Below are 144,179 nucleotides of genomic sequence, written 5' to 3'. Positions count from 1 at the left end.
GACTAAGTAGAGCTATTGAAGATCTTATTATTCCTGAGAGATAAACAAACTGGTGGCACAAAAATAGTCACTGAGATAATATTCAGAGCACTTGTGAGTTCAAGGGGTTCTTATGTATAGTCCATCATAGATTTTTTGTATGTGTTTGCTGGGGTTTTTTTTTGTTGTTTTTTTTTTTTTTTGTTTTTTGTTTTTGTTTTTTTCTTTTTGCAAATTGCACAATAGTCAGAGATTCCTCATAATCCAACAGTATTTACAGTTACCATGAGAATGGACACTTGGAGGTCAGGAAATTGGTAATTCAGATCTGGAGATCTTGAATCCAGTTCAACCACAGTATTAGTGACCAATAGCTGTTATCATTTGAGATTGGTATAGAGAATACTGAATACTGTTGTGGAAGAAATCAAATGAACACAAACAGTGTGTGTAAATGATGTCAAAACAGCTATGGAGGTTGGAGAGTAAATTTCTGGACCAGACTCCTAAAAACAGTGTCTCAGTAACATCATTTTTCTGGACATGTAAGACAGCATGTGAAGTTGTCTTTTTTTTTACTTTTTGAAAGAAAACTGGTTGCTTGCAATGGGAATGTTATTTATGAGGCCACTCTTTCTATAATTGTATTTGTATGAAAAATACTTGTGCTTATTTAAAGATTTCTTTTTAACCTTTTGACCACTTAGTGAATAAAGATTTGAACAGCATACTGCATGAAGTATTGTGAATCAAAATAGGAAGAAAATGTGACTGAAATTCCACAGTCAACTGTTAAGATGTTCCTGTACTGGGAACAGGGAGAGTAAAATTCTTGACTCCAGCTAAATAAACGTAACTTGGGAAATATAAAGATAAAAATCCAAAATTTTATTTAATATCCATCTGGTAAATCTTCATAATCAGTCCTTAAGTATCTGCTTGTTAATGCATTTCTGGTTACTCTGGCACCTTAGGAATTTTACTATGCACAGATATCTTGCCCAAGGCTATGGAAAATTATACGTACTGCTATATATGCTTCAGTACAGCTGGTTTCTGTTTGGAGCAGTTTTTTGTTGTTGTTGTTGTCGTTTTTTTTCCCATCACATTTACTGAACACATGAACACAAATAATTCCACTGAATTTTACTTTTTTGTCAGGAATCTGGAGCTCAAAAACTGATTTTGATCTGAATATTGCTAGTACAGGAAGAAAAATAGAGTGGAGAAAGAGGTAGGGGATGACCTGTGCAAGGTGATTTTGTTTTATGTTATCATACAATGACATACTGATGGAGAGATACAGATCAAAAGCTGTTTCTTATGTTGAAGAGTTTGAAGTTATTTTGGTCTTTTTCTGCTAAACAGGAAACAAACCTTTCTGGTCATCTTAAAGGCCATACTACAGGTTGTTTCACTTGCAGAAAAGTTTGTCCTTTTTCTAGCTGTAACTGATGCAGTGAGGCATGCATTTGAGTTGATTTGCTTGCTATATTTTGAGATTTCCCTAACTTGGTCTCTAGTAGCTGAACTTCTTTGAAATATTAAAAGGTTTCATCAGTTTGCGAAGCCACATAGGAGAAGACTTCTCCAAAGAGACTGTATAGTTGTCCACATTCAAGTCAACAAGCCAACTGACATTCATATCTCCCACAATTTTCCATTATAACAATATGTTTCCAGATTTCAAAGAAAATTTTACATTCTTCTTCATTTCTTAAATGTAGAAATAATAAATGCTCCAATTACTGTGAATACTAGGACCCAAAGAACAATATTTAACATGTGGCACACTAGGAGGCTAGCATATGAGGGGAAGGCCCCTCATTTGATGACTTGACCTTGAATACAGAGAGATTAAATGATATTAATATGAGTCTAGATTGAATAAAAATGCATTGCAAACCTAATTCTAAATCCAGGAATGACAATGGCTGTGAGCAAGGAGGCTGGAAAGGCTGGAGAAAACAAAGTTGTCTGCCATCAACTGTATGTACCTGCCCATTGTAAAATACTAAGGTAGCCTTAACAATGGAAAAGAAATGCTACTGACAAAAAATGTGTCAAGGAATCATTCAGTGCAGAGGGAGGTACCCAAGGCCACACTAGTGGCTGAACTTAACACATCCATTGAGATCTGTTTTGTCCACAACTATCATCCTGTGCAGTGTGTTTCAGAGGCCTCACAAGAGCAGTAATCCGTAAGGTCTGAAAGAATTGTGAAATCAACCTCACAGGTGAGCACTCACAATATGAGTTGATAAAACCCATCGTGGGCCTCCAGCCTTTTATTCTGTACTAGCAATATTAAAGAGAGACCTCCTCCTTTATGGTGGCACAGCAGGCAGAATAGCTTTATATAAATGAAGCAGTGTTTGTGGAAACAAGTTTCATCATGAGGGGGACTGATGTACTATTGAGGTTCCCAAGGGCTTGCAAAGGGGATGTGGGCAGGGCACTTTGCTCTGGGAAATGTAGAGGTACCGACTTTCAAGTAATGTAGTCAGTCTTATGCTTCATTATTGCCAATAATTCTTGTTTTGCAAAGGGTACAAAAATGGATTGTGAACATAAAGAAGCTGATTATATACATGCTAAGGTAAAGCAAAGTCAAAGAAAGTAAGAAGAGGACGTGATTGATTTATGTATATTACAGATGTCTGAGATGCTCTAATAAGCAGCCAAGACAAGGATTTTAATCAGCAGTGGATATTTGTAAGGGGTAAGAGAAGAAGAGAAAAAACCTCCAAGATAAAGGCAAGTAGCATCATAATGGTGAGATTTGTCAGAAGTTCCATTATCTGAGTCTGTTTGCAGGTTGTAAATATTCCCTCTGGGCTGAGATTTAACATTCCAAGTCATACCCAGGAAATGATATTTATCTTTGCTAAATTAAAACATTGGTTCAGCAGCTTTAAAAAAATAAAATAAAAATGTAATCACAAGAAAATGTTCTGGAGCTCAAGAAGTTCAGGCATTTTTTTCTTTTTCTTTTTTTCCCCTGGTCTACATTTTTTTTTTTTTCCTACTTAATAAACATGGAATATGCTGAATATTTCAAAGCCCTGACCTGTTCTCTGACATAATTAGTAAAGATATGTTGAAAAGTAATGTACTAGAAGACTTTCACCTACGACCACACCTTTTCTTGATGCCATTTGTTGTTACTCAGCTTGTAAATCTCTCTAATGTTCAGTGTTCCTTCTTTAGATAATTATTTTATTACGTGTTTTATCAGTATGCAAATGGAGTAATTATTTGGTTCCTATTAGTATTTTTTCCCTTCACAATAGGAAATATATCCTTAAAATTCCACCTATATTTTTGAAGGTAGTATAGCAATTAAAATGCATTTAGACTACTTATTTGCATACAAATTATCAGGATGAAAGAGAATGTGAGGACAGGCAACATTATATGCAATTTTCGAATAAATACAGATTTCTTTTGTTGGTAGAAATGTCTTCCAACATTTTTTTAATTCTGATAGCATGTGATTCTTCTTGTGATATGCAAAATAATTTCTGATCTAAATCTCAAAGGAGAATGTTACAGCCTTTTTCTCTTTAATTCCACATTTGGCATGAAAGAATTCAACTGCACGGGGCCAGAAAAATTGTCTGTGAATGATTTGCTGTAAATAGCCTTCTGGCAAAGAGTTCTTCATCTTCCAGAGTATTTTCACAGGTGTTTACTGGAACTGATTGAATAATGTTCATTTACTATATTGACACATATTGCTAGTATGACTGTATATATTATTCAATCAACCATTCCTGTAACATTAGACCAGTGCTAGCTCTTGCTCAGAGTAATAGAACTGATTTGAATTCACTTATCTAGGGGCTGCCCGTGGTTTAATAAAACACTTTCTTTCACTTATTCCGATCAGAATATATATTATTTTATTGTTCAGAATGGATAGATACAAATTTTTTCACTCCCTCCATTATGCTTTTAAGAAAAAGATGCTCTTTTTTTATTGTTCCTTGAAAGCTTGCTCTAGGTAAATTCTGGAGCTTTCTTGTTTGAAATGGGGACAGAGACATTAATTCCTGACTCAACTCCTTTTCACTGGAATTATTTCCATTAGTTTCACTGATACTGTGTCTTGCTGATTGACTGAGTGGCATCAATATTTCTTCTTGAAAAGAGTGAACAAATTATCTATTTTATTTTTTTTAATAAAGTTTGGAGAAAAAAATAGACTTTTGGTGTACTTTAACATAGCCTTCCTTAAGTATCTGCTTCCTCAATGTTCATACCGACATTTTCCTTACATCATGCCAGAACTTGTACTGGTTAATGAAGGTTAACGTTTTCAACCTTGACCACTGTCCAAAAGATGCATAGACATATACTGGTGGATATACCGGATATGAGGTAGCTGTTGCATTTCTGTGATATGCAATTTTGCACAAGAAGTCAAATTTCTGACTAGATTTTTTTCTGGTAGCTTATTGTTTTTGTACAGAGTAGGCAGAATACCCTACCAAATGCTGATAAGTTAGATCAGAAATCAGAGGAATCAGAGGAATCAGAGGAATCAGAGGAATCAGTATCCCACCCTTCTCATGGTGGTGATTAAAAACTATGAAACAAGGCATTTCTGAAGGTAGAAATAAGATTTAGAGCAGGAGGCTGTGATTAGATCCTTTCTTGATACCAGTCTTATAAGTATGCATGATCCAAATGCTATCATGAATTTGACCCAGTTTGAAGACTGGGTCATTTTTAATTCACCAGAATGACATGAAGACAAGAACAAGACAATGGACTTATAGTAAAAACGAATTAGAAGAGTCTGGAAAATTATTTTATTATCTTTTATGTGGTATATTTTGGTAGAAGAATGAGGACTTAGAATAGAACAAAATAGAATTAGACAAGAGTAGCATAGTTCAATTGTAAGGGACCTACAAAGATCACTGACTCCAACAGCTTGACCACTTCAGAGCTAAGCAAAAGGTGAAGGTGAAGAGTATTGACAGTGGCACTGTCCAGACACCTCTTGAACACACTTAGGGGCAATTAAGCACCTCACTAAGAAGCCTGTGTGAGTATCTGACTACCCTCACAGCACATAAATGTTTCCCGATGCCCAGCCTGACTCTTTTCTGGCACGGTTTTATGCCATTCCCATCCTGTCATCAGTCACCTGGAACAGAGCCCTGCACCTCCCTCAGCTTCCCCATTTCAGGGCAATGCGGAGATTAATGAGGTCAGCTGTGGTTTTCTTCTTCTCCAGTCTGGACAACCCAAGTATCTTCAACTTTTCCTCATGAGACATGCCTGCCAGTATCTCAGTTTTGGTCCTCCAGATCTTTTGTTACATTTAATAAGAAATATGTGGGTAACACAAAAGTTATATATATATAAACTTTAAAAATAATAATAATAATATATAAAAAGTTATATATATATATGTGTGTGTGTGTGTGTGTGTGTATTCAAATTCTCTCCAGCAACAAATTTGTATTATATCAGGTTTTTGTTTGTTTTTTTGTCTTTTTTATTATGCATACACAGGCAAAGGAACTTAGTGAATATGTCTGCAAAACTCATAATGATGAATATCTGAGCTCAGGGTTAAATTCTGCTATATATGTTAACAATCAAAATAGCCTATGACAGGAAAGAAGAAACCAGCCTTGGGTACGGCTGTTATTAGGCAATGTCAAGGCATACAATTCTGCTGAAAAAACAGCAGCAGCCCATCTGGGCTACCTCATCTTCATGGATGTGTTAGGATTGTCTTACTCACACATCCCTCAGAAAAAGGAGGTCTCTTAGGATTAGACAGCAAGTCCATTCTCCTGCCAGCATGTTAATAAAAAGGCAGTCAGTCACTTCTGCAGATCATTCTAAGATTAGAAGGCTATCTCCAACAATTCATGATCAAATGTTTCTGGCAAAAACAGTAGTTCTATTTTAATGATATTAACAGAGTTTTCCATCCTTCTGGCAGATATCAATTATTTTGTGGAAACACTGAGGAAATTCTGCAGGTATACTAATACAAGAGACTCATTTCACATGATTATAAATGCGGTAGAATGAACTTCCACAAAGTAAGGATTTGGATCAAGTAAACTTGAAAAATATTCCATAAGGGGTAAAAGCTGGAGAGATTTGAGCTGATCTTCATAACTTTCCAGTTTGTTTTTTTTTTTGTTGTTGGTTTTTTTTCCTTCTCATTATTAATAAAGTTAAATCTCAGGAGAAGAGGGAGTTTAGGCTTTACTGCAATAATTACAGAGAGTTTATCTGTTTATAATATTTTTTGAAAGGCCTCAAATGTATAACCATCCTATCAGCTGATGTACATTTTTAGAGATCCAGAAAGGGAAGAAACTATAATGCCAGCTGTGAAGTTGGCCCACTAGCCTATGAAAGGTTTGAGAGTCCTGCATGGAAAAGGTAGGCAATCAACACTGAAAATAATACTACTGTAGCATATATAAATATTTAAGGGGAAAAATATGCAGGAAAGAATTGGCAAACAGAAGTAATTTTGTACTACTGTAGTGAGAATCTCTAGAGAATCTTCACCATTGCCTTTATGAGCTTTTTCAGGATAGGCCTATAACAGAGTTGGTACAGTTTGTTCTATTCTGCAGGCATCTGAATGCAGGCTTTTGATTGCTGTACTGATGCTGATTGTGAAATTATGAAATAATAAAAACACAAGCTTGGAAGAAAATGATTTACGGTTTTGGAACATGGAATATGTGTGTAGCCCCTGGGGACCCAGGTGAGGAAAGTTCAACTCTTCCCAGATGAACCAAATTAAGAGGGTAGGGCAACATCTGGAAGCAATGAAGGAAGAGGAAGCAGAAGGCAGTGGGAGGACCTGTGGGAGGTCACAGGGAGTGGCAGAGGTGTTTTGCTTCTTAGTTGAGGCCAAGAAGAGGAGCTGACATACTGACCAGCTGATTTTCTTGAATAAGAACATAGACAAAAGAAAAGGCTTGAGGCTGGGAAGTTGAGATTATTTTAACTTCTCAATGAAATGAGATCTACTGAACTAATGGAGACATGAAAAAGCAGGTAGCTAATATCTAGAAGTAGTGAACTGTGCTGCAGGGCAAATTTGCTATGGGCAGAAGAGGTCATAGAATCATAGAATGGCCTGAGTTGAAAAGGACCACAATGATCACCCAGTTTCAACTCCCCTGCTATGTGCAGCATCACCAACCACGAGACCAGGCTGCCCAGAGCCACATCCAGCCTGTCTTTGAATGCCCTCGGGGATGGAGCGTCTACAACCTCCTTGGGCAACCTGTTCCAGTGCATCACCACCCTCTGAGTGAAAAACTTTCTTCTGATACCTAACCAGAGCTTTCTCTTCTCTGAGCTAAACAAGCCCAGTTCTCTCAACCTTTTCTCATAGGAGGGGTCCTGTATGCTGCTCTTAATGGGTTATATGGCTTAGGATAAGAGTGATACAGCTGGGAGAATGTCAGTGTTTTAGCTGGTTCCAGACTTGTTCTGTGCTTCAGCAGGGTGGGCAGTAGGTGGTTTCTGTGGGGTATTTTGTTTATGGTGGCTCTTAAGGTAATAGCTCATTAGTAGCAGAGTTGTGCTTCTTGTCTGTTTTTCTAGTTGGTTACTTGCATTCTGTGGGAGCCTGTGTGAAGTGGATGTTTTGTTGGTCCTGTGCTAGGCAGCGTCTGTTTCCTGGTTGCAATGGGTTTAATGTGACTGGGTGGTCCTTTTCAGTCTTATTTCCCATTTGAGATTCTGAAGAATTATATATAAATTAGGTATATATATGCCATATGTCTTCTGTGATGTTGAGGAAGGAAAAGAGAAGAAGTAGATAAATCTCAATAAAGTCTTAGTAGGTGATGGACTCCTTGGAGAGGTCAGGTGGATCTAAAAAGTGAACTTAAATGGAGAAGATAAACAATGGTTTTAAGGAAAGTTTGGTGAGTTTTAGGTCCCAAATGTGAGTACTCTCCTAAAGAAAGCAGAAGATCTATTTATGTGAGATGTTGAAGAGGATGATACTGAATGCCTTTCTCCCTCAGCCTTTATCAGCATGACTAGCTTTTAGGGTGTGAGTCTGTCTGTTCTAGGACACTTACCAATCTTACAGTGAAAGCTATTCCTGAGGATTCAGTGTTAGATTAAGTATATCCCCTCAGCAAGTTTTCCAGTGTTATTCTCCTCTCTCTTGCCTCATTACTTATACTCAGTGCCAAAACAAACAAACAAAACCCATGTCTCATAGTCCTCTACTGCTCTACGGACATATAGAGAACAAAACTTAAATACCTATCCCAAGCAAGTTGCAATCTAAATATAGGCACTAAGTGTGCTGTATTTTCAGGTTCTTTATGTTAAATCTAAAGAACTAAAACCAATTAGCATCATAGACAGTGGTCAGATGCTGCCAGAAATCTTTTATAGGCTTTACTCTTTTTTTTTTTTTTTTAAGTGTTAATCAACACCAGCCTTTATATTTCGAATTCTTAGCTCTTCTAGCTGTTCTCTATTAAAAATCATTAAAAACAAACAAACAAACAAAAAAAAAACAGCAAAAAAGTAATGAGGCTATAAGAAATTACTAGAGGAAACAAAATATTCTTATTGCTTTCTCTATCCTAAGAAACTTCACAATAAGCATGTCTCTTGCTAATATTTTCCCGGTCACAACTGCTTGCTGTGATCCACTGTTAATTGTGTTTATCCTAATATGTGTTCAGGGTGTGTGGGTAAACCTACTAATGCCAGCTGCACCTTGTGTGTATCATGGGATACAAATGCAAGATCAGTTGGGAGGGCCAGGGAATAATGCTGGTAAAAGAAGAATTCTGTGTTGCAGGGCAGTGAGGATGGTATAAGGTCATATTTTCCTGCAGATTTCGTCATTCTTGAAACCTTGCCTAACAAAAGGAGGAAATTGTCTTGAATCACATGTTGATCTTTCTTCTAGAGCAGAGGAGAGACTGGCTGAAGGATAAAAAAAGATACAAACCCATGTTGTGCTTAGCAGAAATTTCTAAATGGTATGTGAGACTCTTCTCTGGCAGAGGGGAAAGACCAGTGAACTGTTTGATTCCATGTTGATTTTTAAGTCTGTGAAGGTAAGATGAGAGAGGTCTTGTCCAGCTCTTAAACACAAGTTTTAGCCCTTATTTCTTACGTAAGAGATGAAGAAGGGTCATCTTGTTACCCATTTGTTTACTATTAACCAGGTATTGGTCACTCAGTAGCTTGTTGTGTAGGTTTATCACCTTTTTTGTATTGCATCAGTGCTTGTTTGTCAGCAGGTAGAGTTGTGGAGAGTTACAATAGCACTTGAGTGACCAGCTTGAAAGGTTACAGTGTAGGTTTTGCTTTTGCATTGCTTTCATTGATCTGATGTTTCTTTGAACTGCAGCACTACAAACCTGAATTGTCTTATATTTCTGAAGTGTGTTAGACAAGGACTTGAAGTTCCCCTTGATTATAGCACATTTTGATGTGTTTCTGCTTGCTCTATTTTAACTATGTGATTTTAAAATGTCTGGGTTTAGTTGTCAGAGTAACTTGTTCAAACTTTCATGTATGTTTTTTTGTTTTCATTCTATGACTGAAGTGTGATAAAGCATTTAATATTCCTCAGCCTGCTGCTGAGAGACAAGCCAGTCACGGTGCATCAAAACTAAGTACAGCACTGGCAAGATTGAACACAATAGCTTTGTAGATATTATGTAAGTGCTACCTTGAGTTTAATCTACATGTAATTGGGAACAGACAAGGCTGGAATTAAATGACTACACAGAATTTTCATCAAATTGAAAAAGGGAGGGAGAAAGCAACCCAGAGGAGGGAAGTGAGGAGGCTCTGTAGCCTCTAGTTTGGCAAGTAGTGTCTGGAATTGGTTGTGGTAGACATTAGAGTTGATCTGATGTTGATGAGCTGCATGTACAGTAAAGGGCTTGGCTGTTTGTGAACTTCTGATGTGAACAAGTTGTTTTGCTGCCTCTGCTGAACTACCCATTTCTTCCCTGCTCTCTGACTCCTGTGTGCATCCTCTTCATCTGTTCCCCTGTTGCCCCAAATAGCTGCCCCTGCTTCTGTCTCCACAGTTTCTCTTCTGTAGTTATCTACACAGTTACCACCATCAAACAGCAGCTGATCTGTGTGTTCAGCTGATCTTTTCCACTTGATAGACAGCATAAGCTTGTGAGGATATTCTTAGGCAGAGATGGAAAAATTTAACATCCTTTCATATGTTTAAATCCAGTCAGCCCACCCTAGTTTCCAACCACTATAAACCAGATTACCTGGCTCCATAGAATCTGTCTGAGTTGGGAGGTTAGTACTAACTTTCAGCAACCAACATAAGAGATGAGATAAATTGCGGTTATTAATTTCTTGTAAAAGCAAGGGCCAGATTTCATCCCCAGGCCTCAACTGGTCTGCCTACCTTGGTGTAGGGAAGCAGGCTGCCACCATAAGTGCAGAAGTGTTCCTGCACAGCACAGGATTTTTAGGTGGTTTGATGCTATGAACACTTTCTGATTCTAATCATTCTAAAAGAGACATAAGGCCTCTAGAAACACACTTCTAGATTTAATTGAATTGTCTGATGGCTCAGTACAGAAAATTGTAATATCTTCTGCTCAGCTGCTGAGTTGTGTAGGTACACTAGACTTTATTTCACTTTGCCTCATGAAGGATTTGCTGACAGCATGTTATTGTTACTTTCCAGACCAGAACTGATTGGTTCATTATCTTTATGCTGAGTGCCCCATGAGGATAAGAAGTAGTTCTTCTGCCTATATCACTGCATGTGGTCATCCCTGTCTGGTAGGTATTCTCTAAGGGTCTATTTTCTGACCCTTGCACTTCTGTTCTAGCAGAGCTGATGGGAGGGTTTCAGGACAGTAATACCGGATGGGTGATCTCCTGACTCCCCAGCACATCTGCTTTTCAAGCTGTACAACAGATATGTTGCAAGGTTCATGCAAAATATTTGAAGTTCTGTTAGAAAAATATTTTGCTGAAACTATAAGGCATGGTTTTTAAAAGCTAATTTGCTCTCTTAGTGTCCATGTGTTTACTAAACTTTGAGCATAAGAACTACCCAAATCATTTCTCAAATAGGCTGTGCTTAGTACCAGTTACAAAGAAGTGTAATCCAGAGCGTCTGGTTATGGCATTTTATGCCTTTTGCTTTATTCTTGCTATTGTTTCAGAACTGCATAATTTGTACATTTAAGTTTGGTTATGCTGGCTGTGTGTTTTTACCACAGAACTAAAATGATTAGCTCAATAAATGAGTATGGATTTTACATTATTAAGTTTGTTTCATGCTTCAGTGCTGTTAGTCTTCCCTGCCTTTCTGTCTGCACTTCTTCCTCGATTTTGTTTTATAACCAGTATCGCATGCAACCTTTACTGAGTGCCCCGACACAGCATGATGTTTTTTCACCTTCTGGCAGTTACAGGAGCACGATGAGCAAACAACACGGCAGAGTAACTAAAAATTAAATGAAAACTTTTCTCATGTACCAGTCCTGTGAAACAAAATGCATCAGCTTCTTGCATGAGACTGCCTCCCCCTAATTCTTGTGCTAGGGAGTGTATTGACTTTTCTCAGAGTCACCTCTACCTAGACTGGTGAAAGGGAATGCAAGATTGGTCCTAAGGTTTCTGGTTTGATTTTTTGCACGGATATCTCTGCATGATATCTGCTTATACAGTGTGGTTTGTTCAGTGTTAAATTTTCTGTTGGCATTTGTGTTCTAGACACTTCTGTTTAACGTGCCATGTTTGTTGAATGATTATTAGGGAACAGTGCAGTTTAAAGGACTGGCTCAAGTGGAAGACAAAAATTGCACGTGTTGAAAGTGTCATGACAGCTATTAGGTAGTTAACAGTTTATTACAGTGAAAGTATAACTTGCAAATAAATCCTGATTTTGAGATGACCTGGACTTCATAATCTGAAGTGGATTCCTTTGGGTTTTTGGAAAAGAGCTATTAGATGAGAATTGGTAATGATATATTACAGAGTAAGAACTCCAGGCTGGCTTGTTATTCTCTGTGTCCCATCAGCCTCAGCATAAGCTAAAACCATTCTGTACTTCCTTGCCCCTTTCTCTCATTACTTCTCCCAAAGATACCAAAAGCAGTGTTCTACCCCATCACTATCCGGAGGGATGGGTGCTTATTTGTTTTCTGAACCAGGCATAGGACAAATTATGAAGTCATAAGCTGATGAATGCATATGGAAGAGATTTACTTCACTGATTAGTTTATAAAACTAAAACTATGCTTATAAAAAGGCAAATATTTTAGGAAAACTGTTTTTGTGAATTCTAGTCTGTTTTATTTTTGTGTTTAGTGTATTTTTCCAACATTATCTGTCCCTTTCAGTATGCTAAGACCATGTACTTCTGGTCCAAATGCAGTTACTTGGTTTGACTTATATGTTCAGCACCCTTTCCTTTGTTCTATGAGGATTTCTTTCCTTTGACAGAATGTACTTCTCAAATGATTCATGAAAGATGGGCTACTAGACTAGTCAGGCTGATTCACAGAATCACAGAATTGTAGGGGTTGGAAGGGACCTCCAGAGATCATCGAGTCCAACCCCCCTGCCAAAGCAGGTTCCCTACACCAGGTCGCACAGGTAGTTGTCCAGGTGGGTCTTTATCTCCAGAGAAGGAGACTCCACAACCCCCCTGGGCAGCCTGTTCCAGTGCTCTGTCACCCTCACTGTAAAGAAGTTCTTGTACACATTCGTGCTGAACTTCCTATGCTCTAGTTTCTGGCCGTTTCCCCTTGTTCTGTCTCCACACACTGCTGAAAAGAGCCTGGCCTCGCCACTTTGCCCCCCACACCTCAGATATTTATAGACCTGGATCAGGTCCCCTTTCAGTCTTCTTCTCTTAAGGCTAAATACACCCAGTTCACTTAGCCTTTCTTCACAGGGGAGATGCTCCAGGCCCTTTGCCATCTGTGTGGCTCTCCATTGAACTGCTTCCAAGAGATCCCTCTCTTTTTTGTACTGGGGAGCCCAGAACTGGTCACAGTAACCCAGATAAGGCCTTACTAGGGCAGAGTAGAGGGGGAGGATCACCTCCCTTGGCCTTCTGGCCACGTTTTTTTTAATGCACCCCAGATTCAACTCGATAGCTCATGTATTTAACTGTTTAGTTCTGTTCTTCTATGGGTACGGAAGAACTGGATACATTAGCAGAGACCTGTAGACTGAAGTCGTAAGCTTAGAATGAGCTGAAGCTTTATTGGCAGAGGAGAAGCAGGAATATTTGCAAAGATATTTAACTTGTGGTCAGTGCAGTCCATGCTGGTCAAGGATGGGCTGTATTATTGTGTGATCTTTTTAATTATTTTTTTCTTTCTGGTTATTTTTTAAAATATGTAACCATCTACACATGTCAGCAAATTGTGCCACTGATTTGTGGGTATAAAGTGTAGAATTCATGCTTGCAAAATAGGGTATTTGTTTACTCTCTATATGGACACAGCTGATAAGACGCTTCTGCAGGTAAATGCAAAATGTACTTCATATTTTTCCAGGTAATGAACATTAATAACTGAAGTTTTTAAAAATAATAAAAAAAAAAAAATAAAAAAAAAACCCAAACACTTGCAGTATGGTATGGAGTTATCACATATCAGTAATTACTATGGATGATTGGAAATGCTGAGGAAAACTTCCTTAGTGTATTCCAGATGCATACATCTCTAAAAGATAGCGAGCTGTATAATGCATTTTAATAATTTTGTGGTGGTTTTCTATAATGTAGAACTATTTCCACCAAAGTCTGAAATGAGTTTGGTGTGATTCAGAGTCAACACAATAATATATTCCTGGTATCCTTTATTTGCTGATAATGGTTCATCTGCACTAAAGGGTTTTGTCTAGTTATATTCATTTTCTATAGGTGTTAATTTATCTGGCAATTACAATTCAAATTGTTTCTCTGAAACAAGAGTTGAACCTGGGCTAGTGAGAACTCTAAATTGAGCAATTTCACCAACTGTCACGGGATGCTGTAGGTTAACTTTGAGCTAAACTGTGCTCCTGTGTGATGAGGGTTGCAATATAATTAGAGTCAGGCAGGCTGTAACTATTTGTCTTCCTCCTAAGAAAAGATGGGAATATGTTTGGTTGATATTGCTATTGCTGTAACTTAAAAAAAGCTGTGGTAGAATGAGGGCAGGCTGAAAAGGCTGGTCCATCTCTTGCTTCCTTCCCCTTGTCTGTTGAGTAAAATATCAATATTTTTCTTGGCCAGCTTTTGTGTGGTATAGTACAAATTCATTTTTCTTGGGATCTTTGTAATTTAAATATGAGCAGCAGTTCTGCATCAGGGAGAGTTGTTCCTATGGTTCTATTTTACAGAAACATCAACAGACACGTTGGGTTTTCTTGCAAAAATAAACCAGGTTATTTCAGTCTCTGTTGCTAGTTTCAAACAGGGTGGTGTTTAGTTAAGAAGCCATTGGCTGAGTAAGGTCTCGCAGGAACACTCATTTGGTTTTGACGTAGCAGGTTTTTGCAGCTACAAGATGCAGCTGAGTTCCCAAGGATGTTTTTTAGTTTGAAGATGCAAGTCAGATGATAATGACCCCATAGAAGAGAGTTTCTTTTTCTTGTTCGTGTAGACAGAATGTATTTTTCATTCGCTTGTTTTCAGAGCTGTGTTGTACCAATCTACTTAATTGCACACAGTCTTCCTTCTCACTTTTGTTTCACTTATTGTTGTTTGTAGTCCATTTCTCTAATTGTGTTTAATTTGAAGCATGTGAGGATGATAAATACACCATGCTGTGGAAGGTGTCATCCTGAAAATTGACCAGTAATGTTTCTTTATATAAACTGCTGTGACAAATGCTTTCATTCAGATCAAATGCTGGACAATTGAATGTCTTTGATTTTCATTATCTGGGGCTCAAGAGAAAGCCAGATGCTATCACAGGTCCAGGATATGTAATGCAGGGTAGTGACTGGCCTAGTAAGATTGAAGACGGTTTCTGGTGCCCTGAATGCAAACTAAAAGGGAGAAAGAATGATTTCATTATTTCTGAGTAGGTGGCAGGAGAGTGGAGCAGGGGGATAAGGAGTGGGGAGACAGAGTGTCTCCGTACCAAAGACTGAGCTGCATAGCAGCAGTTATAGCACTTTTGATCTTAGCACCAAGTAATGGTTACTAGCAAGTAGAGAGGTAGGTAAGAGTCTGCTGAATACTGTTGCTGAAGCTAAAACACAGCTGTTCTCTGTTCTAATTCAAGCATCTCTGCCCACACCTGTGGACTGCAATGCAGACATACTCAGAAAAACACATTGCAGGAGCTAAAACATTTCCACAACCTTGAGAAAAGCACATATCAAGATTTTGGTGTGGGAAGGTGGATGAAAAAATGCTTGGAAGTAGAAGCAAATGTGCTGTTTCCTGCTGCCTGCCTTCCTGCTCTGCGTGTGTTCAGGGTTTTTTTTAACAGATGAGGCAGTAAGAAGGGCATTCCTGATTCTACTGCTTTCCTCTGCTAATAAAAGTGAACAACAGAACCCTGAAGAATGGTGGGGTCAAGGAGAGACAAGAGTGATCTGCTTCACTTGCTCACAAGTGTTTTGACACAGACATTTTAGTCAGCACTAACTTTGCTGACGACATGTGAGTTCCCATGACAAACATGCTCATCTTTAACCTTGAGAAACAGGGTTAATCCCAACCCTTCAGGGTTAATTAAGAGGTAATTGCATGGGCCTCAATTAATTGCTGTTTAACTCAGTTGCATTTGATGGAAGGGCACTAGAGATTAATTTGGCCTTGTGCCTCATCAAATTCATTTTCATTAAATGCAAAAAAATCTTAAGTGTGAGGTTCCAGTTGTGACTCTTCTGCCCTATGACAAGGTCTAACAGTACAGGATGAGTCCTTAAATACTTGTCTTATGGATATAGATACCAGTATGTTGGTTAAGCTAAATCACTAGTGTTCTTCCTCGTTAATCTTCAGAAACTCTTGAAAACAACTGAACTATGTAAGGACCAATAGCAAGGTCAGGAATTAAACTATTGATTTCAGTGTGTATTCTCAGTGCTTGCTCTCCAACTCTGAATCAGGCCCTTTGCTATTCATACAAACACATTTGAGTGTGGGGTAATATGTCATACAGCATACTATGCCTGGCCTTAATTACAGTTATGACTGAGAGGGTGCTGAAATGTTTTGTCACTATTCTGTGGATTAATGAAATCATACTAATGAGATCTGACTCTAACATCTGCTGCAACAATAAGTTTAGAGATAGATGAAGAATTTATATATTAAATTGCTCAACACTGGAAGTATGGCTAGAGTGACCCCATCTCAGTCTCTGTAGAGAAACGGTGAATACGTGGCTGAGGATAACAGGAGGGCTCAGTCAGGATTATGAGATTTTTCAATTCCTGCTGTGATTGATTCCACCCTTGCAAGCATTGACTTTACACAACACTGACGTGTACAATAAAATACTGTGCTTTCACTGTCTTTCTGAGTAGTTGTACAAACAAAATCTGCGTGCGCTCTAGCTCCAATATATATACCCTGTATGTGAGCTGACTCAACTGCTGCAGTATACTGTACCAGCCAGCTCTCGAGTGATGTTGTTGCAATTTATCACTATAAACTGTTTCATATTGGAACAAACAATACTCATGAGGCAATCTGGATTCAAATTAATTCAAAAGCTCCATAACTGAAAAGTGAGCAGTCTCTTTGTGTTTTTGTTGTGTGTGTTGTTTTTTTTTAACAAGATTTTATGATATGACTAGACTACAAATAGCTCTATTCATGATAAACTGGCAACTTGTGAACTGTATATGCTGAAAGCTATTTGCTGTACAAAGAGTTCTGAAGAAAATTCTTAAGTGAAATTTTCTCTGCCAGGGATATGTGAGGCATCAGTTCCATGGGAGCTGCTAGGGGTGTCCTGTTTCAGGAGACCCATGGCTGTAGGGCAGTGGTGATGATGAATGTGCTTTCTTTGTATGTATTAGAGAAATCTTATTACATCTATATTTGAAGATGCATGTTTATTCACTGTTTGCATGGAGAACTCAAACATTGTATAATGCATCTGACCGTGACACCAGATATATTCAGAACCAGGAACTGATCCTCAAGAACAGTTTTTTGTTTGTTTTTTTTTTAAGAAGTATATGGATGTCTGCTGTGAATTGTTTAATCTTCAGTAGTGCTGTCATGTGTATCTCTTTAGCTAAGGAAATGAATGATATTTTAATACACTTATCAAATCATTTAAATTCAGCTCCAAGTAAAGTTATACCTCTTACAAAACCAGTTGCATTTTCTCTTTATTTTCAAATTAGCTGTATTTCAATAATAATGATAGTAAGCACATTGCAGGTTAAAAAGCTATATTCAGAATAGTCAGGAGCTCATGAAAGGTCTTGAAGAGAATTTGGATCTGAATATAAAGTAGCTTTTTGACTTGAAATTTCTGTTGCACATGTAAGAAACAAAAATAAAAGGGTATGTGAGGGTGTAATAGGAGATGTGAAGCCCAAAATCAGAAAGAAGTTGGAGTCAGGCAAGAGTTAGGCACCTGAAGGTGAAGCCTCAAAGCTTATGCAGCTGCCAGCTAACTCCTGAATTACCTACTCAGGAGACAGACTGTGTCAACAGTGGTTGGAAGCACATTAAATTCTGCTTCTGAATAACCTTTGAAGTTGCTTGCTTTTCAAGGAGTAAATGCTATTTGAGACTGAGCCCTGCATGGGTCCTCAAGAAGGGCTGTTTGGTGAAAAAGTCTCAGAGTATTGGGCGTCTTCTAGGTCTTTCTCACTTCAGTAAGCTCTCTGTAAGATGCCAAGATGGCGTTTTTTAAACCCCGATAGGTAGAAATTGGAACTACTGCCATCTCTGGTTATCTTGTAGAACAGTGTGCGTATCCACTAAATGGAAACTAGAGAGCTGGTACTTATGGAGCAGAGGTTCGAATATGTATAATGTAAGAAATGGCTTAATTACTAGGACAAACAGTTCACTGAAATAGAATGACTTTTTGCTCCTGCCTTTATGTTCTCCTGTGTGGGGTTTGTTGAAGGCAGGGTACAAATGGCGTGGGTAGGGGGGAGTTGAGCATGGCAGTGTCCTGTGTGGTGCTCTTTCAGTCCCTGCAAGCAGTTGTGTGGATGTGGATGAATTTATGTGGAACAGGAGGACGTGGGTCCTGCCTAAGTATTTCATGTTCAGCATGCAGCTTGTTTAGATGCATTTGGAACTATCAGTCTAAATTTGTACTTACTATATGAATTACAATAAGGAAAAAAGGGTATTCAATAAAGACTAAAATTGAAGCAACTTACCAGGAACAAAGTTTAATCTCTCAAGTTGTTTTACTAGTATACGCTGTGCACTTCATCTGCATGTGGTATGATTGTAATTATGATATCTTTGTTAGTTTAACTCCCTGAAACAAAAAAGCGCTTAGACATTAGCTGGCTATCTTCCTGATTTTTGAAGCCAAATGTCTAATTAGAGCACTTCTGTTTCTTACATTTATTTTCAGTTCTAGAGAGTGAAAGACAAGGAATCTCAACACAGCTGTGGCTCTTTTACAGACTTCAACTTATTACAGCTTTTGGGTCAAAGACTCTGGTATAGCTACATGGAATCGCATTTCTCCTGGTGTAACTTCAGATATTTATATATATCTTCTGTACATCTGTCCACATGTGTGTTCCTACACACATAGCAAAACCTTACTTGATATAAATCACTCAAGCTCTTTCAGCTTCTGTGATGCTATACTGATTTCTTACCAGCTGGGTATCCGGTCCATAGCATCTGGTTTTCCTTTTCCCTCCCTTAATAACACTGATGAATCAGAATTCCTTAAGGAGGATAATACTAAACATAATTAGACAGGATATGTTCAAGAAGAAAATTTAATTTGAAGAGGTTTGCACAGAATTTTTATTGGCCTCAGGTGGGATGCTGGGACTTTATCTTAATGAATCCTTTCTACAGATCCATTTCATGCATTATGCTATTATGTGATGGAGTATACTCTAATGGTGCATTATGCGTATGTTTATTCAGTTGGATTTTAAAGTTCTTCTACTGAGTGATATAATTATTCTGGGCTGCAGAAATGAAATGTAAAAACGTAAGCTGAAATTTTGAAATATTTGCACACAGAAGTTTCTTTAATTTTGGCACCTACATACATTTAGGAAAGTCCTGTTATTAAATCAAATATGAGATTGCTGATTAGATGTATCCTCAGAACTGATTTGCTGGGAAAGCCTTAAGTGTGGGTTTTTTTGTTTGGTCCCTCACTCAGATAAAATGCTGATATTTTATATTTTGTCCTTTTAAAGTCATATTTGAGTGCTGCCTTTTTATTGTGATTCTGTGAGTACAACACATTCTGGGATTATTTTGATAAATCCTGGAAGATTTTGGCAAAATGCTCAAGCTACTGAATGGAACTGTGAGAGTGTTCATCCACTCTTCCTTAGTGCACATCCATTTACCCTTTACCCTCAGAAAAGCTTGCTAATGTGTCCTGTTATTATTAACAATTAACATCTGTCATTTATCATGGTGTAATTGTATTCTAATGAGGATGTAATGTTTGGGTGACTTGTTTCAGCAGTGTTTACAGGAAAAAATCACTTGATCTGAGAAAGGCATTAAGAGGAGCAAAATTAAAAAGGTAGAAAGAGGCAAACTGGTAAGTGATTCAGTAGTTCTCTGCCTGGCTATGGCTCCCTATTTGCCCCCAGGTCTTGCTTGATAAAGTACAGAATTGTGCAGGCAGTCTGGAGGGTCATCTTTGAGGCAATGAAGGCAGGGGGAAAAGGAAAATTACTTCTGAGTAACTCGAAGTGGGAGAAGAATTAGTGGTGCTGCTGGGTCTGTTTCTCTTCTTCTGTAATTGTATTCAAAATGTTGTAGTCTTAACAAGGAAGCATTGGAACTGTCATATAGAAGTGAGCCACATACTTCCTCTGTCTTAACCCTACAAAATGAGATTTACAAGGTGATAAAGTCATATGGGAATGCAGTGTCTTCAGATGTCCCTGGTTTGTGTTTGCTGACTAATTATTTCTAGTTTAGGCATTAATGTTCTTGCTCTCTATTTATTTTTTTCTTCCTTTTTTTTCTCAGTTTCTACACTATTCTCAAATAAAATTGTACTTCCACTTTCTCTTTGTTATGCACAGAAGATATGACCTGGCTGATAATTGAGTTCTTGATGAATCTATCATTAGTGAAATATTTGCATACTATTGGTATCCAGAGTATTCCCTAATATATCAAAACATAAAATTCAAAGCATCTAACAAAACTTGCAGGGCTCTGATGTGAACACTGCAAGATAATAGTGCAGTGAACTGTACTGTTGCTTCTGGATTTGTAAAATAAGAGGTCACTGCACTTCAGGTTCTGACAGGGGAGGGAAGGTTCTGACATCTAGGTGATGAATGAGCACACCACATGCTCTGACTCCACGTGTTCACTTGGTCTAAGTAGCAACTCATTCTCTAGATCAGGTCCAACCACAGTGCAATCTGATCTTGATGGCAAGAGGTGTTCTGTTTGTACAGCGAGATCTAATGTTGTTAGATAGCAAAAATAAAGCATTCATCCATCAGATGTTGCTTCATGTTTTGAGGCTTATCCTTAGTTTAAATTCAGGTGAAAGATCTAATCTCTGTTTTCATGCCTTTCAAAGCACTGCATTTTTGGGGACTTGGAAATGTTCACTTTTTTTTATTCCTCCTTCTTTTAAAAGCTTGAGCCCCTGCTGTCAGGGGAAGGAGACATTAATTTGAACAGGAAGAGGGAGGAAGAGCATTGCATCCGGTGTTTGTGATTAGCTCCTTCTCTCAAAGCCTCTTTTCATCATTATGAGAGCTTCCTGAAGTGAGTCTGGCCTTGGTGAGGCCAAGTTCAGGCTAGCGCTGACGTCCTCCTTTCCTGCTGCTTTTAGTTTAGTATCCTTCAGGATGGAAATGGAAGGAATTTGTTTTAAGTAAATCTGTATTTGTATCATTAGATACCATACTTTGTAGAGACAGCAAATATATTGGCCAAGAAATGAGAGAAGTCCTTACTATGCCAAGCAACAAGAATGTCCTGTGTCTGCAAGCAGTCTTTTACTGAACAGTATCCACCTAGAAGCTGGAAATGTGCAAATCTACAAGTAAAAACTAGTCAGGAAACTTCTCACTACAATTAGTCATCTTTTTTTTTTTTTTTAAATCTTTTTTTTTTTTTCTTTCTTAAATTTATTTTTCTCCTTTTAGAATATCAAATGTCACAATGCTTACAGTGTTTACTGTTTATCAAGGTTATGGCAGAGTAGAGCTTATTTATTGGCTGTGATACCAAAAAACTGTAGATGTTTGCAGCCTTGAACTGCAGATGCATAATAAGGGTTTAAGTTAAGTTGAGGAATATGATTTAGCTGGGAAGTATTGGTAATGGTTAGATTAGATGATCTTCTAGGTCTTTTCCAACCCTGATAATTCTGTGATTCTGTGAAGTAACTGTGCCTTGGTGGATTCTGGAGTGGCCCGTTTAAAACTGACTTGTGATTTCAAGGGAGTCAGGAGCTAGGGACTTGTGGGCAATTTGCACCACCAAATTCAGTTGCATGTACTTTGGTCTCTTTCTTGTCTTTTAATAGGAAAATAGCTTAATGGCGCCTTCTTTTCTATTTCACATTAAAGAAGATCTATCTCTGAAAGTTTGTAACCATATCTAGCAGCAATTTCTTGTTAAAGAGAGAAGACATAATGCCTTAATCCCAAGGTGAATTGATCCAGCATTAGAGGAGTTAACCACCATTTTTAGGAAGCAGACTTAAATCATAAATACAGACTCTGTTCTCTGAACAGCTTCTGACCAGATATTCTTGGTTTCAGGAAGTCCTATTGGCAAGGGGTTGGTAACCAGAAATGTTCGAAATAAAAACAACGTGGCTTCTTACAGAAAGCAGAGGTGCTTGCTAATTGTTCCTACATGGAACAGAATTCTTCTGCAAACATTTGTCCCCTCCCCACTATCTAATTAGAGAGAGTTACACTTGGCTAATGGTACTCCAGTCCCCTGTGCAGCATATGCTGTTAAGGAAGCACACACAAACTCTGCAAAGTCCAGTTAGTCTTAACACAGGAGTAGGATGATTTTGGTTTATTCTAAATAATGCATTCTAGATAGTTATGATAAATACAATTCACATTCTTTCAGACTATTTTGTCGTTGTTGAGAAAGCATAAAGATTTCTCAGTGTAACCGTTTACTTGCCTGAATTATATTTAAATTAAAAGAAGAAAAGCCCATTAGCTACAAAATCAACACTTTCCATGACTCTTAGAATATACTGCTCTAGTTATCTTATTAAAACAGAAATTGCTTAACAAAGCATTTACTAATGTTATTTGTTACAATTATGTCCTGAAATAGGATTCTAAATGGGACTTATGCCCATCTGCTTTTCTCTGTGGCAGTGGCTTTTCTTTAGTTTTATTCCTTGTTTACAAGGAACGGGTCGGCACCAAATGCTTTTTTTTTATAGAAATCAATCATTTATTTTCATGGGGGAAAATATGTTTCTGACAATATTCCTTAAGGTTAGCTTCACAGCAAATAATTTGTAGTTTAAACAGTAAAAAACAAATAAACAAAAAAACAACCCTCCAAACGTAAGTTAAGATCATGCTTTCCCTTCAAAATGCTTCTCCATAAGAAATTTGAAATGCTTCTGCAATCCATTTGTTTTGATTAAAGTATTATTATTATTATTAATCTGGAAAGTTGTGTGTTGCATGGAGTTGTTTTGTTGCTTTTTAAGCTGCCACTTGAGAGTAAATCACAATAATAGTGTCCTGTCGTAGCTTTCAGTTCAGGCAGGTAAGACTAAAACAGATCTGCTTTTCCAGGCTGCAGCTGTCAGGCTTGAGTTCTTCATAGGGAAATGCTTTGTTCACCAATGTGACTAGTGATATCTCCCTAGATAGAAACGCTGAAAGATTCTGATTATACATTTACACAAAAAAGGCATACTTTTTCTGATTGAGCTGCAGGAGGGAGACACTTTTTCCTGCCCAGATTTACTCTCAAAAGATGATATTTACTGGCCAGTCTGTAAGATGATACTATCTATACATACAAATACAGAAGGAAAGAAAGACAACTTTTGTAAGAATAATTATTTGGAACTGATATACTGGGAAAGCAAACTTCCAGAGTTGTGATTACTCTTTATAATCTTGTCTTGCTTAGAATCAAGTTAAGAACTTAAAGGAAATACTCCAGGAAACTGATGCATTTAATTAGACATATTTGGTTTAAGGATGAATCCAGCTAACTTCTCTCCCTTTTGTGTTTTTGCAGAGTGGGGGAGCTGTGGGTCAGGGGGGGAAAGCAATTCAATTGTTTCATTTATCTCCCCAGAGTTTGAATTAGCTGTTACTCCTTGTCAGCTACCAGCTAATGAACAGATCATTTAAAAGACTGCTGAAAAGTTGGGTTCAATCCTGTTGCATCTGCTATGCAGATGGGATATTACTTTTTGCTCAAATAAATAGAAGAAGCAATTAAGTCCCTTTTTGGAATAAGATATCTGAAACAATGGGAGGCACCATCTGAAACAAAAGCACAGTCAGATGCTGAGTAATGTGGATAGCAGACTTTTATAAAAGATTGAATGCAAGCAAATAAAAGCTAAGAGACTTTCTCTTGTTTTTGAAGTTATTTGTGTATTGACACAGATGTGAACAGAAACAGAGATGGTGGCAGAGAGGACAGAAACAAATGTTCTTGGTAGCTGTGGAGAGAAAGGTAAGAGAAGAGCAAGAAGGGTTTAAAAGAATGTAAGCTTTAAAAGAAGCTTGGAATAATCTAAAACAGACTCTGTGGCCCACCACTTAACAGTGCAATAAAAAAATGCACTGAAGAGTATGTACATCTGATCTTCATATCTGCTGCCTCCAAAATCTACATGTGTTAATAGGATTTGTCCTCTTAATGAAAGACGTGAATAAGTGTAATGATTTTTAAAAAGAGTAATAAACCATCCTTTTAGAAGATGGAAATGGTACACAGTTTCACAAAGCTTCTGTTGAAAGTAGCTAAATATGTGGCTTCTACAAACGTTGTGTAGAAACAGAAAGAGAAATGCAAGGGGCAGCTCAATCAGTGTCAGTCTACAACTAGTTTTGGTATACTTAAGACTATGTGATGAAAGCAGAAAACTCTCTCTGCCCTACTTGTTTTTTTACGGTGTCACATTTGTCCTTTAAGCCAGATCATGAGATCTCTTCGGGCCTCCATTTCTGTTCTGTAAAATGGAATTAGTATTTCTTTCTCAACAAGTCAAAATTATGATCTAAAAATGTTATGAAATAACCAACAGCAGACTTGACAAAGGGCTGTGGGCCGGAAATGATAAATCTCTGAGATCCTAAAGTCAAATTAATAAATACCTCAGTATTCTTCTAGTCCTCAACTCCCAGAGGAACTATTTCTCTGAAGCCCTACTCTGTATTATGGTTTGTGGTAGTGATCTTGTTAAAGTTGGATTAAAAGATATAAAAAGCAAGGAGTTTTATTGTGTAATAAAATATACTTTATTATATCAGTCAACACAGGGGAAAAAGCAGATTAATTTTCTGACCCAGTCTATGGTTAAGAAAAATCCTGGGGATAGATCAGCTTCTCAATCAGTCTAATTGGCATATAGTATGGAGTTAACAAGCATAAATCAAACTCTTTGAATGCAGAACACAATAAGTAGTAGTTGCATAGAAAAGATTCCAGAAAATTTTGTGGTCAAATGAAAATGTAATTTTTGGAGAATTGTGAGTGAAATGAAAAATAAAACTTTGGGTCAGTTCAAATGCTTCCTGGGCTATAAAAAAAATATTCCTTTCAGCTTATGGTAACCTTTTGCTTAATTACATTTCTATAGGTCCTCTTAAAATGAATTATTGTCTTAAAATGAAAAATCAAGGCTTCTACAAGTATGTCATTTTTTTGTCTTGAAACTTAAAATGTCAAAGAGAAATTTTTCATCTCCCCTTATACATCACTGAATGTCTTGGACTTGAAGGAATCTTAAAGATCATATATTTCCAAAATGCCCTACCATGGGCAGTCTAGCCACCCACCAGTTCAGGCTGCTCGGGGTCCCATTCCACCTGGCCAAGAGCTCTTCCAGGAACGGGGCATCTACAACTCCCCTGAGCAGCCTGTGCCAGTGCCTCACCATATTTTGAATATAAAATTTCTTCCTAACATCAAACCTAAATCTCCTTTCTTTCACTTTAAAGCCATTTCTCCTTGTTCTGTCAATACCTGACTTTGTAAAAAGTTGATCTCTCTCCTGTTTATAAGCTCCCTTTGGGTACTGGAAGGCCTTAATGAGGTTGCCCTAGAGCCTTCTCTTCTCTAACCTAAAAAAGCCCAGCTTCCTCATACTTTCTTTATAGGAGAGGTGCTCCAGTCTTCTGATCATCTCTGTGGCCTCTTCTGGACCTGCTGCAACAGCTCCAAATTACCAGAATTTATTGGCCAATATTTTTCTTTGGGGATCAAGATGGAATCTGAATGTATTTAAATGCTTGTAAATATGAGGCTCCATTAGAATGAGCAGGACCAGGCAAAAGACATTTAGGACACTATATAGGCTTTCTACACATTCTCTCACATAATTTAGCTTTCCCTCTGGCACACAGTAGACAACTTTGCCTTCTGATTTCCAGCAATCATGATGTTACCCTTATCTTTCTTGTTGCTCCAAACTTAATGCATTTGTAAAAAAGATTTGCTCTTTTCATCAAAACTCCATTTAAAAAAGTCAGCACTCAACCTCTTCCCATCAAAGCCATTTTTATTAGAGATTTGAAACTGTGTAGGGCTCCAGACTTTTAAAGTATGCATAAAAAGTGGGGATAATGGTTTGCCTTTTGTTTTCTCACTTTGTGGATATTGAGTTTTTATCATACTCTTGTTGATGCACTTACTGCTCTTTTTGTTGATCTGATGATACCCTGCTCGTATTTTCTGACTTTTGGAAGCTGTTGTGAAAATTCTTGTAGGAAATATCATTAACAAGCTACTTAAGTCCGTGGTTCTGTTCTCCTAGAATTTTTCATCCTAAAATATTTATGGCATAATTTTCAGAATGAAGAGGAGGAAAAGAAGAAAAATGAACCTAAGAACCTGATGAAAGTCATGGAGCTGAAATCTTTACACAAAAAATAGGTGTACAAAATGATATCCAAAATCAATTCCAATGATTAACATTCCACTGCAAAACAATCAAACTATAAAAGGATTTATCTGAAGGCAGAGGGAAATTTGAACTTCTTTAATCCTACAAGTAAATACAAATTAGAGCAGCGTCCTATGGCAGCAAGTACTACCAGTATCTCATCTTGTGCTAGTTTTCTCAGGGCTGGTCAAATGTAATGTGTTTCCAAATGGCTTCCTTTCATCCAGCGGCAAGACTGGGATTTGTTTAAAATGCTATTGAAAGTCAGAGAACTGAGAGAACTGAGGCCTTAGAGTAAAGTATGAACTTGGCATACTGTACTCACTGTGAACTTGTGCAGAAACAACTGCTAAATCTTTTGTGAATACCCATAAATAAAGCCTGGGTGATGAGGAGTGACTTGACCCCACTGCTGGTCCCAGGCTTTGAAATGTGCTGCTTCCCAGTCTGTTTGAAGTAAGTCATCTCCCTGGCAACCTACTTTCACCATATTTCCTGCTTTCCTTTTCTCACCTTGTATGTAACATAGCAGTTGAGCATCACTGTCCAGTTGGTCTGGTAAAATGCTTCTAGAATGCAAGTTTATGAGTGAAAAATTTGCCTAAATAAAAGGGAAAGAAAAATGAAGCCAATAACTTCACATAGCTCTTAACAGCCTTTCGAAGGGCAATGAAGGAATATAAAATGGATATTTCATGTGAGCGTGAAACACTTATCAAGCATTGATTTTCTTTATTTCTAGCAATGATTCCCTTGCCAACACTGGCTACTTTTATGTGTCACATTCCACTGATTTGCATAACAGACCACTACATTGATCTTATATGACATTCTGTTGTTAAAGAAGCATTAGCTAAAACAGTTTCATCATAACACTCTATGACTGTTGTAGGTCCAGTCACAATAGGCTATAAATCTTTGGAATTTGTTTGTTTTTAAGATTTGCAGGTTCTAGAAAGAGAAAAGGATGGCAACGTTATCTTTTTTTAGGCTGGGGAAGTTTTTATCCCATGCAGATCTGGATTAATATTGCAAGCTTCATTTTTTTTAAACTAGATATGCAGTGTTGAAAAAGAAAAATGGATTTGGTGATGTCTGTAAGCCTTTATAGGTCTTTACCCCTGGAATTTATAGGGGAAAAAAATGATATTTTATAGCAGATATGTTGGATAAAATCACTAGCTGTGAAACAGTGTTTCAGAACACTTTAGGATGAAAACTACACTACGAAACCTTACAATGGATCATTTGTGTCTCATGACCTCTATGACCTGTCACAAGAGCCCAAATTATAGCAACTATTTACAGACCAGTGCAAAACTTTGAATAAGAAATTAATTGTTCCCAAAAGAATTGGTTATAAATTTAGATATAAAAATTATCTATATCAATTTACACTGACTACCTTTATTCCTCCTTCTTTTCACAGAAGTTCTTTTCCCCTCTTTCTTTAATTTGTGGCTTTATTTTGTATTTTTGTCTCTCACACTAAAAACCATCACTTACATTATTACAGACCTTAAGAGGTTTAAGTAGGAAACTTCAGAATAGAGAGAAACTGCAGTAATGGAGGTGCAAAATAAGCTGGTCTTCTGGGAATATACAGTATGACTTTAAAAGACAAAACAAAACAAAACCACATTGCCTTGTATTATCATTGTATTTTCCCTTGCAGTTAGAAGGGAATGCATGTTCCTGGTTTCAAGTTTTATTAGACAGGGAAACTCAAGTAGCTACAGAGAAGGAAAATTTCCTATCTCCTTGATTTTTTTCATGAGAGTACATGAGAAAATAATTTGACTGTATCATCAAACTAACTCTTTAAGGAAGTATGTTCCCTACTTGTGGTTTAACCCAGCAGGTGGCTGAGCACTGCACACTCATTTGCTCACTCCCCACTTTACCAGTGGAATGGGGGAGAGAATAAAAAAATAAAAAGCCACAAATTAGAACTCATGGATTGAGATAAAACTACTTACTAAAATAGAGAAAATGAAAGGATAATAGCTATGATATTTTATATATATATATACACACACACTATAAACATATGTGTGTGTATATATATATATATATATATATAAATGTATATAACAAGTGATGCACAAGCAATTGCTCACTACCCTCTGACTGATGCTCACCTAGGTCCCCAATCAGTGGAATAGAGTTGAACTTCTACTATCTTCAGAACTCCTTCCCAAGTGGTATGTTTGGCCAGTTTAAGTAAGCTGTGCTAATTATGTTCCCCTGCAGCTCCTTGGGCCCTTCTCTGCAAATGGCCTTGGCTCTGTACGGCATTGTTGTCGGCATCTATAAACACTGGTGAGATATCAGCATTGTTTTTCTCCTATATCTAGAAGATAGCAACATACCAGACACTCTGAAGAAAACAATTTCATTCCAGCTGAAACTATAATACGCAAATACTTACCATCCAGTAAACCTTTTGTTTTTTTCCTCTCATTGGCTTTGCGGAGTCCTAAATTGTGCTGACTTTTCTTTAAATTCTATTCAGGTAACTATAAAGGAAAATCTCTACCGTCACTATGTGTTTCTTAACTGATACCTCAGGGCAATATTTAGAGCTACTAGGAAGGAGCTCAGTGATTCAAATGCCTTTTTTCCAAAGCAAGGTTAGCTATGGGCACATCACAGTGCTGCAAGAGTACTGGCTGCATTCTTGTCTGGTTAGTTAAGACTTGTTTCACACTGCTTTAGTGGCCTTTATCAGATATGAAAACTCCTGATGGTCACATTATCCCACATGATACAAGCAGTACTTTTTGGGTTAGAAAAATGTAATTAATGTCTTTAAGGAAAAACAATAACAAATGTGAAAGCAATGAAAACGGAAAATGAGTTAATTATTCTTTAATAATGTTATATCATACTTCTAGGTAATTGGATGTCCAAGCTCATCTAGTCTGAGACTCAATGTTTCTTTGTAATCTCAATTTTGATCTCAGCACAGTTCATCTGCTCTATCTTTAATGAAAACTGATTACCTAGGTTATATCATATTAGAGAAAGAGAAGATATAAGTTGAGTACGTTTGGGTGTAGTGGTGAGGGTCGTAATGACAAAGCTGAAGCAGTCATGAAATGCATGTCTATGTCAATAGATAAGTAGCTCAGCTTCAGAGATAACTTCTTACCACTCATCTCCCATCTTCTTGCTCACATTTGTACTGACAAATGAAATACTTGAAAATAGCAGTTGTCTTAAAACAGAGAAATCTTTAGACAGATGATGCTAGAAAAATGCACTGAAACAAACAGGGAATAGAAGATTTGTCCCACTGTAAAAGTACAACACAGGGGCTGATTTCCCTCTGTAGATGATTTTATTTTATTATGAAAAAAGTAGTAGGTCAAGCGCCAAATTTTAGTCAAACAAGGCTTTTTCTCAGCACAGTATTTGAATGCACAGACAATTACCAGCATGTATAAAATAGGCTGTTCTTTTTGTTAATAGTAGATATTCATCTTTATTTAAAAGATTCATAAATGTATCTTTGTCTGGAGCTATTTAATTCCAATTATATCGTCATATTCAGAATGTTGACTAAATTAGGTGAGATTGATGCAATTTTAGTATACCTCACTAAGTAAGTACAGATTTTCAGAAGGCATATTACCACTGGTTTTCTTTTAAATTGTATACCTTCAGCCTCTGACTAAAGTAATTCTGTTTGGCTGGCTTTTAAATATATTTCCCTCTCTTAGAAAAGTAGCAAAATATTTCCTACAGTCACATCTGTGCTTCTTTGCAGTTCTTTCAAGACACCACTCTGAAGAAAACAAAACCATCTTACAATTGAATGTTGAGCAAAAGTGTCTTGTTCTATCCAGGAATAACCTCAGGATATATGTACACAACAACAGTGGGATTGTATACAGAAATATATGCTTTTTAAAGAATGGTGTCGGTTTTCTTGTTTTTCCTTTTAAATGATAACTTCTGTGAAGTTTGTGGACTTTCAAATAACTACTTCTGGACATAAATTTATACATCATTTGTTTTCTAATTATGTTTATCTCTTTACAGCCTCTCCCAGAAATACGTTGATTATGCAACCAAAGTAAGAGCTGGAGAATCGTACAAGCTGCAACTTCATAGAATCGCAGAATCATAGAATAGCCTGAGTTGAAAGACTTTAAAGATCATCTAGTTTCAACCCCCCTGCTATGTGCAGGGTTGCCAGCCACAAGACCAGGCTGCCCAGAGCCACATCCAGCCTGGCCTTGAATGCCTCCAGGGATGAAGCATCCACAACCTCCTTGGGCAACATGTTCCAGTGCATCACCACTCTCTGAATGAGAAACCTCCTCCTAATGTCTAACCTAAACCTCCCTTGTCTCAGTTTAAAACCATTCCCCCTTGTCCTACCACTAACAACTTGTTACATCAACTTCATCCCACTATGACAGTTGGAAGATAACACTTTTTCAGTTTTTTAAAGCTCCTATAATTTTCATAGGGAAGAGTAGAAGAGCCATCAGCTGTCAATTTTGACAGCTGTCAACACTTATCTAATAGTAACAGCTTATCAGAAATTATATTCGTATCCAAAATCAAGCAAACCTTTTACCTATATCAGTGTTTTCACCCACAGGAAAACTCCTGGAATGAATAGTATCTAAGACTTTCATAAAAGCATTTTTCTCACAGTTATGTTTATTTACCTATCCATATGAATATATAGATATTTAAACTACATGTTCTATAGGAGAGCATCTGTCCTTCCAAAAACCTTAACCTTCAGTGTGCCTTTGCCTTACTCTTAGTACACATACGTGCTAACAGCTGGTGACTATTTCCTGTTGTTCTCATTCTGGACATTTCTGAGAGTTGCAGAGTTGCCAGAGAGCAGCCTGTTTCTCTCCAGACTTGCTAAGATGTTGGTCTGGGTCACAGCAAATACAGGCTCTGAATGGAAAGACAAAACTGGTAGTTTCCAAACCCAGCATAACTAATGTTGGCATCATGAGTTTTCTTCCCACTCACAAACAAACAAACATGATGACTTACTTAAATATCTTTTGAAAACAGTGAAACTTCTGCCATGCTAAGCACCAGGCCCCAAGGCTGGCTACATCTTAAGAAGGGTATTTGATGAGCTCAGTAGTAGGAAATTGCTTGGGTACTGGATCAAAACTGCAGTGTTTCAAGAGTATTGGTCAGCAGACATTCTTCTGGGATTCAGTCAAAGCTGAGTAGTTGATCAATGTAAGGAAGTTCACAATGCGTGTGCAGATATGTGCTCATGGATGCAGGACGTAGTACTGCACTCTCACTAAACATAGCTGATTCCCCACAGTTCTAGTGATCTAACCATTCTGCTTGGTGAATAGAGACCTGTCACTGACCTCTGCACTTTTCTACCAGAAACTGATAGGATTTCACAAGACAGGGAGAATGGAGACAAAATTCAACACTGTAGAAAATGGATCAAGGTATTTTCTTTAAGACTGATGACTTAATTCCACTTTACGCCACTGTAAGAAAAAACTAAATGTAAGTAAGTGGAATAATAATAAATAAGTCAGGGCACTTAGCTTCGCTATTTTATACTCTTCTACTGGTGTTTCTTTGAAACAGAGAAATCCAGATAGTGTTCACTTCTCTCTGTTTTTGTGAAGGACTCAGGTTTCTGAGCAGGGTCAATAATTGGGACAGCTAGATTGCAGTCTAGCCTCTTTTCCTTTAAAAGTGCCTACAGTTTCAATCTGCTGTTGTGGCACTGTAGAGATAGCACATAACAGTTGAGTCTCTGAGTAAATAGATCTCAAACACAAATGAAGGGTGTTTTTCTTCAGAGATGATAGATACACTATTACTTTAGCATTCTCTTCCATTAAAGTGGAAAAAAAGTTTACATTTCAACAATCCAAGTGAAAAATGAAAATCAATTCACACTGAACTGTTAAGATTAGACTGAAGTTTCAAACCACGGCCCTTCACTTTAGAAAGGAGTCTGCAGATGCTCTGGGGCCTGAGTCAGGTGGTGAATCAGAAAACAAATGGTGCTGGAGATGTCCTGAGGGCTGTCTGTAAGCATTTGGAAGGACAGTGAGGAGAGCAGAGGGCTGAGAAACCGCTGGCAAGGCACCTTTGTCTTTTTATATCTCTACACTCATCTTCAGGAAGAGATGCTAGGATTTCAGGAAAATTAGAGGATGCTTGCTGTGTTGACAAATAGTTATGCTGTGGCCCAAGTTATACCCAAAACACCAGTATAACCTTGCACTGCAGCTCTGGAAGCATTCCTCTCAACAGCATTAACCCTTACCACCATCCTCTTCTCTGCTCTGCCCACTCCTAGCTTCCTCAAGACATCTTAAAAGCGAGTGGAAAGTTCCTCAGTATGCTAACGTCCTTTTCTGAACACCACACCAAGTTGAAAATAGTGAAAAGGAAGAAAATACTTTTATTTTTCTTCAGCAAAAGCATGTCAGAGTGCACTCAGTACATATATTTATTACAAGCTTAGTTTCACACCCATCATTCCTTCCAGGCCAGGTAAGGTGATGACTGAGACTGATGAATCAGCAGACTCTACTTGCTATTTTCCACCCAAATCTGTTTTAACCTAAATTATCTGAATAATCTGTGTGAATGTGCCCTGTTCTCAACTGCATTACACGAACAAATTCTTTAAAATAAAATTACAACAATTAATGATGGTAGTTTTTGTTTGTTTGTTTGTTCAGGGCTGGATTTCTTCTGTATGGAAACTATACTTAGAAGGAAGAGCAATAAATCATGATTACTGGGAAATGCAATGATTATAGAAAATAATACTAAGATTCACAAAGGAAATGTTCTGATTTACTGTTATATACATATATCTGAAAAGGCTTTCTTCTTTCCTCTCTCCACTCCACAGCCTAATTGTGATCTGGAGCCTAAATTATTCAAGCAATGACCCAAGCAACAACCCCCACCCCAAAAAAAGAGTCAGTATAGTAACAATTGATACCATGTAACTTCTGGCAAAAGCCGAAATTAAACAGCCAGCTTTTTACCCCATGGTGGCATGAGGATATCAGGTTCAGATAGATAGATAGATTAAATTTATCAGTAGGGGTAGGCTGCCCTGAATACAAAATCGAATTACACTGAAGCAGATGTTGAAGTCCAAGAGGAGAAGGTGTAGATTGATCGGAGAAAGGCAGTCTGTCAAAGAGGCCTTTGTCCGACTGTGGCTGTGTGAGGCAGCTGACAAGGGGCTGTCAGATGCCACAGCGGGCAGCTGCGTGATGGGGCCTGGGCAGCTGACTTCATTACAACCCCTAGGACACGCGCAGGGGTGTGTTTGTCCCTTAATTGAGCAGAGCCAGGAAATGGCTCTGAGAGGGCAAGAGGGAGTGAAAAGGGTTGAAATGAGCCCCGAGGCCAATTAGGTGAATATCACATCTTATACTAGTGTCTATGTTATATTTGTATTTATGATATGTGGGAGTATATAACCAAACTTAAAAGCCTTCAAATATAAACTGTTCTATGCCAGAATTATACAAAGCAGAGAAGTCGTTGGGAACAACTCTGCCTGAGTCTAGCAGAGGGTTAAAGTCTGCACCAGTCTGAGATTTCCACAGACATTGTATTAGTAGCCTTTGACAGCCCATCATTTTAGGGAAAAAAATCTTGCCTTTCTATTTCCATTATTTCTGGCTTAATTAACAGATAAAAAGTCTATAAAATGAGTTCTAAGGTTTGCGTGCAGCTTTTCTGTTCGTACCCTCAGCAGTATTTTTTCCTGGTATAGAACCGCAGAAACCTGTCTCAGAGCATTTATCTTTGTAAAAACCTAGACTATTGATTAAAATATTAATACAAACTCTGTCTTTGACTGCCTTACTCTCTTTACATTTCATGATGTCAAGAGCCTGGGTAGCTTTTGAACATGAAGTGCCAGTGATAGATGCTTTCTCAATATAGAAAACGGGAAAATCCTTCAGCCCGTTCTTAGGCAAAATGTTGACAGAAGGCAGGGCTTCCATGGAAGGAGTCAGGAGCTGGGCTGGAATACAGACTACTTGTTTTAAGTGTTCGCATCAAAGCAGCCTAATGTGATGCTTCAGCCAATTAATATGAAATATGAAAAGAACTACAGTGCAAACCTGTAATGAGTAATCTGAGTCTCCCAGCATCAGTGACACTTAGATATGTGTATCAAGAGGAGAACAGACTCCTTTATGTTCTCTCAAAGCATAAATATGTGATCAAAGAAATAGCATGCACTGGAGCTGCCCTTAAGCAATGACCCCAACCTTATGCTTCTTGCCCCCATCACCAGAATCTCCAAAGCACTCAACAAATGTCAACTATAGTTAAAGTGGAACATATCCATGCATCTCATTGGGAGGCAGAGTAATTACTAGCAAGATCTGCCAAATTCTAATGTGCTTGTACAAAAACTAGCTTAATTTACACACATTTCAGCAATATATTAGAGAGTTTTACAAATGATTAACATTAAACAACAATTGCTAAATATTAGGCGGTGAGACATCAGTGACCAATTTTAGTACAAAAACATGAAGAAGGTGACTGCAAGTTATCTCAATTCAGGAAGGCTTTCTTGATGTGTTATCTATTCAGCTCTTAACTTAGTAATCATTCTTACATCCTTTTGCTCTTTGTAATATGTATAGTAATAGTAAAATGGCTCAAAATCTGCCCTAAGATCTGGTGCTGTTAAAAAATATAGATGTGCCTTCTATATGGTGTAAAAATCAATTCATCTTCTAATGCCTTTGAGATTGCCCTGGTCACTTCCTGGAGCTTTCTGTCTTTCAGTCAAGCAATTTACTCCTGCTGCTTGGGGTTAGTAAACTAGTTCCCCAATTCATTACCTTCCCAATATGTTCCAGCAATGTTTTCCGCAGGACTCTACAGGGCTTTCATTCAAAGAAATGAGCACCAGAATTAGAACAGGAGATATATTTGTGTGTTCTTCCCTTAAGACACAAAAGTGGTTTCAGGAAGACAGCATATGTGAAAACTCTTCACGAGCTGGAGGACTAAAGAAGTCTCCTTTATTTTACAAGCTGCTCAAAAAGGCATAGTGGAGAGGACGAGAAGGCAGGGGAGAACTTCATGGCTTTCTGCTTACAGAGGTTGATTTTTTTCTCACCGTTGCGGAGTGGCAATCTCAACTCCCAGGGAGTTTTCCTGAGTTAAGAGCCTTTTTGACAGAGAAAATGGATCTGATCCTGTATAACTTTCTAGTGTCATTTGTAGCTTTGTGCTAGAAACCAAGCACTGAAAAATCTCTGTGATGATACTTTTTGTTATTGAGAGCTCACTCCAGCACACAAATTAATGAATACATTTTAGCCAGAGACCTGGAGTAACCTCCAGAAAATGCAAGCCAAAGGATTTTGCTTTAGTTCTGGCCCCTGTGATGATTAAGTAGATTATGAGGCTGCTCAGGTCCAAAGTTTGTATAAATTTTTTCATGATCTGGTTAGGCCTGGTGCCAACCATGCTTCCCCATGTGAAACGTGTTTACAGCTGGAATAAAGACCTGGAAAAGAAAGAGAAGGACATATCTGAACTTTTGTTTGATGCCTGGAAAATAGGCACATCATGTATAAAGAAAATTATATCCATTCAGATTGCTCTCATGTGCTTTACCTTCATTTTCCCTTATCTGTAGCTACATTGAACCTCGGCAGAGATCCAGGCAAGGGAGTTTTTCGGGAATATGCTTTCTCTTCAGATTTGTAGATCAGAGAACCTCTCTGCCTTATCCTACGTATAAAGAAAGTGGAAATAAAACTGAAAAGTAAGGCCACAGGATAGCTGAAGCTGAATAAGCCCATATATGCTAAGAATTTTTGAGCAAGAGTAAGCATTTCTGCCTAACACACCCACGAGCATTCATATAATTTATACCACAGGGGGATTTCAGTTAGCTAGCAAAGCTGTGCCTTCGCAAAGTCACTGGGTTTTTTGGTGCATGAGGTGGGAACTCTTGTGGTTCCTTGAATATAGCTGCTCTCTTGGAGTCTACCCCTTCCCTGTGGATCCAGGCCTTCCCATTCTGCACTCATGGGAAATTTGCTGCAATAAATAGCATGCCACTGACTTGAATTTAACATGTGTAGTTTCGCAGAAGTGACAATAATCTTTCCCTGTGTTTTCCCAAAGAGAGCTCAGTCTGGTGCAAACTATGTCTAATAGATTATTCTGACTCTGCAGTTATTGCTACAATTTCCTTTTTCTTCTAAGTTTTGCCCCAACTTACATACAGTTCTTCCCTTCAAATATACGAATCATACACCTTTGTTATTGTTATATTATTACAATTAAATACTACTTTAATTTATTATTATTATTATTATATATTATTACATGTTCTGCGCTGCATTAAAAGAGGAGTGGCCAGCAGGGAGAGGAAGGTGATTGTCCCCTCTGCTCAGCTCTTGTGAGACCCCATCTGGAGTTCTGCATCCAGGCCTGGAGCCCCCAGTACAGGAAAGATGTAGACCTCATGGAATGAATCGAGAAGAGTACCACTAAGATGATCAGAGGACTGGAGCACCTCTCCTATGAGGAAAGGTTGAGGGAATTGGGCTTGTTTAGCTCAGAGAAGAGAAGGCTCCAGGGAGACCTCATTGTGGCCTTCCAGTACTTGAAGGGAGCATATAAACAAGAGAGGGTATGACCGTTTATGAAGGTGGATAGTGGGAAGAGAAGGGGGAAGTGGTTTTGAACTGAGACAGGGGAAGTTTAGGATAGGTATCAGGAGGAAGTTTTTCACACAGAGGTTGGTGAATCACTGGAACAGGTTGCCCAAGGAGGTTGTGGATGCTTCATCCCTGGAGGCATTCAAGGCCAGGCTGGATGTGGCTCTGGGCAGCCTGGTCTGGTGGTTGGCAATGCAGCACATAGCAGGGGGATTGAAACTGGATGGTCATTGTGGTCCTGTCGAACCCAGGCCATTCTATGATTCTGTAATTCCATTACAAGGGTTGTTCTGAAAGTAGTATCTCCTACCTTATAATGTTGGCCCAGTGGCAGATGTCAATGGTATGGCAGTAGAAGCTGAACCTTCTCACAAATATTCAATTGCATGTTGTTGCTGTGTGACAGATGGCAGCAGAAGGACAGTCTGACAAAGTGGCATCTGACATGGAAATGCATGTGAAGGAAAAGTGTGTCAGTGAATTTCTTTATGAAAAAAGAAAAAAAAAAAAAATTGCACCCATTGACACTCAGACACAAATCAGCACTTGATAAACATTTATGGAGTCCAAACCATGGATGTGAGTGCAGTGAGCCAGTGGGTAGTGCATTCAGCAGTGGCGATGGTGACATGAAAGACAAACCCTGTTCCTGGTGGCCATGTACGGCTGTCACACCACGAAATGAAGAGTATCACAATCAGCTGATCAGCACAAACTGGCAAACTGGTGGTGACTGAGTTGAAAAATAGTGTTTTGTACCTGAATATTTGCTCTATCAAATAGTTTTACTGTACTCTTTGCATCCGTTCTAGTTTCTATGGAAATAAATAGAACGCTTTACTTTCAGACAGATGTGCATACCATTATTATTTGTAGTATACTCACTTTTGGTTGCTACAGTTTTATGCATGGGACCCAGAGGCAACGAACTCATAATACTTTTTTCATGAAAAATAGTTTTAGTTTACTTAATTTTTTCACTTTTGGCAAACAAATACAAGAACTGCTATGATGTAATAAGCAAAAGCTCAATTCTAGCTCCTCCTACAGTTAACACCAGGAGTATTTTGCTGTGGTTCAGCAAAGATACCACCAAGAAAGAAGTCAGATCTAGGAACTGCTGAAACAGATGGAAAATGCTGTCTGTCTTTATGGGCTTTCTCAATAATTACTACTACTACTACTACTACTACTACTACTACTACTACTACTACTACTAAAGTATTCTTTTCATCCTTTTTTTTTGTACTATTTTACAGTTATCTTAATGTGAAATGTACTTTTTGTGTGTGTGTATAAAAAAATTATTGAGTTAATACTCAGTAATTAAGTTATTGAGTTGATACAGCAGTTTCAGATAGAAACATTATACCCTTTTGAAAGAGATTGTATTTAGCTCACCTGTACTCAGATCGAGTGTGACTGAATGTGAGTGTTAAGACAAGTGATTCGCCCTTAAATCAAAGTATAATAAATAATTGCTCAATGTTGTCTGATTCCATAGTTCTTTCTAGTGGCATACAGAAAGTCAATATTCTCTGAGTAATGGCACTACCATACATACATACTACCTGTTTACTGTATGTAGATCTCTGCAGTAAATTCACAGAAAATAATTTGATTTGTTGTATTTTGTCTGGTGGAATAGAACAAAACCTACAAATGGGAATAAAGTATGATAACCTAAGACTGTAGGTCACCTGGTCCAGGTTCAAACCTGCAGTGCTACTAAGCAGGTGCCTGCTGCCTAAGCAGTGGAAAACCCCAGAACCTAAATATATTCGCTGTCTTGTGGGTGCAATTCCCAATGACAGGAAATAGCAACTTTTTAGCCTGGTATTTCTGAGAAGGAACTCAAGCTGCCTATCTCCAGTATAGTAGATTGAGGAAATTGGATTCTAATTGCATGTTGGAAGCAGATATAGGATCCAGAAAACGATGTCAGTGAGGCAAATTAATTCCTAGTGTAATTACATCGACGTCAGTGAAGTTAATCCAGGGGTAAATTTGGCCCGACGTTTTCAAGCATTATTTGCAGAGAAAAAATCTAAACAGTGACAAAACCTCTGCAGTGAATCAAGAGCTACTGTATGTTACAGTTCTTTCTGTTGTAATGGCCAAATTAGAGGAGGTAGTGGGCTAAAACATCACAGGTTTTGTATTTGAGGATGAAAGTACGGAGTTAACACATTCTTCTATTTTCTGAACTGACTCTACTGTATTTCTCCTAGGTTTCTTCCTGGGCTTCTACTCTCCACTCTTCATTAAGCTCTTTGAGAAATATACTGCCCGAGAAGACTACCTAGGGAGTTTCAAAAAGTGACCATTACAGGATGCAGAGGCTTCACTTGCACAATGTATTAAGCATGAGCTCAAACCATACTGAACCAGCATCACCAGTCTCACCAATTTGGCAGCACTCTTTGGAGTAAGCCAGTGGTGAAAAACTGACCCTATCCTTTTGAGCTGGGTCAGGTGAATTGATCTGGTTTTCCAACTGCTTCCATGTTTTCACACTACCTTTACAGTAAAGTCTATGGCTTTGCTTGGGTGGACCGAGCGTCGTTAAGATTTTCCTTGTTTCTGTCTGAAAAAGCAGCATGTGTTTGCAAGGTTATGCAGCTTTACTGGAAGCAATGTAGATGGCAAGTAGCTTTTTCAGGGATTATATAACATGCTTTCAAGTTCTAAGCCTGGCCAGTTCTGGTATAGCAGATAAATGCTTTATATTTGCAGGTTTAACTTTGTCAAGACTGAGTGCTTTGGTGCAGCTTACAAGACTGTTGCATATTGTGTCTGGCTCTTGATAACTATTTAACGAAAAAAACTTCACTGAATGGAGCGTATCTTTAGTTACTTGCTACAGATTTATTTATTACGCATATATGATTACTACGATAATATAAGCCTGCTGTGAAAACAGCATGCCACCTCTACATGTAGACACTGATTTATATACCTCATCATCTGCTGAAGATCAAGCAGGGAACAGTTCAGACAAAAAAGATAGTCAGCTAACCTATCAGCTAGTAAAGTGCATCTTTTGTTTTGTTGATGTGCTGTTTGGCTTAGAAAGGAGAATAGATATGCTGACAAAGAGGACTATCACATACATTTTTTCAAGATGCTATAACTGAATGCAGTGCTGGAACTGGCAGTTCCTGAATTAATTTCACCCTTCAGTGATGGAGTCAGTAGATTAGTGAATTGACCTTCAGCTTCCAAGTTCTATGTTAAGTGATTGTAGTCATATAAAAGAGGGGTTGGAAAAGCTTGCTTTTCATTTGCTAATTCATTCTTTTGAAGAATAAGGAATTTGGTTTGGCTTCCTTCCAGTGAGGTATGTGTCCTAAAGTGCTGAACATTTATTAAGAAACAGAATTTTTATATCAGAGTTGGAAAGCAGATGTTTAAAATAAAAACCCTGTAGGCTTTCCATTTTAATACACATACAGTGGGATCTTTATATTTTTCCTGTCCAGTGTTTCTTAAAAGTTGTCTTCATCAAGTGCAGCACCTGCTGTAACCAGAGACATCACTCTTTCTTGTACTTCTCTCATTTATAGACAAGGTTTGTGTGGTGCTGAGATCCCAGCTTCCATTACCCTCATTTGGTTTCTATATGTACTGCCTTCAGAAAAATTAACTGGTGTTGTACAGGTGCACTCATGTAACAAAATGTTTGTCCTGTGCTTAAAAGCAAGACAATGAAAACAAATGTGTGCTTCAGTCTTACTGAAAAATAAACATCAGTTGTGCCTTGGAGAGCAGAAGACCAAAGGATGCTGAGCTCTTTCTAAGATACATTGTGTTGCAAGCTCACATCCAGTTTATAATTTATTGGCATTTTGTAGTATGTGGGAAGAGACTGTAATAATTCATAGGCATATGAATCATATGCCTAATTCATAGGCATATGACAATGTAAATAGGTGAAATGTTGTGCACAGATCACAGTCCAAACACATCAGAAAGCAGTTAACAATCTCCCATTTCTATTTAATTGGAATGCTAAATCAGTACAAGTGAGGAAGTATAGCAGAGTATCCATGTAGGTACTGAGTTGCAGGGGCCACCTTTGTTAGCTGACTCCTGTTTAAGTATACTAAAAGCAATTAGCTTGCTAAGATGCTGCTCCTACGGCTACCACAGAGCACCCAAATCCTTTCCATTCCTGTAATCAGCTTTCTGTTGTAACTAGCAGTAAGAACCAAAATCAAAACCAAAAACAAACAAACAAAAAAGGAATTCTGTCAGTCAGTCTCATGTGAGCTTAACTCTCTGAGTGTCAGATGTCTGTCATATATACTTTGTCCCTTGGAATAATATTAATTCAGCCAGGCAGCTGAGTCTTGCCATGGATATCTACAGGGGAGGGGGATCCCCATAAAAGGCTCATCAGTTTCAGCTCAGTTCAGACATCTGTGCAGCAGAGGACCTCGTGATGATCATGGCAGAAGCTCTTTTCATTTGGGTTTGGCTTTTTGTGCTAAATGCTTTTTGTGCTGAGATCCCGTACCAGTCTGTCTCAGCACTTTCAGAGCCAGCGCTTTTTCTCTTCATAAGCTTAAGGTTTTTTGTTGTTTTTTTTTTACAGGCCACTGGGTCTGACTGAAGCAGTACCGAGAATTACAGAAACCAGCAACCACCTGTCACTAGGACATTGTGCACAGTGCAGGGAGAGAGGGGTGTCTGTGGGGGGGCAGTATGAGGAGATGGAGGGAGCAAGTTCATTGCAGGGGGATTTTTGAGAAGCAGGACTCATTTCTTACCCATTCCCAAACACAGAAATGATAACATGGGTTGGAAGCTTTAGAGGGATGGGGGAAGGGAAATAGAGAAACTAGAATGAATAGGATTAGGTGCTAAAAGAAAATCTTTGCAGAAATGCCTGAACATACTTATTTTCAGATTCTTTTGCCACTGCTAGGTTGCTTGTTTTTTTTTCTATACGTGATTTCCCTTTAGCTCAGACAGAATCTACATGCACTGGAGTGTTCCTTGTTCCTTGGATTAGTATAATTAGGCAATAAGTAAATAATTAACAATTATGACTTAGTGAAGATCGTTGCCTACTCCAGTACTAGGATGAGTATTAGAGAAAGAAAAAAAAAATAAGGTTCTATCATGCAACATATATCAGTTGTACTTTGAACTTTGTGGTGATGTGTATTCAGATGCCTCTCATACAGAGGACATTAATGTGAGGGTGGTGAGGCACTGGAACAGGTTTCACAGAGAAGCTGTGGATGCCTAGTCCCAGGAGGTATTCAAGGTTAGTCTGGATGAGGCTTTGAGCAGCCTGGTGTGGTAAGAGTTGTCCTTTCCTGTGGCAGTGGTATTGAAACTAAGTGGTAATTTCCAAGGACTTTTCCAGCTCAAGCAATTCTATGAAAATAATAATAATAATATATATAATGTATATATACATATATGATAGAAATTGTATAATCTATGAAAATATCAAGTTCTTGTTGGGAATAACAACACAGCACAACAGAAGTGTGTAATTACCATTTCTCAAAGATTTTCCTCCAAAAAGGAAAAAAAGAAAGAAAGAAAGAAAGAAAAAGAAAGAAAGAAAGGAAAGAATAAGAAAAGAAAGAAAGAAAAGAAAGAAACGAACAGAAAGAAAGAAAGAAAGAAGAAAGAAAGGAACGGAGAAGGCAAGAAAGAAGCAAAGTAAAGAAAGGCAAGAAAGAAGAAAGGAAGAAAGAAGAAGAAGAAAGAAGAAAGAAAGAAAGAAAGAAAAAAGAAAGAAGAAGAAAGAAAGAAAGAAGAAAGAAAGAAAGAAAGAAAGAAAGAACAGAAAGAAAGAAAGAAGAAAGAAAAGAAAGATATTAGAAAAAAGAAAGACAGAAAGAAAGAAGAAAGGAAGAAGAAAAAAAGAAAGAAAGAAAGAAAGAAAGAAAGAAAGAAAAAATTCCACTTATCTTACTAAAGGAAGGCATTACATACACAAAATTCAGCCTTTTGAGCATCACTCATTTTGTCTCCCCCTATATCTAATGAAAATGTTTTATTGCAGAGATTAAAGCTGAAATCAGGTGTCTTGGAATAGAACAAATTGCCCACAGGAGATGATGGCTGTTCCTTTCAGTTGTGCAGGGCACTCTAAACGTGATATCTAGATGGGTATTTGTTAGACTTTCATATTATACCAACCCTAAAGAAGTTCTTTTGTCCATCATAGTGATATCCACTAACAGAAGAGCAGCATTGTCAGAACCAGTTAGGACTCAGACATATTACTTTAGAAGAACGATTATTTTATAATTGGTCTCTGCATCATGTAAAACTTGCTACTCCGGAGCCACTGCCAGTATCAGAGACCAGGTAGAAGGCTCAGCAAGAACAACTCTGTTACTTGTCAAAAGCGTGTGTTCTTACACTGTTTGGCTTGCTCTCACTACTGATAAATGCCTTTGTCTTTAAAAAGGAAGCATTAGTAAAAGTCAGAAACAATACAAAGTTGCTTCTCTGATACTCAGTGATCCAATAGTAATACAAATAAAAGGGCATTCCCTACTTAGCACAGAGTTCTTTTTTCTCTTCTCATTGTCAGCTTTCAGCTTTCCTTGTTTTTTTTTCCAACTCAATACAAGACCTTAAGAGTGTGGTACAAAAAGTTACAGAAATGTACTCAGTCTATAGAGCGAAAGCGTGGTGGTGAGTGCTCCTATAACAAAATAGTAGCAAATCTCTTGACTACTCATAAGGATACGGATTGATACTAATTAAGAATTGGGCCACTACACACTTATTTCTTGTGAAAACATGTACAATATATATAATTAATGTACACACTTATAATTCTTTTCATGAAAGATATAAAAGGTATAATCTATTTTTAATAGAGTGGGCTACATGTGTCTTCACTGGGGACTTTCAAATGCAAATGACTAATCCTTGCCTTCAAACTGTGAGATGTGCATACCAGCGCTGCAAGCTTGACAATGAAGCTTAGCTAATAGTTGTATTTGATTTTCCAGGTATTTTCAGTGACCTGTCACCTTTTATCATACAGTTTTAAATTCACTACCTGTATGGCTGTGCCATAAACCATGAATGTGTACATGTGTTATGTGGTTCTGTTGAACTACCTTTTTCCTTTTTTGAATGGTTGTGATAGCTGCTCGCTGAGTACCCACAAGGAATGGGGAACTTACTTTATTCCCTGTAGGAACAGGAAGTTAACTTCGCAAGAGATAACTGAAGGAGCACAGTGTTGTTAAGATGCTTGAACGTTAAATCTCGCTGACAGCCCACTGTGAACAAGTTTGTTTTGAGAGGTGATCTCCTCTATACTTACATTCTTCCAAGAATTTCTTAATGCCAGTGAAAGGCAATTCAGCAAAGCATCTTCATGCCTGTTAATGAAGCAGATTCAACTCTAATTTGCACATTAGGAGGCACTGATGCATTCATCCTATTTTCCACTGTTTTCAGTGTACTAAGCCATGCACTAAGTCAGGATTTTGCCCTTGGCTTCCATCAAAATGCATGGCAGGCATTTTTGAAGGTATAACAAAAGGATTTTACTAAATGCATTCAAAATATCTCACTGATTTTACTTTATTTTAATCTTTGGAGAGTATATGCCTGTGTATATTAAGTTCTTAACAAGTACTGAATTCCTTTCAACTATTGCTAAAGCAAAGTGTTTCCTTCCTCAGAAATGTTAGTCAATGGTAAGATAAAACAAGGGAAAAGGGAAAAGTCAAGTGAACCAAGCACAGCTGATACTGGAAGCTCCTATTCATTGCTAGAACCTGCACATGACCAACTTACTGACGTAAGAAGTCAGAAGTAAGAAAAAATAAATCTGTGTAGATACTTTCATCAAATCAAATACATAGGTTGTAAGAATACATGTTTTCACCTAACCATAAAAAGATGAAGATTTGTACATCTGGAAGAGACATGCCAACTCAGCTATCCTTCCCCTATGAGGATTATGCTCTATTTAAGGATGAGTTTATTTACTTGAGCATGTCACAGTTCTCTTTCACTCATGCCTAACATTGTGTGCCCCGGTGGCGCAGTGGTTAAAGACGCCGCCTTGCAAACACTGGGGCCGGAGTTCGAATCCCCCCCTGTGGCGCAACGTGAAGAAGAAAACAAAAATGCCGCTCTGCTACACAGAGGCTCGAATCCCGGGGGTTGGACTCGATGATCTCTAAGGTCCCTTCCAACCCGCACGAAACTATGAAACTATGAAACAACAGTCCAAAGCCCTCAAAAGATTTTAGTATGATTTTGCAATCATAACTGACACCTACTCTTGGGTTGCCAGTCCAATGGAAATTCCAGTTTGCTTTATTAAAAAAACTTGCCTATTTTGAAAGAAGAGCAACTTCAGGAATCACCTTTTTGATTACCAATCACCTATCAAGAACAGTAGGAAAAATCTTGCCTGAGCAGAGGCTATTCCCCTTTACAGTTCACTTTCTCACCTCACACCAACCTAGAATCAGTCACCCAATAAATGTTAGTTGTTTTACGTTTCTTTCATTGCGCAACATTTGCTTCATTAGGTGAGAGAGTAAGGGAAATGAAACTTAGTGAGAGCGTCAGCAAAAATAGCTAAGACAGTATCCGAACAAATACACACAATGTTTTTGTTAGAGAGGCAATTTGTCGGGTTTTGACGTGAGAATAATTTTTCCCCTCGTTAATTTCCTAACCAGATCATTTTACCTCTTAAAATGGGTGTAGATGCTATATTTACATGCAGTCTTATATTTGATCTCCAGGGCAGATATGAAAACAACAGGAAAGCAGTACTTTGTTGGCAATTGCCATAAACATAGGTGACTTCTGAGTGTTAAGTATCGAGCTGGGGGAAATAAATCCTGACCTCCTTGATGTTAAGGTGACATTCAACTGGGAGCAGCTGATAGTGGATGACAGCATTCAGAGGAACTGCTGGGGATCATGAGGAGACAGGGACTGGAGAAAAACCCAAGATTACCCTGAAGACATTACAGGAGTGGCATAAAAAGCTGAAGTTAGTGTAATATATGAAAGGAAGATCTTTGAACCTCACTGAAATTCATCAGATTGTTCTTCACAGTTGAACTTATAAGCACGATTTAATCTTGTGAGCTATGCTTCTTATCTGACATACTGTTAGGTTCCTATATGTCATGGTTTTCTTGCAAGGCGTGATTCCAAATGTTAATCATCACATTGCTGTCTGCAGTAGGAAGAGTTTGTGTAGTCCTTCAAATACAGGTTTAAACACAAAACACAACCAGGAGACTGTAAGATGTGTCAGAAGACCATAAAGCACATGTGCATTAAATTTCATGCCACCACAGTTTTTGGTACAGAAAGTGACTGGTCTATGTGTACTCCACCTCAGGGGAATTCATGAGCAAGACACAGTATTTTAGCTTACAGGACATGTCTTTCAGCAGAATTAACTTGCCTGTTTCTGCTTCTTGTCTGAACAGTAACCAAGTACAGGGTGCATGGACAAAACATACGTAGAATATGAGGTAGTGTCTCCTTCTCTCCCCCACCCCCCTCATTACTTGATACACACACACATAGAAAATTCCTCTGTAGCACTAGTCAAGACAGCGAAAGGCTTTGAAGTAGATCAGGTTATGGCCCATAGAAATTAGTGTATTGGCTGACATACTGAACTATCAACATTTCCTTGTAGCTGTTCCCATTTCATGCATGAAGACTTTTCATCCTAAGAGCTCTTGTAAAATAATGTTTATGGACACATAGTTAAATGCATAATCAAATGGCTCTTAAGAAACCCAGGAACAGCTCATTCTTGCCACTTCTTTCTGCTTCCTTTTCCCATCAGCTTAGATCCATCTAACTCCCATTCTCTCCCTCCCTGGGGTAGCAGGCTGTAAGATGGCTGTGCTCTGTGTCACAGCCTCAGCAGTGAAGGCAGGCAGTGTGTTTAAGGGCCCTCAGGCCATCAGGGCTGCTGCTCGTTCCCCAGCAGTTCCAGACTCCATTGCCTGGCTGGATGACCGCTGATTCTCTGCGGGGCCACTCTCAACCTGCTCCTGTGTTATTTGAAGAGTTTTCTTTGTCCTCTTGTTCCATCTTCTACTGCTGTGCAGCGTGTGAGGGAGAATCCAAGAATTCCTAACAAAAACACAGGGAAAAAAGAGCGTCTCCATTGAAGTTAATAATCAGCAGGGTCTAAATTACCTCTTATTAGCATCTATTTTACAAATGAGGCAGGGTATAATTTCACGATAGATTCAGATTTGGAGAGGGACTATAATCAGCCTCCTGAAGAGCTGTGCCTGAAGTACTGGGCTTCTTATTTCTTTCCAAAATTGCACTGCTCCCTCTCCCTCTTGCGCTTCCCCCGCCCTCCTCAGCCTCTTTCTTGATCTCTCTGAATAATGCAATTGCTTTGAATGGCCCAGACAGGCCTGCAGATTAGGGAGCCTGTTTGTGGCACGGGGGGCCTGCTGAATAGGCGCAGGAGGCCAGCTTCCCCGGAGAACAAGGCTCTGGGAACTAGGCCAACTGTGAAGAGCATGTGTGGGGAGGGACTGAATAGGCGAGCAGCCGGCCAGCCCATATGTCAGCCTGTGCCACAAAGACTCCTCTGCACATCTACCATGACAAACAGGATTACTGAAGACAATTAATCTGGCACGCTTTATCAAAATCAAGCGCTGACCCCCAGCCTCTCCCCCAGCATGCAGCAGATGCCACGCTCCAATTCAATGGAGCTCAAGTGTTCCCTTTTTCGCCACTGAAAGGCATCCAAAGCCTGAATAAAGTAGAAGTGGACTAATTGCAAATGCTTCCTGACGGCAATAGTCAAATGAGACTAACTCACCTTTTCTCTAACTTCTAATGGGAATGCTGGCAGCAGTCCCTCATCAGCTGCTTGGGAAGATGGGGAAGTGTGTAAGAGTGGGGGTCTGCCCCTCCTTGCTCCTTGCTCCTTGGAGGAAGAGAGCATCCCTGCTGCCAGCATCCTGGGAACTCTGTGCCGAACCATGGGGGAATGGGTTGCTGCCTGGCAAAAGCAGAGTGCTGATGCTTGGTGCTGTGCTGGAAGCCAAGTGATGTCTGGGGAGCTACAAACACCCCCTTGGTGCCCCAGCCTGCCTATGGGATGTTCCTGTCAGGTCTGCCTTGGAGTGTAAACTTGTATTCATTAGGAACAGTAGTCTCTTCCCACCTCCCTCCCATTTGCTTTATTTTATTTACATTTCAACATATAAGGGATTCCAAAAAGCCTGCCCAGTTGACCTTAATAGAAAATGAAAAGCACAGTTCAATAAAAGATAGGGTGAAAGCGGGAGAAAGCTAACAGTATTTTATCTTATTGCTTTTGTATTTACCTTACTGCTGTCCAAATAAGCAGCTCAGGTACTTGCAGCTCAACCTGGTAGATAGGGGTCTCTGAATTACAGCTTACAGCCAAGTACATATGCTTCTGTATTTGCATCCTTTTGCTTTTTATAGTAGATGAAGGGAAGTGTAAGCATAGATGGATGCACCCCTCAAGGAGATTTTTTATCCAAGTTTTTGAGCAAAAAGTTTTAGATAATTCTTTGGAAGGACCTCCTCTATTTTATTAAATTGAGAAATACTGACAAAGACAATATTTTTTAAGTGAGTGTTTCGGTAGGATATTATTCTATTTTTAAAATTTGTGCAAATTAAATTATTAGAATAGTTTATATGGGAAACAATGAAAGAGCTTCTCATAACGTTTTAATGTGCTTAATTTTGTAAGCAGAAAAAATAAACTTTTTTTTCCCCTCTCTCTCTTCCTACCACAGATATGTAAAACAAAAATGAAATTTAAATTGTTCTGAATAACTTAATTTTTCAAATTTTTTTCTGTCAAAATGGGCAGTATTTTGTGCCGGGTAGAATTTGCTGTTTCTCATCATGCCATTTTGTATAGAGAGAAACTCCAGATATCAACTCTCTACCTACTTCTATGACTTTCCTTAGCAGAAAACCTGATGCTTCATCAATATGAGTAATTTTAACTTTTTAATTTTTACTTTTTAAAAAAGTAAAGGAAAGGACTGGCACACCATGTTTGCAGATAATGCTTGGGAGAGCACAGGGCTGATAACTAGGCTGATGTCTGTAAGCAACCTCTTAGGACTAGGAGCTGCCTGGGCCATACTCATGACTTCTCTGTCCCTCTGCACATAGATTGTGCAGTGGTAGCCGCAGAAGAGGCTCACATGGGTACTCACAGCTAAACTTGGTGTCAAGCTGTGTCATTTTCTTTTGAAGCCACAGGGATTTATATTTTTCCCAATCATCAATACTCAGCACAGTGTGTGCCCTTTTAAAGCAACCAAACTTGAAATGATAACTTGGGGGGCTGCCACCTTCAAAAGCCATGGGTGTAGGAAGTTGAACTTCTCCTCAAGCTGAAATGGGTAAGATAATCTTATATGCAGTGCACTGCTAATGATGCCCCTCTAATCTGTTAATGTTTCTCCTTCCTGTGAATAGAGCATGGGAAGTTTAAATGCTAGTTACAGATGGAGGAGCAGCTGATTTTGATATTACAATGTTTACACTCTAGCAACATGCTCCAGCATCTGAGAAATGCACTACTGAAAGTGGGTCCAAGCGGGAAATGAGAAAACAGAGCCAATACTGCTTAAGGCACCCAGCAAAGCCAGCTGCAGATCACATAGCAGCTCATTGCTGTGATTCTTTGACATCCCATAGCCCAACACCTTCCAGAAATCAAAGGCCAGGTTCAGTTTTTATTCAGAGTGCTAAGGTCAATTTCTAAGAAGTCTCTTGTAATGAAGTGATATACAGAGTTAGAAGAGCTAAACTGTACCTAATGGCTGCTGTGTCAGCAAGAAAAACCTCATGCATGAAAGGTGACAGAATGAGCTACAAATCCTACTTTAAGAAAAGAGAAAGAGCACAACAAATAACATGGTAAACTCAATTCACTGCAGGATAAAGCAGCAGCAGCAGAATGAAGTGTCAAGGTATTGATCTCAACTACCTGGTCACACCTTTACGCCACAGGGAGAGGATCTGCCTGTGGAAGAGTTCAATGCTGTCATCGAAACACGAGGCCCTGGATGCACACTTGCAGGGTGACCGAAATAGGGTGATGGGGATGGGGTGTCCCTAAGGTAGCCAGAAGCTGGGTTCTGGACTTGGCGTGAACACAAAGCCCTGGTTGCACTTCTTGCTTCAACTGTCTCATTGCTCATAATGTGGAGAGGGAACTGTATCACAATAGGTTTGGGAATGAGGAAGATTGAGATCCTTCTGACAGCAGCTAATAACAATATTTCTCTAAAAAACAGGGGTATGTCTCACATTATTTTTACACTGAGTTGTGGAGCAGTTCTGTAGTTTGCAGTAACTTGATTACACTCCTTTCTTAGAAGTAATAAGACAGCTAGGAGTTTGAAAGGTGAAGCTGATATGATAGCGCTGACTAGAAAATTTTGTTCTTGATGACATGGGTGTGAACTTCTTCCACTCATTTACAGAAATAGGAGCTTGCAGAAAGATTTGTGTCAAATAACATTTTTGAAATTTAATCTGGTTTGAGGTGAAGTATTCGCTGTTTTCTCTAAGACACACTGAATGTGTAAACACAGTGTAAGGCAGAAACGACTGAGTCAGGTCTCCAGCCTGTGCTTGCACATACTGACAACAGAAAGAGTCTCCTCTGCTCCAGTGACCCTCAAGGCATTGCCACTGCCTTCAGACAGCAGGAGAAAGTGTGACCTACTTTATCCTGGCTACTCGTGGCTGTCAAGATGGTTTTACATCCAAGTAACAGTGGTCACTGACTTTTTTGTAAATCAATATACTAAAAATCTAGTGAATTGGGTCAGACTTTACATTTTCCAATCCTCATAGCAGGACAATATTTCTGAAGCTTAAGTAAACGTGACTCACTTCTTCTTTCTTCCTTTCTTCCTTTCTTCCTTTCTATCTTCCTTCGTTTCTTTCTTCCTTTCTTCCTCTCTCTCTCTCTTTTCCTTTTCCTTTTTCTTTTTTTCTTTTCTTTTCTTTTTTTTCTTTTTCTTTTTCTTTTCTTATCCTGGAATCAAATATGCCCTTTTGTCTCTGTTGACCCAACGTTCTAAACAGTCATCAGAGAATTTTGCTTTCTCTTGTGTTCACTGCTGTCAGTTCTCCTTCCTGGTTCACACTGAATACTTTAATACTAACATAGGCCTCAATAATTCAGGTGCTTCACATGTAGCAATATCATTCTGTTCTGCAGGATTTCACACCATACACTCTCATTTTGGTCATTGTAGTGTGCTTCCACTGTGCCTCACAGCAATGCCACCAATACAGAAAATCTTGCTGTGTTTCACTTTTGATGTTTATACCTTGCTATATAGGAAAATAAAACCAAAGTGAACTGAAGAAAGGAAAATTTTCATTAAAAATAAAATTGAAAGCAATCATAGTATTGGAGTAATATTTATGGTGGAGGAAAGAAAGTATTCAGTTGTTAGCAGACCTAAGTGTACTCGTATAAATGTGTAAAGATACTCTGTTAGAGTTCTCATAAAATACTTTCCTTCCACAAGAATTACTTTCCAACACAAAATGAGGCTGGACTTTCTTGGCTTAAATATCAAAGTGATTGGCATCTATCTAAACATAACAGATAGCTCAGGCCAGCAAATCTCCAACTTCCTTTGATTTACAGATTCCTAAATATAGAGGTGCAGATCCTGCCTGAATAATTTAAGCCCAACTGACATGAGGTTTGCTTTCTTATTTTTATTTTCCAAACCTCTTAGAAGCTGCTTAGGGAGCACTACAGGTCCACAGACCCATTTCTGGTTTAGACCACTGTCCCCAATATATGGGCTTTCAAGTCGTATGCTGTTTGTGGTACCTCCTAACATTATTCTTGGCCATGGCATATCAAACAGAGAGAGCACAGCATGATATTGAGAGTATCATGTTATTTGCTCGGGACATTTTTGTTTCTGTATTTTTACCACTAATCAGTGGTAACCCCTGGCTAAAGAACTTTTCAGTACTCAGTAGGAAACAACAGAGTGTTTTTGGTTCAGCTGGAGTTTCAGGAAAGCGAAATAATGGGGAGCTAAATTATAAGTTTAGTTTAACCTGAAAGGCAACATTTTCTTTCTAAGGCTTTAACAATATTTTATAACCAAGATTGCAGCAGATAGTTGTGGAGCTGCAAATCAACACCATAGGCTTAGAATAATTCCAAAACAGGCTGATGATTTTATTGGTTAACTTAATTCCTTTTCTGTGCAGCCAAAATGATTTGCCGGAATTTACAGGAGTTTGGAAATCAACTCAAATCCTTATCTCCTTATTAAATGCATTTCAGCCAGGAAAGTTTACTTAGCTGCAAGTACGTGATCACGTCAGTAAGCAGAAGGATCTTCCTGTCATCAAAGCTCAAGACTCATATTTGAGAATGATGGCAGGAGGATCTTGGCATTGCACCCAGAGACATCTTCTGGTTTACAGGAACAGAAGAGGGAAAAATGCATAGTGCTCCACTGAGCAAGAGGCTGCAAACAGTGAGTGAGAGCAACACTCTCTTGACAAGGGCCGTTGCTCTCTGTTAGCCCTATCATAACAGCAGCCACAAAGCTATTGATTTTTTATCTTCTGAAGTGACTTAGTGGGCAGGACATAGGCCTTCCAGGAAGGAAATGGGAATCTCAGTGCAACTTTTACTCACCTATATGATTTTAAAGTGCCAGAGAAGATGTACAAACCATCTCTGACAAGAATGCAGCCCATAGGTATGCTTCTGAAATCCTAAGATCTTGAGGACAAATGACAAAAATGGAATGCAATATACACCTATGCTAATTATCTGCCTGTCAGTGTGCTCTGAAATGCATCTGGGAGTAAATACTGAGCTGTTTTAAAATTCACAGAAAAACTCATTCCAACTTTCTTCTCTTTGAACAATAGGAGATTTTGCTTTTTTTCCCTTCTCATGTTTTTTGAATCCTTAAATTGCTATAGCACCAAGTGAACATTGAGATAAACTGCTGTTCAGATAATTCACTGTCAAAAATATTGAGCATACTTTAGTTGGATGGCAGCAGTAATGGTCTTTTCAAGTGCCGCTGCACGAAAGCTGAGCCTATCAAGACTTTTTGGCAGGCACTGCATTTAACCTGTCATGTTATATATTGTACCAATGCAGCTGAGGATCAGTATAAATCAACTTACAAGCCTGAAGGAAATGAAAGAATGTTTTTTTGCAAACTATTAGCAACACAAGCGTCTAACAGAAGGTGGCAGCATTTTAACATTGTTAAGGCTACCTAAAAAGAGGGAATTAACTCAATCTGCATGTCAAGAGAGCTTCTCATGGTCCAGAGGGATGTGCCTTGAATTTATGGGTCTGATGAAAATACGTTGTTATGGAAAGGCATAAGGTGAAGTTTTGATAACTTTTCAGTTTTCATGAAGTAAGTGTAGGAAATGGACAAAGTAGGTTGCAGAGTGAAGGAAAGAGAAATATATTTAAAAATACAGCTGTCCAAAATGTCAGGAACAGCCCTCGTGAGACCAGAGAGCAGTTTTGTGGTAGCTCCATTATAAATAGTAAGAAAATATGGAGTCCCTAATTAATGACTGGGATTTGATCTCATACCAAGAGATAGTTCTCTTGCTTCCTGGGCAATCACATCCTGTATTGTCAGCTCACATAATCCCATCACAAGCTTTTTGGCATTTACTTTTTTTCTTAAAATCTCCAGCCTTTAGAACTCAGCAATGGCATGGGAACCCTAGTTTTCTCTTAAGGAATACCACCAATAAAAATAGTAAGATTTGAACCCTTGTGGTTACTGGAAAAAAGCAACCTCCCCTCTCCCCAAGAAAACAACAACACCAAAAGACAAACAAACAAAAAAGAAAACCACAACCCATTACTGACATGCTCTCACATTACTCAGAAACCAAAAGAAAAGGCAGAGTGGGAAGAATAACAGAATTTATGATAAATAAACCTCCAAGCTCATAAAATTAGCTTGAAGTCATTCATTGGAGTGGTCTGATTGACAGTGATTGTTGATAGGAAGCCTGGACACAGAATTGGGAGCCAAGGTAAGTTGCAATGAAGTCTGATGGGGCGGAATTAAGAGCCTGGCTTAGTGTATAATTGTGGGTGCAGAAAGGTGTTGTTCACTTTGGTGAGATTACTTGCTGATTTACAGCTCAAGTTGTTCACTGAACTGAGCTCCTAACTCATTTAAGAACTAATCCAGTGTCCAGTGCAGTTGGATGGTAAAACTCTCAAAATCAAGACATCTGCATTCCTAAATGGCCTTTTGGTTTTGGCTTGCTTTTTAACATCAAACTGCTTTAGTTATCATTTGATTCACCTTTCAAGGTAGATATAGACAGCACTAAGGAATACCTTACTAACAGCCACCACAGAGGCTCTACATGCTGACAAAAACATACTGTATTATTTTCTGTCTTTCTATTCCATCAGATTTGTCTTTGAAATCAGGTCAAAACTGACAAATCTCACTGGAAAATTTCAAAATGGAGTAGATATCTATTCCACATTTTGCATATGGGAAAAAAAAAAAAAAATGTTTATTTTGCAAAGACTTCCCACTGTATTCATATTGGAAGCTTGACTGCAGTGCAATTAAAGCAGTGGGCAGATTATCAAATGGCAACCAACCATGGGCGGAGTTAATCTAGAAGAGATACGAAACCTCACCGGAACTGAGATTTTCAGGTTTTAGCACAGATAACTCCGGGCACAGGCAGACAGTCACACAGTCAAAAATGGTACTGAGTAGATTGAGCCCCAGAAAGATTAAATGCCTATCTGGATGTCCTGGTGAGCTGACAGAAGAGCCGAGGATAGGATTATAACACCATTTGTTCTCAGATCTAGCAAGAATACTGTCAGAAAACAATTTTAAATTTCATGCTGAACATTGAGTTGCTGTACTTAGTATACTCGGCCAAGCACATGCTGGGCAGGAATAGAACTGATTTAATTTTGTTTGGCTTCTTGATGTGTCTTCCTGGAGTTCCTATTTTCTGCATTGTGGGTTAAATGCTTAAACAGGAAATCAGCTCAGAGGACCAGCTGACCATTTCAACCTTGTGGAAACATTTGTCCTTGCCAGCTTCCCAGAACAATTCAAAGAAAGCCTTGTTTCTGGTACACAACAGTAGTAAAAATCTGTGAACAATCTGAGTACACAATGATTTGGTAGAGTGATATCTGTTGCTCAAATTAAAGACTTAAGAGTGAATATCAATGCAGATATCTGCACAAATAAAGATAGAAAGTTCTGCTTAATTTGTGTGTTCTCCATACAGGAGAGCAGTCCTCTGAATGAGTGGCTGAGTTATTAAATGAATTTATCAACTAATCATCTAATACAGTGATTCTCAAAATTAGTCCACCCTAGATTTGACATAACTGATCTAAAATGACAACAATTACAAAAATCGCTTTACAAAAGAATGACCTTTAAGAGAAGAAAAAGCAAATTTAGTCTAAAATGAGTCAAATGACATATAAGCAATAGAGGAGGGATATCTTTCTTTCTTCTCGTCATTGTATTAAAATGTCTGCAATATCATAGTTCTGTCAGGCTTACAAATGTCACATTTCATATTTTTGTCAAGGAGTTTTTATTATTTTTGCTGTTTGTCCATGCATAAGGAATAAAGCTTCATGCATGACTTCCAATATCATTATTAACATCTTAAATAAAGTTCATTCCATCATAGCAGATGCATTTTAATTGCCACTTCTTTTAGCTCAGCTCTGCAAAACTGTTTATCCTGCTTTAAACTGAATGTCTTCTTACCAATGATAAGTTTTGTCAGTCCTCTAAAATGTAACATAGTGAAACTGCTGTTAAGGTCTGCGAATTAGATGGAAACAAAAAATGGAACTCAATGGGAGCTAATATATTTTAATTTGTTTTTCAAGAGATGGTGGATTTTATGCTACCCTGTCAATGGCTTACAGGCTGGTTCGACCTGGTTCTGTGACTACTGGGGCAGAGGGACCCCTGGATCCATGCCCTGAAAGGTAAAAGGGAAAAAAAGGAAAAGGGTAGAGAGATGAGCCTAAAAGTAAAACAGTGGCAACGATATGAGGAGAAACAAACAAATTTACTAAATAAGATATCAGAATGCAAGATAACACACTGTAATACAATATGATACAATATAATTAGAATTGGAGCTTATAAATCATACAAAATGAAAGTGAGCGTCCAAAAGTCAAAGGCCTTACTCTAATGCTGAGGTGAGACGATGTAGGGAGCACCTATGCTACTGAGATCAAGAAGGAAGGGGGAGTTCAAGAGATCTGAATGACTTCTATCCTCCCCTCTGAGCAGAAATGGTAACAGAACAGTGAGCAGTCCTTTGGGGGATGTAGTTCTTCTCTTCTGGGACAGGTACCTGGAACATGAACATTAACTCATTAGATTGCTTTAACATGATGTTATGGTATGGAATAACAATAACCAAAAATCATAAAGCAACACAAATCACCTCTTAGTTAAAATTTCTAGTGATCTCAGGATAGAGATTTTCCTGAGAAAAGACTTTGTGAACCCCTTGGAATTTTGTCCAACATGAAAAGTCATTACCTCAATATGAAACTGACATATCTCCAAATATCAAGCCTGGTCCGTGTGGAGATCAGTTCACACTTTAGAAAGTTGTGAGCAGAATTTGGTGTAGATACTTGTGTACTAGTATGTGGGCTGAAGGACAAGCTGCAATTTGCCTGGGGTGTGACAATCCTACTTTTGAGCAGGAATAAGTTGATTCTATGGGTAGCATTGTTCTTTTTGCTTTCTGATGGGCTTGCACAGTTATTACCAGGTATATATGTTTGATGCCAGGGAACACCTTGGAAAATGCTTACTTAAGAGTCTTTATTGTGTCATGATCTTTTATTTTTCAGGCACTTTGAGCTTGCTTTGAGAGCCCTGATGACTTCACTTGCTTTCCTAACTTCAGCAGTTCTCTTGGGCAGACTACCTGAATTTCATGTTCCAGTAATTTAAACAAGTTGTGTCTTGGTAAGAGCTTCCTGGCAGAATACACAGAGCCATTTCTCTGTCGCTGAAGGAATCAGAGAAAGACTTAGGTTGAAGAAGACCTTAAAGATCATTGAGCTTCAACCTCTCTGCCATAGGTAGGGTTACCAACCACTAGATCAAGTTGCCAGGGCCTCATCCAACATGCGCTTGATCACCTTCAGGGATGGGTATCCATAACTTCACATGGCCTCACTTGTCAAGCTTGTCCAGGTCCCTCTGGATGGTGTCTCTTCCTTCTATTATATTAACTGCACCGGTAACCAGTCAGAAAGTCACCAAATTGGTCAGGCATGACCTGATCTGCTGGTGTTTGTGAAATCATTTTGGCTATCTTGGATCACCTCCTCATCTTGCATGTATCTTAACACCTCCTCCAGGAGGATCTGCTCTGTGATACTCCCAGGCACAGAAGTGAAGCTCACTGACCTGTAGTTCCCCAGGCCTTCCTTTCTCTCTTTCCTAAAACTGGGAGTAATGTTTTCCTTTTCCTACAACTGGGAACGTCACCTCGTAGCCACAGATTTTCAAAGATGATGGAGAGCAGCTTGGCAAGCACATCAGTCAGTTCCTTCAGAACTCTAGGATGGACGCCATCTGGCCCCATAGACTTGCATGTGTTCTGAGGCAACCTTGGACTTGCTCTGCTCTTACAGTGAGAGAGATTTTGCTCCCCTGATCCCTGAGGAGAGGTGCAGAGACACAAGAGGCATAGGAAGTCGATGAAGACCCAAGTAAAGAACTCATTGAGTACCTCAGCCCCTTCACCATGTCTGAGGAAGCCAGTTTTCCCTTCTCATTTATCAGAGAGGATACAGTCTCCTTTGCCTGTCTGATCTGACTGATGTATCTAAACAATCCCTTTGTGTCACTTTTCACATCTCTCAACAGGTTTAATTCCACCTTCACCTTGGCTTTCTTGATCCTCTCTCTGAACATCAAGATAGCATTCTTATATTCTTCCTAGTCCACCCACCCCTGCTTTCATCACTTACACTTTCCCTTTTTTTCCCTCAGTTTGACCAGCAGGTCCTTGCTCAGCCTCCTTCCTGCCTCCTCTGCTTTCTTTCTTCTGCTGGAGGACAGAGAGCTCTTGTGGCATCCTTGAAGTGCTGACAGATCTCTTGTTCCTTTGTCCTCAAGGACGATTTCCTAGGTGATCTCATCCAGTAACTCTCTAAACAACCCAAAGTTCACTCTCCTGAAGCTCAGGGTCCTGACACTTCTCTTTGCCAGGCCAATGTTCTATAAGATTACAAACTTGACTAGGGCATTGTCACTACATCACAGGCTACCTCCAATCTAAAGCTCTTTAATGATTTCTTTTTCACTGGTGAGTACAAGGTCCAGTAATGCTTCACCTCTGATTTGTCTGTTCAATACTAGGGTCAGAAAGTTATTATCAGTAGACATCAGGAGTCTCCTGGATTGCTTGCAGCTTGCCCTGTTTTTTTTCCTATCATGTACCTGGGTGGTTGAAATCCTCAACTAGGATGAAGGTCTTCAAGCATAATTAAGTCCTCTTGTACCTGAAGCAAGAAGACCTCATCCACAGGCTCCACTTGAATGATCAGCTTGTAATACACCCCAAATACCAGATATTGGTCCAGTCCCTAATTTATCAAAAGCTCTCAACCTGGTCTTAGATGTTTCTCAGATGCACTTCTTCACAGTCTATACACTTCTCAACACAAAGCGCAACTCCCCCACCCCTCCTACCTATCCTATCTCTTCTACAAAGCTTGTAGCCTGCCTCAGTCAAAGTACCCTGGTTATATGATTTGTCCCACCACATTTCTCTTATGGCAATTAGGTCATAGTTTTCTAATTGCACCACAGTTTCCATCTCCTCTTGTTTATTTCCCTTGCTGTGTGCATTGGTATAATGGTACTTCAGGTGGGTTACTGGTCAGATCATCTTCCTTGAGGAGCCCTCCCAAAATACTCTGGGACAACTCTGAGGATTTCTTCTGCTTCTTCCTGAAGTGAGAGTGTTCCTTGACTCTGTCACTCAGCAATACATCCCCTTCCTCCACCAAATGAGTTAAAAGCCCTGGTGATGAGTCCAGCTACCTTGCTGCCTAGTATATTCTTGTCCCTCCTGGTCAGTTGTGTCTCATCCAACATCAGCATTCCTGGTCCATCAAAGCTTTGGGAATAAAAGCGCTGGAATCTGAAGCCCTGAGCATGACATTATCCATGCAACCAGCCAGTCTGTCCTCCTGCTCATATCCCAGTCTCCAGCTGGGAGGACTGAGGAAGGCATTGTCTATGCTCCCAGTCCCTGCAACATTTACCCAAAGTACATAAATTCTTTTTTTTTTTTTTTTTTTTTTTTTTTTTTTTTTTTTTTTTAATTTCAAAGCCACACCCTTATGTGACACAGCTTGAAAGACCAGGAGTGGCTAGTAGACCCCCAGGGGTTCTATGGTGATAGGACATGGGGAGACGGTTTCAGATTAAAGAGGATAGATTTAGGTTAGATATAAGGAGAACTCTAGAGGAACCAAAGGGTCTTCAAGCAGTTCCTTCAGTTGTGACACAGAAATTCAGGAGAGATTGCTTAAAGGCACCTTTTAAATATCACTTATTGTTCACCACTACAACAGAGCCCTTAATTTTGAATTTGATATTGACTTTAATTACCCTTCATTTGTGGGTAGAAATGTGACTGATATCCACCAGGACACCTAAACACTCATCTTGTTCTCAAAGTATTTATCGACAAATCTAATTTTAAAGCTATTTTCTGCATACCTAATCTTGTAAGAATATTAATATTCTGCCTAATACATTCTGTATAAGCAAACAAATCAATTTTTTAGAAGGTTGTAAGTGTTAAGTCTGCAAATTGAAGATGACTTTTTAATGCAGGCACTAAGATTTTTTAAATCTTCCCAAAAGCTTCTTTGCTACTTTGCCTGCTTTTCACTCAAATTAGGCCATTTTGGTAGACCTATGATAGTAATTAGTGAGGACAAGTGAAAAATAGTCCAGACTTACTAATGTCATGTTCCCTTGTGGAATCAACAAGCAGTGGAAGAAGGTTTAGGGAGACAGAAGTTTAACTTCCTCAGGCAGTAGTAGGTCTTAGTATATAAAGTATGAATAGCTTCATCCTGCATTCAGCTTTGTCATGATTAGGTTTGTCTTTGCCTGGTCATGTCAGAGTTTTATGTCTCAGTTCTACTTCTGTAATTTTGATAAGAGTAAGATTATTTCCACAGCAAAATGCTGCTGAAGGATAAACTTACCTTAAGCAAGATGAGCGTCCAAAATTGTAGCCCCATCTGCATTGCAAATGTGAAACAAGACATCAGGCAGATTTTATGTACATGAACAGTTTTGGTAGCTCAAGTTGTTCTCTAAATGAAAAAGATTGGATAGAGCTGTTGGCAAATTCACAAGGCCTTCTGCCCACTGTGTCAGAAGAAATCAAAGGACATGGGCCTTGGTGTTTCAGCCAAACTGCAGCTCCCCATGAAGAGCACTGCAAGCTTGAGTACATCGTTTCATTTGCATATGCTGAGACAGTTGGCAACTTTTCTGTATCAGGGGAGGCGTCAGTGTGAGCATGGGATTTCTCACCCACTGGGAGAAAGATGAAATACAGGGAACTAAGGAGCCAGCAGTTTCTATACAGAAGTTGGAGTCTGTCTGTAATAACACCAATGGGATTTGCTCAGTTTTATTTTTAGAAGATCATGCTCAATCAACTCAGTATTTCCACTAGAAGAATATAAAACTATAAAAATCTGTTGTTTTTATTTTCTGTCTTTTGACAATGGATCCGTACATTCATGATGATTTCTTAGGCAGAGCTTTTATACCCCATATAGATAGATGATTGGACTACTCACTGTTCTTTTCCAAAGTCTGTTTGCTATGTTGTTTTTTGTTTGTTTTTTTTTGTTTGTTTGCTTGTTTTTCTGGGGAGTGCAGCATTATGTGCTGAAAGTCTATTAGCAATAACAAGGTGAATTAGGCAGCAGACTTGGTTAAACATACCAATATTCCTCTTCCTTACCATAAAAAGCCTAAAAGCTTGATTTGTTTCAGAGATACAGAATAAACCATGTGTTTGTTCCAGTACATTTTAAGGAAACGTGGTATATACACATGCAATGCATATATACTATAGATACATACATACACTGTACTGTTCTATATTATCTACCTATACATATATACGTATGTCTTTATTAATTAGGGCAACAGAGCAAAGCAGGGAGCCTAGAGTGCTTTCTGGTTTGAAAGCTGCCAGCTGAAATGAAATCTAAATGCAAAGCACGTTGCCTCACAAAAAGTCCCAGGTGGCATTAGGTAAACCTCAACTAAACTTGTTTATATACACTTTGTGAATGATTCTGTGAACATCGATGCAGTGGTATTAATGTACTGCTGGTGACACATTTGGTTAACTAGTCTGCTTGTCTTCTCACAACATTTGAGTGAGCTACATGAAACAGTGAGGCTTGTAATACTTTCATAGCAAAGGCACTTGCAGAGTGCCTCAGGACCATGTTCCAAATTTGTTTCGGTGTTATTTGGAAAGGGACATAGCAATAGCAGGTGTGGAGTGTACAACATCCTAGAAAGAGAGAAAAAGAAGCTATAATAGCTATAATATTGTTTAAGTTGCAGTGGTTTGGGTGTACCTGGGGACACCTGGACTTTGTGCTAAGCTTGACAGTCTTGCAGAGATAATGGGAACCTATAGTTCTAGAAAGCAATGACTTAAGATAGTCATGTAAACTGAAAGTGGTAGGTAACCAGAATGATGCTGTGGCTGTTATCAGTTCTTAATCATTCAAGGCTAATATTTGGGTTAGACACTGGGGCCCAGAGGGATGACATGTCAGTTCTTGCCAGCTTGAAAGAGGAAGTTGGGAAGTTGTGGTTTCTAAGACATAGATGCGAAGTAGAACCTGACACCTGTGCTGTTTGCTTGTGGGCTCTGGTTCTGCCTCACCTGAGTCACTTGCAGGGCTGTATGTACTTATTCTAGGGCTCTTTGTCCTTCATTTCTCAAAATGTTGCTTATATAATCTGATAAGACTCCATGCAAGACTTCCAGATGACAGCTCCCTCACAAGAATTATGTTTTATTTACAGCCACTCTTTCTTTGATAATGGAAATGGTTTTAAATAGATTAACTGTCCCACAACAAACACACGCTTGTAGCAGGAAATCAAGGTCTTGAGAATGGGTACTCAAAGAGTGGAAGAAATTAGCAGCTACCAGAAAGAAGTTTATAATTATGAAAGCTATGATGCCATTTAAAAGGCTATCCCAGACACAAGTAGGGATTTGCTGATGGTAACACTAAATCATCACATGAAATCTCCTGGTGAACAAAGGTCTGCTTTTTATGGACCTTGAGAATAAAGCTCTCTAGATATGGGCCCAAGGGAATGAAAGGGTTGCAAGGAAACTGGTCAAAATCTCTCTATGTATCCTCTAGCATTAAACATTAAAATATAAATGTTTTTACAAATAAATAGAGCTAAAGAGAGAGAGAGAGGGAAGGAGAGAAAAAGAGAGCAACTTTAAAGTTACATGTTACAGTTTTTACTGGCACCTTCCCTCCTGCACATTTTGTTAACAGTAAGTGTTGTGTCTTTAGGGAGCCTAATATACATATTAAAGGATTAGATGCCTTTTATCTACAGCATTCATACAATGAAAACCTATGTTTACAAGGATGAAAAATATTAGTGTTGAGGGTTTTCTGTCTGGGCTTAGGAAATATGTTCTTATCAGTGCTTTGTCTCTGGATGGGCTAAGTCTAGATGCTGGAAATATCAATGCAAATATTAGAAATAGTGTTTCTGTTTACTTAATTGCTTTCTTCAGAACTGATGAACTAGGGTCCTTACTACCTACTCTCTCTGTTTTGCTGTTGCATACCTGACAGCTTCTTTCCCCTTGGTTAACTGGAGTGAAAATCTGAAGTTACTGTGGAACTTTTACCACTTGTCAGCTGAGTTCTGGTAATCAGCTATGTAAGTACCTCACAATGACTTGAACGAATGTGTAGCAACAGAACAGCAAGGGCTGGACAATTTTGTCAGGTCTCTTTGACAGGCTGAAGCTTGTTAAGCTGCTATAATTGAGTTATAACTCAGTCATGTGGCCAAGTCCTGAATTCCAGTGCAAGTGTCCAGAGATGTGTGGTTAGCAGTGGATAACTGTTCAAAGAAAAGATCTCTTTTCATGTGTTTAGTGATGCTGTGATTTTGGCAAAGGCTGCAGAGTCTCTGATGAACACCTTGAAGCAGCAGTTCTACTTCTTTCAGCCCAGGCATATGTGCTATTTTGGCTGGTAAAATGAAGCCATGATGTTCCAGTTCTTCCCATAAAGTTAGCATAATAAGTGTCTTGAATTATTTTATTGTTATTATTTTTAACCAGGCTGGGGAGGGGGTGAAGGCTGACAGTAACGAAGGAATATAACAAAAGTAGAAGCAATAATCAAAGATCTGCTCAGAATTAAATAGGTGCTAGTCATGTACATACATCTGAGCTCTATTTAATGACTTGAAATACCACATAATTATATGCCTGCCATTTCTTTTTCTTTCTTGTTAAAGTCTCACCCACTTTTTTGTCTGTGAAAAGTTCATTTAAAGCTGTCTCTCCCGTGCAATAGGAAAAATAACCGTTCATTCAACAGTATAATACAAATCCTAGAATGTTTTCAAATTTCTCTCTTTTGTGTGCTTCAAGATTGACAACTATATAATTAAGGATAACAAAAAGAGAAGAGATTTAACAAGATTTAGCACAACTCAGGCAACTTAGGTAGCAGGGGGAAAGAAAGTCAAGGGCAGATGTTAAATGAATATGTGAAATTACTCATCAGAGGTGTGCAGACCTGGTTTGAAGAAAGAATGGAAATTTAAGAACAGAAAACGATCACCCAGGTGAATACTTGAAGTATGCTAAGGCCTGCAGCCATGTGTTGCTTGCTGAAGTCAAACTGGAGATCAGGATCGGCCTGACAATCAGTACCCTCTTTCAAAGAGGACGTATGCACATAGATCTCTCCAGGGATGACAGCTCCAAAGTACTACTGTTTCCAGGGGCATTTTAACAGTGTCTTTTTTGTCTTTGTCTTTCCCTATCCGCAGTGTGTGCATGGAGGTATGACAGAAAAACAGTCTGCCATATTCCAGTATAGCGTGGTGTACAGCATGCTTGACATCTTTTCTGTAAAGAGTGTATACCTGCTCACTGGTCACCTCAAGGTCCAGTTTCAGGTAAATCCAATGGAAGTCCTCTCTTGTGATCTCTTATTTAGAGAAGTGAGGAAAAATAGGCTCTGCTTCTTCAAATAGGTCACTAGTCTTCCTGTAACTGTTCATTCTCCTTCAGATCCCTTCGGTTTGTCTCATTTTCTCTATATGGCTGTTTTTTAAGTACATTTTTGCAGATTTTTTTCACTTAAACAAATCCTATTTTTCCTGATAACACTGTCAAAATCTCTAAGCTTATAGAACTATTTCAGTCACTTCGAGTCTATTTCATTGATATCCATCTATCATTATGAATGTTAAAGAGAGCTCAAAAAGCTCTCCTTAGAAGGATTTTAAACTTTTAAGACTGGTAAAGAGGGGACGTTTCACAGAATCACAGAATTTTAGGGGTTGGAAGGGACCTCCAGAGTTCATCGAGTCCAACCCCCCTGCCAAAGCAGGTTCCCTACACCAGGTTGCACAGGTAGGCATCCAAGCGGGACTTGAATATCTCCAGAGAAGGAGACTCCACAACCCCCCTGGGCAGCCTGTTCCAGTGCTCTGTCACCCTCACTGTAAAGAAGTTCTTGTACACATTCGTGCAGAACTTCCTGTGCTCCAGTTTATGTCCATTTCCCCTTGTCCTGTCTCCACATACTGCTGAAAAGAGTCTGGCCTCGCCACTTTGTCCCCCCCCGCCCCCACACACACACCTCAGGTATTTATAGACCTAGATCAGGTCCCCTTTCAGTCTTCTTTTCTTAAGGCTAAGGCCTTACTTAGCCTGTCTTCATAGGGGAGATGCTCCAGTCCCTTCACTATCTTTGTGGCCCTCCGCTGGACTCTTTCCAAGAGATCCCTATCTTTTTTGTACTGGGGAGCCCAGAACTGGACACAGTATTCCAGATAAGGCCTTACCAGGGCAGAGTAGAGGGGAGGATCACCTCCCTCGACCTGCTGACCACACTCTTTTCAGTGCACCCCAGAATGCCATTGGCCTTTTTGGCCACGAGGGCACACTGCTGTCTCATGGTCAACCTGTTGTCCACCAGGACTCCCAGATCCCTCTCTGCAGAGCTCCTCTCCAGCAGGTCTTCCCCCAACCTGTACTGGTGCATGCAATTATTCCTCCCTAGGTGCAAGACTCTGCGCTTGCTTTTGTTAAACCTCATCTGGCTTCTTACTGCCCACCTCTCCAGCCTGTCCAGGTCTCGCTGAATGGCAGCACAGCCTTCAGGCATGTCAGCCAATCCTCCCAACTTCATGCCATCAGCAAACTTGCTGAGGCTCAGAACACTTCCTGTGGCCCAGAACAAGATTCTCACAGGTTCATTACAAGCCTAGTTCTGACATTTTGAAAGTCCATATAACAGACAATCAAATAATTCAGAGCTATTTTCAAAAGTTCACCCAACTGTCTAAAGATCAATTTTTTATTTTTTATTTTTTTTGCAAAGAATACAGATATGTAAATGAGAGCAAAAATTTAAATTCCATAACAAAATTTCCTTCATAAGCAGGGAGGAAAAAATACAAACACGTTTTCTGACCAACTTCAGTATTCACTTACAAAGACGTTCTGAGTATTGTATATTTATTGAAGTAGAAGAGTGGTGAACTCCAACAAAAATACCCTTCCTGCTTCTTTGTGGGAGCTCAGAAAATGCTGCCTCACTATCTGAAAGTCCCATTGAGTTAATCCATTTAGTGAAATCCTGTCTAGACACATTCCCATTGCTTTAAATTCCATTTGAGCATAACTCAGTTTCTAATGAAGTTGAAATACAATAGGAAAAGCACAGATGAAAATACATGTCGTATCTGCACCACTGTGAAAACATCAGAAGCTCTACAAGAAAGTGGAAATGCTGAGTCTTAAGCTGCATGCCCATGAACATTGCTCAAAATAAGCAATTTTTATTTCTTATCTTATTTTCATTGTAAGCCACTGGCTCCAACTCCAAATAATTTCTTTTAAACGCAAGGGCAAAGAGGACCTACAGAGCTGCATAATATTTTCCCCATTTATTTCTCTCTCCTTTCACATTGCTGCCCTGCTAACTTTATACCATTACACCTTGCTGATTTCCTTTGTATTTACATCAGTTTTAGACACCAGTTTTATCCTCTTCACAACCAATGGTTTAAAAATTCTTGTGCATATAACAGATGCACATGTGCTGCTAGAGCAAATGGACTGTAAATACAGAACTATCATCCCACCTCATCCAGGGAAGTTGTCCATGTGGTACAATAGCATGGTTTCTTGCCAGTCTTTGGCCAATATCTTGAAGCATATTTCTCATTTTACTATGCACTTTGCTTTTGTCATCTTTCCTGGGACTTATATAATGATGAGACAAACCTGCTTTCTAGTGGTTTCCCCAGTAATGAAGCCACAGCTGCTTTGGTCTCAGCATAAGAGAAAGCAGCTGTGTCTGTGGCATAGCTTCATTCCTCACCTATCATAATCACTGCACTGTAGCGACTGTAGGAGTAGCTGACTCCATTGGCTTTATACCAGGAATACTTTATCCAAGCAGCTGCAAATGGATTTGAGACCTTTTGCTTTTTCCACAATGATCCTGTTGCTGTGCTTGTTGATGTAGGCAGACATCTCTCAGGAGGTGCTGGCTTTATCATTTAAACAAGTTGACTTCTTGATGATGACATTCTAAAATTAGCAGTGTTTAACTGGTCTTTATCAAGCTCGCTATCCCAGCTGATTGATTAAAAAAACCTTTATAAATGATCTAATTAATCCCTCAGAATAATTAAAGTTCCAGTTGAGGCTAGCCCAAAATATTTCTAGCATCTAAAGTTTCCATATGTATAAAAATAAAATTAAATACAAAGGCAGACTGATCCAGGTAGCCAGAACTGCCAAGCATAGAACTAATCAATTCTGTCTACAAGGTTATTAGCTTCAGGACATTCTTTGGCCTTGGTTTGTGAAGAAATAGAGATGTGGGAAACATAAGGAATTGCCTGCAGGAAGGTCTCACCTGTGGTGAATAAATATTATCCTCATTGCCTTTTCTCTAAGATTTTGGCTGCAATGCCTCTTGGGCACATTTGATAAAGTTGTTATGACCTATTCTTCAGCATCCCAGAAATGTTTCTTTTAGGAGAAAAATAAGTGGTACTGGAACAAGATATTTGTTACCTCTTTAAAGCTAGGATCTTTGTACACTATGAGATGCCAGATTTGTTCTAAATTAAATGTGTATTACTGTCTTCAGTTCCAGCTATGAATTGTAGTCCAGCTGCTTGGGTAATCCAAAATATCATTATTTTATACAGCTATATTGTTGCAAAGGAATGCATTGTAGCTGCCAGATCTGACTGCTGATGATTATATTTGCAATGGTAGAACTGAGCCTCGGTTGTAACTGATAATTGATCTCAGATCAGTTCCTTAATCAAACAGCATGTCTAGACAAAATTCTTGTTGACTCTTCCTGTCAAAAAATCTGCAGGATCTTTTAAAAGCTGAACAGTTTCTGAATCAGTCATTTTAATTACAGCTTTATCATATTTGCAGAGAAGTGGGTAACTAGCTATTCTTGGCAAAGCAAAGGAAACATAATCTGCAGCTTTACTGGCTACGAGCATACTGTGTATAACAATAACACATATTCTCTGAAGAAAGCTCTGGATACCAAGAGGGACTCATGAGGAACACCAGCACAAACCTAATTATCACAGAAAAAAAAGGACCCTTTGGTTGCAGTAGCTGAGAGCATGTTCCTGAATGCCAGTGAAACTATCTGATTCCTGCTATAGCCAAGCCCCAGTGCATTAAGTGTGGCCCCATGAGGAGGTCATGGCATAATTCCTAGTGATTTTGAAGGAGCCAGGACAGCATCCCACAGGCTGAATTATGGCATGCTTGGCAGCAAGACTGAACTCTGCAGAGCTTTTAATCATGCTACTGTCGTGCCAATAGTATTGTGATATGTAATAATAAGAAACATGGGCTAAAACAAATAGAGAAAAGTGTGAAAAAGGAATGGAGAAAAACCATACTCACAAACACATAATGATCATTGTCCAAGCTGGTGGGCCAAACACTCCCAATGGCAAAAGGCTTTTTTTTTTTTTTTGGTAAATAACTTTGTCAAAGTTTCACTTTGTGCGCTCAAACATCCTATGTTCAGTGGCTCCAAAAGGTTATTATTAGCACTTGTTTTAATTGTTACTCTAAAAACAATATAGTCATGCATTTCCCAGATAGTCATGTTGTCTGCTTTGCCCATGAGACTGTTGTCATCAGTTCCTTTAATAATTATTGTGGTATGGAGCGGAATTTTGAGCTAATTTGCTTTTTCACACCTCTGTGTAAAGCCTTTCTACATCTCCCAATGTCTTTGGAAATTCAGTGGATAAAACTGGAGCAGCCTTTTCTGAATATTTACTGCAAATTGCATTTTCCCAATTTTCCACCCGTGTTAACTACAGCCCAACGATATCTGGGGATAACTGGAATTTTCCTTGTGACCATAATGCTGCAGTATGTTAGAGATACTGCAGAGGGCAGAAGCTGGGAAAGTGAGTGAAGGAAAGGAAGAACATCTATGATTTGGTTCTGTGGGACATAGGTCTGAAACAAGAGACAGGAAATGAAGCCACAGGCTAAGGGACAAGTAAATTATAGGAGATGCAGAAGATCTGAGGGAATCATGGCCAGTGAGGCAGGAAAAATACACAGAAACAAAGTGGGAAAAGGAGAAAGCAGAAGTTGCCATAAGATTTAAGGAGAAGAGTAGAGCCAGAACTGAAAATGATATGGTCTGAAAAGGATGGGCAAATAGTACTATTAGTGGGAGGGGATGGGAGGGAAAAATAACTTGATGAGTGAGGACCATGGGACTGAGATGCAGACGGTGGTCCTCGCCAGATCCCGTGGACTGGAGCAGGGATGGGAAGGCAGGAATTGGGAAAACCATTACTAAGACAGAGACAGAGCAGGAGAGACAGTGTGTGGGAGGGATGGATTCTACCAGCTGGTTTGGAATGGATAGTGGCTAGAAGAGGGAAGGGCTGGTTGGAAGAGTCTGCGACTAACACGCTTCCCTCCATGGTCCTTGAGGGAAGCAAATACAGCATTTTTTTATTTAAGATGTAACTTGTGTGGGTATTTAAATGTTGTCTTGTTTTCCCAAATAGAAATAATACATACATATTATAAACACTTATATTTACCTCACAGAAAAAGGAATTTCTAAAAAGTTTTAGTCATCTGGTGTTTCACCTGTTCACATAGCAGGAAAGCTTCAATCTGGCATTTTCAAAATGATCTCGTGTTTGTCATTTATCAAATTTTGCAGCCTGGTGTTCTAAAATATTGTTGTTATCCATGTATGAATGTGTGTGTGCATGTTCTTAATCATAAGCGAATGTGCATTTCAGAGCACAGACTGATTCCACAGTGCTCTGCATCAGCAGAAACATACAGATTTGTATCTATATCTGATTTGTACAGGGATTTCCATTTAAATAAAGTAAGGTCCAGGAATTTTTCTGCTGATGATAATTTACAAGTCATGGGATTTTTCTGGAAATAGCAGTAAATGTTTTAGTCATGTTTTAGATACAGAATTTAGTTGTTTATGATGTTGTCATTTGTTAATCACTAGTCTCCAAATAGACTGATCTGTCTTTGTAATCATGAGATCAGCTATTAGTTTATGAAAATGTTCTTTCGACTTTCAAAGTTCATTTAGTTACTATTTTGTAAAGTAGGAGATGGATTTCTATACTATACATGTTTGAGAAATCAGTGTTTCAGCAGGACCTGTTGGCCTTTCAAAATACATGCTTATACTACAAATAGTTCTGATAATAGCAACACAAACAAAAGGCATTCTTTAGCCACTGTAGTAGACAGATTGCATATGGTTATGGGAAGGATGAGTTTTATTACTGTTTCTGCATCCAAAATCCTGGTTGGAATTGTATCATTTAAGTTATTGCTTTCTGGATATTCCTGTCGCTCTTATACCAGGATCTTGGCCAAGATAGTAGGTTAGACATTAGTTGTTCCTTTTCCAGTGCCCTCGGCTTCAGCAAGATCTTTTTTAATAGGAACTTCACTACCATTTTCTTTCCAGCTGTGGAAATATCCCTCTCCCAGCAACAACTTAACCACACTGAGCAGTGAAAAGCTGAGGTTCCAAAAGGAAATTAGTTGGACAAGAATCCATGGGACAGGTGGTGGGATGAAGCTTGGTAATGAATTTGAACATTACTAAATCTAAAACTGAATTGGACAGCCCTGCCTCAGGAAAAAGGAGGAATTTATGACATCACAGCCTGGCAGTAGACTTTATGAACAACATATTTAAAGAAGGTGTATTGCCATTCTGCAAGAACACTATTACCAGTATTCCCTTCCTTCCCAAACTATACTTAACTATGATGATATTTCAGCAGTGTATTATTTAACAGCCATGTGAAGTGGAGGAGTAAATATTTAAGTAAGATTTGTTGCCTCTCTGTGGCTTCTTGCTATATTGCCAGGAAGTGCAGATTGTGTTTGCAGTGTTGTTGTTTTTTGGTTTTTTTTTTGTGAGACTGTGCCTGTAGAAGCTGGCTTGAACTCTTTCCGTAGACACCAATGAATAGTCATCAAGTGTTGCATCTTAGGAATCATCCTCGAACAAAGCATACCAAAACAGAAAAGTTTAAATGTAACATTACGTAGCTGTAGTGTCTTGGCTGTGAAATTTATTTTGTATCTTTTTCTTATTACAAATAGTGAAAATATCTGTGAATTGCATGATTTTATTTTATTTTATTTTATTTTATTTTATTTTATTTTATTTTATTTTATTTTATTTTATTTTATTTTATTTTCTGAGTATCTGAGGCTGAAATTCTAATTCCCTCACTTAGTGATTATACAAGATTTTTCCTGGACAAAATTAGTGCTATTCCTATATTCAAAGCATATGGTACAAATTCTCATGTGAACAAGTACAGAATTGGATTTCTTTGACCATCTGCCAATATTTGTTTAAAATGAATGATCTTCATGAACTTCCTTGCCACAATGCACAGTGTAACTGGGGTGTATGGCCTGGGACTGATCCATCCTCCCCCTTCATGGCATCAGGCTCTCTACAACACAGAAATGCAAAGCAGACTGGGAATCACTGTACTACAGTATTGGTGGAAAATAAACATGAGCTAAGTGAATTCATTAAAAACGTTAAACAAGCGTTTACACAAAATCTTCCGCAGTATTTGCCTATCTCTTATTCAAACCGCTGACCTAGCAGAAAAGGCTCCAAGCCAAAGGGGACTTGAAACAATTTACATCATTGTTCTCATACTAATAATCTGAATTTATTACTTTCAGAGCGTTTTATTGTTCTTTGTGCACTACCTATGGCTTTTTAAATTCATTATGGTCGCCACTGTTCTATAGACCTATATGAAAAAATGTTCATATTTTTTTCTGGTATTCATGAAACGTTTCCCATAATATTTCCCTATATCTTATATTCCACACTTTGTATCAGAAATGACTGATATAATAATAAGCGCTAAACCTCATTGTCATTCATTTGTGTGCATAATAACCACTCTGCATTTGGAAGCCCACTAAATAAATAAATAAATAAATAAAAAGCTAATAATCACTTGTAAAAACCAGACACTGGGTGCAGTTAGTCTTCTTTGTCACAGAAGACGTCCTCATTTGCATTTGTATCTTCTCCCTTTGCCGACAGCACAAAGGGAAGTGCAGACTCTTTGAATACTGCAGCCCCTAAGGGAGGCTTAGAGGCTTTTGCCGCTGCAAGCTCCAGTGTACAATGAGAACACATCTCTCAGAGCTTCGCGTGAAGGATGGCTTCTGAAGCAAGCAGGGTCTCCTGTACTCCTGAGGAGCAGACAGTCGTTGGTTAGGGTTAGGTTGTTCAGCACGCTGGCTTTTCTAGGCTGCGTTACTGTCCCTTGGCACGCGTAACTGTAAATACCAGCTAAGACAACACTTCTGGGGTAACAGGGATTTTACAGAGAGTGTTCATTTCTCTGTCCTTCTCCACCCATCTCTCTTTGCCAAATCACAGCGTGCATTTAGCAGCAGTTTCTTTGGAGAAATAAACAACTTGCAGCACTGTGCCGAGGGCACAATAGAAGGTACAGTAAAAAATAAAGAGACAGCTTAACCTTTGCTGTATCAAGGCCTGCATTGGATTTACACGGCAAGATCTCTACATGCAGCCATGGAGGAGCCCACCGTGCAGCAGTGGATGAGGCCTGGAAGACAATGTTGCCCATCAATACTCCTGCTGGAGGCTGCAGCCTGAGGAGAGGAGACAAATGGTGGGTCAGGGGGGCTGCAGAAGCCGCCAGTCATGGGGATCTTTGTGAGCTGTGCCCTGAAGGGTGGGCCCTGTGGTACTGTCATCCTAAATCCCTACTGATTGTAGTGATAATCTCTGTAGAGATCCCTATTGCTAAACAAGCCTATATCTTGACAGAGCTGTGTTGGAGCAGTGCTTGGAGAGCTGCAGCCTGTGGGAAGCCCACACAGGATCAGTTTGGGAAGGACAGCATCCCATGGGAGGGACCCTACGTGGAGCACAGGCAGAGAGTGGCCATGGAGGAGAAGGAGAGATGAAGCATCATGGACTGACTGCAATGCTTGTTCCCCACACCCCATTCTCCTTGGGGAATGAGCTAGGAGAGAATGAATGGGAGAAGCTGCTTTTAGTTTAGTCCACACTGCTCTAGTCTGTTAGTAATAGGCAATACATTATATTAATCTTTCTGTACTGAGTCTGTTCTGCCCACAGCACTAATGGGTGAGAAGTCTCCCTGTTCTTATCTCAGCCACATTTAGCGGCCCATCAAGTTGAAACCTTACAGAATTAAGCAGAATTTCATCTGGGATATTACAGACATGGATTTTTATTTGCTTTTTTACCCTCCATAGAAAGTATTGAAACATTTCTGAGATGTAATATTTATTTTGTTTCTAGAAAACATTCACTTAAGGAGACACTTATTTTTCTACAGACTTGCATAAAGCTTTCCATAATGGATAGAAGCTGATACTTACCTTGGGGCACATTAGGCGCTCATTCCACTGGCTTATATTTGGATTCATTTTATAAGTAAGAAAGGAATGGTATTTGCATGAGGAAGAATTAAAAAGAGAATGTATTTTACATCAGAAGGAAATTATTTTACAGACATGTCTTGGACATCCTGCTTTTGGCCTGCAACTGAATAGTCTGAAACTGTCTTTTGACTTAGAATCATAGAATCATAGAATCACAGAATGGCTTAGATTAGAAAGGACCCAAAGGATCATCTAGTTCTAACCCCATTGTCTCAGACAGGGACACCAACCTCCAGATCTGCTACTAGACCAGGTTGCCCAAAGCCCCATCCAGCTTAGTCTTGAGAACCTACAGGGGTAGAGACTTCACAGTCTCTCTGGGCAGTCTGTTCCAGCACCTTACCACTTTCTTAGTAAATAACTTCCCCCTGAAATCCCTCCTTGAGCTTAAGACCATTCCCCCTTGTCCTATCACCATCTACCCTTGTAAAAAGTTGATTCCCCTCCTTTTTATAATCTCCTTTTCAATACAAGAAGGCTGCCTTCTCCAGGCTGAACTAGCCCAGCTCCCTCAGCCTGTCTTTGGAGGGGAAGTTGTTCCAGCCTTCTGTATCTTTATGACCCTCCTCTGGACATTCTCCACCAGCTCCACATCTTTCCTGTTCTGGGGGCTCCAGACTTGGATGCAGCATTCCAGATGGGACCTCACAAGGGCAGAGTAGAAAAGGACAATCACTTCCCTGTCCCTGCTGTTCACCCTTTTCCTGATGCAGCCCAGAATACCATTGGCCTTCTGAGCTGCAAGAGTGCACTGCTGGTTCATGTTCAGTTTTTCATCCACCAGAACCCCAAGTCCTTCTCTGCAATGCTGCTCTCAATGATTTCTTTTTTCAGTCTGTATATGTTATCTGGGATTACTCTGACCAAAGTACAAAAACTTGTGCTGTGCTGTGTTGAACCTCATGAGGTTCATGCAGGCCCACGTTTTGAATTTGCTGAGGACAGGTTCAGTGTCAGTGGACATAAAGCACACTGATTTTACTGTTCAAGGGCAGTATGAAATGATAGAAAAAATGCTATGTATTTCACTATCATCCAAGTATAAATCAGCAACTTGATTTAACTCCCACTTTAGGTACTCATGTGGAAAGGTGACAAAGAAAAAACCTGGTACACTTACAGAGCATTTCCTATAGTTCAATTGTCTTGCGATCAAACAAGCTTTTTTAGTATAGTTGTCCTTGATTCAAAGGACAGCATCTCCCAGAATGGATGAGGAAAATGACAGACTTCTGGAGACCATGTAAACCAACCCCACCACACACAAGCTTCTCAGGGCTGTGTCTAGTTGGACTTTCAGTCTCCAAGAGATTCCACAACTTATCTAGGAGACTCCTTCCAGCATTTGACTATCCTCTCTGTAAAGAAGCAGTTTCTTCTTATATTTAAATGGAATATTTAATATCAGTTAATTTAATGTTTCCTCTTGTTCCATCACCGGGAATCCCTGAGATCACCTACCTCAACCTGATGATACAGTGCCTGATGCAGGCTAAGAGGCTTTCAGTGGTGCATATTTAAAAGCTGTGGAGAATAACGTATAAACCCCTCATGTTATTGCTAACTGATAATATCTATGGCTCTATCTGTGGGCATTGCTGAACTCCTCCTGCACAGGCAGTTCACATTCTGTTTAACTAGATCAGTTCTTTGAGTACTTTTCCTACTATAGGCCTTAGCATCATGAAGGATTAAGTGTCAGTTCCTGGAGAAGAAGCTTATAGGCATGACTGCTTGCTTTTACTGGGATAAGCTCTGCAGTGTCTTGTCTTGGGGAATGCCAGAGCAGCTGTGGAGCTAAGGTTTCCACGAGGTACTATGTGATATAGCACGCGAATAGGAGCAGCAGGTATCTAGTGGCACCATTGATAGCAAGAGAGATCTCTCCCCAGGTGTCTGCATATATGGGATAAGATGGGTGATGAATTACTTTTCCAGTCATTTCTAATGAGTTTTCATCAGTGTGAGTACTACAATGCTGTTGTCTGGCAAAACCCAAGCTCTCATCAGCTGTCTCCATGACTCCAGGCCTGCAAGCAGCCTGCGTGATCTCCTTAGCAAGGCACCCTGCTGCTTGTTAAGGCAAACCCCACTGCCAAAATTCCTTCCACCAAGTCTCATACCCTGCATCTGCCTCTTTTTTCCCTTTTGCTCTTTATCCCCAAATCTGACTCCCATTAACAGCTGGAAGAGCTCATCTTCCAGAGTAGGATCTGTATCTTTCCACCAGAAGTTTAATTTATAGTGCTGGCAAGCTGAGAGCAATTGCACACAAGGGCTAAGGGAGAACAGGCAAATTCTCCCACAGTCTGCCACGGATGAATTCATAGGACAGTACACAGGGTAATCCAGCATGATGAACCAGCAGATGACCTTCTGAAACTCATCCCATTGTAAGAATAACCCAGCAGCAGGACTGCACTAGGCATGCTATTCCTGGCCCACATGACTCCACAGAGAAAGTCTCCTTAGGGGCAATTCTTTCCATTTGGTCTTGGTTACTGACATCTGGTCTGAGCCCTTGGATTGCCCATGGCCAAATACAAACATTTACTCAGCTTGACCTTTTTCTGCATCCTTCCTATTCCGTTTTGCCTGTATCTATCAGGGAGGAGATATAATGGATGTTAGGTTGTTCTTCCATAATTCCCAGTAAAGCAGTGCCTCCATTGATGGCTATTCATTGATGGGGATAGTATAATGTGATCATCAACTAAGTATTTCTGCCAGCATTCTCATTACCAGATGGATGGCTTTCAGCCTGAGCTAGTGTCCAAAGTTAGCTGTTAAAATGTACTGCCAGTCCCACAAGCAAGCAAACAATTAAGCATGAGTTTGCAGTGTTGTGGTAAATTTATGACTTGGGGAACAGTCCATCTTGCTTGGTGCATCTTGATCAGGTTTAGACAACTTCTGATTAATGTCACTTCTCCACCCTCATAAAATGAATATTCAAAGCATATATTAATGTATAAACTTTATAGCATCAAAGTATATGGTGTTAACTTACAACACACAGCCACACACAGGCATACACTCACCAACATATTTGCAGACAGAAGGTTCTAGTATTGCTCTTTGAGAACACTAATTAGCAGGAATGTTTTTTCACAAGTCTGTACCTGCAGATATGCAGTGAGAAGAAAATTAAGAACAAAACTAGTCCTGAAAATAATGTGGCATAGGCATAATCAAAAGTAGATTTGTAAGCCTGAGTACAAAAGCTGTTCCCAAATAAATTTCTGCTTATTGATTAGCTGGGTTTGGCTCAGAGGTGTTGGATGGGTTTTAAAAGCCTCATGACAGCAGATTGTCCATGAATGAAGAGCAAATAACTAGCAAAAGACCAGTAAACAGCCTCTTTAAAGATCTTTGAAATGGCAGGTCTTTGCAAACTTCTTAAATCTATTTCAATTAAATGATGATGATTATTGTTATTATTTTCCCTAGAAGGATAGCTCCCTTTTATCTGTCTGAGACTGGGTTCGCTGAAGGGTAGAAGCCACTCAATGCTTATGCTCATTGCCATAGCTCCAGCATAGCCTCCAGACAAAACGTTCACAAACCTCTGAGCTGCTGTAAGCCGTGCTAAGAGGACAGAGCTCCATATCTGCCCTTCCTCTTCCATTGCTTTCCTTCCGGTTGAGGTAGTGAAGGACAGGTGATATAGAATAGCATACCCTCAGGAGGGCTGTGACTTTAAGTAAAGCAATGCTACCAAGGCAGAGGTAGTGTCCAAACATGTTTTACATCCTGGGTCAACTGAGTAGAATGCAGTTTACAGGATGTGGCTTGTTTAGTCATTTAAAATTTGACATCCTGTTTGCTTTGCATGGATGTCAGTCTGTGGTAGCACTTAAAAGCAGAAATTTCTCAAGGGTCCCTGGCTAAACTGTGTTCTTCCCCTGTGCACTTTATTGCTTTTGTTGGAACTGTGCCAGATTGCACCAGTTGAGAATCAGGCCCAGGCTTTATAGGGAGGAAAAGTGAATTGAAAATGGCAGTCCTGCTCAAGTGAAGTTAAATATGAATTCAAGCTCTGAAGCTGCAAATAAGAAGTTTCTTTCATACCCTCTGGTAGCAAATAAAATCTTTGCCTCTGCTCCGAGAAATCCTTGCTCAGATGAGTAAAATGTGTACATTTACTTTCTGTAATCTGTGCCAGCACTGTGCTTGACAAACAGGCTGTGGTGGGTCTTTCCTGTTGGTGTTTTGTACCTGTGTCTTCATACTTCTTTGATTTGAGGTGTCAGATGTTGTTGGTGGGTATCAGGTAGCTTCTGTATGTTGAAAAAGTGTGGGAGCACTCGGTTTACAGTAACAAGTGTAAAGAGAAAAGGAGTCTTCAGAAAGCCAGCAAATCAGTCAGAAAACCAAGTGATGGGAGCTTGGGAGAGACTGTACTATTATGAAAGTTTGCATTTGAGAGAGAGTGGAAGGCAATTTTTATCTAGAAAACTGCTCATCAGAATGAAAAACTCATTTGTATGCTTGAAAAATACAGTATCATTGGATGGTATTTTGTGCAAAAAAAGGTGGTAGCCCACACCACTGCTGAATGTATGTACTAGTTTGTCAATGTAATGTGTGGCTTGTGCAGTAAAAGATAATGTAAATCCATTACTAAATGAAGTATTAAGCATCCTGGCAGTAGTATCATGTCTGCTTGCTGTCCTGGTTAAAGGTGTTCACCAGCTGTAATGTCACTTTGTGGGGCTAACTGCTAGTAACATAACTCCTACAATATATACCATCTCTCTTAATCCTCACAGAAAAGCCTTCAAAATGAATGCCACAAAGCTTGCAACTGTTCTCTTTCCCTTTTCCCTGTATTCTATTTTATTTTTATTTTTCTGACCGCTTATGCATTTCCATCCTAACCACATCTTCATATTTCACTGTCTTCTGCAGAGAAGTTTCTCTTCAGCCTCTGCACAGAGCTGGCAATGGGACAGTCCAATGCTGCAATGAGCTGTCTGGGGTAAAAAAACATCCAATTGCAAGGATCAAAGTTCTTCTTCAAAGAGACAGAAAGTCAATATTGTGTAACATCTGAGATTACAGTGACCTCCGTGGAAGTGAAATGGGAAGAAAGATGAGCTTGTGATTATGAGGCTCAGGTTGGGGATCTGGTGACCTGGTTCAGATCTCTGCTGCAAGCTTCCCCTGTGAGTGTCAGAAAGATCCTTCCAGCCTGCTGGATATTAAGAATTCTGAAAATCTGACAAGGAATCATCTGCCTTCTTTAGCACCAAAATACTTTATGAAACTTGAATGCTTTCTTCTCCCAGGACCTCCATGTCTGTTGGTAAAATTGGACTGATTGTGGTTTCTTGCCTTGTAGATGAGACAAAAACTGTTGGTGGTGGAGCTGCTCAGGCAGTACTGCACTCTGTAGGTGCCATAATGAGAGAGAATGTGCTATATTTGGAGCTATGTCCTGGAGATGTTCGTGAGCAGCTTATTTAAAGCCATTTCTCATGAACCCCTTCTGAAATAAATGAATAGCCCCTGTATCTGAAAATTAGTGCTATGTATATTTGTTTAAAATGAGTGGATTCATTTTTAGTGATGAGAAAAGAAAATATATTAAAATACTCAGGCACAAACACTTCTTAATATTTTTCTTGGCACTAGTGAGCTCTTTTTCAGTTGATTTTGTCAGCCACATTTCCTTTCTGAACAGAGGTTACATACAACAATTGGATGAACAATTGTAGAAAACTCTCGGGGGCATTCTTGAAGCCAAGCCTGCATGAGATCATGTTATGAGTGTGGCTTGGCTGTGCTTTTATTCAGTAGGTGATCTCATTCATCTAAAGCACTAATCATTTTAACAGGGACTAACTGCAGCTATCCAAAAGTATAACAAAAAGTGATCTTGCATGATTTCCTATGAGCTTTGCACAAAAATATCTTTTTCTGTGCTAGCTGATTGAACACTAACTGGATGTACTAGTAAGATAAATAAAGTAAGTTTGATACAGGCTAATAAGATTATTCACTGCAGTAATGGCTTTACCAAGTTTATTGCTTTTTATTTAAATATGTATTTTCTAGGTTGCTTTTAGATTGCTAGCTTTTGGAAAAGAGACCATGTAAACATCTGCATTTCTACAGTTTCTATCTCACTGGGGGTCTTGGTAGGGCCTCTGGATGTTATCATGATATAAATATTAAATACAATCTAACAGATTAAATATCCTGGGACAGGTTAGCCCATGATTACCCTTGAAATGCCTACAGAGCGTTCCCTCCAGTGTTGTTCAATAATGAAAAAAAAACCCTGGCTGAACCAATTATTTGCAAGTTCAAGAGGCAGGACAGGCTCCTGGCTAGAAGACTTGCTTAGGCACAATCAGCTGAAAGCTTTGAACTGTCTCTCAGAGCAAAGAAATAAAAATGTTTACAGCCAGAAATAGCAAGGCTAGGAAGTTAAATTAGAAGCAGGGGCCAAAAAAGGTTTTGCCTAATTCTGGTTTCAATCAGTGACTGCAGCAGTCATCGGGAACAGGCGCTGCTGTGGGTTTGAGAATAATGGCTTTATTTTAAGTAGACAGAAGTTGCTGGCTTGACCCAATTGTTGACAACCAGTCTCCCCTAAACACCCCACAAGGGGCCGGGTCCTGAAGTCCTCCTGTGTCTTTTTATCCAAACCCATTTTCTTTGCAATTAAAACTTGAGCAGCCTCAGTACTTGGCTTACACCTATTACAGTTTCAGTCTCTTAAAACCACCAACAGAAAAATAAATATCTGTGCCCAGGTTTCATTTTCAAGTCTTGAGGCTCCTTTGCATTGTTGGCCTGATTTTTCTGCAGTGAACTGGGAGTGGGATATAAATTAGAAGTCTCTCCACTGTTAGTTTATTGCATCTCTTGGGTCCAAGTTTCATCAAGGTAAGAGACTGCCAGCCTTGAATTTGGACAGCAGTGACAACATATTGTACATGAGCTTGACCTTTTCAGGGGTCCAGCAGCTTGGGAATATATGGAGACCCCTTTACCGAGGGCACTGAAACTAGGTGTTAGTTAGCTTCTTGGAGAAAGAGGTCGTGTTAGCTTCATTTGGGCAGCCTTCCCAGCCTGTCTTTCCCAGTGCTTGAGACCAAGGTCTCCAGAAAACCACTGCAATGTACGTAAATATTTTAATTGCTGATTTTAAAAAACAACAGTCAAGTTAACAAAGAGGCAAAGCAACCTCGGAGGAGAGAAGTTACCAACTGCATGCACATACCCATTATAATATAGGAGACAGGAAACTTACACAAGAAAAGTTGAGATTTCTGCTCCTTATCAGGAGAAAAAAATCATAAAAGGCAGTAATGTCTTTTAGGGACTTTTGAAAACATGCCCTTTACACAGAGGTGAAAGCACCAGTAAAAGTAAAGGCTTTTTTAAGTACACTTTAATAAAACTAGCGTATTTAACATTTGAGAAAACAATCTTCCCTATAAAAATGTTTCAGAAGTGATTTTTTTATCACACAAATCTTGTAAATGTGACTCTTTGCCAACTAGCAGCTTGCACAGGGAGGCTGTTTCTTGCTATCAAGACTGGCACTCCCAAGTACAAGTGATATGTGAAAAACCTCTGTCATGTCATGCGTAATGTCACCAAGTAACTTGTGGAAATGATTATGTTGTGGGATTTTTATGTTTGTTTGTTTGTTTTTCTTGAATAATAACTTCTTAGAAAATACAGAATTAATCTGAATTTCCTATTTTCCTATGATTGCTGTATACTTTTCCAGACAATTTGCATCCAAACTCCATTAGGTACCTTGGTGTGGTATCTATTATGAACATGAGTCAGGAAAATCTGGCATTACAGTACAAACTGGAAGAATTTTCAGGCCAGCTTTAATGTAAACCAATTTAGTTATTCTCTCTATTACACTGAATTAGTTGATTCCAAGAATGTAGTGACGTTATATACAAGTTTACCTTAGCAAAATTTTCTTGCTGATCTGAAAGTGACGTATAGTCACTCCTACTGAGAGCCTTTCCTTGCCTTTTTAGATCCAAGAAGAGCTTTTGTGCACCTTAAGAAATAAATTTCAATATTAAAGATGTTTTTCTTAAGAACCTAACAGATGAGTTCTGCTCAATTTTCAACTGTGTGTCTGACAAACTTCCATGGATTTATGAGCCTGAGTGTAATGGCATTGTATTGGGCTGCAGCAAAGTAGTTTTAGGCTGAGTTTCTGAAATAAGTATTAGACGGTCTTTTAAAGAGACAGCTTTTGCTGCTGTCATTATTGCAGATGATTCCCACATGAGTTTCTGTGCATGTGCTTTTTTTAAAGGACAGACCATTAAAAGCTGGTTCTGTTTTTCTGCTCCCGCACCAGTTTCTCATGCTAAGTGCAAGTACTGTACAGCAACTTTATTTGCTTTCCAGAGCAGTAGCTAGAAAAGCAGTTATTTTAGTGCCACCCTCTATTTGTACCAACCTAACTTGAACCTTCATTTGTGGTAGTAGTGGTTTGGTCTTGTTCAGTAGAGTTGATTTTTAAAATCCCAGGCAGCACATGAATATGCTGTTGAAAGGAGGCTGCAACGAGAGACCCTTAGGCTGGATCCCAGAAATGCTGGCTGCTGTGGGCCCTGTGGCAAAGCACCACAGCCTACTTGCTCCGTCCCAAACCAGAAGTCTTCTAGAGGGAGAACTGGTGTTTGAGGTCTGGGCTGCACTCACTGGCACAGATCTCCTGCTTTGGCAGCTGCTTTGTGAAGATATGCTACTGCTTCAGTGATGTGCAGCCACCACTGTGAATGTTGCACGCCTTTAGAAGGAGTGTGTACCAGTGGGCCTGGGGAGATAAAGAAAGACAGAGTGGTATCTGCCAGGTTAAAGTTTTGCTTATGAATTGTGACCCTGACTAGCTTTCACCACTGCCGGCTCCGTAGGATAATGTGTGATCTTTACATCTCTATAGCACAAAATGAATTACATTTGTTAGCGTTTGGAAATTGCATTTAGAAGACATCAGTGAACCAAGGGAAACAGACAGATACAATAGAGATATGCATGCTCTGAGTACTGCATACTATGTTCATATAAATCCTCCAAATGCCTTCTAAAATATTAGCACTAAGGAAAGAAGAATAATTAAGTAAGCTAATAATAACTCAGGGAGGCTCTCTGTCTCAAATGTACTTTTATCATATAAATATAAGGTCAAAGCTTAAGAGTGGAAAGACTTATTAAAAATGAATTCCACAGAGAGCCCCTGTCCCTTGCCACTACTCCAGCTGTGTTTGAAAGGTAATAGCTATTTTCTTTAATAACAGAGCTTAAAAAGGAACATAAATAAAAATCTATGGAAATATGAAGATTACGAGGTCTTAACTTGAACAGTTAACCATCATTTTTTTTGTGAGCTTTTCATCGTGACAAAAATGATTATCATAAAACACAAGTGTTTGAATTATTTTAGAAAGAGAGAAATGAAAATTCTGTTTCCACTACTAGTAGCTTCAATTATCCAGCCAATGGACTAAATTACTAGCTTTGAAAAACCGTGTGTTCTTTTAAGGATATTACAAAGCAGGGAAGAAAGCAAAAATATAACTGGATTTATCAGACCCTCTTATTTTAGATGTTTTAACATAAATTGATGTTATTTTTTTTTTTTCCCCCAGTATTTTTAGAATATGAATTTTATTTATTCCTCTTAGTGACTTTAAGCTGATCTGTGGAGTCTAGAAAGCAAAACTGACTGTGCTACTGATTTGTTTTCCATTTCCTTTCCATTCACTATTCCCCTATTCATCTTCCTGCTACAGTAAAACTCACATAACTCCAGGCATTTAATTAAGGTACAGAAGTTCAGATTATGGCTGGGCTACTTGCCTTCTACTATCAGCTGACCCAGATGGGCACTTTCTGAGCGTGGTTTCAAACCAGTTAATATGTATGTACCCTCTGGAAATGTCCTGTCTCTTTGTCTTGACAACAGAGAGTACCTAGGGTGACATTATGCCCGAACTGCGTGTCTCATTTATGTGCCTAAAATTAAGTAGAATTAATCTACATGTAAGAAGGTTTGTGGTCTAAATTTATATTCCACGGTGTATTGGTTGTCAGCAAAAAAGTATATTCCATTGTGGCTTTTTTCTTTTTTCTTTTTTTTGAGAAAGACAATGAACAAAATAAGCATATTTGCTTATATACAATATAAGCAAAGGAGATGTCTGTGTAGAAACAGAAAAGAAATAGAAAGGGCAGATTTCCCCCTGAGCCTGGAGCAGCANGAGGGTCCACTGAGATCCCCCCCTTGATAAAACAGCATGTTGTCTGCTTCCTCCAATAACATCTTTTCGCCCTATAGCAACTTCTCACCTTCATTCACTTGCATTTTGTTTGTAAAGGTTAAAGTATTTGCCAGCTACCCAAGCTAATAAAAACCATTAATTCTTATTTTTCTTTTATTTCTCTAATAACAAAATTACCACAAATCATCCAAAATCAAAGAACAGTATTTTTTGTAGTAGTTTGAGCTCCTGCAAGCATTAATTTGCTAATTTTCATGCCATGGTCATAAAACTTTTATCTAGAAAAAGCCAATGTATTTACTACTCTGCATTCATTTCCATGTAGGGAAACTATGGGTTACCCAATCAAATCTGCCTCTGCATTCTTAGTAATATTGTCAGAGCTGCTTAGGAAATATTTCTATTAAGGCATCCCAGCCCTATGTAGACAATAACTCTGTGACCCCGGCTCAGGTAGAACATACACTCTTGTCTCACTGCATTTCACCACTGAAGAGGAAGTTTTCATATAGAGCAAGAGATCAGTGCACTGTGATGCCTGGGCTCCTACTGTTTGATTGCCCATACATGGTATCTGCCTGGGGAACTCAAGCACAGTCTACATGTGCTACATCCTGCAGCAGCCAAGCCTTTCCACCAAGAATGGGCCCATAAACTAAACAGCCTATTTTTCCTGAAATTTGCAGAGGATAAAAAAACGTTTTTTTTCTACATGGAAATTCTGAGAGAGAAGCACAATACTTAAGCAGCAGGAACACTCTTGGCTGTTTTTGGACATCTTAGATGTGTGCTGCATATAGCAAATACAAAATTTCTGAAAATGAGTCTACTTTTCTTGGCTGCTTTATTATTAGAATGATGAGAATAGAATAGAAATCTAGGTAGATTCAATTAGGTAGCTAAGTACTTGTTTAAAATAATATTTTGCTTTATTTGGCAATGAGCAGTTGGTAATTACTTCATAGAGAACATAAACGTTTCAAATGTGATTATTGGAGCTTTGACTTCTAAATTGCTTATTTAGAAATTATTTGCTAATTAGCAACCTGAGTATAGTTTAAACATGATAGTACTGTTCACTTAGAGAGAGATGGATTTGAAGGGTGCACTATTTGGTAGATAAATAACTGGTTGGATGGTCACAGTAAGAGGGCTGTGATCAGTGGCTCTATGTACAGGTGGAGGCCACTCACAAGTGGTGTCACTTGTGGGTCATTCTTGGGACCAGTGCTCTTCAACATCTTCATAGTGACATAGACAGTGGGATAGAGTGCACCCTGATCAAGCTTGCAGATCTGTTATGATGAATATTAGTCAACAGGAGAATATATTCGCATCTACACAGTTCTAAGCATTTCTAGTTGAGGCTTAAGTTGTTTGGACTGTACATTTATGCTTATTAATGTCTTCTAAGAGCAGCTGACAACATAGCAGTGTATGGTTTTGTAAAAGCTAAACCACCAACTAGAGTATTTATAATGAGGTAGATAAGCGAGCTGAAAAAGATTTTCAAGGTATATTTGTTGCTTTCTTTTAAGGAGCATAAAATGGAATTCAATCTATTGAGGCATTTTTTCCTGCATTTGCAGTAAAAATATTATCCTTTTAGTGAATCAATAATGAAAATACATGCTACTCATGCATGAGTTATCTCCAAGGAGGCACTTGCCAAGTAAATCCTTGCATTAAGATGTCTTCGAAATGTAGCCTGTATCAATAATTTATTCTTCACTGCGTGAACCAAACCATTAAATCACTTTATTGCAACACTCTATTGTGTTATCAACATATTCTTCTGAAGCTGTTTTTGGCTTGGTCTTCTTCATGGTATTGTAGAAAAGCATTACTTGATTCTAGAGCAAATTAATCCTTCATTTCAAACAGAAACACTCAGAAACAGTTTTTAACATGGTGTGTTTCTCTATTTCAGATGAATTGATTGAATGTAAGAGTCAGTATAGGATAAATACAAGCATATTTTCTATTTTATAAATTTAAGAAAATTTCCCAGTCTGCTTATGCAGGCCCAAGATGATATTAGTTTGTTTCAGTAGTTATTACTGCAGCTAGGAAATTGTACATGGATTTGTGTGTGTGTGTGTGTGTGTGTGTGATTCTGTTGTATTAAGAAACAACACCACAGCATCTTGATTTAAATTGCTTGTTTCAGTGTTATTTCAATGTTCTTCATCTGAAATAGTGAGTAGGTGTGAAAATGAGGACCATACAGCATGCCATAACACATGTGTTCTTAAATGTTGTACACAAACCTTTAGCATTACCATGTGCTTGTGGCTCAAGTTAATGCTCAGAGTGGTCTACTGAATAGAAATGCATCTGTGTTTTGCAGTGTTACTATGTCTGCTCCTCAAATAATTCTTGATACCTACACTCTTAGGTAGCTGTATCTCAGAAATAATATTCTTATTTCTCTTTCTCCTGTGGTCCCTAGGTGGAAATCCTTCATTCAGTTTCTTAGTGTCATGACAATCACAGTGCCTACTTTAACTGCAAACATGGTGTTTTTACAATGCTATGAGGAGCAACTCCACTGCCATTAATTAAAGTATTTTTACAGGTGTGTATACTTTGTGGTATTGATTATTAAAATCATAGAATCATAGAATGGCTTAGGTTGGAGGTGTCCTTAAAGATCATCCACTTCCAACCTGCTTGCTATGAGCAGAGTTGCCAGCGACCAGATGCGCTGCTCAGGATCCCATCCAAGCTGGCTTTGAATGCATTAAGAGATGAAGCATCCACAACCTCCCTGGGCAACATACTCCAATGCCTCACCACCCTTTGAGTAAAAAAATATCTTCCTAACATCTAACCTAAATCTCTCCTCTTTTAGTTTAAAGAGATTTCCCTCCATCCTATCACTATCAGACTGTAAAAATTCAGTCCTCCTCCTTATTGTAGGCTCTGTTCAAGTACCAGAAGACAACAATGATGCCTCCCGGAAACCTTTTTCTCTTCAAACTAAACAAACACCAAAATTCCATAGGTTAACATCATTTTAAGGTGTTGATAATGACAGATACTGATGCCTGTAGATTTTGAAATCAGTACTGAAACTGTTTAATATGGATACCTAAAAACACTTATTGATGGGAATAGGGATACCTATTGATATCTATCAATATCATTACTAACTGAAGTGAAAATCAATAGGTACTGATTTGACTATTGATTGCTATTGATATCAAATGCTGTCTATTCAGTAGGCATCAATCCTTACTGATATCAAAATTGATATTGAAAATGATATGTATTAGACACCTACTGATGCCTATTAGAGATAGGTGTCAGTATCACTAGGTATTTTGATTGTGACAAGTATTGGTGCCTCCTGATGGGTTAAAATAGGTGTCCATGATAGGTGTAGATGTCTACTGACAGATATTAATTTTGGTGGGTTCTGATAGGTATCAATAGTTTATGATGTTGATGCCTATTCATAGATATCAAAATAGATGGGTATTGTGTCAATGCCAACAAATGACTCCATGCCGGACCCAGTCCAGGCTGACCCTGTCTGGGGAGAGAGACACAGACATGAATGCCATGGAGTCGGCTCTCAGATTTACTGCTAAATCACAATCCTTATGTATCAACCTGATCTCTGCACAAGTACATCCCATACACCCATTACGCAACCCCACATGCACACATTCCTAGCCACCCCCAAAGTCCTATCTTGCACCCTCAAAGTTCTATCTTGTAGGAGGCAGGTAGTCAAGGAGCACTTGGGGAGTTTCTTTATCATCTCCTCATTCCATAGTTACTTTGTATCAAGATGTTCCTCTATCTCAGGGGTTGTTGCTCAATAATTCTTTGTGTAAATACTCAGCTCGGTCCTTTGATTGACCTTGTTTCCCACCATATTGATGCCTATTGATCGTTTACAACACTGGTAGATATCAATGCCTACTGGAATTAGTCAGTGCTGTTGGGTATTGATAATAGTAGGTATCCGTGCCTGCTGACATTGATATGTACTGATGTTGAAAAGCTTTGATACCTAACACTACATTTTGAAATTTATTGGTATTAATGCCTGTAGATATCTGTGTCAGTCATGGCAGTATTGATTTTAAATTATTGATAGGTATAAATTCCTATTAATTGGTATCAGTATTGACAAATATTGGTGCCAACCATTATCAAAAAAGTATTGAAATCAGTAGGTATCATAGGGCATCATCACTTACTGTTATCAATCAATATGCATACCTGGTAAGAGCTTATTTTTAGAAGCAGTGGTGCCTCTTATCAAAGAGTATCAAGATCAATAAGTGTTGACAACAACTCTTGTCAATAGCATCAATACCTACCAATATATACCAATATCCAATGTTAATAATTGGCATAAACTCAGTAGGTATTGATACCTCTTAGTATCAATCACATAGGTTGCTCTGAAAGTAATGCTTTTTATTTATTTCCATGGAAATGACAACAGATACAAAGAGCTCAATACTGCTATTTGATAGAACAAATTCACAGCTGCAAAGCACTCTTTTTCAACAGTCACCACCTCTAGTTATGATTTTTCCTCAGCAATGAACAAGCGCCTTCACGTCATGCTCATAAAAATCTGTATCAGTGGAGGTGAAACACTGTCACAGATACCGCTGTTGAAACACACCACACACTACCTCACTGTGCTCATACTCAATGTGTGTGGTCTTCATAAACATCCAGCAACCATTAGTGAATGTCAGTGGATACAACTATTTCTGCATGAAAGAATTCAATGACACAGCTTTGTTTCATCTGTACTACCATGTCAGAAGCCATTTAGTCAGACTGCCCCTCTGCTGCCATCTGTTGCATGGAAACAAAATGTATTGAAATACTGGTGGGAAGATTCAGCCTCTACTGCCATACTACCAAAATCCACTTTTGATGTTATGAGCCATCACTGAATGCTTCCTGGGACCAAACAGTGGGTGTTTTCACAGTGAGGTAAGTAAGTGATGTGTTTCTGCAGTGATGACAGTGTCAAAAAGACAAGCCATGTTCCAGAGGGACATGCACAGCTGTTACATCACAAAATAAAAAGTGCCTTGATCAGCTCATCCATGCAAAATGGCTAGTTGTGATAGTGATTACCATGTTGATATAAATAGATGTCAATACCAATAGATATAGCTATACAGCAGTATGTATCTATATTGATATATAGAGATATGCCTGGGTATATACATATAAGGCAGAACACACTCTTTTAGTTACAACTGTCATGAGGGATAGAATGAGACGTTTCATCCTTCCAATAACCAACATATGAGTTGCATAAAAAGCCATGTGTGGCCTCCAAGCAAGTATAAAGGGATATTATTTTATATCAGTTTTTTGTGGTATTTGAATTCCTGATGGGATGTCTTGTGGGAAAAAAAATAATTAGCATTTATATTTCTGAAAGACATCGTAGATTGTGGGAAGGAAACACAAAATCAACCACAAAAGACCATCCTTTTTTTTCTAGGACTTTTTGTCAAGTGGTACATTGCTTTATGAAGATACTCTCTGAAGATTTTTTGTGATATCTGGTTTGTTGCAAATGTTTTATTTGCATAGTTACAGAAAAAGTTGGTCAAATACATATATATACATATACATATATATACATATATATGTGTGTGTGTATATATATATGTGTGTATATATATATATATATATATATAAAGGTGCTTTCTAATTTTACAAAAGAAATTAATGTCTTAGTAGTGCAGAATGGCCTGCTTTCTGATATCTTTCAAAAATCAAATAGACCTATGAGCATGTGACACTCTCACAAATAACTTAAAAGGTGACTTGAGGGATTTGCTTTTTTGACCTGCTTGGGAAGAGAAATGAGGGAGGGGTGAGGAACTAATAATTGTGTAAATACAACAGGCTAAATCCTTCAGCCATAAACCAGGCACACACCCAGTGATGTCAGCGTATTTGGCTTACAGTGGAAATAAAGTGACATTTTATTATACACTAAATGAGATATTTTTCTTGCCCAGAATGAGGGAAAAGTGCAAACAGGTGCTGGCTCAGCAGGAATGGAAACTCAAGAATAACACTGGCTTTTACTTAGGCTGATACACATCCTGGAAGGCTAAATTTCTGTCAGTACCTTAATAAAAAATTACCTACTACTCACTCCACCTATACCTGAGTTTGAGTCTACCTTCAGGAGGTTTTGACCGTGAAGCAGACTAACGTAATTTCTCAAGTTCTGCTTCTGTGCTGTGCACAAGCAGCTGAGAGGGTAATTCCTCTCAGTCAAGGAAGCAGAGGCTGCAGTCTGCTCTGGTTGATGGGAGAAGAAAGGAGTGATTATTAACACAAGCAAGTGATTTGAGAAGACACTGTCTACCATGATCAAATAAGACTTAGTTGTCTGGTAAATCAGGAAATGTCAGATTTTCTGAAAGGTTAATAAGAGGCTCTAGAAATACATTAAATCCAATCTTACAGAGTGTATGCTGATGATTTTATGTCACAATCTTAGAAATAAGAAAGGGTATGAAAGAATATTTTAGGCAAAAGTCAGCTAGAAATTGTTGAATTTCTCCTTTCATACTGAACTGACTATCTGCCTGGTACTCTGTGCTAAAACAGGACATAGCAAGAGGCCATTTGATCTGAAAGCAGTGTTCAGATTTTTTTGTTCTTATTGAAGTGTAATTAAGTGAGTGACATGGACATGAAGTGAACAAAATTCTGCTCACTCTGGAAGTGAACAACATCAATTTCTTTCAGTTATTTATTCTAAATGGGTCGAATAAAGCTTCAGTCACTGCAGGAACTGGCAGAAGACTGTATAATGTTAAGATAACCTTTCCACTTCAGTCAGAATCATCCATTCCTCTTCTGTTTTACCTGAAGAATCACTTATAAAGGGAATTTGTAAATAAATACATTTTATATGCAACCTGTCCTCTTACCATTTTACAATCTTATAGGCATTACCAGATGCAGAAGCAAAGAACATATGGGAACAAGAAACACAAATTTTGTTATCTAGGATTAACCGAACAACTTGCAGTTTTCTGCCATAGCTTTTTGAGGCAATATTTTCTGATATATATTCAGGTTGGGATTTTATTTTTAGGTCGTTAGCCTTTCGTTTGTGAGTTTCTTTCATTGCCTTGCTGCTTTGATGAGATTTGCTTTCAGTAGTTGCTAGCAGGTTTTTACAATGTGAGCACAATTGGTTAATCCTATAATAGAAGCCTGCTGCGTGGAGAGTGCTATTTTTACTGTACATACTGTATCTCATAGCATAAGCCAGCTTTAGAATAAGATACAACTGCCATTAAATCTATACATCTCAAGAAGGACTGTGAATAGCTGCTCCTTACATACAGACATGTCCTGTGGTTCTGTTATCCTTGTTCAGACTCTAAGTAATGCCAATCTTTAGCAAATCAATACCGTTAGTTCCCATTTTTTTCTTCTTTTTCTTTGCTAACTTGATTTGTTTTTCCTGAAAAGAAACTGTGCCTGGGTATACATTGCATTAGTATCCCAGAATCATGAAATGATAAGAATATCCCTCGCTAGAAGGGACCAAAAATATCACTGAGTCCAACTCCTGACTCCACACAGGGCCACATAAAATTAAAATGCTCTATCAGAGAGCACTGTCCAAATACTTCGTGAACTCTAACAAGCTAAGCTACATGACCACTGCTCCAGGGAGACCATTGCAGAGCCTGATATCCGTTTTGTGAAAAACCCTTTCCTAAAAGTCAGTCTGACCCTTCCCCAATACAGCTCCATGCCTTTCCCTCAGATCACATCGCTTTCACCATGGAGAAGAGATCAGTGCTGCCCCTGTACTCTTCCTGTGAGGTAGCTGTAGGCTACTGTGGTACCTCTCCTCAGTCTCCTCTTATCTGGGCTGAACAAACCAAGAGACCTCAGCTGTTCCTCATATGTATTGCACTCTAGGGATCCTTACCTGCTCTGTAACCCCAGTCTGAACACCCTCTGATATTAGATTTAATAATCCTTATACATAGTGGAACCTGTGTTCAGTATGTTTAAAACAAACGCACTTGCATCTAAAAAGGAGGGAAAAGTAATGCAATCATTTAAAATGCTTTGGAGTTGATACCTTTTGTAAAGATATAAACTGAAAGACTTGGGAAGCTGCTTTGGAAACCCACAAGTTCATAGATTATTGTGTTTTAGCCTGAGGTAGGTATTGATACATTGCTTGAAGAAACACCAATGAAACAATTTAGGAGAAATTCATTGTTTACTTCTTTTTCTTTCATAGCTGCATCTCCACAAAAAGACCCACAAGTCTTTGTCATTCTCTGATATCAGATACTATAGGAGGGCGCAGTTTTGTCATTTGCTAATTTACCTGCCAAATTGTTAACCATCTGGTTAACCATCAAATTGTTGATTTACATAGAAGAGAAAAGCTCAACCTCTTCTGACTGCTCTCCCTCTCCAAACTTGAGAGGATAGCCTGCATAAAAACACAACAGTTTTCTTTACAGAAAATTTTCTTTTAATACCAAGTACAACTTGGCCTCCTGCTGCTCTTCAAAAGACAGAAAAGGCTTGTTTCCCTGCCATTCATTGAATACTGGTCTCTACAGTGAATATACATATGTTCTATGAGTTTTTCTGAGTTGTTGCTACACCTGTGCTATATCAGATGGTGAAGAATGGTGACCATGTCTATGCTTCTTGCATTTCCTGAATGATAGCTATGTCTATGTCTCTCATTGTTCTATGACCAGCTGGCTGGCCTGGTATCCACTCTATTCTGTAAGTGTTTGGCCTGCCTAAGACTCTTGGCATTTGGTGGAAAGCTCACATCTACGGGCTCTCCCTGTCATTCACTAGAGCTCAGGAATGATTTGGCCCAATACCATTCCCTTGATGCTGGGCAAGTTTCTGTGCCATGTCAGTCTCGGGGCAATGAGCTTGCCCTGGCACCACATGTATTCCTTTGCAGCAGACATGCCTGGGCCCCTTGTCATTCCCTAGAGAATCTAACTCCGTGGGCTTCTTACTGTCCTGTAGCTGACAGTCATGACTTGGCCCTATGACCCTCTCACAACAGTGAATGTGCCTTGATCCCACAACATTCTTCATCTGGTACCCATGCCTAGGCATTATGCTGCTGTCTGGTTAGTCCTTGTGCATGGATTGCCTGCTGTTGGTCACATGAGAAATGGGCATTGCTGTCATGCTACTGTGGCTTTTGCTGTGCTACTTCCACATTTTCTCCTTGTGAGCTGGCACCCCTGATGTTCACGGACTTGCCATCAACCTGAATTCCCATATTCCTTTCTGTTGAGCTGCTCTTCAGCCTTTCATTCTCCAGTCTGTATGTATATACAGAATCTCCCCTATCTCTATGCAAAATCTGGCACCTGCTCTTTTTAGCCCTTCTGGCTTGCCAGGGCATACTCAGTTTACTGTCATCCAGAACCATATATGGGTTCTGCTCTCCAGTTTTTCCTAGATGTACATTGTAAATGCTAAATTAGGGTTTTTACCACAGACTGTGGAACAGCCTCCCCCTTCACATCCTGTATATTTGTCCTGTTTCTCTTCTGTTTCTTTTTTGAAACTCCTGATTTGCGGGATAGGCAAGGACCCTTCTGTGTGCATGCATGTGCACGAAGCCTCTGGAGTACAATGGTGGGGAACCTTATGCTGATCTGGAGTGCTCGTTTAGTGTAAAATCCATCAGCACAGTTCTGACAAATACAGGGTTTTCTACCTGGCACATCAGTGCATTTATCAAGTCACAAAAAGATGCTTAAGGGGGTTTTAAGAATTTCCATGAATCATCCCAACCTGCACATACCTCAATCTGAACCCTCTGGGGGGAGACTAAAGTGACTGCAGCTGATTTACTGAGGCACAACACTCAGTCTGCCAAGGCATAAGTAAATCATGGCAGATGTGTAAGAAAAAGAATAAAGCACAGTTGTTTTCAGATGCTTATTCACTCACCCACACTAGGAGATCTGCAGACTGTAATGAGTAGGTTTATAGTTATTCCTACTGGAGTCTTCCAGTGTTCTGAAGCATGAACAGTTTGAAAACCTCTTCAGCTGTGGTTTACTCAGAGGATGTGCCCAGATCTTCCCCTGTCTTCAGTTCCCCAGGGAAGACCAAAAGGCTCCTGTACACACACACAAAGAAGTCACATTTTATTTATATTAAAAACTATGAGAGTTTTAATTGCCTCTAAACATAGCCAATTCAAATGGAACAAACCCCAAGCAAGTTGCAAGGGCTAAAACCTGACTGCATATTTTAAGACTTGGTGTGGCATTATGAAGACAGGAACAAAAGGGGCTGTAGGCCTGAGCTTGCTCCATTTTACAGTGCCTGAAGTAACACAATAGGTATGGGGAGAAGACTGAGAGCTTAAGCAGAGAAACACAACAGCTATACTGAAAACAGTCCAGCCCAGCCAAACGAACTCTAAGAAAACATGGCTACTAATCACTCACTATTATCTCTCTTATTAGAGCTGTGCTCGAGCCATGAGGCTCACATTCCCAGCCGTGCTATAATTCAAAAAGCTCTTTGGAACTATATACATCTTGATTTCAAGAACAACGCATGTATTTATGCCTCAAGTATGATTCATTTAGTGTAGAAATAAACAAAATTACCATCCAGCAGCAGTCTGAAGCCTCTAGATGCCCTGTGTTTCATATCTTACTTATTCAGTACTTAACAGCTTTGTGGTATATCTCAATATATTTTGTACTACATTTTCTGTATTAACAAAAATATTTCTTGTTTTTGAGTTGGGATGATTGATTCATATTCAGATCTGTCTACAGAAGACTGTAATTAAATTCAGGGGTGTAATTGAATCAAATAGGTCCACTAGTTAATGATACCCTCCATTACATATATGCGTGTATGTATATTTATGCATGTCAAGTGTGTCATTAGAGATAATGTGTTTATCTATGCGGAAATGCTGTATATATACCAAACATTCTCCAGTATTTTTAAGTCAGAATATTACATCACAAAGCTAGATCCAGTAGACAAAGTAGTAAAAACCTTATAGTAATGACAGCTTTCCAAAGATATTACAGATGTCTGAGACAATAGAAATACAGGTGATAGTGAACATTAAAATTCTCAGTTATGCTGAAGGCTCCCTGTGCCTAATTTAAAATCCATTATTTTACCATAAAACTTCATTTTTGGCAGGGACTCTTTTAAAATCTGATTTTTTTAAAAAAAACAACAATTATGCAATGAAAACTGAGGAGGCTTTCAACACTAGAATTATGACTGCATTTTTTATTTTGATGTATGTTGGGGTTTTCCCAAGAAGAAATGTGTTCGCCAGCTGACTTCTCTCAAATCTCTTCATGTGTAATCTGTGGCCATGGAATATTATTTCAAGCAGTTGGAAGATAATGAATATAATTGTTTAAAACTCTAAAAGAAACCAGTTAGCAAACTGACCCAGGTCTGTTCCTGTAGTCTAAGCTAAGCTCAATGTGCTTTTTTCTCTCTTGTTTTGTACACTGTATTTCTGAACATGTCCTATCACTTAAAATCATTATTTCTATGTTAAAGCCTAATTTCGACTCTGAGAATTAGTAACTGCTATCAAGGAAAATGGGGTGACAGTATTTCATGCTAGCTCAGGTCAGCTTTTTGATATAATTGCTGGATTGCTCCACTGCTCCCCCTAATTTTATAAAGATTTTTATATATTTTATTATTATTATCATCATTATTTATTTGTTTATTTGTTTGTTTGTGGTGATGGGAAAATGGGAAAAAAAGTGGGAAAACACTGAGGGGATAAATACACAGTTAACACATTCTCTCTCCTTTTTCTTCTTGTCATTACTCTCTAGTTCCTCTTGCCTGCAAAATGTTCTTTGAAAGCAAACATATTACTCAAAGAAACTGTCCAAGGAAGTTACTATTACTTTTCATTGCAGGGTTGGCCTATTGAAAGCGATTAACTTGACTATGAAGGAAAGTGAAAAACAGTCTGGGAGCAACTAGAAAATTGCAAAGCAATGCCTAACAGTTTCTTCACTGTAGGATTTAGCTCAGAGACATTACACTTAATGGAAACCCATTTACTTAGAATCATAGAATCACCGAATCATCAAGGTTGGAAAAAACCTCCAAGATCATCCAGTCCAATCATCCACCTACTACCAATATTTTCCTCTAAACCATGTCCCTCAGTACAACATCTAAACATTTATTGAACATCTCCAGGGTCAGTGACTCAACCACATCCCATGGCAGCCCATTCCAGTGCCTGACTACTCTTTCAGATAGGGTTTTTTGCTAACGTCTGACCTGAAAAAGAACTGATGTGGGCCTTTGTTTTTGTTTTCGTTTTTCATTTTTAAGTTCTATTTCTGTAACAGTTTGTCCCATGCTTCTGAATCCAAAATTTCAGTTTCTGGAGTTTTTTAAAATTCTATACAAGATCAAACAAAACATTTTGTATAAACAACTATTTCACCTCTACACACACAGTACATCTCTAACTGCATGAAAGACATGCTTTTTGTTCAGTGCTCAAATGTTAAACCTTGTAAACTGAATTTTGTCTGACTCAACTTGTAATTTTTGAATTTAAATAACTATGTTGAGCAAATACACGCTTTACTGTATTTTGCTTTCCAGATCTCTGAATTTTCAAACTTCAAACTTCAACCAGCTTCTCACCTTCCTATAGATGAAAAAATGACCCTTCCTATGTTTGTGGTTATAGATAATTGAGCAAAAGATATCAAGGAACATATGAAAAAATATGTGAATGACAACTGAGAAAAACTCTATGAAGAATTTATGACAGGATATATTAGACAGCAGTCCATTTCAAAGAACTCAGGTCAAGTGACTGATGAGTGCTAGGGATGTAGTTGAAGGGAAGCATTTTAAGGCACTGTCTCTCCCTTGTTTAAGTAAGTGCTGACATCTTGCTTGGTGATGCAGAGAAGGACCTTGCCTGAAGAAACTGATATCCCTGGATTAGGCCAACAGGTTCCTCACACTTCCTATCAAAATACTAAGGCTCTTTGAAAGTATAGCTTACACCGTATTTCCGCACATAGCCAGCTGTTTATACATTTATGTAACATAAGAAAATGGGGGCCTAGCTAGACAGTAGTGGCCATTCAAATACAGATACATAAAAAAATCTGTATAAAGTAGTACTTCTGGCCTGGCTACATTTCTGTCCCCATTTAGGGATAAGCTCACAACAGGTCCAATGCCCACACCAATATTGCACCAAGGGTATAGATCATGTTGTATAGCCTCACTATAACAGAATCACAGGCACTATAGTGGTATTTTTTAGATTTCCTAGGCACATAACCCAACTCTAGGAGCAGACTTCTGTCTATCTGTTCTTGGGATTGTTATTATATGAGATTTCAGGATGGTTTTCTTTTGTTTTTGTTTTTGTTTTGCATGAACTGAATATGATGCACCAGGTGTGCACAATTTTGGACTAGAAATATATGAACCAATGTGAAAGAAATTTCTATTGGTTGAACCACAGAAATGTTAAGAATAAAGCGAAACCTTTGCAGTACTGATGTGATCTTTTAAAAACCTCTGCTTATTTGTAATCTTTACTGGTGTGTAAAGCACAAGTGACATTTCTTTCCCAGTGTTTTCCCTGTCTCAAATGACAGTGCAACTCAGACAATAACACACAGAGCACATGATTAATGAATCTGTGTACTGAGGACAGGCCAGCTGTGGGATCACAAAGAGCTGCTTTGTGTGCATTTTACTGCATGTTCAAGAAACTCCACAAATTGATAATTTGTTAAATTAATTGACTTTCTCTGTGTAATGTTAATATAACCTCCAGTAAGAAAAAGTGCATGGATTTTTAACAAAGCAAAAATGCATAGTCAAATCCACAGAGAATGACTTAGGTCCGAAGCTTGCTACTTTGTCCTCTACTGAGGATATTAATATTAGTCAGAAGTACTTAAAAATAGCTCATCTTAAAAAAAGTAATAAAATATTAAATGTCTACTCAATTTCTAGGCCATTTACCACTGAGCATAATACAGAAATATGTGCCACATAAGGATCCCAGCAACAATGATTCCTGTTTTGTAAGGACACATGCGTAAATCCTGAAAAAGAGTGATTTACTCCAGTGAGAGGCAGAACACTGCTGTTTACTCCTTCATTCTCCAATGAAACATAACAGAGTTGATGTGAATTCAGTGAATTCCAGTAGAAGATTTGAGTTTAGATCTTTATCTTTGGTACCACCTCACTGAACTAAGAACAGAAAATCCATCACAGGTTTGAACATAGCTTTTTAGATTTTGGCCCTTAGCACTGACCACATACAAGTGGAAAATGTCCTGCAATAAAGGCAGATAGCTTCTCACAGAAAAGATATGGCTAGTCACATAAAGCTGACAAGGGGTCACAGCTGCAAGGTACCTTTTTCACATCAGAAGGAAGGGCATTAGCTTGAGACTGAGAAATAAGAGAAAGATATGAATCTCTCTAAGGGGGCAAAGGTTTCAAAGTGAGCTAGGAGGGAAGGTAGTGCAACCTGAATTAGTCCTCCTTCCCAAAACTCCACAGGGTCATATCTTTTATCCTACTGGCACAGTGTCCAAATGGGAGCTTTAAGTGAGTGCATATACACTGTCATAAAGCCACATTAAATGAGCAAGTTTGTTCTTGGGTTTGAATCAGAGAAGAAAATTATGGCATTCAGCAGTTCTATGGTCTGTTCATCTTTGATAACTGAGACCCTGACGATAAACGCATGTACTTAAATTAAACCAGGAGTGCATGTTTAATAAAATCCTGAAAAGAAGAAAGTAGCATAGAGCTGTGATATATATATACATATATCGTGCTATCTTTTGGACGTCCTTTGCTAGAGGCTTGTGGATAGTATTAAGATCAGAACAGAATCCTGGTCATATAAATCCTGGTCTAGGCACCTCATATGATCTCCAACCAGAACCTACTCAACCAAGGCAAAGACTTCCTTTCTCCTGACTCTCTCTTACTTCAGGCTCTGGGTATCAATGAAAAGTATTTTTTCTTGCAGCAGGTGCAATCAGTTTCTTGCATGCACTGAGAAACATATATTTTAGGAAGGAAAATGTCCCCACGATGAGCTGTGAAAACCCCTGCTCCAGTCCAGCAATGCTATGTGCATGTGTTATGTCCACCTGTATGAGTGCTGGATATAAGGACAGTCCTGTTTTAAAATGGTGTCATGCAAGCATGATGCCATTTTGCAGGCCTTTTAAATAGCACAGCTAAATAGCTATACAGTGAGTCTGCAAATTCCCAGAGGGAAGAATCTTTTAGTTTTATACTGGCCTATTAAAAAGAGTAAGATAAAAAGTGTGGCCTTGGTGAGACTCCACATGAGCAGGATTTCTTTAACAGATGACCAAGTCTAAGTTTTGATGGATGTCACCAGCATGCTTTGTATTTTCAAAGACAGTAGTTACATAAACATGTTTGGAGTCTTTGAGAATTTATAAAAAAAAACATTCACCTGATCAAGATTTACTCTGTTTTACTAAGGCATAACTTCAGGGCATGTAATTAGTAGTGTGCTTGACCTTGGTACCTTGTCTCAGCAAGTATTGCAGGTGCATAGTTTAAGATCCTACAGACATATGTAGTCATTATAAAAAACATGTTGTTTCCATGAGAATCTCAATATTTAGCAAGCTCTAACACTATATATTGAAATGTATATATATCATAAAATCTATGTACTGATAGTGGAAAAATCATAAGGCAAAAGCAATTCACTGTACATTGCAAAAATGTACATTACCTAATGAAAGTGTATGCTTCACATAAAAAGCAACAGAACACGTTGAAATATTTATATAGCCACCACAGAGTTGGTGCACTGTATTCTGCAAGCTACTGTGTACTCAGTGATGAAATGTCTCAGTCAAATAGTTCAATATATGAGTAATACAGGGGCAAGTAAATACATAATATAGCTGGCTTTCTTTGTTGTTTAATGATGCTTATGTGCAATTGAGTGGTAATAGCTAATGGTCAGTTGTCATTCCACTTCTTCCTTTGTATCTTCCAGTGAAAGATATTGTCAAACATTGTTTGAAACAGAATCAGAAAACACAAGAAAAAACTGTGATTGTCTATGACTGAACTAATGAAATGAGAAGAAACTGAAGGGACTACATTTTAGTATTGTTCAAAAAGTGTTAAAATTGTTTTGAAAAGGGGGTAAAACCTTTTATCAAAGTGATTTAATAACACCTTCTGTATTAGCTGTGTAATAGATTAGTGACAAAACAAGAGGTAACAGCCTCAAGTTGTGCCAGGGGAGATCTGGGTTGAATATTTGGAAAAATTTATCCTCTAAAAGAGAGGTCAAGCACTGGAACAGGCTCCCCACAGGAGAGATGGAGTCACTGTCCCAGGAGGTGCTCAAGAGATGCGTACATGTGGCACTTAGCAACATGGTTTAGTGGGCATGGTGGCATTGCCTGGTTGACAATTGGACTACATGATTCTTAATGATTTGATGGTTCTATGACAACAATTGCAGAAAACAAAACACAAAATTAAACTTTCTTGGAAAAAACCCACACTCATTAAAAACGTATTGTGGCATCAACTCATGGAGATTTAATTCATTGCCAAAGAAGCAATTCAAATGAAATGTTTATATTCAGATATTATATGATAGAATTCTACAGTTCGTGCCTTATATTTATTTCTCCCATAATAAATGTCTTAATTTTATAATGATTTTATCTCTTTACTCGCTAAACAAGAACTTCAAAGAATGGTGTTTTTACATATAAAAGAGCCACTTCTCTTTTCATTAAGCAAGATAACTAGGTATTTTCATGCATAAATTACAAGGAATATTATTGTCCTGTAGCCATACTGTGGTGGCTAAAAGCCATTTTATCTTGGTTTGATATGTTTTCATTGTACACTAAAACAATGTGGTTTTTTGCTTTTTTTGTTTTTTTTCTGTGAAAAAGGAAAATCTCATCAAATAAACAGTAAAGATTTTTGTTAGAACAAAATCCACTTCTGGCAAGATATATACATGTATGGTGGGACAAGTAGCTTTCAGAAACAGGCACATGGTGAACCTTGCATTTCAGACCTTTTTGTTGAAGATCAGCACATGCGTCTGGGCAACTGGCAAAGATTTAGAATATCCAGATGTCTGAAATCATAATGACAGACCATGGATTGTGTGAGTAAGCTGAGTGACACAGTGCATTTTGGTGAGAGCTGATAAAGATCACAATGTAATGACTGCATTTAAACATGTCATATCCTGCAGAATACAATGTAGAGAGTTCAGGGAAATGATATTAATATTTCAGAATGCATCTTTTTTTATGAAATATACATTTTGTGTATGCAGAGTACATTTTCAGGAGCTCCCTGAATTCTAAGGCTAAGATAGAAGCATCTCAGCATTGAGTCTGAATATTTCATTACATCATAAATATCATATGTTTCAGTATATAATGGAAGACAGATAACTAAATATTTGATTTTATGCCAGCCATAATAAACCATCATATGAGGAAGTGTTTTCATCATTGTGACCTAATTACAAGTGCTCTGAAATATTTGAGAATAATTTCAGAATCCAGTAAAATGAGTGACTATATTATTGCTGGATACTGTAGCAATGACATAATGACTCCGCTACAATGAGTGTCCAGCCATTATTATAGTAAAAATAAATAAATAAAATTTCCCTGCTGCTTCTAAAACAACAAAGAGTTGTTCTCAGAAAGCTTTATAGGTTGAGGTTTGCTTAGCATGTCAAGGTCCTCTTCCACTTCATTTTACCTAACTGGCTGTTTTGTGCACAGCTAGCTCTCAAATAAATTAATTCCTTCTCTTTACATCAAAAATATCCTGTTTTCTTCTAAAAATCAACAATGTGGTCTCTTAATATCTTTTGACTTCTCTGTGTTCATAGGTTAGTGCTCATTCCTGCTCAAAACATAGTTAATTTGCATTTACAGCACTCCAGCAAATTCATAATAATGATAATAATAATTCATAATAATAAGTATTATTGAGCTGCAAAGTTCACATGGCTATTTATACTTTGTTAAGTTGCAGAGATCTTTTTGTCCAGGGCTATAGCAAAAATATAGACAGTGGTTTTGCTTTGGTTTGGTTTACTTATTCTATCCATCTGCAGTGATTTAATCAGTGCAGTATTTGAATCTATTGCCTCCTGTTGCTTTGATTACACTACAGGGTTTGATCAATGACATTACTGTGTAACACATTTTATCTGTGGGACAGCTTGTTTGGCATCTGCTACAAGGCTCAGGGCAGTGTTCTGATGATCTGATAGTGCAAAATCTTTAAGCCATCACTATTCTATGGCATGCCTTACAAGAAAAACTATGCCAAAACCAATGCCAATCATAATAATAAAGATATTACACAGCTCCAAAATGAGGAAGGACACACACACACACAAAAATATTAGTAAAATAACAGCTTATCTGCTGTTATCTCTTCACCCTGGCATACATTTTAAAGAGAGGACTTACACAAAAGATCTGGAGGAGCTACCAAGTCTTTTGAGCACAGACACTTTGCGGAGACATTTGGACAAACTAGAGTCTAACCGCACAAAGTTTAAGAATAGCAGGTGACAGATTTTGCCTAGAGATGGGGGTAATTCTGTATATACATACAGACCGGGGAATGAAAGGCTGAATAGCAGCTCAACAGAGAGGAATATGGGAGTTCAGGTTGATGGCAAGTAGTATGCCCAGGCAGTCAAAAGGGCCAACTGGATCCTGGAGTGCATCAGGCAGAGCGGTGCTGGCCAGTAGAAGAAAGGGACTGTCCCACTCTGCTCTATGCTGGAGCAGCAATGAGTTCTGTGTACAGTTTTGGGTGCTGCAATAGAAAACCACACACACTGGATACTGCTGTAATGACCATCCCAGTGGACACCACTGCCCTGCCTTTATCCCTGGACTCTATAAATAAGGGAGCACTGGCAGCTGGACCGCCACTAGCCAAGCTTAGGCCTTATGGAACCATGCAAATGTGGACAGGAGAGGAGCCAAAACAGGAAGGCAGGTGACAGCCTGTTTGGGTGTGGGACAAGAGAGAGGCAGTTCTGTGAACATCAGGGGTGCCAGCTCACAAGGAGAAGATGTGGAAGTAGCACAGCAAAAGCCACAATTGCATGACAGCAATGCCCATTTCTCATGTGACCAACAGCAGGCAATCCATGCACAAGGACTGACCAGACAGCAGCATAATGCCTAGACATGGGTACCAGGTGAAGAATGTTGTGGGGTCAAGGCACGTTCACTGTTGTGAGAGGGTCATAGGGCGAAGTCATGCTTGTTAGCTACAGGACAGTAAGAAGCCCATTGCGGTAGATTCTCTAGGGAATGACAAGGGGCCCAGGCATGTCTGCTGCAAAGGAATACATGTGGTGCCAGGGCGAGCTCATTGCCCTGAGACTGACATGGCACAGAAACTTGCCCACCATCAAGGGAATGGCATTGGGCCAAATCATTCCTGCGCTCTCGTGAATGACAGGGAGAGCCCGTAGATGTGGGCTTTCCATCAAATGCCAAGAGGCCTAACACCTAACGCCTAGAGAATGGAATGGATACCAGGCCAGCCAGCTGGTCATAGAATGATCAGAAGAACAGACATTGCTGCCAATCTTTACCCACCAATGGGCAGCACAGATATGACTATAATTCAAAGAATGGCATCGGGCAGAGGCATGACCATTGAAGTAACCAGCTTTTAGTGAATGACAGGAATGCAAGTTGTTCCTGTTGTTCAGAGAACAGAACACTATTAGCAGAAAAGAAAAAAAAAAAAAAGTCTGTAAAGAAAATTGTGGTGGTTTTGTGTAGATTATTTGCTTAGGTTTGGAGGGTCAGAGAAGACAGATGATGTTGAGCTTTTCTCTTCTGTGTAAATCAATTATTTGACTGTTAACAAAAGTCTGGCAGCTGAGTTAGCTTAGGAAATGCCAAAGCTGTGCCCCTCTACAGTGTCTGATACTAAAGACTTGTAAAAGTAAAGCAATGCAAGAAAAAGAAGCAGACAATGAATTTCTCCTAAATTAGGTTTTAGGGATGTTTTCTCAAATCAGGTATCTATAGTATCCATTGTCATCTAAACACAGGGTCATAGGATCATAGGCTTGAATAAGTTAGAAGGGCCTGAAGGAGTTTTTCCAGCTCAACCCCAATCATCTATGAACTTGTGAACTTGTGAGTTTTCAAATACCCTCTCAATACTTTTAGTTTATAACTTTGACACTGCTTAAAACTACAAAGCATTTTAAAATGATTACATGTTCTTCCCTCTTTTTAAATACAAATGTATTTGTTTAAAAATAACTGAACACAGGTTCCACAATGTATGAGAATTAAGGAATTATTAGAAAGCATCCAAAGGAGGGCTACAAAGATGGTGATGAACCTCTGGAAGGCAAGATGTACTAGGAGTGGCTGAGGTCTCTTGGGCTGTTCACACTAAAGAAGAGGAGACTGGGGGGTGGCCTTACGGCAGCCAAAGCTTCCCCACATGATAAGAGGAAAGGCTACCACTGATCTCTCCAGTGACAGGGCTATGACCCAAGGGAACAGTTACGGAGCTGCATCATCAACCTGGGCAGTAGGAAAAGGTTATTGAGCAGTGGGGGGATGAACCCTTCAATTGACTGTCTGAGGTAGAAGTTATGCCACTAAACCAGGTACAGTTAGAGAAGCATTTGAACAGTGCTCTAAGATACAGTGTTTGAATTTTGGATAGTCCTGTGTGCAGGCAGGAGTTGGACTCTATGATACTTTTAGATCCCTTACAGCTTGGGATATTCTGTGTTTCTATGCTCCTACGGTCTTTTTCAGTTACTTGGTCTGGGGAGATACTGTTCTTTTTGTGTCCTTATGTCCCACTTGAAAGCCAGTCAAGCTTCAGAGCTTGTATTAATTCCTGTCTCTCTCCTTCCCTTTCTCTTCCTCTTCTTCCTTTTTTCTGCTTCTTCATCCCTTCCCTCCTCCTTGACTGCACACATCTTCCCCTGATGGTTGTGTACATCTGTGATCACCTGTTCATCTTGTTTCTTTTATGTCCCCTTTTAGAGTTCTGAAGCAAGGAAGTACATAAACTCAGCCATAATACCCTTATTTGGAAGGCATTAGAGAAGCCCCATCTCTTCAGAAGAGCAACTCCAATTTTGCTGACCAGTTCCTTCTTCAACACAGGCCTTCCTAAAGTATGTCTGTGGAAAGTACTGCTGTGAGTTCAGAAACTTCCACACTGGAGTATTGGTTCTCAGCTGATTGGGAAAAGTTGAATTTTTTTTTTTGTGAAATCTCGTGTTTGACAGAAATGTGGAACTGTTAAATCATAGCACACAGATATATCTCAGAGCAAAAAGCAGCAAAACCACTAAATTCCTGCATATATGCTTCGTGCAAGTACAGAGGATGCCCGTGTAAAACTAATTAACTTGGCTTAATAGCACAAAGTTATTAAGCACCCAGGTTCATAAATTAGGCTGCATTCATTGCCTCTCAAGCCAGAATTTTTGTGAAAAGAGCTTCCGTGGGTTACAGTTTCCTCTTGTGCAATAGCTTCCACATCTGTAAGGGTCAGAGATAAGAAAGAGTTTCAATTTGAGAGCATTTTTCAGCATCCTTCCTGAAGGAGAAAAGCTTTCCTGAATAGGCAGGTACAGGCAGGGACATTAATGTCAACCTATCTACACATTGTTAATCTGATGTAATGAGTGTTTCTGGAATGCAATTGCGCTCCCTCCACACCAACACAAAGCAAAATTATTTGCTGTATGTTTAGACATTAAGTTCCTTTCTCAGAGAAGTCAGATAATTCAGTAGAAATTTTACTGCAGAAGAGACACGGTTTATGAATCCGTGTACTCCAAAGTTACACCACAGTTTATATCATGCTCTGTGCACGCACCAGCAAGAACTTAACTCATTGGTACTGCCTTGCTATCCTCCATAAAGCTATTTGTATGGGAAAACTTGGAGATACGCTTAGGTAGATCCAGGTATACCTGTGAAATTTCATTAATTCCATGGTACTTTATTATTTATTATTTCATTAATTTCCAGGATACTTACATTTTAAGCATAACCAAGGCCCTTGACTGGGATTAGTAGAACATAACTTTGTGATAAGTGGTCTGGGTTGAACTAGACTTGCTGTTACATTGGTCTTTAAATATCAGTTACATACGTTGATTACAAAACTCACTGTCAATCCCAATAATATGTTTTCATGTATACAATTATATCACTGAGCAGAAATTTGTGGGTTTGTAATTTTCCTGTGGAGGCTATGGTTAAAGGAAATGTAATCAGACAGAAGTTAAAAATAATGGCAAACCAGAGTATTTAACCTTTCTCTGTGAATAGATCCACAGGCCCATCACTCCTCTGCAGGAAGACAAAAACAGAGACCTTGCTCCCTGTGACATGGGTCAAAATTGTCACAGGGTGAGCATGAGCTTTTCTCTCATCCATGTCTGGGCAGCTGTCTATGGCCTGAAACGATGAGGTCAGAATAAAAAATAAATAAGAGCTAGTAGATAGAGGCTTAGCACAATTTCCCAAAACACCGTATATTTATTTGTCTGAGTACGAATACACAAGGTTAACATTAGTTCCTGTTTTTGAAAATGTTGGCTTTAATCTACATAGACCATCATTTATTCCCTGCCCTGCCCCCTCCATTCCCTCCACTTCTTTAGCAGATGGAAATATCATTTTCCACAGCTAATTTTTTCCAGGTGGAATGTCTACAGACTATAAAACTGAATTTCTCACAATCATCCACAGACAGAATTAAAACCAGAACTTTAAATGAGATAGAATTTAATGTCAGAAAATTCCATTTAAGTGAGCATTAGGCAGTAGAAAACCTGCATGGGGGTGGCTATGAGTTTTCATTTTTCATTTCTGTTTTCATTAGAAAACTGTAAGAAAATGGATAAACAGTGGCCCCACTCTGGCTTTACACCTTTTGCATATGAAGTTAGGCAGTAAATACAGCCCAGGGAAGAGGCTAAAGCACCAAAGCACAGATGTGTATTCAAAATTATTTTCAAGCTTCAGTTATGTTCAGAAGCAAAGTTGCTTAAACACAGCCCTGCAATTCATTCAGCCAGCTACAGACACTTGCAGAGTCACCAGATTACTCCTAATGCAACTAATCCATCCCGTGGCATGGAGTACATCACAGAGATTTAGTTACCACCATCAGTGGGGAAACTAGAGATCTGTGGCCAGAAATATCACACAGATGGGCCTGTTCGAAAATCCTCCGCATCCTGGGCTTTCAAACCTTAAAAATGAATGAAGTGATTCCAGTGTGACCCCTGCTGTGATATAATGGATCCTGTCTGTGTGTGCAGTGTTTGTCATGATTTATCTCTTTGCAGTTCCTTGCTCGTGTAACAGACAGCAATTCTGAAAATGAATTCCTATTGATTAGACATCCTGCACCATTGAGTTCTAGGCAATTCCATTTATTTATTTATTTGAATAAAAGCTTTTAATGAGCCCACTAATTCCAAATGACACTAGCAATACAGTAATTCTTCTTTCTTTTCCTTCCATTTGCAGATGGCAAATATACACTTCCAGACCCTATTGATGCTGCCTGTGGTATGTCATCACCCTTCCATGCACAGAACTACCTGTTAGAAATTAAAACACAAGCAGCAGAAGTGGGGACAGGTGGAAGGGCAGTGCTGAGGGTCTTCTTGCCTTTCTCTGGCTCCCAGCCATGGCGGCAAGTGGACAGGAGCTCCACCTCACAGAGCCAGCAGACCCTCCGCTGAACACAGCTGAGGTAGGCTGCAAACAAGTCACTGAGACCATGCAGCTGGGTCAGAACCAGAGCAAGGACCCTGAATCACCTTGCCCATCTTGCAGAGCAAAACATTATTCTGTGGAGAGAAGGAGTGATGTGCTGCTCCTTCAGCAATGGTGCAGTGCAGGAAGGAATGAGGGGCCTCACAAACAGCCTGAGGCTCATAGCAGCCTCTGTTTCAAAGTTTAAATTTCTCCAGTGCCTTGCAAGGCAAATCTGCTTATCATGGCAATAAACAGTGAGGCAAGAACCCGGCGCTGAGCTGTGCTCTGATGGAAACAAGTAACAGAGCGCTCACTGGAGTCAGTCTATCTTTAAAGGCTAAGAGAGTTTTGCAGAGGTGTTTGCAGCGCATGCATACTAATAGTATTTTAACAGAAATTTTCACCGCATGCCCTGATGCGTGAGAATAGCATGAACATCTGAAAAAATCAACAGGCCACTTCCCCCCAGTGGAGGAAATGAATTAAGCAGTATGTTCTGTAGTACAATGGACCTGACTGAAGGAATAACACAGCTTTTGATATATGATAATTGTAGGAGACTGACACACACACAAAAAAGCAGGCCAAATAAAGTCCTCAAAGGTACCTATATAGAACATATTCAAGGCCTGGAAGTAGCTTGTATACAGAACATCCTCTTTTTATTCAGCCATAAGAATGTGCTTACACTGCATAAAGGACCAGGGATGGGAGTTACAAGTTGCTTCCTGTGATTATTTCCAGCCATAATCAATGCAGTACTGAGTTACTGATTCTGTAAAGAGTCTGCTCTATGCCAGCTATGGAAAAATCAGATTCAAAAAGAGGAAGAGAGAGAGAGAAAAAGAAGAATGACAGAGGGAAGGGGAAGAGAAGGAACTCAAGAAGAACTACACTATTGCAAGCAGAAAAACAGGTTCCTAAAGGATGATTTTGAGATCAGGTGGGCATTTAAATCCTTTAAACAAACTCTTCAGGGAAGTAAATTCGCTACCTTTCTGTAAAAATATGTAGCAGAAAAATGGGCTGTTTATGACATAAACTATCTGTGCTTATAATCGAAATCTGACAGAAATGTAATGTCATTAATGGATGCTGAAATTAAGAAAAAGTAATAAAAGAAAGAAGGGAAAAAAAAGAAAGAAAGAAAGAAAGAAAGAAAGAAAGAAAGAAAGAAAGAAAGAAAGAAAGAAAGAAAGAAAGAAAGAAAGAAAGAAAGAAAGAANAAAGAAAGAAAGAAAGAAAGAAAGAAAGAAAGAAAGAAAGAAAGAAAGAAAGAAAGAAAGAAAGAAAGAAAGAAAGAAAGAAAAAACAACATTGGAGTCAGTCTTCCAAAAGCCTATGAAAATGTAGGCTCGCTTATTAGATGAGTATTTCCTATCCTAAAGGCAGATTATTTCCACAAGAATCAGAATAAGGTTTGACTGTAAGGATGGATTTGAATATTGGCTCCTGCGGTGCTTCCCTTAATTCTGAAATAAGTATAAACATGACCGGGTCTGATGCTATAACATGCTGTTTTTCTCTCTGTGATGGTGGGTGCTGTTACCACCACAAGATGACAATCCTGTCCAACCTGCTTCCTTCCCCACTAACATCTCTTCCCATCCCCTCCCTTTTTCCCCAGCATTCAGAGTTTGGCATTCAAATCAAAGGTTTGCTTTGAAGTTAGTACCTAAAAATGGGAAGTTGATAACTATTTTCCTCTCAGTGCTTTAGTGATGAATTGCTGACCGTGGAAAGGAAATGGCTTTTTTTTTTTTTTTTTTTTCCCATTTTCATTTACATGCAAGCAGTAAAAGTCAGGTTCCACACAGCAGATATGTGCAAATTCATCCAGTGACTGTGTGTGCTACAGCAAATCCTATGGAGATAAGGAGCTAAAGCAGCAGGGGTGCAGCAACATAAGCTTCAAAGCTAGACATGCAATTTAATAGGCAACAAACTTAACAAAGAGCAAGGGGATATTTAACAGGGAGGTGAAATATTTCAGCTATTAAGAAACAGAAAATTGCTGTTATGACCAGAGGTTTAGTGCTGCACTTCAGAAAGGAATGTTTTCATGGGAAGACATAAACATTTACCCAGGAATTGGTTTAACTAATAATTTTATTTTTTTTTTTCCCAAGCGTAGGTATATTCTGAGGGATGAGGATTGTTGTTTCAAACAGAATTACGTGTATGTATATTAGTAATTGATGGTGAATGCACAAGGTGATCATCCTGTTCTTCATAAAGGATGGTGCTTAATCATAAGCAAATTAGACCATGTCAATCTTTTAGGAGGCAATTAATGCAATAGATTTTCTGTGGACTGTTTTCACACTCAAAGGGACTGATTTAACTCCCATCTACCTCTCTTGGGCATAAGGCTTGCTTTCAGCACAGCTACAGATGACTTTTACCACTGTCAAAGGTAACTGACAAGTCCACAATAGAGAGCACAAATGTTCATCAAAAAGAAAAAAATATGTAAATCTTTTTTAAAGAGTTCTCAGCCTTTATTAAAACAACAATTTGAGTAAAGAACTGATTCTGTAAAATTCCTAACATCTAATGATGGAGAAACTGAAAGATATTAATGTTTGTTGCATGCTTCCAGTAATAGCAGCTGAATAACATTTTCCCCAGCCACTTGGATCTTCATTTAGACATTTTATGAAACTGCACCTACATTGCAAACTGGCCTTTTTCTTTCATTTTCTGCAGTTCATTTGTATCCAATCAGGCTGCATCAAGATTCATTGCATTTAATGGGAAATTCACTCTTCTGGATCAGATACCTGTTTTCAATTTGGACAGTATCTGATTCCAATGGCAGAGGTGACAGGAATAAAGAGGAGAGGAGAAGCAACTGCCTATGGTATAGATTTCTGCAATGTTAACACAGCTGCTGGTTTCTGAACCATTAGAATCTTCCAGGACTCTCCAGGTTAGAATTTACTTACATTTTCCAAATTATGATGATGAAAGAAGAAATAAAAAATTAATGGTCTCTGGGCTTATTTGAACAAAAAAATAACTATTGCCTTTCCCTAAGAATAATAATTTTCTACATAAAAGTACACTTGCCACAGCGTCTCTCCAGAGGCACAGCCTTCCTAAGGCACCCATTTCTCCACAATGAAGGTCTGCAAAAGTATTCCTGACATACAGCTTATGTCAGCATCAGGCCTACTACTCATCAGAGCGGGATCGAGTTCAGGCTCATTATCACCTACTGTATCTTTCTAGCCCCAGCTTGTGCATTTAACTGGGAGAACACTGGACATGGCTGTTGTATGAACTTTTTTTTTTTTTTTAATTAAAAGATGTATTGCCTCTGAAAATATTATTTTCCTTTTCAAAGTCATGCCATGCAGTTGGCATATTGATGGAATTCATGTTAGAAAAAACACCTGCACAGATTTATCTGTGGCAGAAATGCGGGTGTTACTATTTTCCTAACAAGCAGAAAGAAAAATAGTATGGTATCACAGCATTAATACTGTAGACTTCTGCATCTGTTCACACAAAAGCAGTCTGTCTAGAGTTCTCTGACCTATTTGAATTACAGCATAAATTAGACCTTAATTATTGCAGGTTATCCTTTTCAACTTGCTTACAGGCATTTGGGAAACATCAGTTCCTATATATTAGTTAAACAATAAAGAATATTTGGGGTCATCTTTGTCTCCCATGTATCTTGTCATTGCATGCATCTGACATACCTACCTTGCAAAGCTGACAGAAGTCACATTTTGAGAAGACAAACAGAAGGGAAGGAAGGAAAGCATTACTTTGAATTCAAAAGAATAAGGCAGGACATCTAAGAAGCCTACTTGTTGGTCTCTAAAGAAACTATTAAATCCTGACCAAGTTTGTTGTGCACCCTGACAAAATACTTCATCAGACTTGAATGACTGTGGCACGTAACCAAGCTGAATGCTGGACAAAACAAGGGAGCAATTCTAATTTGCCCTATGAGATCATGCATATTCAGAGGGCTTTCCAAAGTGTGTAGATCTGCACATTCCCACTCACCAATACACAGCTCACCTATATTCCCTAAATTCAGTACTTTCATTCATCCCATCAGATGAGGAAGCAACAGACACCCTCAAAGTCTCATCTGAGATGTGGCCTCTGCCCTTCCTCAGCCTGTTACAGAAAATGCTCAACAGCTGCTGCCACTCCTAACTACAGCTGCCAATGGGAGATTTGAACAAAGATCCTCCTCTCTCTGACCATCTGTTAGTTCAGAGATGAGGAAATCTACCTTGTAGACCTTGTTTTTGGCCAGCTGGCAACCAATTTTGTTACTCTGACTTTATCAAGAAGCTAGCAAATGCCAACTTCAGGGCTGCTTGAGTAGGCTTTGTAGAGGTTTTCCAGTCAAGAGAGTAATAGATGGCTATCATATTTAAAAAATAAAGTTATGTCTAATTAGAAAGCACTTTTTAACTGAACTTGAAAACAGAGCAAGTTTGACCAAACTCTGGATGAATAGTCAGTGTCCTTTTAAGGAACTACGCCTGGTAAATTGTACTGGATGCAGAAGAATCCACAATCCCAGACCTGCTTAAATATATTTTCTAGACTCTGCCAATTAAAATCCAGAGGAGCCATCTGGGATCAATGGATCCTGGATTCCCTCTTTCTACAACAGATCCTATAAATCTCAGAGGGCTGTGGCTGCTGCCAAGGTCCATGCACCTGCAGACTTTTTCCATCATGTCTTACATAGCAGTGTTTGGCAGGAGCCTTGAGAGACACCTCCCCATTAGGTCCGTCCCATACCAGGCTTGGCGCTAGGTACTCCAAGTTCTATGAGATCAATGGCAGTCCACTGCTCCTGACAGGCTGGAAGTGACTGATGTGATTGTCAGCTTTTCCTCTATTCTGCAGACACCAGTTTTTCTGAGTAATGTTTTCTTTCATTTGGGCTGAACTGGGAGAGCCTGCCATCTGGCAGGTGATGACCTACCTTCAGTCACTTACATCTTCCTCATTTCTTGTCTCAGCTGCAGCAGTATGATACCTGCTGGGAAAACCAAGCAGCAGCAAACACCACATTATGTTTCCTCAGCATCCAGGTGACTATGGGCACATTAGGCCTTCACCTCTGCTCTCTGCCTTGGATGCATAGGGGATTCTAAAACCAACCCAAGGGTTCATCCGGATGGTCCCTAGCACAGCTCCTCAGTAGTCTGCCTACATCTTGGCACCAAAGGCAATAGACAGTGACTTCTCCAAGGAGCAGTCTACAAGGTGGAAGAAGCTTGCCTTGAGGAGATATTGAATTCCATCAGATACTGGAGCCAAGGTGGCTGGGGAGAGAGCAAGCCTGATCATTGCCCAGGGTTGCAGTTTTCCACCAGTAGCAAAGTGGCCAAAGCTATGCTGCCTATGTCCCCTGTGCCAGCCACTCAAGAAGCTGGGGTTATTGCCAGAGGGGCAAGGCCAATACCAGCAGCAGTTGTTCCACTCTTGCCCTCCCTCTGCAGCAGCAGAGCCAGCCATGCCAGCCCTCTGTGGCCTGCCTTGGTCAGCTTCCCAGCTCTGCTTCTCTAGCCTTCCCGTAGCAAGAGCATCCTGGCTCTGACGCTGTTTCCCTAAAAGAGCAAAATTAGATGTTACGTGTGCTCTACAAACGTTTGAGTCAGCTCTGTCCGGAACAACCCCCTCAGGACACCGCAGACTGCTGCTAACCTCATGCCATGGCAAGCAGGTTTCACCTTTTCCTGTCCCCTCTAGAGCAAATACCTAGCAAAATGTATGTTTGCAAAAATCACACTAAAACTATGTTACTTCCTTGAGGAGAAGGGGAAAATAAAAACAGTCTGTGACAAATGTGAGCTGTGTTACTATAGGCTTTACTGGATGGCACTTGTAAACTAGGGAGATTGCTGTACTACAAAATCCTATGTTAAAGAGAAGGATTAATCACTTCACTGTGAAATGCACAGAGAAAGTAGGAAGTAATCACAGTTGTAGTCTCAAAAATGTTCACTTCAGCAGCACTTGTGAGCCAACATAGCTGAGAGAAATGAAGAATAATGGCTTTTTTGTTAAGACACAGGGATCAGAGACTAAGGAGATCTAGATTTGAAGTACAGCTCCAGTGAGCCTTCCTGACTCTGCCTCAAGTTTCGTACATTTCCTTAGGCAAAGCATTTAATCTCTCTGTACTTGAATTCCTCATTTGTAAAATGAGGGTAATACTTCCTTCCTCTGTCTTGTCTTATTAGTGAACCACAGCCGTAAAAAAACTTAGCTACCCAAACTGAATTCAAGTGACTGAATTAAAATATGGATCCTTGGCTCATTCTCTCAGCTGCTGCCAAGAGCAAGAGACATCTGAATTCTGTATATAGATCAGGAAATCCCATACACCTCTGCCTTCTCACTTAATACTGAACATTTGAAGCATCTCAATTCCCTTGCAGGTTCAGCCTTCATCTCTTCTGGGGTTGTCATTTGTGGATCTACTGCAGTTATTGCATAGTAGACAGAAATACATGTCTTCGAGGAAACATACAGATGAATTGTATGTTTAATTGTCTAATAAGAAGAAATTGTCAAAGTGATAGAGTATAGTGGAATTCACTGGATGAAGAGTTCTGTAAAACAGGGGCTGTGCGGTTGCCAAGGCTTTGAAATAGCAGGAGCATGCTTATCCTGTTTGAGAAAATATCATTAAAGGTATTGATCATTGTATAGCCATAATTGAAGTGCTTTGCCTAAAAAGCTAAATGCAGAAAGAAGTGTTGGATCATTAACACATCCTTAAGTTAAATCAGCTATTTTATACCTCATTTTTCAACCCACACACGAGAATCAAAACAAGCATTTGAGGTTCCTTGCTTAAAAAAAGTTACTATGCCCAGTCATCAAAGCAAGGCTGCTCATCGAGAGCATAAAAATGGCTTTTGCAAGAAAATGTTATCACCTTTAAACCACTGTTGATAATACAGGTGGCATTTATGAAAGGTAAAATAATTCATATTAACACAATCTATCTCCAGTGACTGTCAAATGAGATTACAAACCCACTGTCCAGGAAGACATTTTGTCAAAGCAGGGTTTTGTTAGAATAAGGCACGCTGACAAACTGGAGTGACAAATGGACTATACATTTTCTTGTAGCGTTCACAGCAACGGCACTGACACTGTGCATCAGTGCAGAGGTGAACTTGGTAAAATCTGCAATAAAAACAACAACAACAAAGTAATATTTTCCAGAGAGGAAGAAAGGAGAAATCTATGAAAGCATAATTCTCAATGAGTCTACAGGTTCTAATGACAGCATATGTTGGCATATCAAGAGAGTTACCTAATGATCTTATTACACATAGAACAACCATTTCTGAAAAAAAAAAAAAAAAAAAAAAAAGTATGGGATGGAAGAAGGTAAAAAATTAATGAGTGGAAAGGCAAACATAACAATTAACTTTTAGAAACTCAAGAGGTATCCTTCCAAATACCAGAAGAAAGAAAGCAAGGCAAGACAAGGAAATATTATCAAGATATTCTTACACAGAAAAGTGTCATGTATATCAAAAATTACAAAAGACAATGAGGAAAGTATAATTCTAAATAATAAAGCAGTGAAATGTTAATAGCCTGCATGACGCCTCTGGACATAGAGAGAGCCCCTGTCCATGAAAATTGTGTGGTGATTTTACAATTTACAAATATGAAGGAGAACTAATTACAGAAAAAATAGCATAAATTATGATCTTTTAGAAATGTGAAAACATGTCAGAAAATGAGACTGAATTATGAAATATGTCATCTGATGGACAGTATGAAATATAATTCCAAACAGCAGTGGAAGGGCTGTTGCTAATACAGAGAGCCACTGGTGAGCACCAACAGTGAAATTAGTTGTGCATTTCACATCTGAGCTGACATGAGAAACAAAGCCACCCCCATCAGTCAATGTGTTGCGGAGGCTGGGGAAATACTGTATGCATTGAGGTTGTATAAGAACTGTCATCTGGAATATTGCATCACTACAGCAGATATACTGTGTATGGGAAAGGTGCCCACAGGGGATCAACGTAATTCAGGAAGGGCCATGAACTAAAGAAAAGTCACCGTAAAATTCAGGCTGGCTAAATAATGACAAAGACAGGATATTGTGACATTCTACTAGCATTTGGGAAATAGAGATTAAATTTTATTATAACTAATAGTCATCAGCATGCCATGATATGTGTAACTCTGGGTAAATGGAATGAAATTACGAGTGAAATTTTCAGAGAAATTTCAAGAAAAACATCTTGACAGTGAAATATATTAGAATGTGGAGTAGTCTCTCCAGGGAAATAATGAAAGTACTATCACTTGGGACTTTTAAAACTGCACTGAAAGAAAAAGCCCACAATAGATTATCTGGAAGAGAGAACAGTCTTTGAATTGGCCTCAGGGAGCCAAACTGAGTGACTTAATGGGTCTTCTGAATCTCTAATTTCTGCAGGACAGACCATACCCTGTGCTCTTTCTGCATAACAGAGCAGCAAGCTCAGGCAGCCTCCAGCTGGGGTATTTAGTTTCCCACTGTTGATAGTGAGGTGGGAAGAGTGCTGAGCGCTCCAGCTCACATCCCCAGTCACCCTCCTGCTTAACTCCCCTGGCACATTCTCAGAGCTTGTTGAGCAGCATCAGTGGGGACCTGATTAATTTATTTCAGTGTGCTGCAGCCTCTCATCTGGGGAGACTGGAAAAATGTCTTTCAAAGAGCCACTTCTACTTCACGCTCTTAAATTTAAAGGATTCTTCTGTATATAAACATTTGCCGTGGAAAATTAATAAACAGAAGTGGCTGTGACTCTTGGGCCCTACTTTTCTATCTAATTGATCAGATTTTCTCTTTGTTTGAGCACAGAAGCTGATTTTCTTTATGCTGTTTCTTGGTGTGACTTTTCTCATTCTTTGATCATCTAGAGAAAGGTTCAGGTTGTGTTTCACATTTCTTCTTTCCATTTTTTTTCTTTTCTTTTTCTTTTTTTCCCCTCTCCTCAACAGAAACAGCAAAAAGAAAAAAGGAAATAAGAAAAAGAGTCGCTTAGACCAATAAAGCTGTAACCATGGGACAGTGTTTGTAGTGTAAAACCAGTAAACTCAATTCTCTGCTACAACATGACTGTTTTCTACTACATAGCAGCATGGTACAGGAGGTTCTGCTTGTGATTAGAGATTTAATGCAGAAGAAAAGGAAATGTGACTGGAGCACAAGATACTCTTGATACTATACGCATATATAATGAATTTGTAAACTCAGTTAATCTTAAATTCATAGGCATAAAATCAAGCAGTCTTAAGCTGCAATGAATTTGTACCAGAGCTATAAATGGGAAAGTGGGATCACAGCCAGACGCAACCTTTGTCTCTGTTCATTTTGTATTCAACTGTGCTTCAGCCACCTAATAACAGCAAATTTTAAGCATGTGAACATCTTTATCAAAATCATTCTTCCTCAGCAAGTGATTAATTAGTCTGAGACCAGCAGATCGACATAATCTGGCCATTATTACATGTATTAGTGGTTATTGTAAATGAGGAAGGAGGCTTGCTGCTTAGAGGAATTTGCTTTTTTTTTGATTGAGGAGCATAAGAGGAAACCAGCTAGCAGTGCACAGTGACCATGGATATATATACTGTCTTCCTAGCTCCCTTGTTTCATACATCAGAAGTGGACTCCTCTAACCAGGCTTCCCAAATGGAAATCACACCCTCATGTTGCTCGCTGTTCTTCCTGCCTGCCCTTTTCGCTCTTTTAGGTTTCTTTCTGCTCAGCTGTCTCACGTGTTATTCTCAGCCATCCCACTTCCTCCCTGTACTTAATGTAATGTTGAAGTGCTTGACACTTAGCAGGAATAAGGTGCTGAGATGCCGCAGGACTAATTGTTAAGCTCTTCAGTCTCAGTGTGGGTATCTACAAACAGTAAGGGCGTGGACCTTTTCACCCCAGCTAGACCCTGGGTTCACACACAGAATCACACACAGAAAGACCTGGGTTGGAAGGACCTCAAGGATCATGAAGTTCCAACCCCCCTGCCTGGCAGGGCCACCAAACTTCCACAATTACTAGATCAGGTTGCCCAGGGCCCCATCCAACCTGGCCTTGAACACCTCCAAGGACGGGGCATCCACAACCTCCCTGGGCAGCCTGTTCCAGGACCTCACCACTCTCCTAGTAAAGAAATTCTGGGGTTGTAAATGGCCTTGTATCAGGCATTTATCTATTACACACCAGCAATTGGTTATCTTGGAGGAGCAGTCTCTGCTGGTCTTGTCTATTGGTGTTTGAAGGCAAAAGCAATTCTTTCCTCAGTTTCTGTGTCTCCTGGTGGTGTCTCACGTTAGCAAACCTGCTAGAAATGCTGGGATTGAAGCTTGTTGTCAGGACATCTGCTTCATAATTATCTTTATCTATTTCAAATATTTTAGATGGTTTATTCATATTTGGTTTATTTATTTTCTTTTCCCCACCCATTTCATGCTGAAGAACACTGATGTAGAAAAATCCATGAGCTTATTCCTGAGCTTACCAGCACAGATAGTAATGTGACCTAGCTTTCATGGGGCTTTTTTTAAGGAGGCAATTACTGCTCACCCTATTGTACAACTGGGGAGAATGTCGCTATTTGCACTATGGAATAACTGATCTGGGAAGAGAACCAAGGCCCCCAGCATATGGTATTGCCAGTTACTCCAATGATCATATTCGTGTGCTTAGAGCCACATAAAAGTTTTACCTCTTCCCTTGATCTGAAGCAATTTTTCTTCCTCCTTCCTTTTCTCCTGAAGATCACATCAAAACAGCACACCCACCCACCCCCCCTTACACCCCCAGATCATTTGCTGAAACTAAACTAAAAAAAGTAAATTAATAAACAAGGCATGAATGAGCATATGAAAGGTGCTGTGGAGTGTTAGCGGGGCCTGTCTTTGTGGACCTGAAAAGCCCATGATAATGAGCTTCTCCAGTTGGGTGGAGGGAGGCACACATGCCAAGGAGAATCTTGGGCTTCGTATTTCATTAAAGGTTTTGGCCTTTTTCCTTGCTAAAAAGCAGCTTTGAAAAGTGAAAGCGACACAAACTGATCATTATGGTTGAAAGTGCAATCATTAAAAAATCTCTCCTCATTCACAGGCTCCTGACAGCTGGTCGCTGGAGCCTGAATAAATGCAGCCAGTGCCACGTGGATCTGGGGGGAAGACATTCCATGTATCTCTAGCCACAGGGGGCTGTGCCACTGTGCCTCTTGGGCCCCCCAAGCCACCTACCAGCTGGCCACCTCCCAGAGAAGCTGCCACTGCCCCCTACCACCCACGGGACCCCTGCCCATGGACAATGCCCTATTGAGGGGTTTAGGATGCTGAGTGTACTCACTAGTCTGCTTTCTCCCTTTCCCCTTCTCTGCTTTGCTCTCCCCTCTCTGCCCTCTCCAAACCTCTCCCTTTTCTCTAGCAGTGTATTTCCCAGCCAGAGAGCCTTTTGCTGCTCTTGTCCCGCTATCACGCTTCACTGAGCCTGCTGTCCTGGGATTGGGGAGATGCTGAGCTGTATTCATTGTGACACAAAGTAAAAGCGGTGGGTTCCCAGCCTCATGAGCAACAGCAACACTCCTGCATTTAGTAGACTTAAAACTTCTACAACCCACCCGTTTCTGGGGTAGGTTTCTGGACACCTACGCTTCCTCTCAGTGTGTCACTGGCTTGCAGCCAAAGCAATTTTTAATTCTTACATCAGCTGTGTAACCTTATATATTCCCCGCTGAGCCAGACTCTGTGTTACTGTTATTCCAAGGCTTCTGTAGATGCTCCAATTGCCAATAAAGTAAATTTTTTCAAACACTTTGCAGAAAAAAAGTGGTGGGGAAGGAAAAAGAGAAGAGAGAGTGAAATGGAAATCAGCACTGGACTGATTACACATTGCTTGCTAATAAGCAGAGGCTGGAAGTCAGTAAGAGGAAGGAGGAGGGAACCAGGGATAATTATGAGGCAAGAGGAAAGCCAGTCCTACAGGCAACACCAAATGGAGCTCATAAGCAAACATCTGCTCTGAGATGTTTAAGGAGAGAGCAAGGCTTTGTGCAGTTTAAAGAAAGAGGCTGTCTTACATGTATTTAATGTTTCAGACACACTGGGTAAGAGAAAAGTTGCAGAGCATTTATTGCTTTCTTGAAACAGAGCTCAAGACAGGAGTTCAAACTGCTTATGATTTACTTCTGTTAAAAAAAAAAAAAAAAAAAAAAGCTTTGATTTCTCTGTAGCTTTTTTGTTTGTTGGTTGGTTTGGGTTTTTCTTTTTTGTCTTGCTTTGGTTTCTTTTTGTTTGTTTGTTTCAAATAAAGTAGTAAAAGTACAGTTCCCAGGGTATAACATTGATTTGCAGGGAATTTCTACACAGCAAGAGCCACTGTCCTGGGAGTTTACTGCTATTGTGAAGTGACCATCAAGAATGACATGTCAGTGACACTGATGTGACACTGTTAGCATGCAGAATGAAAACAGAGGAAGGTTTATACTGTCAAGTTACAACAGTCGATACTGCACATTAAAAGACTGTGGAATATTGCAAACTGGAAGCACAGGAGTTTTGCACCGTGCTACTTTTGCAAGTAGCATCTACACAAGCTGCTGTGTAGATGCTACTTTTGTGCCTTATAAAATTACAACCTTTCTTAAATGCTTCATTCTTCCTTTCCCTTTTCCTTCCCTTCCTTTCCATCTGCTTCCTTTCCCTTCTCTTTTTCTCTTCCCTCCAATAATAACAGTATGAAGGCTGATAATTTAGGGTTGTTCTTACTATTACTCATATTACAAAATTAAAGCAGACTTCCTCACTGCACAGTCTTTATTTTAAAAGTTCTTTCCCATTTAGAATAGTTCTTTAGACCATAAGAGAGATAATCTGTGATTAAAATGGAATATAGTATTATTTATTTGGCGATTTATAATGGCAGGAACATGGTAACTGTTCTCAGTGTCACCCAAAATTTCTTTCATAGTTGCAGGCTCTGAGCAAACCCATGTACTTTGCAATTTTCAGCCTGGGTGTGAAGATGACAGAAAGAAGGCAGTGGCCAAGAGAGGTGGAAGACTGTGCCCAGGTGACCAGCCACTCTGAGATGAGAGACTGGGAGTGAAATAGGGGATTCTTGATTTTTTTTTTTACACTGAAGTTTCATGTAAGAAACCATAATTGGTGGCATGCAGAACTGCCAGGTAACTTGTATTTTCAAACCACACAATCACAGAATCACAGAATTATAGGAGATGGATTCCATCTCTGGAAGATGGGAAGATGGGAAGATGAGATCACTGAGTCCAGTCCTCCTGCTAAAGCAGATTCCCTACAATAAGTTGTGCAGGAAAACATCCAGGCTGATTCTGAATCTCCACAACTTCTTTGTGCAGATTGCTCCAGTACTCTGCTACCCTCACAGTAATGATCTTCCTCATGATCAGTCAGAACTTTCTGTGTTCCATTTTGTGCCTGTTACCCCTTGTCCTGTCACTGCAGACAACTGAGCAGAGCCTGACCCCATCCTGTTTGCACACCCCCTATGGAAGATAGATAGGCTGCCCTCTCACTGTTCTCCAGTCTTTTGTTCTTACGCAGAGCATTCAAGTCCTTACATTCTACCCACGAGCAATGGACAGATTTCCTTTTTCTCTGAGGAAAAAAACCTCAGCACCTACAAAATGAGGACCATATCTTACAACTACAGGAGAGGAGAGGAGAGGAGAGGAGAGGAGAGGAGAGGAGAGGAGAGGAGAGGAGAGGAGAGGAGAGAGAGAGGAGAGGAGAGGAGAGGAGAGGAGAGAGGAGAGAGAGGAGAGGAGAGGAGAGGAGAGGAGAGGGAGGGGAGAGGAGGAGAGGAGAGGAGAGGAGAGGAGAGGAGAGGAGAGGAGAGGAGAGGAGAGGAGAGGAGAGAAAAGAAAAAGAAAAAGAAAAGAAAAGAAAAGAAAAGAAAAGAAAAGAAAAGAAAAGAAAAGAAAAGAAAAGAAAAGAAAAGAAAAGAAAAGAAAAGAAAAGAAAAGAAAAGAAAAGAAAAGAAAAGAAAAGAAAAAAAGAAAAGTACACTGGCTTTGCTGTCTCCCAACTCACCACAGGCACATTTTGCCTTCTGATAGCAGGTTAGAGAGTTTGGGTATGATGGCATCAGTAAAAGTTGTAGCCCTGAAAAGGAATCAGAAAAGGACATAATGTGAGGAGTACATAACAGGTTGAGTTTTCTCACTACTGAGACATCACCATTGCTATTTTAGCCACAGTGACATCAGCACAGTGCCCTATAAAAATACTTTAAAAAAGGGGAGATTGTAAAAAGGGTAGATAGTGATAGGACAAGAGAGAATGGTTTTAAGCTCAAGGAGGGAAGCTTCAGATTGGATGTCAGGGGGAAGTTCTTTATGGAGAGAGTGGTGAGGTGCTTGAACAGACTGCCCAGAGAGGCTGTGGATGCTCTGCCCCTGGAGGTGCTCAAGGCCATGAAGGGGTCCTGCAACCTTGGTCTAGTGTCAGACCTAGAGGTTGTTGGCCTTGCCTGTGGCAGGGGCGTTGGAACTTGTTGATCCTTGGGTTACCTTCCAACCCAAGCCATTCTATGATTCTAGGATGAAGAACCCCAAAGCACTCCACAATTGAAAGGAAAATAGTCCTGTAATCATTACAGCTGGGCCTCAAGGAAACAAACAAAAGCCAACTTAGAAAAGGCAAAATAATGTTTGGTGGCAAATGGCTCTTTTAGGACCACAGCAAAGCTGCTAATTTGGGATTAGCTGTCCTTTGTTGCCATTGTACAACAGTTATTCACACAAGCCTGAGGCTAGCCCTAGCTTATGATTTGTCTGTGTTTAATTATACTAATGTGGAGACCTGGGTTAATTTGGTTGACACAAACAAATTTTTGTTTCAGCTCAGTAGGCTTGTGAGAACATGTGAGAGTTATGGATGGCAGTAGGAGAGCACATGTATGGCTCATGGCTATCTGGAGATGGGACTCTGGAAGATGGAACCTTCTTCCAGGGTTTCCATCCTGCCTGTTTCCCTAATAAATGTAAGCAAGTGCAGCACTGGGGAAGACTGCAGCTGATGAAGTACTAAAAGCATTGTTTGCCATGCCTCAAGCATCTGCACACCAGCCAGCCTAGTGGGAGTGCTGACAGTGCTTGGACAGCAGGACTTATGTCATGGAGGAGGCATCCAGACCTGTTTTGGCTGTCGTGCTGAAGCCAGTGACAGTCAGTGCCTAGCCAAAACCAAGCTCTCCCTTGTTTGTGCCAGGATTGAAGTCAAATCAGTAAGCTTTAGCTTTTGTGATTGTAAAATTATGGATGTTACGAGGAACATGAAGATTAATTAATGTTTATATATATCAATTTAAGAGAAAAACCCTCTATCCTCCTACCTAAAAATCACTTGTCAGGCAAGCATGTACTATCTTTCTTCTTTTACTGTGCAACATGAAAACCTCCTATGCCTTCACTGAAGGTGATATATTTCTCTGATATCAAGTACTGCCTGCTGTTTGGGTATCCCATGAGAAGGAGAAGCCCTGATGCTGGACTGTGTATGGCATAGATCACCTGGCACAACTTGTTTTTCCCCAAATAAATCAGCTACTTCCTATTCAGAGTGCTCACTTTCCCACTGCACCCTGTTACATGCTCCAGTTAAGTAAGAGAGAGGCTGATGATCAATGCACGACTGCCTTGCCATCCAGCCAGGTGGCACAGTAGAGCCTCAAGTCCTTACTACAGAGGAAGTGAAAAGTCATCTGTTCCATCACTGGCCCTGACTGGAACACTGGAGAGTCTATTTGGCTGTCTCTCTGTGCAAGTCTCTCCAGAAACAGCTTTAAAGTGTCAGTAGCAGGCATCAGAGGTGCAGGCAACATTGCTTCATGCATTCCTTGCCTCTTGGATGGACATCTGGAGCTTATCTTTGTCACACGGGCCACTCAGAAGTTCCCTACAGAAGTCATTTGCGTGGGGCATTAAATGTAGGGACTGCAGCTGACCAGAGATTATGTCAGTAATACTTGCCAGAGAATTTTGTTGAATCCTAGGTCATCTACATCATCACTTCCCTAAGGAAGAATTAATGCATCTTTATTCTTGTATCAGTATTTATCTGATGTGTCCTCCCAGTTCTCCAACGTCAGCAACATTGTAACTGACTTTGAGGGAAATCTAGCCCAGTTCCCAACTGGTAGAAAATATTTTTCACCTTCTGGCTGAGTTTTTCCTGCTGTAACTTAAGATCCTCACTTCTTGTACTCCTGCCTTTCTTATTGTTTTTTGCATCAGCCTTTTACTTGTTTGGAAGCTGTTTTCATGGTATTCTTCTCTCTTTAGGTTAAGTAACTCCAGTGTGCTCTTATTTTCTTCACACATCATGTTTTCTAGACTATTGCTTATTTTGGGTTCTGTCCAATTGTTCCATGCCTTTTTTGAAGGAGTGCCACTCTCTATTGAGGCTGTTGCAGAACTGAATAAGGACACCTTCATGTGTTCAGTGCAGACAAGGCTCCACTACTTGCCTTATGATGATTTTTTTCCTCTTTCACAACAACATTACAACACAATCTGTTTAGAGACACAGCAACTCTAAATGCCTTCAGCAAAACAGCTACCCAGCCAGCTGCTCATCACCCTGCACTCGTATAGCTATTCCTGCCTGAGTGTGGGATCCTCGAAAGCGGAAATCATGGCCCAGTACACTTGCCAATGCAAAGCTGGATGCACACTACACTCATCAAAAAGTGGGTTGTTTCACAGACACACATAAGTTTGCATTCTGGGAATGATTCAGAGGCCTAGCTGAGTTTGGCTTGTATGTAAAGTTTATCTTTTTTATCTGTGCTCTAGCAGGATCTACCCTGCTTGGTATTTCTGATAGGGCAGGTTTGCTATAAAGTAATGTAGAGACGGTGTAGGTTTTAGAAATGGGAGCCAGGAAAATAAAAATATCTGTTGAATGACAGATCACTGCTCCTCCTGAGTAGGCACAGGAACATGACCAAGATCCCTTTCCATAGCATCCTCCTTTTGTTACTACTTTGAGTTTTGGTGACCAAAGGGAGACAGAAAAATTATTTTGGGGAGGTTCCATTACAATATCTTTGTACAACATTTGTATGCTTTGCTTTTAATAAGAAAACTGATTGCCTCATGTCAACAGTTTATGGGCTGGTTCAGCCCGGTTCTGTGACTAGTGGGGCAGAGGGATTTCACAAAATCCACACCTCCAGAAAAGGGAAACAGGGGACTCCAAAATAATTAAAAACAGCGGCAACAATCTGAGGAGAAGCAAACTAATTTACTAAATATGGTATCGGAATGCAAGATAACACACTATAATACAATATAATTAGAATTGAAGCTAATAAATCAAATATAATGAGAATGTATCTGAAAGCTGTAGATCTTACAGTAATACTGAAGTGATGCGAGCAGTTGGGATGGGCTAGAGCAAGCAGAGGAGAAGAGCGACAAAGAGAAAAGCCCGATAAGTTGACCTTGCTAGCAGTTCTATCTATCTCCTCTCTGACTGTAAAGGCCCCTGGGGAATGTAGTGGGATTGTCACAGAAGCGTGAAAAAATAACATTCATATGAAATACTGTCTCAGACTGCCAGAGCAGAGATGATAGGTTTCCAAACCTCTCTTTTCCCCCTGGTCCAAAGTGCATTTCCCATTGCATCAAATACAGTGTGGAAGGAAGCAATGATTCCTCTAGCTTGGAGGAAAGAAGTCAAAGTTGATGCAAGCCACAAGGAAGCATGTGGTGTAATGTTATCTTCACCTTCATCTCAGGGTGGTCAAAGTGTGTACAGACTGTTTTGGGTAGGGGGATCTGGGACTAATCACATGCCATTATTCTTAATTTGGAGTTGTGGAAAGGGATAGGCTTCTTGCTAGCAGGTTTTCTCTGTCTAGCAGACTCAGCCGTTGACAACAGCAATAGACTTGCCACACACTCTCCAAGTAGTGAGCATCTTTTTCTTTGCAAGAAGTTCTTTTCTTCACAGTGGGGGTAGGGAGACAATGGACATTACATCATTTGTGTTCTACCTTTTTCGTTCCATGAGTTGTGCTAAATTTGAAGTTATTTCCCACATGAGTAATACCTGGATAAGTTACGGCTTACATAGGCTCAATGCTTGAAATGAAAAACAGATTGCTTTGCAGATTTGAATTATCTTCCAGTATTTCATGATATATATTCCAACTTCATGGGTTACTATTGTTATATATTTCATAGTTATGATTGCCACAGTCTCAGACTTCTTATTATCTTCAAGTGCTATCCAGCTATAAATGCCAAAGCACTCCAGCAGCCAATGTGTCCTGTTCCAGATGTGTAGTTCTGTGTTCTGTGGATACTCAGCACTTAATGGCACCGAATAAAACTGAATTGCCATAATGCTATCTCAGAAGCCCCAGCTAGACCATAGACAGTGAAAGTATCATTTAATTCCTTGATTCAACAGCCATTTCTAAATATTCCTGAACAATGCAATAAACACAAAATGCAGTGATCAAATCGAATATTTAAAAGTCAATCAGGCTTGAAATTTAATTTTATCTAATTGGCTTACTACATTCACACATAACAGAAAAAAAACAGCCATCCTATATAATTTCATGTTTACAAAAATCACAAGTTGGACTGTTGTTTTTTTAAACTTCCTTAATCTCATTTTAATACTTTAGCTAACTGACTATTCCCTCTGCCACAGGTTTAACGCAGTCTTTTGGTATCCATCTATTTTCTGCTGACATACAATTCTATCAAAGCAACCTCATGTAATTTAGGTTCCAGTTTTGCATGCCCAAAGGAAAATCATATATAAATTTATGAATCAGATTCTTCATGTTTTGAGGGTGGGACAAAGTGTTTGTTAGTAATTCTTATGTACAAGTGTTGAGTAAGGAATTATACACAAGAAGCACTAAGTTCCACTGGTCTTACAGAAAGCCAAGAGCTGGGTACTTCATATTTTTTAATTCTCTTTATAGTTTCCTTATTAATGAACTATATACACACAGTGAGACATGCATCAGACTTGTTTATAATGTTCTATCAAGCTGGTGGTATTATTGTAAAATTTCAAGATTATCTTCTGAAATAGAAATTGTGCTGCAACATAAATCAATGTGCAACCTTGTGTGGATAATTGGTGCATTGCTTGTTAACACAACTAGAAAAGAATAATAACTGAGTATATAAATATTAGAAGGGCTTAAAAAAAACAAAAAACACAACAGGTGGCTGAGATCATGCAGAGTAAGTTTGTGAAGAAACCTCTCCTGACTAAAGAGACCTCAGAAAGCAACTACTGCAATACAGAAGTTTAAAAATAAATGTAGTTCTGAATGACACATATGAACTGTGATAACACCAAATTCCAAAGTATCTTCAGCAATGGAAACTTGAAATCCCTGGTAGTTATTCTGGAACCTAAGACTAGAGGGGTCCTACCTATAAGGCACATTGCAGTGGCGTAACAGATCAGCTCTGGATGAGCACCTCTTGGGACAGTGCAGAGATCTGTGCGAGTGGCTGGACACACTGCTTTGCCTTTTGTATCACAGTGCATTTGGAGCTACCAGGGTGGTCTGCGCAATAACAACATGGTCTGCACACCCATGGGCAGGTTCCAGAAGGACCAGTGTTGTAGCACATTTAAATGAGGAGCAATTAACTCCTACAAGGAATACGGCTATACATAATTAAATGATTAAATCTTAAAAATATTTTAAAAAAATACAGCAGAAAGTATATCAAAAGACAAGGAGTGGTGTTCATCTGCAACAAGTTGTTTGTAACAACTAAAGTCAGGTATTTTCATAAACAAGATACTGCACAGCAGTTTTGATTCTGTATGTCATTTGTTCTATCCATTAAAACATTACCAGTCTGTGTGATATCTTTCATGATATCACTCAGATTTGAGGTAAGATCCCACCTTGGCAAGTAGATATTTTTCATTTCCAGCAGGAAAACCTGAAAATCCAGCAGCTTGGAATTATTCTATTTTAATCTGATCATCAATATTCTTGATTCCTCCTTCCTTATTATAACAGCCAAACAAAACATACCTACCTCACAAACCCTGCTGGACACAAATATTACATTTTGACACATAACATCAGAGCAGGTATTTAGTTTGTCCTTAAACATAATACAAGATATAATCTCACCTTGATATGTAAAGCTTAATACATTTAACTCTCATGTAATATGATAAAAAATATAGTCCTATATTTCTGCAAGCTCTCTAAGAGGTTGCATAATATTTTTACAATATGAAGACAAATTGTACCAGTTTCCTTAAGAGATAACTTATGCATAGCAAAGTGGCTGTGTGTGAACACAACTAAGCTAGTTAGAAAGTAGCATAATATACATAATGTTTATAAAATGTGTTTAATATTTGCACTTGGAACTTTAAATTCACTTTAGCACTGACTGAATTATGCTTGGCTACCATGTGATGTCCAGGACATAAAGCAATTCCAATTCCTGTGTGTCAATCTAGAGAGCAGTTCAGGTTTTTATTCTTGTCTTCAATTTCTGCAAAGTGAGTGCTTTCATTTTTTCTAAAGTTGAGAGTTTTTAAACCTTATGATTGCTCAACAGCCCTCAAAATGGAAAGAAAGTGTTTTTTGACAGTCAGCAGGCAGTCGGGAGCAATACTTTCTGGGGAAGTGTGAACAACTTCATTTGTCTCAGAAGAACATTGGCTCTGACATCTCATGATGACAATTTAAATATCACCATTAACTGTTCCAGGCAAAGTAGTCTGAGTAGAAACACACAGCTTTGTCCTTAATCCAGAGTTGATAGAAGTGATAAAGATTAGAGATGGCAAATATCTATTGTGTCATCCTTTGCACTTACTGAAAAGCCAGCCTAGGTGGGTGGTTTTCTAATGCATTTACATCCCAAATGTTGCCGCATGTAGTCTTGTGCAAAGCCTTCTCTTCTACAGGCTCTTCCACCAGCAACACACCTGCCAAACAAAACAAAACAAAACAAAACAACCAACCAAACAAACAAACAACATAGAAAACATCCTAAATTTGTCAGAGCATTTCAAAGGTAGTATTGCTCTCCCCTGGTGATGTACTGGGTACTGGGGCATCAGTACCAGCCTGAGCTCAGCAGATACTGCCTGTGTCCTCTCCCTTTTGGGGCAGATCCAGCCTACTTAGGATGGGGCTTTGGCTCTGGGGAGGCTACGGTTAAGCCAGAGGAAGAAGAACAATGTGACCTTAAACATCGATGGCTCTTGTATGGGTGATTATCCTAAGTAAAAGCAGCATGAGGAAAAGCCTGGTCAGAACCCCTGTGCTGCTGTAACAGCCCTGCCTGCTTGCTGCATGGTAGGGATCAGATATCCTATGGAGGTATAGCAGTATTTGATGTACTTTGAAATGCAGTCCAGAATCAGTCTTTTAGAAATCTGATATGCTTTTAAACTCCTCAGGTCTCCCATTACTAAACTCAAGAGATGTAAGTAATGACTTTCCTAAATCAATTAACTTGTCTGGAGAATGTTTAAGTCTACACCTGCACTGTCTGTTGAACCAGCTATACACTGGCTTGTTTAAAACTGTCTTTCAGATTTTATTTATTTAATTTTTTAAAAAACTTATTTTGGTGTGTTTGAGTGCCAGATCCTGAGGATACAATGTTTTTCTTGATATCGCTTCTGTGTTTTCTCACATCAGTGTCTCTGTGGCACATCGGTGCCCTCTCACATCAGTGATCATCAGTGTCTCACATCAGTGGCCCTCTAACGCCCAATAAAGTTAAAATTTTGCCTCAGATTTTAATGCATAATTCCAAATGTCACTCAGTTATGGATCAACTGTTTGAGTATCTACACTTGGGTGGATATTACTTTTTGTCATATTGACTTCATACCAAGATTCTAGCCTGAAAGAATAGAAGCAAAGTTTCCAGATAGTGAGATTGAACTATAGGGTTTGGACCTCTGGAGATCATTGACTCCAACCCCTGTTAAAGCCAGTTCCCTACAGTATGTTCAGCATCCAGGCAGGTTCTGAATATCTCCAGAGGAGACTCCACAACATCTCTGAGCAACTTGTTCTAGTGCTCACCCTTAAGTTAAGGTTTTTCCTCATGTTTGTCTGGAATTTCCTGTGTTTCAGTTTGTGCCCATTACCCCTTGTCCTGTTTCTGGATACCACTGAAAAGAGCCTAGCCCTATTCTCTTGACACCCACTCTTTATATTTATAAGCATTGGACCTACATTTATAGTCAAACTGCACTGAGGCGTGCCATGCATGTATATATATATATGTTCAAAACTACTTGTCAGCAAAAAGTCCGGACTTGGAAGTAACTGTTATTAGAAAAATCATAGTGTTAATTCATTAGATGAGGAGTTTGTTCTATGCATTGTTGAGGCACTACCTGTGAGTACTGTGTACATTTTCTCAGAGAATATGAATTGTTCATCCTCCCACAGTAGGACATTTTTCCCCTTGAAAGATCTGTGATCTGCAGCCAATCTTGGCAGGACTGGCAACATTGAAGCCATTCAGGTGCTCCTAGGTTGAGAACTGTGATCACAACACAGTGCAAATGCGGGTGCAAGGAACTCACTGAAGGGAAGCAACACCCTCTCCTGATGCCATCAGCAAAACACAGGACCATGTTCAGCTGCTTCTTTTGGAAAGAGGTGCCAAAAGCAGCCTGATCATATTATAGTGTGGTAAGAAATGCCACATGGATTGCAAGCCTCAGCCAAGCCTCTAGCATATGGTTTGAGAAAATTAACTATATAACTTGCATGTGCTAAGAAATAAAGCAGAAGCTTAAGCTCTTTTTTCCTGTTTTTCATGTGATACAAGAACGATACCTCTCATTTTTTATTTCTTTAATTTTCACCAGTGTATCTGTCAGGGAAAAGACAGGAAAGATGGATGATACCTTTAATAGGAGAGTTAATTTTCATTGGATTGTATTAATTTTGTTTAAAAGAGTATCCAGATAAAATAGGACTGATAAGGAAATGGCAGGGTTAAAAAAAAAAAAAAAAAAAAAAAAAAAAAAGACATATAATAAGAGATCAGGAGATGTAAGGGTTAAACTGAAAGGTGCTGTGAGCCCTGAAATTGCTATACTTTTCCTTAGCTGAGTCAAAAATCATATACTATGTGCTTGAGTGATTTAATCTGACTAGATTGAGGATGAGAATGGACAGTTAGATCCTATGAGTATTTTCATCCTATATATACAAGTGCCCTTCATCAGAGAGATCAATGAACTGTAGTGATGACTGCCGTGTTGGAGGGTATCACTTCTCTGTTAACTGGACTCCCATTCTCAGTTCAGCCTGAATAAAACAAAATCACAACCATTCCTCCCATAGACAACTTCTTAATTGGGCTTAATTGCCTCTTGTATTAATTAGAAAATAAGTCTTATTTGATCAAAGATTTATTTTCAGATATGACCTTAGGTTAGTAAAACTGTGATGCATTCAGCAATATGTTTGTTATGCATATTTTATTTAGCTTTTTTTTTTTTTTTTAAATAAAATCCATAAATAGTACACAGAATAGGTTTATTCCATTAAGCAATGGCATGGCTCATGAACCTTGAAGGCACAAATATCCCTAGGCAAGAAATCTTCAAGGTATTGAATTCTGCTTCAAAATTAATATCAAATTCATTCACAGAATGCTAAAGCCATTTACGACACAGCTATCACTCAGCCATTTGATGAGTTATGGATCTAGGAAACAAATTTAGCACTTTGCAGCAGAATTCTCAAAGTTTAATTCTCTTTTTTTTTATAAGAACAAAAAAAAAATTAAACAGAAGCATTCAGACTCATTTAATTTTGATCTATAAAAACTGGGGGAAAAGCGCTGGGAAGAAAGAAGGAATGTGAGAAAAACACATGGGTCTCAGTTCAAAATGATGGGAGCTCTCAAAAAGGATTTGATTTTTTCCTCCATACTGAAGGCAAGAAAAAGGAAGAGATGGTATACCACCTCTGGTACAGAATCATTAAATCAGAATCATTTAAGTTGAAAGGGCCCCTTAAAGATCTTCTAGTCCAACTCCCCTGCACTGAACACCTACAGCTGGATCAGGTTGCTCAGAGCCCCCTCCAGCCTGACCTTGAATGTCTCCAGGAACAGGATATCCACCACATCTCTGGGCAACCTGTTCCAGTGCTTTGCTACCCTTACTGTAAAAAACTTTTTTGTTATATCCACTCTAAATCTCCCTGGTTTTGGTCTGAAAGCATTTTCTCTTGCCTATAACAATAGATCCTGCCAATGAGTCTGACCCCTTCTTTCTTTTCTCCAATGTGAGCAGCCTTTCCCCTCTCAGCCTGTACTGATAGTGGAGGCGTTCCATCCCTTGAATTATTTTTGTAGCCCTTCTCTGATGTGCCCTAACAGGTCCACATCTCTCCTGTAATGAGTACTCCACATGTGGATGCAGTACTCCAGGTGAGGTCCCACTATGTAGTGTTCTAGGTGAGATCCATTTCCCGAGGGCAGTTTAGAATACTGTGATGTCAATTGCCTGAGGGCAATTTGGAATAATGTGGATATTTCAGGAGCACCCAAGATTTACAGTGTACTCTAGGATGCACTCTCCAAATGCATGTACAAAGCCTACAAATATATCTTTCACAGTATGGCATAGCCCTTGCTGCCATCCTCCTAACACCTGCATGATGAAATTAAATTTTTCCATTAACATCAGCCTTGTGATCTCCATAGTGAATTCTGAAGTGACTGATAGCAAAGATGAACATACCGTGCATCCTGAAAGCTGCCTGAAAATTAACTATAGTGCAGTCTTCACCAAGAAAGCAGTGAGCTCACGCAGTTTGCTAAGCAATCTCCCTGTGGGTTTCTGGAATGAAAATTTTTTGAGATCTGATGAATTTGTAAGGAACAACTATGCAAGTGATGCTTGAGAACACAGAGGTTTCACTAAAGATTTGAGAGGAATAATTTTAAGTAGGCATTTGAGACTAGAACAAGATGGGCATTGACACGTGAAGCAGGCCTGCCCTTTGGAACTTCTCAGCAGTTGGGATCTCCTTGTGGAATAGCATAATTATGTTCTTGTTACTCCAAAAGAAATTGGTATTTTAGAGTTACAGACTGAGAAGAAGGGTTAAAAAGTAAGAGGAACTTTAAGAAACCATTTTATGCAGGTTCCTGCTGAGTTTCTTACTACCTTGCTCTGCTCCTCCAGCTTTGAGCAATGATATGTAGGAAGAGGGGAGTGGTGACGGATAAATAGGTTGACGAGAAAAGTATAGTCCAAAGGTGATGACTGATGAGAGCAAAAGTAAAAGAATATAACAGAAAGTTCACATGCAGTTCAAAGTTGTGTATTACATGATCCCTCCTTTTTGAATTTTGAGCTTACTGTACTGCAGCACTGAATTATTTTCTTCATATTATACCAAAATCTTAGTGTATTTTTCTGCTACCTCATCTTCTCCTGGATCTACATTCACCTTCATAATTTTGCATCTTTTTGATTGATGTTGATATGTAGTATAATCTAGTTTCATGAACTACCAGCATTCATATAATTCCACAAAGCACAGTGTGGCTGGGGATATTTAGCAAATTGCAAGAGGTCTTTATTTTTTCCAGTTCTAATTCAAGCAGCTGGAAGTTAACAACACGTAAAAGCATCTCAGCTTATAGCTAGTCTTCACATTGTGGATCTTAACCCCTCCCAATTCAGACCTCTAAAATATTCTCAACACAGTACAGTAATGGATGATAATAATAAGCACTTGAGTTGAATATTTACACTAACAACTTCCTGCAATTCCACTTTGGCTCAAGTAAGTCTGAGTACATTAAAAGAAGGTGGTCATTACCAGTCCAAAAAAAAAAAAAACAAAACAAAAAACAAAAAACCAAACAGTGGTGATACAGCTATCTGCTGTTTGCATGATTGGCTTGAGATTCAGTGCTAGATCATCACATCCCCAGGATAAGTTCTATAATGTTTCCATCCTTTGGAAGTAAGTACTTGTTCCACTTTCCCAGTATCTGCAATAATCCAGAGGGACAATAATGTAGCAAAGGAGCTTCAATATTTTATAAGAAGAAGCATATGATGTCAGCAGTAGGTATTATGGCTCAGTAGTTGTATTATCCCCAGTCCACTCCTCTATGAAGACATTTCTCCTAATTAGGTCAGGTATAAATTCATTCCTTGGATTAGGCTATAATTCAAAGCACCCTTGCGCTGTCAAACAAGTGGTTTGTTTGAGCAATGGCTTTTTTTCTTCTTCTTCTTCTTTTTTTTTTTTTTTTTCCTCATTTATTATGTTGTCTCATTGATTAATATTTTGGCTTACATGCATATTGTATCACACTGACTCATCATGCAGTGAAGAATGGTGGAAAAAAACATAACAGATGTAACAGAATGCAATAACCAAATAAAGAGGAGTAACTTTCTGATCAATAAGCTAATCTATTTGGTGAGATGGAAAAGTATGTTTGCAGGCATGATTTATTTTTACCTTAAACAACGCACAAAGGCCCTCACGGTTATGAATTTCCTGTGTCTGACTTACCAGAAATCTCCAGTGTGACTGAGTGCATGTAGGTCATGTAGTACAGATGCCTGATGGCTGATGCTCTTCCATGATGCTGTCTGTGGGCATGCACTGCAAAATGTAAGGAGCCTATACATTTAAGTAGTTTCCCTGGGCTGAAAGAGGGAATGGGCTGGAAGTGCTCTGTTTTTCTCTTTTATTGAAGAGACTTGGTTTCCATCCACAAAAGACCCGACTCAGTCAGCATATTCTGCGTATTTAACATCAGTCTGTGCTTGGAGAGACCTGGGTTGCAAGACAGAGCCAGCATATCAGATATTGCTCACTAACACAACTATCGGACTCTTCTGAACAAAAGCACTATAAAGACAAGTAATTTTAAATGTACTTCCAGGGACTGTCAATTGTGTGTGTGTGTCAACGACCATTGCTTTATTCAGTGAGTGAAGGGTTGTGGTACAATTACAGAAAGACCTCCTTCCTCTCTGTTGTCCAGGAGTCTGAGTACATCATGTCATTTGCAACAAAGATTTATCAAAATTCATATTGTGAAAACATGGGTGGGGTCCTTTAAAGTGTTTTTACTGAGCTTCTGAGATTACACCTATTGCAGAATTGATCAGCATCAAGAGGCAGAATTCACTCCAAGTTTTCACTCATGCTTGTTGGCTGAATATAACTAGAAGCCCCGAGGATCCCCTGTTAGCACATCACTAGATTAATAGTGTCAGGTCAAAACCCCACTCTGATTATTTGTCTGGGAGAATTTCAGTTCCCCATTCCAAATTTTAAAAGGATGGACGGCAATTTGTTTCAGTACCTTTGTTCTTTGTTCTTCACAGCCACATGCTAAGACCAGGATGTTTTCCTGTCAGCTGTTAGTACGTGACATAACATTCTCCAACCCACCTTGTCCTATTCCACTGTCTTTTGCTTTAAGATTTCAGACCTGATATAAACCAAGATAGCTGAGTGCCTTAAAGAGAAGTCAAAAGTTGCTGTCAGGAGACAAAGCTTGTCTGCACATTAGCAAATACTTGAGCAGTTTGTGTACCTCATAAGTCTACTTAAGTTTTCTGATGCTTTAACAAGTCAAGATTTAAACAGAGAAATGAGCAATAAAAGAAAAAAGGGTGAGAACAAAAGTTACCATCATAAAAATCTGTTAATGACTTCTTCTAGGGGACAGATTTCTTTTAGGATCCTCAACACAAACTTTCATCTCTTCTCTCCTGTAAGTGCAGTGACTCTTTCTGATATCCAGACATTCCCTCTCTGATATCTTTCTTCACTAGCTCATCACTTTCTGCAGCATTCACCTTTCAAGGGGCAGTTTTTCAGTCTTCATATCTGCATGTAGCCAATTCTTTTTCTCTAGTTTGTTTAAAAATTACCCCAAACTCATTAAAAAGTGTGGTTAAGAAAAATGTACTTTCCCTATTGAGGGGAAAAAAAAAAATCAGGTCACATTTTACTAATTACAAAGTTCTAGGGGGATAATAGAAATATTCAACATGGAAATAACCCAGAGGAAAAGGTGCTTTTAAGTCTTTGTTGACCCAAGTGTGATTCATTTGTACACCCACTGGTCCATGCTGCCTGGTATTACCCTTTCTTGCAACTCATAATTTCTTTCTGTGCTTTTAGATGCCTCCTTGCTCACTGGGCTTCAGTGGCTGTCCTGCCTATTTCTTCTCTTCAAAGTCCTCTGTAAATGAAATCACTTCCTTCTCTTGGAGTGCAAAGGAGAAAACTCAAAGAATATTGAGAGAGGCCCCATCAAAAAGGGAAAACTGCCATAAAGAGGAGCTACTGTGATTATTTACCGTATTAAGAAACAACATTAAAAACAACAACAACAAACAACAAAACCAAGACAAACAAACAAAAAAACACCACTGTTGCTAAAGTTATAAGACTTAAAAATCGAGAGTTACAAAACCCTATTTGGACATTCAGCCATCTGTTCTTCCCTTGCACAAACACATCCTACTTTAGTATTTGTCATATTCATATTTACAAATAATGCTGTATCATACTCTTTTAAAAAGCTCATTTTGATAAACAGACAAGTGATAGACAGACAGATGGACGTGCATAATGAACAGCAGGATTTAGAACTGCTAGGAGAACATAACTTATTCAAAACAAAGAACAGCACTGCTGGGTTCCTGTCTATGGCAGGCCTGGTTGGTTCACGCTTCAGGCTAGGTTTACTGTTAAGGCAAACTTTGTCCATTATAAATCTCTTACTTAAAGCACACAAACTTGACGACACCCTTAGTGACACCTAAAGAGCTGGAGGGCAGCACTGCCCAACTTTGGCTATAGGACATCTGGTAAATGTAGCCTTTTCTCAATATTAGGCCTATTGAAGACTTTTTTAGTTAATAAAGCAATTGCTCTCTGCAGCTCCCTCAGGTGGAGGGGCAAAGGGAGGTGCTGGGCTCTGCTTCTGGTTACTGAGGACAGGATGGGAACAGCACAGAGTGCCAGGGGAGATCAGGCTGGGCACTGGGAAACATTTCTGTACCATGAGGGTGGTGACATCGAATAGTAATCTCTGGACTGAGCATGCTGAAATAGAACTGCTTGTTAGCCTGAATGGAGAAGTCAATTTTCATAGCAGCTATTATTCCTGGGAAAAACACAGACACAAAAACAACAACAACAACAAAAAAAAAACCCAAATCACTGTCACCACCTCCACTAACAGACCAAAAGCAAAGAAAACAGTCAAAAGGTGTGGCAAACATAACATGATGTGGTTCTTGCAGGTGTGTTTGCACAGGAGACAGAAGCATCAATAGCTATGTTTGATTTTTATTCTCTAAATCATCACCAATACACTCTTTGAATAGTTGAATTCTGTTTTTGTTGTTGTTGTTGTTTGTTTGTCTGTTTGTTTTAATAGGGCTTCTAAGAAGGTGATGTTAATCTTAGAATCACAGAATCAAAGAATCATGGAATGGGTTGGATGATGACCTTAAGCATCATCATGTTCCAACTTTCCTGCCATAGGCAGGACAAGCCATGACCGGCCATAGGCAGCTAGATCAAGTACTAGATCAGATTGCTCAGGTCCCCATACAAACTGACATTAAGTACCTCCAGTGACAGGACATCCACAACCCCTCTGGGCAAACTATACCAGCAACTCACTGCTGTCTCAGAAAAAAAATTTCTCCCTGACATCCAATCTAAATCTCTCTTCCTTTAATTTAAAAGCATTCCCCCTTGTCCTATCAATACCTACCTGAATAAGAAGTTGATTCCCCTCCTTTTTATAATCCCCTTAAAATGCCTCCTCACAGCCTCCTCTTCTCCAGGCTGAACAAGCCCAGCTCCCTCAACCTGTCTTCATAGGTAAGTGCTCCAGACCTTTGATCATCTTTACAGCCTCCTCTGGACCCACTCTGACAGCTCCACATCTGTCCTGTGTTTGAGGCTCCAGTCTTGGATGCAGTACTCTAGATAAGGGCCTTATGAGTGCTGTCCACCCCTCTTCACCATTCAGTACAAATGATAGCCATGACGTTTCAAATATGATGGAAAGCAGCTGAGCAACCACATCAGCCAGCTTCCTTCAGACGCTGGGATGCATGTCATCTGGCCTAATGATCTTGTACACATTCAGTATCATGAGTCAATTTGGCTTTGAATCCTTTGTGGGAAACCAGAGCACAATGGCATAGCTAAGACACTTGTGGCTATTACCTCAATATGACCAATAATCCTTTGTACTACACAGCCTCCACTTTTCAGCTGTCAGTACTGACATCAGATGAGAGTTAAAACAAATGATTGTCTCACTACCCACCTCTTCACTTGCTTTTACAAAGATGGGTTGGAAGATATCTCAGCTCCCATAAACATTTTCATGGAAATGTGAAATTACTATTACTAAAACTTCTTTTATTTCCTCAGCTGTTCCTAGTTGTTTCCCTCCCTTTTCCCCAGCATCAGTACATAGAAGAGGGATAGCTTGTTTTCTTTGCAAAGACCACAAGTATGGGCACATCAGGCTTTGCATGACAAAGCCCTTTTTCTGTACCTCACTGGATGTCTAGGTCTCTACATTACCTGCCTGGGACAAAGCCCTTTACAAAATCATGATGGAAGTGTATGAAGGAAGCAAATTGCAACATACAAGGGTAATAATTGCAGTAGTTCTACAAAAACAATGCGTTCATAGTGAGTCCCTCTTGCCATACCTATTCTTTAGCTATTTACAGAAAAATGACATATGAAAAGCAGACTGCACTGATTTCCCTTTCACTGGAGAATCTTAAGCCACAATCTCCTTCTCCATGGATTGAGAAGCCTTACAGGGCTACAATGCTGCATTTGGGCTTGTAAGAGGTACTCTGCTGAGGAGAGAGGGGTAGTGGGATGAAACAGTGCTGTTCAAAGTAAGGTCATTTGAGGTCCAGAAAATATCCATGGAGAGACAAAAGGGTTGAGAGGGTAGAAAATTAAGAGATACTGTTGATGTTTTAGTATGGAAACCACTGGGCGTATCATGCTAAGATGAAATGAATACTGGACAAGAAAGGCATGGATGAGAAATTGTTATTGCAGTCCAGTCTGATCACTTGGATTAGATACTCCCAGTCAGGTAAAATGGCATGGAATAAAACAGAAAACTGAAATTCTTTTCATAGAGGAAGTTTGCAGCCCTGCCTCCTTCTCCTTGCTCGTGTTTGCAGTGAATAAGTGCATACTAAGTGACAGCAGAGAGTCTTAGTCCAATTTTAAATGAATGCTGCAAAGTGGGCTTTTGACAACTTATTAAAAATTCAAGTATAATTCCAAACCCTCGGGTTACTTGATTTTATAGTTAACATATCTCTGTTTGAATAGCAATACATGATGTCTGTCAGCAAGCCAGCCACAATAGCCCTAGGCTGATTTTCCAAAAATAAAATAGCAGTCTATAGCTGTCAGGACTGTGCTGGAGACATGTTGTACATGGGCATCTCTTTAGCTTGATAACTCACATAGTTGAAATGTGTCTAAGAGCTGGCTGAAGCAGTCTTGGAATCTGAAGGAAACAAGGAAACTCTGTTCTTCTCTGCATTGTGGCATAGGCAGAGCACCTACTGGTAATGGCCTTTCAAAACCCAGGTTACATCAGAAGAGCACTGAGTAGACTCATTATATATATATATGTGTGTGTGTGTGTGTGTGTTTAACACATAAACTAAAGAAAAAAAAAAAAGACACAGGGGTTGGTCCATTTAAAACTGAACAGAGAGTGAGAGTTGTGGTAATTTTTTTATTTTCTTGATTATTTCTAAGAGAAGTAATATAAAGGAAATGAAGGGAATTATATGTTTCAACAGATCACCTACGCTGATTGTGACAGAAGTGTAAAGATGTCTGAGTTAATGAATCCTTACTATTTGAGAGCTGACACAAATATAGCCCCTCTGGGTTTTGTTTTCTCTATCTGTAAGAAAGGCAATAACTCCATACCTGTGCCCTGGCTTGCAACTGGAATTGCATTTGTGCAAGCACTTATACAAATTGAATGTAAAGTTCAAATATATTTACTGAAATAAGGAGGTTTAGCTTTTGTTTAGTTTAGTTTAGTTTTGTTGTTTTTTAACATAAACTATAATCAATTGCACAGAATTATTTTAGCAAAAAAGACACTCAAACTGGCACTTACATGGAATGTGAGAAATGTTTGCAAAGTACCATTTACTCCATATAACCTTTATATTTGGCTAAGCTTTTATTTTCTGCTCACCTACACCCTATTAATCTTGCCCAACTCATACACACATGTGCAGTATTTGAATACTTATTAATTTGAATATCTCTCTGTATGCATTTCAACTCATACGTATTTGTGCATATCTGTATAAATGCACGTGACTTCTATTTAGACTGATAGCTGGACTGATGGTTCTTGTTTGGAAAAGAGAATGAGCAGAAATAAGTACCATTTACTTTGTGTTTCCTGTTTTGTCAGTTTGGAGGCCTATACTCACAATCCAAATCAGTCATATAATACGTCTATAGTACATGTATTCATGTTTGCAAGTATGACAAGAATATCACAGGGAGCATTTAATTTATAGTTTTAATTTTCTCTTGCAAAATTACTGAATTGAGAAAAAGTTACAGAGCCATTCTATTTTAAATATGGGAAATGATACTGAGTAGTCCTATTTCACCACAAAACTCATTGTTTAATACTCATATCTTCCTTACAGAATGCCAATGTCTACATTTCAATTAAGAGGATATAAGAAAAAAACAAAAGTGGAGGTGATGCAATGCAGTCAATTTTAGAGCTGGTAAAGTGACAGTTCAATTTGTCTTTACATTAAATTCAGCTGACCACAACGGAAAATAGAATCTTTGTCTACCGTGGTCACATTTGCACATGAATCCTCTCACTGTGACACTGTTAGTAAGATTTATTCGCTCTGTGAAAAGCAGAGCAATCTTATCATATGATCTCATGCATAAACTGATCAAATTTACTGCAAAACATTTTTTTTCCTTGTGTTTTTGATAATACTATTCTGGTCTGTATCTTCATTTCTTTGATAGAACCAGTTTTCACAAAATCACGGAACTGCAGGTGTTAAATGGGCCTCTGGAGACCATCGAGTCCAATCCCCCTGCTAAACCAGCTTCTCTACATCAGGTTGTACAGGAAAACATCCATGTGGATCTTGAATATTTCCAGAGAAAGTCTGAGGGAGCTGGGCTTGTTTAGCTTAGAGAAGAGAAAGTTCTGGGGAGACCTTATTAAGGCCTTCCAGTACTTAAAGGGAGCATATAAACAGGAAGGGGACCAACTTTTTACATAGGCAGATTGTGATAGGACAATCAAGAGGGAACAGTTTTCATCTAAAATAGAAGAGATTTAGATTAGATATTAGGAAGAATTTTTTTACACAGAAGGTGGTGAAGCACGAGAACAGATTGCCCAGAGAAGCTGTGGATGCTTCATTCCTGGAGGAGATTGAGGCCAGGTTAAACTAGGGCCCTGGCCATCTTGATCTAGTTGGTTGCAAACCCATTCACAGAAGGGGATTTGGAGCTAGATGATCTTTAAGGTCTCTCCCAACCCAAGCCATTCTATGAGTCCAGGTTTGATTCTGTGATTTATTTCATTTTGTCCCATTCTTCACTAATAGGCATAATATGTAAATTTTGCACTACGAGTGTGCTTGTCACAAATTTCAATGTCAGACTACCTCAGTTATCTCAGTAAAAAACTCTTTCACCATCGGCTCTTAAATGAGCTTCTTCAGACAGAAGTCCCATTTTAAATATTAGCTTGGTTACTCTTCCCCCCAGCTATTGTCTTTTGAGTATCACACTGTCTCTGATATGAAAATGCCGTATAACTACAGCATAAGAATGACATGAAGGAGCAAATATATATTTCTCTTTCTAGTATAAAGTACTCATAGTCTGCAGATTGACTAACATATCCAGGCACTTAATTCATTCCCAGTAAAAATTTCCCTAGAGACACTAGACTTTTAGAGAAGATCTTACAGAAGGACATATCTATACATCGGAAATGTATTTCTGTGGTTAAATGAATTTATTTTCTTTCTTCAGTAAGGTCCTGTCATCTGACTTAAGTTACTTCATTTTAAATAAAATCTTTCCACCTCACAAACCCAGGCCTTTCCTCTTAGCAGCAATGTCATATAATTCTTACTTTCTTTCTAATCTTTCAAGTCATAGTACATAATAGCCACATTAAAACTCTACTGAAGGATTTGTTTTTTATGTTTATAAAGGCTTCTATGGAATATATCACCAGAGCACTTGTTCAAGTCAGAATAGATGTTCAAGTATGGAAGACAGAAACCTTGTTTACAAATGGGTGTCTTTAATATCACTCATTGCAGTGGTGACTTAGAAGGCACTGTGGCTAATGTGAGAAATATTCTATTAATCTAGCTAAAGAAATTCAGCATGTCACATCTTTTGTAGTGTGTACTTTTTTATGTCTATACAAAAGCACAAGTCTATGTTGTTTCCAAAGCCCCCAGAATGGAATGGGAGAGTTCTTGAGCTGTATTCAGAAGTTCAGAGGTATACAATTTGTTCTTCATGACCTTGAACTACAAGAAAATTTGACACAGTGCTTTAAGGCTGTCAGGCATTTGCTGGTGACAGCTCATATGATGAGATAAAAATGGAGAAGTGGATATGGTTCCAAACCTTTCCTTGGCCAAATAAGGAAAGAAGAAGAGAAACAATGAATGGCTGTAAAGCAAGTCTTGGTTGAATTGCATCAGAGATTTATTTACCTTGGGACTGTACTGAAACCCCGAGATAACTAGTCATATTTCAGGGAATAGACAAGAGAACAATCTAGTAGAGAAAACAGAGAGAAAATCAAAGGATGTGGAAAAGAGAAAGGAGAAAGAAGTTATTACTGAAAACTCTTCTGGTATTTCATCTGCACACTTTCTATGCCCCCATTTAAATTAACAATTACCCAGAACAACAAGGAAACCTCTAAAGCCACTGCATGATTCCAACTGATTTCAGATTTCAACAGGAACTCTGACAAGGTATTGCAATATTGTTTCCAGGGAGAAAGCACCCTGAAATTCAGACATACTTCCTGCTCCTAAGAAGGCAGGCATTCTTTACCTGTGTTCTGTCAGAGCTTTCACTTTAAAGTGTGTCTTGAACATTCACATCAAGTACACTATATCATATATATATCCACCTTATATTATGTACCAGAAATACTGCAGGGAAATATCACAAGAGGAGTAAACAAGAACTAATGTTATTCTGTTCTGTAGTGGACAGTATGAAAATGCAAATGATCAGAACATTTCAAGCAATTTAGTTATCTTGTTGATAGCACAGAATTCTGTTCTGGTACCCGTAATACAGGAATCAAAGTGCATTAATTATGCCTGACACTGTGGGCTCCTTGGAAATGACTTTTACATTAGAAAATGTGGGAAGAGGTCTAAAGCATCTAGGTTAAATTAAAAGTGGAAGAATGAGATAAACAGACATAGAAACTCAGGTTAAAGTTTAGATGAAACAACATAACCGTCATCCATAATGAATGTTTTCAGATTTAAAAAACCTCTGCAAGGTATATGTATACACATTTTTCACTTCCCTTTATAAAGTTGTTTCACCTTCTTGCTGTACAATAGAGGATATCAGTGAGTGAGAAATAGGAATGGACAGAAGTGGGAGAAAACAGTTAAGGTAGAAACTGTTTTAGTTGTTTTTGAACCCCATTAATATTAGTGTAATTAAAATATTATGCAGTTTAGGTGGTTTCTATGTTTTTCAGCTATAGCTGTGGACTGTATGTTTATAGCCATACTTCAGCTCCTTGAAATCTTAAGACTCAAAAGAGTAGTATTGAAAGGAAAGTTTGTTAATATTCATGTAATCAACACTGTATTGACAAAGCAGCTGGAGACATGCTGTAGAAGACCCTTGAATTTTTAGCAACTATCAGTCTTTACCTACTTCATCTAACTGTACATTGAATAATGAAAGAGGTAACACAGATCAGGGAATTTCAAATGTATGCCCCAAGCATGCACACATATTACAACAGTAAAATGCAACCTTAGGCATTAGTAACAGGATTTGGATAATCACAGGAAAAGCCATTGGTACGGAAATGATATTCTTTTTGTTGACATCATGTTACTTAATGAGACTGAGCAAAGCTGAAAATACACTGATTGACATGAATATTACGTTACTAAAAACAACTTCAGTGAGGCTTCTCTGCAAGTTAACATTTAGTTTTACTTTATTCCCTCCTCACTTGTCTCAAGGAATAATTTGAAACAAAAATCATATGCTCATGTTTTCTAGATGGCATTAAGTACTAAGATAGCAGGTTTTAAAATGTCTGTTGTGTGGTCTAAAAGACCTCCCACCAGGAAGCCTTGCATGGTACAAAGTTCACAAAGGGGACACAGGGAAGTCTTACCCTGAGAATGTTTGTTCTCGTTCAT

The 144,179-nt window shown here is 39.0% G+C and overlaps 1 long non-coding RNA gene across 1 annotated transcript; it reads right to left on the bottom strand.

The window, feature by feature from the left end:
• Window positions 1–55,609: 55,609 nt before the first annotated feature.
• Window positions 55,610–131,726, bottom strand: LOC107309736. The gene is made up of 4 exons (XR_001553311.2): window positions 128,492–131,726; window positions 121,689–121,760; window positions 93,667–93,838; window positions 55,610–56,377 (listed from the first exon to the last, which is right to left on the bottom strand). It is a non-coding gene; the product is annotated as an uncharacterized LOC107309736 (long non-coding RNA).
• Between the last annotated feature and the right edge of the window lie 12,453 nt (window positions 131,727–144,179).

This window comes from Coturnix japonica, chromosome 2 (genome assembly GCF_001577835.2).
Source record: "Coturnix japonica isolate 7356 chromosome 2, Coturnix japonica 2.1, whole genome shotgun sequence".
In the NCBI taxonomy this organism is placed as follows: domain Eukaryota; kingdom Metazoa; phylum Chordata; class Aves; order Galliformes; family Phasianidae; genus Coturnix; species Coturnix japonica.
This window is presented reverse-complemented; position numbering and strand designations above follow the sequence as displayed.